The sequence below is a fragment of the Marmota flaviventris genome, chromosome 13 (genome assembly GCF_047511675.1).
Source record: "Marmota flaviventris isolate mMarFla1 chromosome 13, mMarFla1.hap1, whole genome shotgun sequence".
Taxonomy (NCBI): Eukaryota; Metazoa; Chordata; class Mammalia; order Rodentia; family Sciuridae; genus Marmota; species Marmota flaviventris.
In genome coordinates this window covers 72389916-72534094 of record NC_092510.1, presented here as the reverse complement: position 1 = coordinate 72534094, position 144179 = coordinate 72389916, and positions in this window count along the sequence as shown.

Below are 144179 nucleotides of genomic sequence, written 5' to 3'. Positions count from 1 at the left end.
TTAACTTCCCAACACACAAACTCTTAGGGTTACATATTCAAACCAGAGTAGACTGCAGAGCAAATTTTATCTTTTTTTTTTTTTTTACTTTTTGGCTCTAAGGTAACCCATAAACCATGCTTTTTAGCAATACACACACACACACACACACACACACACACACACACACACACAAAATCACTAAGCACAAGAGAAAAATGATTTCTATTGCAATAACAATCTTTTAAAGGAAAAATTGGTATGGAAAAAGAAAGGGCCAAATTCCAATCACAATAAAGTTCAGTAACAGTAATAATATATTATCATTCCAAGACTGCACTGAATTCCAAGCTTCAGAAGAGCTTTGCCCATCTATCTGGGGCACCCCCAGCATCAGAACAGAATCTGGGTATGATAGTTGCCCACCTGGTGCTTACCATGATACTGGGTTATTTTGCCTCAATTTTACAGATAAAGCAACTGAGGCTTAAGGTCTTATCAAAATCAGAGGGCTAGTGCGTGTCAGAACTGGGTTGCATACTCCAAAATGGTTTCTGTCCCTACTGCATTCGCTTTTATGTCCCTGGGACACTTCAATCTCCTAGAAGTGAAAGCACAGGTCTTGCTTTCTTAAATACCTGTGGCGAATGATGGCTTATTGATTGGATTAAACAGGCACCATTTACAAGTTTCCACCCTTGCAAAAATTCCACTGGTAAAACCTTTAGGTTTTTCTTTAGAAATCAACAGCATCCCACGTCTGACCACTGCGGGGTATGTGAAATTGGAAAACAAGGAAGTAGAATCTGCTACTTTCTTCAGAATTGCTATTGTTACCGTTTCTAAACAGAGATGCTGATTACCTAGGAGAGTTTTAGGATTAGTAACTCCCTCGTGAAAATCCTGTGAACGCTTGCATGTTAGGAATCTCTAAAGAGAATTTCTGGAAGCTGGTGTATATTTTGCAGAGACTTATTAGAAATCGTCTCCTCTGCCTCACTTCTCAAATGCTAATTTGATGCGTGCACTTACTCAGAAGATGACTGATTTGTTCGTCGGCTGATTGATATTTGGCATCACCCCCACACTGCCGCTCCTCACTGAAAACGCAGGAACAATAATCAAATGTTAAGTTTCTCAAGAACCTTTCTTCCAAAGAAAATCAAACCACTTGCCCTTTGTTATCTCAATTATCTCCAGAGCATCTTGGAAAGAGCTTGCTTTTACCTTTACTGTCAGAGAGGTATGTATGATTAGAAGTACCCCAGACTCAGAAGACCTGGGCACGAATCCTGCTCTGCTACTGTGAGGATTCATAAAACTCAGTTTGCTGCTCCTTTTCAGTAGAATGGAATTGCCTGCCTCACAGGGCTGTTGTGGTGGTTAAATAAGATGGTGTATGTGAAAAAAAATGAAATTGATGCTCCAAGGGAATTGCCAAGAGCCAGTTTAGCACATTGTAAAGAGCAGGATCCCCGGAGCCAGCCATCCTGGGAATATATCCCAACTCTATCACTTATTTACTGGGTGACCTTAGGCAAGTTCCCTGGCCTTTCTGTGCTTCAGCTTAATAGTACACCTGTCTCAGTTGTCTCCGTGATTAAATGAGATAATGCACAAAAAGGTGCCCAAAGCAGTGCTTGACCCATAGACAGCACTCACTTCAGTGGGTTATGATAAACACTGGTATTTTTTGAGGAATAAATGAAATGGTTTGCAATAAAAATAGGCATAGCCTGGAAAATACTGCACAGACACTGGTTCAGTTAGGGTTCTTTGAGCCGATGTGGATATAATGATGCTCAGACAAAGCCCGTACCTTCCAGAACGGCTGATTGCAGCTGGAATTGGCGGTAACCAAGCAGAGAGTCACCTGAGACAGCCCAGGAATGGTCAAGAGAACAACTCAGCTTCCTGGAGAGAGAGTGTCTTCCAGGCGAGCCACCTTCCCACTGGCTACGAGGACAATCTTCTAAGAATGCTCCATTGTTTGTGAAGCACTTTAATAAATGGCCTTTGCGTGAATGCCTGCCTTAGCTCTGGGCCACAGCAGGCAGATGGGGACATTTTGCAGTTAAGGGCATGAAGAGAGGCTCGGAGGTGAAGCAGCCTTCACAAGGACTCTCTGCTGTCAGTGGCGGAACCCTGGCTTCCCCCTCCTCCTCTTCCCCAAGCTGTGCCTGGTGACCATCTGTCCCAGGCCAGATCTTGTCAGTCTCCGAGGACACTGTTTTCCCCAGCTCTCTGCAGTCCCTGCAAGGTCTGCTCACAAACGCTGCTTTCTGATAGGGAGGAAGGGAGCCGCCCCCCAGGTGGGAGGCATCTGAACCTCCTTGCGCTGCAGGGTGACGCTCTGCAGAGGAGTCAGGGACCTCTGGACTCTGTGCATTCCCGGCTCGGTGACCTTCTCTTTCCTCATCAGCAAAACGGATGAATGAATCCAGTTCTTCTTACCACTCTGGTCTCCTGTAAGGATTAAAAGAGATCAACTCTGAGAGGACCTTTGTACGCGAGGTCCCCCAAACGATGGACTCCTTCTGCCTTCTCATCCTTCACAGTGTTCAGGACCTCCTAGAAGCTTCTCTCTTATCCCACAGCCACTGCACGGGCTCTGCTTTGGGTTCTGCTGAGGGCAAGGAAGGAGAGGGGAAGAGCTGGAGTGGAGAGAAGGTCACTGCTGGTGGCTGGAGCTGGAAAGTGCGTCCATTCTGGCTCCACAGGGGCTCAGAGCTGGGGGAGTGAGTGTGCTGGCCCCCATGGGCCCATGCTGGGTGGGGGAAGTTGGCATGATCATGGGCCTCCCTGACCCCGTCAAACACCCACTTAGGGTCATCTCTGGGCTCTAGTGAAGGAAGAGGAACTGGCCTGTCTTACTTTCTCTTGACTTCTGGTTCCTTGCTACTCTGTCATATCCCAACCCACAGGAATTGACCTAGCCTCGTGACTTTTAGCAGGCAACACTCTTCCCAGGCCAGCTGGACCAGCTGCATCTACCTACTGCACATTCAGATGGCCCTTCTACCACTTGGGAAATGCAGGTGGCTTCTAAAAACCCCTGGGGTCAGACACCAGAGTGATGAAATTCTTTCTGTATCATGTTGATAAAGTTGCTGCTCAAATATCTTATGTGCAGAAGAGGTGTAGGTAAGGTTTGATACTGCTATTTTGCATTAATTTATGCTTTCTTTGCCTTTTTCTTTAAGAATTGCACTAGAACTGGGCGTGGTGGCTCACACCTGTAATCCCCGGGACTTGGGAGGCTGAGGCAGGAGGATCACGAGTTCAAACCCAGCCTCAGCAACTTAGTGAGGCCCTAAGCAACTCAGAGAGGCTCTAAGCAACTCAGAAAGACCCTGCCTCTAATAAAATATAAAATAGGGCTGGGGATGTGGCTCAGTGGTTAAGCACCTCTGGGCTCAATCCCTGGTACCAAAAAAAAAAAAAAGAATTGCACCAAGGCAGTCGTGAGGTGAGCTCTAGGTGAAACAGGCTCCCCTCTCCAGGAGTTAAGTCCTGTGTTGAGTTCCACACTTGCCCCCAGCCCCTTCAGGAGGAAACACCCAGGGCTGACAGCCGCACCTGCTTCTGCTACAGTCCTCACCAGCTCCTCCTGCACAGGGTCCAAATGATCTGGATCCCCTATCAGAGCCAGGTGGGCCCTTGATCCCCAGGCAGCCAATCCCTGAACCAGCCAAAGACAAAGGAGGGATTGATGGCAAAGAATTGAGCCAATCTGATCTCTTTTCCTCTTGGGGAGTTTAATGAGACTCTGGGGTAACGGTGATTGGTTTTGGGGACCAAGACAGAAAAACACTATGAAAGACACAGAGACAAAGGATAGAAGTTGACTTGAGGGAGGTTTCCGTGATTCCCGCCTCATCAGGGTGAGCCCTGATTGGCGTCCTGCCCTTTTCTGAACGGCTGTGTTTGCACCAGGTGGCTCCTCTTCTTTCTGGGAGTCTGCCTGGGCAGCTTTTTCTTCTCCATTTTCTTACATCTTTGCCCCAGGGTGGTAATCTTGGTTTCTTTATTTCCATGTGCATTTTTTTTAATAAAACACGCATCCCTTGAAGTCACTTCAGTGAATCTCTAGTCTTTATACCCATGATGTCTAACTGTCCAGTTCCAGTGAGTCCCCTTGTCCCCGTGGGGGGACAGTCAACAGGGAAGCAGAGCAGTGCATGTGGAGTGTCATAGTCCATCATCCGACCTGGACTTGGTGTTAGTTTCCTGTGGCTGCTGGAACAATTACACAAACCTACTGAGCTCAAACCACATACATGTATCTGTTACAGTCCTGGAATTCAGAACAGAGAACCCATCCTTGTCTTTCCTGGGGACTAGAGGCTGCTGTCTCCCTAGGTCTGTGGCCCCCACATCATCTCTCATTTTCTCCCTCTGCTTCCCTTGTCATGATCATCCGATGTCTCCCATAAGGGCCTTGGGGATTGCATTTAGGGGCCACCTGGGCAATCCAGGATGATCTCCCCATCTCCAGATTCTTAACCTAATCTCCTCTGCAGTCTCCTCTTCCACATAAGGTAAGTAGCACTTCCATAGATGGAGCAAGAAGCATGTCTGTCTTGTTCCTCACTGGATTCCCAGGCCTGGGAGAGAGCCTAGCATATTACCGATGCTGATAAAACAATTATTGAATGAGCAAATATATGAATTAAGGAACAGCCAGAATTTTTAATGTTCCAGAGGCTGCTTTGGTCTAGAATCATAAACTCTTTTGGATCTTCCAAACCAACATTCTCTAAACCAGACTCTTCTATGGAGCGCCATTTTCACATAGCACCTTATGGAAAGTCCTATGGTCAAATACATCTGGGAAATGCACCAATGATACCTTGTTCTGAGAGACGTTCTCTGCATGGTGCCATTCATCTTCTGAGATGTTTCATGATGAAAAAAACTTCATTACTTGATGGTACAATCCAATAATTCTAAAACGCATTTAACCAGAGTTGTTCTTTTCCTTCTTCTACCCTTCAGGAACATTCCATAGTCAGTGCTCAAAGATCTCATGATGGGAATGCCTCTCCCTGTCAGGTCGTATCATTCTTTCTCTGTGCTTATTGAATTTTTTTTTTCTCTTTTCTTTTTCCTCATCTTTAGACTTTTCCCTTCTTTCCCCCCCTCTTCTTCTTTTTTAATGTTAAATTTGGTGTTATTTTGTCCCTAGTTTTCCTCCCTCTGTTCTTACAAGTGTCTGCTCCTGACCACTTTCCTACCCCTCCTTCTGGGTCCTTGCTGGAGAACACTCTGCCTCTCTGGGCTTTGGACTATGCAGTGACACTGTTCTCAAGTGTCCCCACCACGTCTTTCTATTCCTCTTTGATTATGTGACCCTCCCTCTATCTTTTAGACCTTTTGTTTAAGTCCAAGGGTTTCAAATAGAAAAGGGAGGCTTATGGCATGACGCTCAAGCTGCTTCCCAGCCAAGAAGTGAAAAAATGTTGTCGATTCATTGACAAAACTGCCCCTGTGGTCGAAGCCCTGGAAGGATTGGATTTTAGGGTTTGGAATGTACTGGAAGAGCTGACCCTGGAGGCCTGGACACTAACCTGGTCTTCTAGCAACGTGACAGCCTGAGCCAGACTCATGTCCTGCGTGGGCTCAGAGAGACCATCACTCAGGTGGGCTTCATTCCATTGGACCCTTTATCCAGGGGGGTGTTTGTTCGGCTGGTATTAAATTTTAGGCTTTGATCAATTTTCCATTCCTGGTATAGCTCTAGGGTTCAACAAGTATAATTTAGGCCCCAATAAGAGGTATGTCTTGGGGCAATGATAGTTCTCTGTTATTTTATTTTTCACAGAGAGTTCACCACCTTATCTAACTCTCTCCACAACTCTATAAGGCAGAACCATACCCATTTTACAGATGAGGAAACAAAAGCTCAGGTTCATGTGGCCAGTGAGTAATAAGCAACATTCAGGACCTGACTTCAGCTCTTTAGACTCTTTTATAACAACATTTATGCTAAAACTTTAAAAAGAGTAATTATTTGTAGGGCCCTTTCCTGTTTGCTGTACACTTTTTTTTTATATACTTGATCATGTTTAATCCTTGAAAGTAACTCTGTAGATTAGAGCAGGGCAAGTATTTTAATCCTGGTTTCATAAGTGACCAAAACTGAAAAGCTGAGGCTCAGGTCATAGAAAGTCAATGGCAGTGACTAGACTTAAAAACAGAACTTCCAAGTGCATGGGTCAAACACGGTAGCTGGCCAGGGCTCTGCTGTATCCCAGGTCTCTTGAAGGCCTCAGTATGATGGGAAGGGGTGGGTGTAGATATAAAATATGTGGAAAATAGATCTGAAAGGATTAAAAACCCAGCCCACTAGCTGGAAGCAAGCGCTGGCTAAGGTGTTTAAGGTAATTGAATCAAATGTGTCACCGCAGGTGAGTGGCTCTCCGAGATGGACGGGTGTGCCGATGCCTTGCGGTGTGTTCCCAGGTTAGAGTCAATAAGTGGAGGAGATCTTACCCCTTATCTCTGCTCCCTTTTCACCGTCTCTCCTCATTGTCAGGAAGTTCTTTTTCACGTGTAAATGAATTCTCTCTTGCTGCCATTTGAGACCTTCTCCTCTTGTCCTGTCCCAGAGGAGAGGAACCTGGTTTGTCCCTAAACCTTTCCTCTCCCCTGCTTCACACTGGCTGGAACAGAGTTGCTAGTTGTCTGGCTTCATTTTCCCTGTTCCCTGTATCCTTTTCCTAAAGAATTCGGGACAAGAAGCCCTTTGCTTTTAGATTTTGAGAATCACAGTAGTTAATATATAAAAGCTATCTTCTGGGGGAAAAAAAATTAATTACCACCCAAGTTCAGGTTGGATGGGTCCCAGCTAGTGCCAGAGTGTAAGTCTGAGAGGATGCGAGGACCCGAAGTGGGGCTGGATGTCTTTTGCTTCCCAAAGCTGGACTGACAAGGTCACGTGGCTGTGTCTCTCCAGCGGGGAACATGGCCCTGGGCCTGGCTGAGAATGCCCTCATCTCAGGCTCCAGAAGGGCTCGCCCCCTCTGAGAGGACTGGGCTCCTGAAGGGAAGTCACCCAGCAACTCCTGATTTGGAATTTTCTCCCCTCCCCACATGGAATAATTTATGTCAAGCCCCAAAATAAGCTCCTGAAAATATCCAAACAATGTTGTTGTTGGTGGTGGTTTTTTGTTTTTTTGTTTTTTGTTTTTTTTCCTTTCCCCTAAGCGTTTTACATCCAGGCCGCCATCAGGCAAATTTCGGATAAAAGGTGATTAGTGTTTTGGCAGGATTTTCACGAGGCTTTCTCTTGTCTTCCTGCCAAAGAGCTTGCCAGGCCCAGATTTGATTAAAATGGCAGTGGGCTCTGCTACTTGAATGTAATTAGAACCATTCATTAAAGCTTTTGCTGACAGTTTGGCAACCTGTGCATTTTTCAGGGGATGGCCAGCAGCCCATGGAAACGGCTCCAAGAGGAGCCAGGGCCCCACCCACAGCCCAGGCCAAGCTCGAGTAGTGGAACTGCTACAGGGCCAGGTTTGTGTGTGGCTAGACTGGCCTCAGCGGCCTCCAAGAGTTCCAGGAGCGGATCAAGGGCCACCAGAGCACCGCTTTCTTATGGAATCCGAAGCTAAGCGGCAGGGTCGGGGGCGCCTTTCATGGGGAACACAGAGTGCTTAGAAGCTAACGATAAGCACTCTTAAACCAACCCAGCCCACGAGCACAGGGGCCCACAGGTATCAGCCACTCTGCACCAAGGTCATGCCCTGTTCTTTTCCCTCTGGTGCCTAATGCAGGGTCTGATGCTAGATTCTCAGGTAATGAATAAGTTACAGTCCAATGAGAAGCAGAAAGAGAACATCTTATTTCTTTTGAAAATGGTGTTCAGAGTGGTCCCCTGCCCTCAGTCATCTCCTTCCCATCCATTCTCCATGGGCCATGCTTTGCCTAAAGCATTTCAGTAGCTATCATTGAGGACAGGTCCACGATCCTCAGCCTGGCCTTCTCTACCCTTCACCTTGAGCCCTCAGCGCCTCCCTGCCCCTTACCCCCACCACTCTGAATTCCAAGCAGCTCCTGGTGTCCTCTCTGAGGCCCTCACCCTTGCTCAAACTGTCCCCCTCTCCCTGAGCATGTTCACGCCACCTCACCCTCGGCTGCTTCATTTCTTGAAACTTTGAGTTCCCTGTTTGAATGACACTTATTCCAAGAAGCTACTGGGCTACTCCAGAGCACTCCAGAATAATTTTTCTGGCCCCTACCACAGTGGCCAGAACACTCTGTTGACACAGTGTGTCTTGCTTCCACCCAAATATTACGTGTGATTACTCCCCTCTGAATCCTCAGGGCCTTGCACAGGATTTGAATATGGTAAATACTCAGTAAGTATTTTTAAATGAATGAACAACTTTGGTTGAATATAATGAATGTATTTGGTTAGCCGGTGCTTTATTTCTAGGTCTTGCCATTGTACAAAGGGACTCCAATGTGCTTGGCCCGTAGATGGTTGTTTGCTCCCACAGGTGGTGAATAGAGCCTTTAAGACGGTGCATAAAGTCATCAGGAAGGTGTGTGTTTGGTGTCACAAAGGGACCTCATGCCAAGGAATCACAACCCAGTGGAGTGATTTGGTCCATCATGCAAATTCTCCAGTACCCTTTCTGCCTCTGTCTTGTCATTGATTCTGGTGTGTGTGGATTTTTTTTTGTTGGGGGTGGGACTCGGCTCTGGGTATTGTCCATCCTGACTCCTGAAAATGGCTTTGGCTTGACTCTGCCTCTCGGTCCTGGCCTCTAGAATGCTCTGTCTCTGACACAGAAGTCAGAGATACTGCTCTGTCCTGGCCACTGTGTGTGCACTGTATGTGACAGAGCAATGAGCAGAATGGTAGATAGGACACCCTTAAGGTTCGGCACCTGAAGGTTCTGAAAGAGTGACTCACGATGGCATTGAAGTGAAGAACAAGGTGTTTGAAGTCACCTACCGTTGGCAATAATTTTAATGACCTATTTGTTCCCTGTCTGGCTAATATCCTCCATGCCTTTGTATCTGCAGATGAGGGTGTCTGGGACAACCAGCCTTCCTTTCATCTTTACCTTGCCTTGTTTGATACTTGATGTTTTAGTTTTTTACTGAAACTGTACTGTGGGGAGAACGTGTCTGGGTCAACTGGTGTCTTTGGGTCTCCAGGTCCACCAGGAGCTGCTCTAGCTCTCATAGACAGCAAGTCCTTATCACAGAGTGCCCAGCTGAGGTTACCGAGGGAAATTTCTATGGATGGCTGACTTGGCAGCCTTGTCTCCCCAGGTAATGCTCCTGATGAGTGTCAGAGACATGGGTTGTTTTGGGGACTGGGAGCAGAAATAAAGGGTGAACATTTTGCAATGCAAAGGGGATTCTAGCCAAAGCATCTGACAACATGTAATGTTTGGACAGGGCTCAGATCTCCCCTTGCCTGCTCCCTAATGTCAGCAAGCATCATGAGGTCTGTGGACTTTGTCTTTCTCTGCATCTAGAGAGTTCCATGGAGTTCCAGAGGGTCATGGCAACTGAGAGGAGCACCCAGATACTGGGAAGAGGGACTTCAACAACATTAATTATCCACACAGTGTGGCTAAGAGGAAATAAGCACAGTGCTCAAGAGTTCAAATCCTGGATCTGCTTCCATCCTGGGGTTCCATATACTCTATATGGCTCAGATCCCTATCTGAAATTTTGATATTGTAACAGTATCTACTTCATATAGGTAGCTTGCCTTTAACTTTTGCAATGCCTGGGACAAAAGTCCAAATGGAGACCCCTTATCCATGACCCATCTCCTTTCTTACCATCCCCTAATTCTTGTTCCTTGAAGGGTCTAGCACATAGCTTCAAGTCTACACACACACACACACACACACACACACACACACACCTTTGCTTTCTGCAAACAGCCCCCTCCTTGGAAAAGCTGGAGCCCAGGATTTACATGCCAGTAGGGTGCGCCCTTGGTGTCCTTGGGGTTGGTCTCAGGGAAAAGGCTTAAATAAGCCCTAGAAGTGGGCCTGGGACTGTGCTGGGAATTCTGTGACATCTGGAGCTTGATCTTAAAAGAGGTGGCTCACAGGCTCCTGGTGGGCACATCCCCTGGCTTGGTAGACTTCTCCTCATGAAAAGGAGCACAGAGCAGGGTCACAGGGAGGTCTATGAAGTGTGAGGAGGAGGGTGGGGACCTGGCTTTCCAAGCCCAGGGGCAGCACTGTTCCAAGGGTCGTTCTCAGGATGGAGCCTGGCCCAGGTAAGCACTCCGCAGTCTTGATCTGAGAGCTGCATTATTATCGGTCTCTGGAGTCGAGGGAAGCAGAGACTGGTACAGCTGGCGGAAAAGAACTCCCGACTGTGATAAGGACGTTTACATCCGAGAGAAGCAGATAGGGAAGGAACTGGAGAAAGTTTTAAGGCAAAGATGACTTCCGCCTCCCCTGTCGCCACAAATCTAAGTGCACAAACCCCCTTGAGAGTCCTGGGACCAGCAGGACCAGCATCAGAAAAGAAAAATAAATAAATAAATAGAACAAGAGGTACTGCCAGGAGAACGTTGGGCCAAACATCGACTGGGGATGTGAGCAACTTAACTCTGGCAGAAACTCAAAGTGATAGCTAGGCCCTTTTCTTAACCTGAGTCTTGCAGGCAAGAAAAGCCTGGCTCTGTAGCTCACCAACTAAGACCCTGAGTCACTTCACGTCTTTAAGCCTCATTCTGTTCATCTACAAACTGGTGATAAGGCTGCCTGCAGTGCCCACTGCAGGGCCCTGGGGAGGATCAGCAGAGCTGACAGAGTGTGGCGGTGGCCTCCCAACATGCTGGACTACTTGTGGCTGTAGTCTGCACCGTCTGAAGGCCCTGGTGGTTGATGCTCTTGCCTTCCAGGGGAAGCACCAAAAAGAGTCCCTGGGGCTTGGATCATCTGGTGGAAGTGCGTCAGCTGTGTCCCAGATGAGACTGCAACATACTGACACAATCCACGAGAATGGAGCCCCCAAGGAGACCACCCAAGCGTGAAACCTCCTCCCCTGCTGCCAGAGCTCAGGGCAAAAGCTGGGCCACAGGGGGGCCTCACGTCCAGTCTAAGGTTTGGTTCCTAAAGATTCTCCTGGCCCTTCACGAGGAGGTCTTTCCTGAGGCAGGGAGGGTCCTCTCAGATCTTGCACATGCCCGATGCTCTTGATGTCCCATTGCTGCCTGCCTTGGCAGCAGTTGGCGGGGTTGACCTTCCTTGAAATCACCCCATCCAATTTCGGTAGTAAGAGGAAACTGTCAGTAGGACAATGTGACAAGCCCTCATCCCAAACCTGCAGGAGCTGTATATTTTTGTGTGAAAAACAAATCTTATATATATGAAATCTAAATATATATTTATATAAATTATAAATGCACGTTTACATGTATATTTTTGTATATGTAGCTGTCTGCATATATTGATTGAATGAAATATATATATATATATATATATATATATATATATATAATTATATATTTAGTCATATATCTGAGTTTTGGGAAAATGTAGTAGGAGAACACGTTTACTTATTTGCATGCTTTGTTGAAAACAGAATTTGAATTTTTTACTTTATTTTCATGTGATTCTACCTTTGCTTAGCAATTTTACTTCTGGGATTCTATTCTAAGATGATAACCGGATAAAGTATGCAAAGTAGGTATGTATAAGGTGTTTATTGCAGCATCATTTGTGCATATAATAGCAAGCACTGGAAATAATATAAATATTCAACCGTAAGCGTTACACCAGTTGTGTAAATTATGATATTTCCTTAGCATGAAATTCATGGAATCATTAAAAATAATGTCATAGAAATATATTGACATGAGAAGTCATTCACAATATAATGCCAAGTGAAAAATGAAAGATTATAAAACAATACCTACCTTACGAGATCATTTTTGTTTACTGAATAGACCCACGTAGAGGCAAAATCTGGAATGGCTACAATGCAATGTTATCTGGGATTTATCTTTGGGAGATAGATTGAAAAGTATTTCAATTTTCTTTTGTTATATGTATTTTCCAATTTTTCCACAATGGAAAGAAATCACATTTATAATAATTTAAAAAGTTATAAATGAGAACTGTGCCGCCTGGAGTTTAGCGCAAACATGGGGCTCCAACTGGGGCTCTGCCATTGCCAAGGAAAGCGGAGGAACCAACTGTTTGGTTTCACACATGATGCTGGTGAGACCGCAGCCAAGGGCAGCATTTGTGTCTGAGTGTGACCATTGAGACCAATGCCCGGGAACTTGATCGTCACGCACGCCCACAGCCCTCCCATGCTGTTCCCAGTCTGGTTAAGATGCTGCTCACGAGATGCACATTTCACTCAAGAGAGAGAAGTCTGAATTGAATTGGGTCCTTCGTTAGCTCCACCGTGCATTTGCACCAATATTTATCCCATCTGTTCTGAGAGTCTGCTCCCCATTACTTATCAAAACTGTCAGTGGCTCCCCATTATTTGCAAACTCCTTTGCCTGGCATGCAGGGGCTCCCCAGGTCTGCCCAAGCCTCTCTCCTTCGAGTTCCTTCCAGGTACCTTCTGCTTTAGCCAACCTGGGTTGATCACTATTTTCTAGTGACTCAGAATGCTTTCAGCTGCCTTTATTGGAAACCCAACTGACTTCAACAGAAAGGAAATATATCCTCTCAAGGCCAGGGATGCCAGAGATGAGGTGGATGTGGTGTGTTCTCCAAAGGTTCCTGTGTTGGAACCTTGGTTTCCATTGTGGCAGGGTTAAGAGGTAGTGGGACCTTTAAGAGGTGGGGCCTAGGGGGAGGCTGCAAGACTGTTCTCTCCCCACTCCCTGGCTTACTGTCTTGTCGTGCCATCTCCCTCACACATGCACTTCCCCACCCTATGGTGCCATCTGCCATTATGTGACCCAGCCAACGGGGCCCCTTACCAGAGATGACTGAATGTATGGGGCTGCCTGATCTTGGACTTTCAGCCAAGATCAAACTGTGAGCTAAATAAAACTCTTCTTCATAGGTACCCGACTTCAGGTATTTTGTCATATGAATGGAAAACCGAGTAATCTCATGGGCCCTGGGAATACCTGACTTAGCAGCTCACAGATGCCATCAAGGGTCACACCTCTCTGCTCTGCCACCATTCTTGGTGTTGGATTTGACCTCAAACCAGAAGTGATTGTCTACAGCAATCCCGAGCATTCTGTCCAAACTGGCAACACTGTAAAGAGAAAGGGGCATGATCTTTCCTGCGGCTTTCTCTTAGGATAAGAAAACTTTGCCAAGAAGCCCTGGCATCTCATTGGCCAGAATCAAGACATATGCGAATCCCAAATTGACCACATTGGCCCTGTCTTGAGACCAAGTAGGGCCACATCTAGAGCCAGAAGGAGTTGCCTTTCCTTGATGCATGGCAGCAGAAAGGAGGGGCAGACACCACAGAAACTTGGGGTTCAGTTAAAAGCAAGGGGAACTCTGGATAGCTACTCAAACCAGGTTCCCTTTCTTACCTCCTGCATGTGCATTTGCATTTGATCACATGGCTCCTCCCTGCTGTTGAATTATTTTTGCTAATGTTTTAGCTTTTTTATCCATCCTTCATGGCCTGGCTTGAGCTGTGACTTCCAGCTACTTGGGATGTCTTTTCCTTTGGGATTAAAATTTTGATAAGTTGTAACGTGCTCTGCTATATGCTGTGGTTATTTGTGAGCATGTGATTTTGGAAATATGAACAGGGATTACAAGTTGAGTCAAGGCACCATAGAATGACTCGTATTCAAGGTCAATGTGACCAGTGCTAGCTTCCTATGCAAAGCATGGCTCATACGGCTCCATTCTCCTGGCATGACAGATAGAATTGCTTGTAGTACTTTTTTCAACTAAGCCTCCACTTGGCCTCAGAATCAGTCTTAACACAATGCTCCAGGAAGCCACTGTTACATGATTAGAGCTAATGCTGAAAATGAAACCTATTTTGCCATTTGGGGCATATGAAATGCAAGGTACAGAACAGGCTCTAGGGGCAAAGATAAGAATGAGGGTGGACTAGATACAGAGTTTAGCAATATGCACATACATCCAGGACCTACAGTCTAAGGAAGAGACATATCCATATGTGAATTCTTCAGAAGCAAGGCCTAAGGTATAGGAGCCATGGAGTGGTCCTCACAGTGATCTGAGTGGACGTGGAGCATTAGGGAAAGCTTTTTGGAGAGGGGATCTCTCCAATTATTTTGCATTTAGTATACATATTTTATCTAATTATTCCCCTATTGCTGGACACTTAGGTTATTTCTAATTGTTTAATGCTACTAATGATACTAAAATGAACATCCAGGTAGTCAAATTTTTATATATTTCTATTACTTGTATGGGATAAATTCCTAGAAATAGAATGGCTAAGAAAAAGAGTATGTATATCTTAGGGATCCATGTGTATGTACTTATTTCTTTTGGGGTCTCAGTAGTGAAAATGTATCATAGTTTATTCAATTATTGGACAAAGGGATTTAACAAATTGTGTTGCAATGAGGAGTCTTGTGCATATCTCATATTTTTGCCAGTGTGTCTTTGTGATAGGTTCCTAGAAGTGGGATAGCTGGATCCAAGGGTCAAAGGTATATGATTTTTATAGATATTGTCAAATTCCCTCTTAAGGAGACCACACAATTGTAGGTTCCCACCAGCAAGATAAGACAATGCCTCCTTCTCTAATCTTCCTGATAATCAAACTTTTGGAATGGTATCTCAGCATCCTATTCACATGTGTTTCTCTTACATTATCTTGAGCATGTTTTCATATGATTAAGAGTTGTTTGTATTTCCTTCCTCCTATCAGACGGTACATATCTCTTGCTCATTTTTCTATAGGTTGTTGCTCCTTTTATTCTCTATTTTTTTAGAAATTCTTTGTATATTAGAATACTAACCTGACATCCATGATACAAGTTGTTCATGTTTTTTGTCAGCTTATCATTTGTATTTTATTATCCTTTAGTATTTTTATTGAGCATATATTTTTTAAAATTTTTACATTGGCAAAGCTAACAATCTTTTTTATTATGGCTTCTGGATTTTGATCTGTGGTTTAAAATTTTCTCCCATTCCCATGTTATGGAAGAGTTGGCCATGCGCCTAATACAGTTAGGATGAGATAACCTTTTCCCTCTTCTCTTCCCTTCTCCTTCCTTCCTACCTTCCTTCCTCTCTTTTAACATCTTTGAATCCCTGATCCAATTAGAATTTATGCTAGTGTATGAGGCAAGGGATGAACTAAATTTTATCTTTTTCCATCTGGCAATCCAATTATCCCCAAACATCTATTCTCTAATTATTTGTTTCATCATATATTTAATTTCTTTTAAAATTGTTTCTACTTCTGGACTTTCTGTTCTTTCTACTGCTCTATTTATATGCCAACACACATATTTAATTACAGAACCTTCAAAATATGTCCTAATACCTGAGAGAGGAGCCCTTCTCCCTAATTGTGCTTGTTTTCCTAACTACTTTTATCCACTTGCTTTTAAAGCAAACTTTATAATCAACTTGTCAAGCTGCTTGGGAGAAAATTCGGTTGATATTTTCATTAGGATCACAATAAATTTGTAGTTTAACTTAGGGACAACTGGAGTATTTCTGAAATTGAATCTTTCTTAATAAGATCTTTTTGTTTATAAAAACTTTTTTTGCTGTACCTGCTGCTATAGTTTGGATCTAGAATATCTCCCAAAGACCCATGCGGTAAAGTCTTAATCCCTAGCTTTGCGCTGTTGAGGGTGGTGGGAACTTTAGGATGGGGCCCTCCTCTCCCATTGCATCCTGGCTATGAGGTAAGCAGTGTCTTTCCACCAAGTTCTTCCTACCATTATGTGCTGCCTTGCCACAGGCCCCAAAGCAAACGGGACCAATGACTACGGACTAAAACTTCCAAAACCGTGAACCAAGATAAGTGTTTCTTCTTCTTAAGTATAATATCTCAGGTATTTTGCTACAGTAAAAGAAAGCTGATTAACATGGGTTTCAGGCGAGTATGCTTACATTTCTCATAAGGTTTTAGACGTAGGTATTTGTGCAAACTGGCCTCATCGTTCATTTTTTCTGTAAGTTGTTTGTAAACATGAGGATCACAACTTTTTTATAAAACTTTTTACTTTGATATAATCTCAGACTTATCGAAAAGCCCAAAGGATAGTAATGCAACTTCTGTATGTGCCCTTCATTTCTTTTATCACTTTCTCTCTCCATCTCCCTAAACCATTTAAAAACAAGTAGAGATATCGTTTCTTTTACCCCTAAACACTTCAGTGTGTTTCCTAAGAACAGGATAGTTTCTTTTATAAACACAGCATGGCTATTGAGTTCAGAAGGTTTAACACTGCAACATTACTATTAATCTATAACTGATATTTCACTTTATAGAATCAGTAATGGCCTTTGTCTTTTTTGCCGCCATCCTCAGTATAAGATCTATTCCAGGATAACACAAGGTGCTCAGTGGTTGTCTTTTAGTTTCTTTATTCGGGAACAGTGCCTTGGACTTTGTCTTTTTCATCTTTAATGTTCTTGAAAAGTACAGACCAGTTATTTTGTAAAGTGTTCCTCAGTTTGGATTGATATGCAGTTTATTCATTCAGGGAAAGTTATTGATTTTCATAATGTAAATTTTTAAAAATAAATGCAGGGGGAATTTGGGGTAGATATTTGCTTTCTAAAAACAGTGTGCAAGGATGGGATTGTGGCTCAGTGGTAGAGTGCTTGCCTAGCGTGGGTGAGGCACTGGGTTTGATTCTCAGCACCACATGAAAGAAAGAAAGAAAGAAAGAAAGAGCCTATCAACAACTAAAAAATATTTTTTAAAAACCATGTGCAAAAATAAAATAAAAAACAAAACAAACTGTGCAAAACCCATCAGATCAATGCACTGATTAGGTTGAGACTCTCATAACCTAATCATTTCACCACATGAGCTTCTGGGGGACACCTCATATCTAAACCATAACACCTTGTTACAACTAGGGATACCTGGGTGGTAAATGTAGGCAGACAGGGTGTGGCTGGAGGAGGGGGCCCCTGGGGGCACATCTTTGGGATGTATATTTTGTCCTGTTGAGAGGATCTCTCTCTCTGCCTCCTGGTGTGAAGTCTTGGGCTGGTTTCCTCCACCACACTCTTCCACCATGCTGTTCAGCCTCGCCTTGGGCCCCAGGGAATGGACTGCCTATCAATGGTCTGAGGCCTCTGAAACCGTGAGCCCCTGAATAAACTTTTCCTCCTCTAATTGTTCTTGTCAGGTCTTTTGGTCACAGCAGTGAGAAAAGGTGACTCAAACACAAGGTGATGCTCTTTGATGGGGTGTAATATCCTCATTTCCCAGGTATGACATTTTGGAAGAAGATTATGGGAGGGCAAGCATTAATTGGTTTTTACAACATGCTACTATACTACATTCTCCTATTGTTTATGGTAGCTTCTGAATTAATTCTCTTGAGTTTTCTATAAACAGAATGAACCTGTCTGCATACAGGAGTAATTTTACCTCTTCCTTTCCAGTGCTCATTTCTCTGTTTGTTATCAGAAACCCAGGGGAGCATTTGGGACTTCGCCTCTAGATAATGTTTAAATCTTTCTGACTGTCTCTGACTTGGCTGCAGATTCCTTGGTTGGGAAAAACTGAGCATTTCCAAAAGAAGTTTGATTTTCTAAAAGGGTATATATGGATGACAGTGGTACTGACTGGTGGATGGTGGACTGTGCTCATCCAATCCCCAAATGACACAAAGTTCAAAGGAAGGATTATTTGCTACAAAGTTCAGAGGCGCTCTTATTGATCATAAAAAACATTTAATGAGAACACACATATGTCACCATTTGCAGTACATGGGCTGTAGAGAAGACTGGTTAGCAGCGGGAAATTTATTAGTCTCCCTTTCATTTTAGGATGAATTATTTCAAGTGGAATAAATGGTGAAGTATAAAAGACTCAAGACAAACACAAACATATAAAGCTTCCAGAGCTTAAGGGGAAAATGGAAAGTGTTACAGGTGATTGAAGAAATCACAAAGAATAAAGACTGGCAGATTCCACTACATGACAAAACATTTTTGTGTAACAAAAGTTAAAAGGCAAACAAACCATCAGATAAGGCAGAAAAAAGAGTTAACCTGTATTTGGAAAAATATATATGACTTGAAACAAACAAAACAAAGCCGAGAATAACTAACCTCAGTACTGGAAAGAACAAGGAAATGCAGACTGGAACCATTAGGAGATATTTTGTTTATTAATGCTGTGTGTGTATGTGTGTGTGTGTGTGTGTGTAAAAGTCATTGTGTGAAAAAATGCCACACTCTGTAGGAGACGGAGCCCCAGGGCGTGGCCTGAGAGAAAGAGGTGAGCTGCTGGGCCTAGCAAAGGAGGAAGGAAGGGACCTGGGATGAGGTGGGGGTTCTGAAGAGTGAGATAAGAAGCGTGGAATGGCCAGAGGCACCAGGAGAGGGGAAGGAAACCATTCAGCTGCGGTGGGCCAGTCTACTATTAAACTTTAAGCTATCAGCTATGCTGGTCAGAATTCTTAGTAAAAATCTACTCCAGTCAACTGCTTCCTAGGAGGGGTTCAGAGCTTTGAGAAAATCAACGGAAAAGGGCTGTTTTCCCATTTGGGTTGGGCCAGAATGAAAAGAAGAAAGAGATCCCCAGGAAATGAGAGGCAATGAAATCAGGGGCCAAGATGGCAGCTCCAAATGCTGAAAACCAAGAGGAAACGTTTTAAGAACCAGGAATGAGAGGGAAGCTGGAGAGGCCAGGAATGGTTGAAGCCGTTGGCCCATTGAAGCTGGCATAGAGGCTGGGACCTCAAACCCTGTTCCCAGGGCACCTTGTAAGTGCCACACCACGTGGTGAGTGCCACAGCGTCCCCACACTCTGTCTGCCTCCCTCCACTGGAAAGGGAGCTCCAGAGGGACCTTGGTCTATTTTGTTTTCTGCCATTGTCCCAGTGCTGAAAACATTGTTTGGCACATACTGGGCACTTGATAAACATGTGTCAAATTAGTAAATACAATGTTTAATGTCGTGTGTTGCTATTATAAATCAGCTTTCTTTTTATGCCACATTCTGTTCTAGCAATATATCTCAAGTGTTCTGGAATCATTTATTGTGTATCTACTTGACCTTCTGCCACTTTAACTTTGAGTTTGGGGCTGATTCCCAAGGACTTTTAGAAGGTGATATTTTTCTCTTTCCCTTTCTTCTGGAAATTCCCTTTCATGAGTATCTCTAGTTTCAGGACATCTCTGTTATATTAAAAGCTACAGTATCCTGTCGTTTTAAGGGTTGTGCCTTACAAGCTTTCTCCATCAAAGTTTTTTTTTTCTTTAATTTTTATTGTAGGTTGTTCAAAACATTACATAGTTCTTGACAAATCATATTTCACACTTTGATTCAAGTGGGTTATGAACTCCCATTTTTACCCCGTATACAGATTGCAGCATCACATCGGTTACACATCCACTGTTTTACATATTGCTATACTAGTGTCTGTTGTATTCTGCTGCCTTTCCTATCCTCTACTATCCCCCATCCCCTCCCCTCCCATCTTCTCTCTCTCTACCCCATCTACTGTAATTCATTTCTCCCCCTTGTTTTTTTTCCCCTTTCTCCATCAAAGTTAATATTAATTTGTTTATATTTGTATTTCTTCGTGTGTGTGTGTGTGTGTGTATGTGTGTGTGTGTGTGTGTCAGAAAGGCACGTGTGTCTCCTGAGAAGCACTGTGGTCTACCAAATACCCAAGCCGCTCTGATTACAGCTGCTTCTCATCTCACTGGGGGCTGGAGCTCATTCCCACCTCTGGAACAGATTTCCCTCATCATCTGTAAAATGTAAACTTTGATGAACTGATCCAAAGAGAGCTGCTTCTTACTGCTCCCATAAAGCCACAAAACCCAATTTTTGCAGCTTTGTCTATTGATATGATAGACGATGCTAATAATTTTCCTTGTGTTGAACCCATTTTGCACTTTTGATGGAATCACTCCTCACCACCGTCTCTGGCACATCAACAGTATTCCATGAATGTCTATTGAAGGAGGGAGAAAGAAAGAAAGAACAATAGAAAGATCGTGAGATTTTGAATAGAAAGGAGCTGGGTGGAAATCTAATTTCTCTCAGTTATAAGCAATGAGATTTAGAGTCTCGATGTCATCTTTTGAAAAAGGAGATACTTATCTAAAATATTTATTGTGACAATTAAATAAGATTGTAAATGTGAAAGAGCTTTGCAAACTGTAAGATGCCATGCTAATATTATTATTGTTATTATTATTATTGTAACAAAAATGTAAAGGCTTACTAAATTAAGTCTACTCTATTAGTATTACTAATTGAAAAGACAGCATCATGTTTTCCAGTGCTATTCTTAGCCTATCGTGTGTAATTTGAATACATCTGGCTTCCAAGCAAAATTCCCCCAATATCTCCTGCAAATCTGCCTTACCAATATTATCAATATGCTTTCCCTCATGTCACGCTTCATGATATCCCCTGTGACCCTGTCATGAGAAACAAGGGTTATCTACATTTTGGCAGTTGATGTACTTGAAACACAGAAGCACTTAGAACTAGTTAACCCTCGACTGGCTGTCCAGCCTGGATATTGGCATCTTTTAGTGGTAGAGGAAGGAACTGGTGACATTCATTCACATATGTAATTCACTACTTTTCCTTTTTCTTAGACAGGTTGGCAGAGGTATTTTCATCAAAGTTGGTGATGATGGTTCTTAGGGAAAGTGGTGGCTCTCAGGCAAAATACTAAGCAGTTATAATGGAAATACTTTTGAAGTAAAGGTTCAGGAACCTGATTTTCCTAATCTCAACTTCACTACCAGCTGTGAGAATCTGAGCAAGTCTCTTAACACACTGACCTCAGTTTCTTCATTTATAAGAGAGAGAGAGAGAGAGATTTAGAAACTATCTCAGGGCACTTAGATCTGAAAGTCTATGATTCTGGAAATAGAATAAAACCTTAACACTAGCGAAACCCTTAAAACTGCCCAAATAAAAATTTATAAAATTTAAAAGGCAAAGCAATAATATCACTTCAAGACAGATTAAGACTGAAAAGGAGTCTTACTATATTTAAAAAATAATTAGTTGAAAAAAGGTACTAAAGACCCACCCCACCCTTAGAGCTATTGAAACAAAGGAAAACTTCCCTGCATAAAGTTGTGGACTTTCAATACCATAAAGGGCTGAGAAAGAAAAATAAGAGCTATTTAAAGTCTTGGTTGTCTAAAGCCAAGTAAAACAAATTCAACATCACAGCGAACCACACAGATTAGCACAACCCCTATACCAGGGCCATGGAGGCTCCTGTGCAGCATCTCAAATAACACAGAGTGCTGCAAGTCATGTGCCTCTGGGAAGCCAGGTGCTGCTTGACTAAGTCCCCAGAATGAGCACCGCGGACAGAAACCCCCCAGTTGAGTGGGAGCCTGAGTTTATGCAAAGTCCTGCCAGTCAGAGGGGCGGGGTGTCAGGCTCAGCTGAACCCAGCAGTCTCCTCTCCGGGTTGGTCAAACCTACATGCTGACAGCTCCACAGACCTGTTGGGCTTGGAACTCACAGCGGCTTGTTTCCTGGCAGTTGATAAAAGCCTGGAGCAAATATGGCTGAGAAGAGCTTAGGCGATGTGTGAGAACACTTGATCTAAGCCTTTTGACAGCCTGGAGAAATACTGAGAAGGCCTCCACAGCTTGTTAGACCTTCCCTCTTGCATCTAGGTTTACAATATGGTTACCTATGAAGAGGAAGCATAAAGACAGAGCAGGGCAAGCTGACTCTCTGTTTTCTGTTGCTATTACTGAATTCTGGTGATTTATAAAAAATACAGGCATGCTCAGTTCATGGTTCTGAAGGTCCAGGGCAGAGGGGCCCCATCTGCTGAGCACCTACTTGCTGGTGAGGGATCTGCAGAGTCCCAAGGTGGCACAGGTAAAGACAGAGCAAGCTTGCTAGCTTCCTCTTATAAAGCCACTAATGCAAACATGGGGGTCCTCCCTCATGACTTCATCAGATTACTTTCCTAAAGCTCCACCTCCAAATATCATTAACATGTGACTTTGGGGATTAAGTTCCCAAAACATGAATTCTGGGGGACCCACTCTACCATAGCATGGACAAAACAACTTGAACCTGAACTGTTCTTTCTTCCACCCCCAATAGAACCTCTGTCTCTGCATGGTTGACGGACTATGAGTTCGATAGAAAGATAAACCCAATGATAAACCAATGCTTCCTTTGTTCAACAAATATATTTTGAGCATCTTCTATGTAACAGGCACTGGTCCTGGGCACTGGTGAAGTTTCTGATACAGATTTCCAGAACAGCAGTTTCTTATTAAACACCCCCATGAAACCATGATTGTTCTAGGATGAATGTCTGTAGCAGATGCAAACACGCCATACTTCAAAACCAACTCAATGTGTTTATACTTTGCTACTAACACATTATTTAATGTCCAAAACATATTATAACAACATTTAAAGAAATCAAGATGCTGAACCAGATGTGACAGGAGATTTGACATAGCAAGAGGGGGAACATGGCATGGGTATTAACCTAGAGCGTCTCAGAAACGCATCCTTTGACAAATGGTGTTTAAACTGAGCTTGAAGGTCTAGTCGAATTGGCCAATCAAAGGAAGCAGAGGAGAAGGCATTCTGGAAGAGGGGTCAGAAAACACAAAAGCAGAGATTTTGGAGGGTGAGTAAGAGAACCATGTCCAGGAAGCCAAAGGAATGACAGAGTGCCACAGGGGGCAGAGATGGAGGTGCAAGAAGATCGCGGTGGGGGAAGGTGGGGGGGAGGCAGCAGAACCAAGGCGTAGCAATGTCCGATTTTGTTTTCAAGATACTTCATTGAACATTAGGTAAAAAGACTTTTTAAAACAGTCCTCAGTTTGTCATTCAAAGATCATAAAGGACGGAAGAAGACTTTCTCAATAACAATAATAATAACAACAACAATAGCAGTGGTTATAGTTAGAGCTACAATTTTCAACTCACAGAAAACAGAGAATATCTGCCCAAATGGCAAGTTGGGGGTTGATTTGCAGCAGGGAGCTGTCGTGTGATATATAGCCCTGCAGATCTCAGGCATGGCCCAGAGCTTTGTAAGAGTGAATGAGATGAAACTTGCTGTAGTTTGGATCTTGAAAGTCCCCCTAAGGCCCATGTGTTAAAAGCTTGATCCCCAAGATGGTGCTGGTGGAAGGTGGTGGACTTTTAAAAAGTGGGGCCTAGTGGGAGGTCTTTAGGTCATGTGGGTGTGCCCTAGAAGGGGATTGCGGGATCCTGGCCCCCTCCTTTGTTTTGTTTCGGGGTTTTTTTATTGTTGTTGTTGTTTTTGTTGTTTTGATTTTGCATCCTGGCCATGAGTGGATCAGTTTTGCTCCATCTCATGCTCCTGCCATGGTGTGCTGCCTCATCACAGGTCCAAAGGAACAGAGCCACCAATCCTGGATTGGAACCTCAAAAGCTCTGAGCTACAATAAACCTTTTCTCTTTATAAACTGTTTGTTTCTTTTCTTTTTTCTTTAAGCATTGGAAAATTGACTAATACAAACTTCATTTGTGATTTGAAGATTTCCTATGAGTCAGATCTACTTCCTATCTGGGTGATATTTTCATGTCCAAAAAGGAAACAATAAAAATTAAGAAACAGATTCTCTTTGCACATATTCAAAACCAATGAACCCGGGCCACAGCTGTCAGTGGCTCCATCCAGGTCAGCCCTCCTTCCCAAGCATGTGTTCTCCTCTAGAGCAATGGCAGACTCACGCAGAATGTAGAATGGCCCGTTCTCAAAGGAGAGGTAAGTGAAACAACCCACTCCGAGACCTAGCCATAGAATAAAACCTATGAAAAGAATGAAGGGATTTAAAAATTGAAAAACAAATGAGAGATTCACATCTAAAATAAAATTATTTCAAGCCAAGAAGAAAAATTTTTCCCAGGATATAGAAGAAATTTTCAGATAAATACTTTTTTGGCTCTTCAAAAAGTTAAAAAAAAAACAATGGACCCTTAAAAGGAAGACCAAATAGGAAAATGGAGGAAAGTCTTAGAGCTGGTAAGCAGCAGATCCACTTGTTGATCTCTTCATTTTTGACCTCCATTTACTTCTCTTTCAGTACTTTAATCTCTTTGTCCTTTTTCCTCTGCTTTCTGAGAGATGGCCTCAAGTTTATCCTCCAAACTACAAGTCTAGTTTTCTGCAAAGTTAATTCTGTTCTTTACTGCTTTTGCCAATTATCAAGTTATTCTCTAGCATTATCTATCTATCTATATATCTCATATAAAACTATAGCATATATACATATAAATATTCATTAACTAACTTATTGTATGCTAAGATATTATCTTACCATCTCACCCTTTGTCTCTTGTACCTTTGAATCCTTGCTCTCAATTCTGTAAGGGCATTGAATGGACACACTCATAATATCTGTGATCTGAATGAAATATATTATAATCAGCCTTCCTCTACCTCTCTCTCTCTCTCTCTCTCTCTCTCTCTCTCTCTCTCTCAGAACCACATTATCTTCTATGTTTTAGAAGTGTGTATGTTTTTATTTATATCTGAATGTTTGGTCCTGAATTTTGCCCAAAATTAAGAGAGTGGATTCTTCTTAGGTTTTACTTGGATAAACTTAGCACCTCGCAGCCGTGAGGTCTTATGGGGCAGCTCTTGTACGAGGTGAAATTTACATTCACCAAAACTTGATGCACTCGCCTCCCTGTCTGGCTTAGCCTCCATTCCACTTGGGCATAGTGTTGTGGGACCACTCTTGTGTGCTTCTGTCTTCCACACCAGGGAAAGCCAGTCATCTGAGCCACTTTAGAGAAACCCTGATCAGAGAGAGTTCTGTGGCCCTGGGCTTTCTGTGGGATGCAACAGGTTCCCTGGGTGATAGCACAACTCATTCCCACGTATGTGGTAGCAGAAATGCTTTCGAGTGAGCCAGTCCTTGCTCTCTCGTGGCCCACTCTGGCCTCCAGCTGTACCCCTTATGAATTCGGGGTGTCCTTTGCCTTGGAGACTTCCATTAATCAACTGTCCAGTTGTTTCATTTGAGGTTCAGAAACTCCCCCAAATTCATAATGTGTGCTTTAGATCCTTCTTTAGTATTCAGAAGTGATGCTGTTTGCCCCTAGTTTTGAAATACTTATTTGCTAATTTCAGTGTTACTTAGGGGAGCACAATGTCTCTATGCACTGCAACACTTCCCACCAACTCTTCTCCAATATTGTACCTTCTGACATCAGCTCCTGGTCTGGTGGCTCAGTTGTGGCAACCTTGCTGCTCTCTGGATAACTGGATTCAGATCCACATGTGACTTCTGACTCAGCTCAGCCCCTGATGCCAGTGTATGCTGCACTTGGAGGGAGCCTTCAGTCAACCACAGGTCCGTTGCACCCCTTAACTAGATAATTCTGTTCTTCCTTCCATTCCTTGGAAAGTTTGAACAGGTCTTTTTTTTTTTTTTTTTTTTAGCTATTGGGCCCTTAATTTTTATTACATTTAAAAGAAGATATTTACTTGTCATAGATCTTAATCCTTTGTTATATTTGATTCAACTATTTCTCCCTTATTTCGTCTCCTTTTCTTTCCTTTTTTTTAAAAAATGAAAATATTCACTTAATTTTAAGATTCTTCGTGACCTAAAAGAGACCAGAGTGTGGTGGTAATCAAAGTTAATTTAGAAGTTGAAAGCCCCCCCTATATTTCCTTGACAGAATTGAAAGTGACTAAAAGATGCTGTCAGTGTGATTCAACCCAGCTATTCTGTAAAGCCCCAGCAGCCAACGATGGGGGAGGATACCTGGAAATAGTGTCAATCATGGGTGCCACTATCCCAAGCCACTGTCAATGAGCAAACCTGCTCTACTTGTGTCTACTTCTCCTAGGGCCAGGACGTACCCATAGACAAGGAGAGGACGGTTTCAGAACAAGGGCAGGGAGCAACAGCATCCACCAAAAGAAAAGCCGATTCCTAAGAAGGGGGAAACAGGCTTATGTTTCATGTTTCTCTTTTAGAACTGCTCCAGAGCGATGCTTAGATTCCTAGGAGAAGTGATTCACCCATTCTGGTGACCTTGGCACTCCGTCCAGATCAATGGTCAAGGCAGAGATATAATGAGTGATAAAGCACTCTGTAGCTCCCCGCTTCTCTGCCAGAGCCTTGGCTGGGTTCCGACACAGGAATGTGAATATATGATAGGACAGTGTCTGCTGAGCGCCAAACGGCTGCTCTGCTCAGCTAGCTGGGAGGAGCAGCTATTTGGAGGATAAGGAGGACAGTGACGGGGCAGCTGATCTGAGCTGGGGCAGCTGATGTGACATCAGCTTTGGCAGGGGAGGTGCTGACAGCAGTGGTTGGGACATGGAATCGTGTTGACAGAAGTTGAATCAGCAGACACCAAAGCAGCAGGCAGGAACTTGCACAAGTTGTCCCAGATACAACACTTCTCTCCTTGTGAACTTCCAACATGCATAATGTCTAGTTAGTACTAGAGCAAAACTGCACTGATGGTGCCCACTGCCCATGGAAGAAGTCTGAAGTTGGCTACCTTGCTCTGCTCCTTGCAAACAGCCTTCCAGAACCCAGACATTCCTGAGTACTAGAATTTTTGTACACAGGTGAAAAACTAGCAACTGCAGACTTTCTGTTACAGGTAGCTACTCCAGTAGTGTCCACCATGATTTTTCAAATGGAGGATACTATTGATCGTAATACCTACAAGTATTTCACATACATTGGGAAAGAAAATGCTGCAGATATACCATGACATACTGATGATTGAAAGATGCATCCTGATTTTGGAGATATAAAAACATGAGATATAAAATATGGGGTTGTGGCTCAGAGGTAGAGTGCTCACCTACCATGTGTGAGGCACCAGATTTGATCCTCAGCACCACATAAAAAAATAAAATAAAGATATTGTGTCCACCCAGAACTAAAAAATAAATATTTTTTTAAAAAATATGAAAAAAAATAAGCATCTTTGAGCTAGTGAAATACAGTGTGTATCAGAAACTGTGCTAGGCATTGAAGAGAGGGCTGCAGACAAGATGGACATCAAGTCTACCCTCAAGAGATGTATAGTCCGGGGGGAAGATGGATGGTACAAATGCAATCCAAGGTGTGATTTGGGTCTGGAGCAGGGTGGGAATCCTCCAAGAAAGTTATAGCCTTGGTGGGGGAGCAGGAGCTAGCTAGTGAGGGCAAAGGTGGAACGTTCTAGACAGAGGGATTAGCATGTAAAAAAGTTTTGAGATGAAAAAGTCCCATGTGAGCAAGGTCCAGAGTGATTGGAAAGAGTCAGGCAAGGCAAAGTGGCTCAGGGCCTCCAGCCCACGTTAAGGAACTGGGTTTATCTAAGAGCAGGGAGACACCAGAGACAGGGTTTAAGCAGGGGTAAAACAAGAGCAGATCATGTGTTTTAAAAATCACTTTACTTGCTGTGTTGACGCGAGAGAAACCCAAGAACAGGTGCAGGGAGATCAGCTCAGAGATTTTTGAGGCAATTCAAAAAAGAGAGAATAATGGCTTGCAATAGGGTTCTGGCAGCGGGGATGGAAAGAAATGAGGACTCAAGCATATTTTATTGATGATGTTTTATTTTTGTGGTGCTGGGGATTGAACCCAGGGCCTGGCACATGCTAGGCAGGCACTTCACCACTGAGCTATTTTCCCAGTCCCTTAAGCATATTTTAAATGGACCACCAACTTCTGTGTGTTGCCTGACTTTAGGGGGGTTAACTATCACATACTGGGGCCTAGGCCAGACCGAAGGGATACAGTGGTACACAGGACAGCCACGGACTTCCTCCTCAAGGAGATTCTCATTTCAGAAAGAAATCAAATATTAGTTTTTTTTAGAAGAGACTATTAGACTTTAATCTTGTTAAAGAATAATTTTCAAAAAGGTAAAACTATGACTCTCAAATATGAAATTAACAGATAGCAAAGATTTAATTCAACTTGCTAATTAACGAGAGAACAGCTAGGATGTTAAAGTCATCCTAAAGATGACTTTAAGGTTTAAGCAGGAGTAAAACAAGAGCAGATCATGTGTTTTAAAAATTATTTTACCTGCTGTGTTGTATGTGTGGATAATGTTAGGATAAGATTGCTGGGTTAGATATAAACCTTGTCAGTGTCCATTTGGGGCCATAGACCATAAACTATCGGGGTTATTGTTCCACCAGATAATAATCCCCAAATTGGTCTCTGCGCCTATGGAATTGTAAAATAACCCAGTTAATAGAAATCTAAGCCCCCATTGGCACTGAAAGAAGAGCAATGAATTTTATTTGCTTATTTCCAAGTTTCAAATAATTTCTCTAACAATCTGAAGTTATTTTTGCTTTATCCCCCCAAAAGGTCATGTGCATATTGAAATCTTTTGAAATGATGAGATTAAGATATATTTACAATAATTTTGACCTCAAAATAATTGCTAGGATTGTGGTGGACATTCCAGTGTCTTAAAGTGCATAAACTGGGGAAGAGGGTAGTAAATGAAGTGGGAAGAGGAGTCCAGCAAGAACTATGCCAAACAACTCAAGTGACCCTTGAATGTCCAGAGTTCTGAGTCTTGGAACACGCCATGGGTTACTCTTTTATAGCATGGCCCTCCCAGAGTTCCACTGAAGTCCCCTGCCAGAATTACCTGGCACAATTCCACAAACACGTCAACAAATAATCATAGTATTATTCCCAGATGTCAGTTCTTTAAGATGTACAATTCTGTTGGTTTGAGGCATTGCCCACTTTCTATGGGAAGTTCAATGTCCTCTCCTCCCCTAAGATGTCTGTGAACCCTGGATGGTTTGGGTTTCAGCTCTAATTTCTTGTCCTATTGATGCACTAATCTCACGCACATCTCACTCCACCTCTTTCTTTTACTTACTGCCTAGTGGAGTAGACTTTGCTCAAATCAGGTGAGGTGAGGGAAGTGCTCCTATCCCAGCCATGTACAATGGGATGTTAAAACAGGACACTTCTGTGTCCGTTGTGTTTGAGGTCACAATGGCTGGCTAAGAATGAAGCCAACCGTCTCAAATATCTCCGCATCCCAAAGCAGAATGTTGAATAGACCATGCAGGTCTTGCAAAGAGGTGGTGAAAACACAGTTTCCATTTCTTAGCCTATCACTCACACGGGAGGCATAAGAGGGCTGAAGTTGGGGAGGCAAAGAAGGAACATCTTTGGAGAGAGTTTGTATGTGTTGGGGTATTTACTACTCGCCCTCCACAGGGCAGAGGTGAGGGCTTTATTTCTATCACCCACTGAGAAAGGGAACCTAAAAGGAATCATTTAGATGATTCAAACTAGGACCCTTGAAGTTCTAGGGTATGAAATTCAATGCCAGATCCAGTCCTGAAAAGAAAAACTTATAGACAAGTGGCAAAAAAATGGAAACCACTGGGAATAAATGGCACTTCCACCAACAATGTAGGAACTGGTGGATGAGGGTGTCTCAGGGGACCAGATACTACATGAGAGAAGAGCATTCAGCAAGGGTGCCATCTTGGATTCCCCCAGGGGGACGACTGCCCGGGAGAGTCATGGGCCTCTGGACACTGAAGGGCTGGGGAGAGGCTTCAGTCACATGGAGTAAGCTGTGGTCAGAAGCTGCCAAGGCGGGTGTTTCTGGATCACTCATAAATGCATTCCTTGGGGACAGAATCAATAAGGGGACTGTGCTCTGCTATGGCAGGTGGCCTGATTGCACAGATGCCAGTCAGGTGCCATCTCCCTTTTACTCCATTTTATTTCCAGTTCTATGGGAACCAGAGACAACCCAGTGAGGGAGTAGGAAGTAGAAGGGCAAGGTGGGAAAGAGTAGGAAAGAAGCTGATCCACCACAGGTCCCCAAGCTTGAGGCAGGCCAGAGCTCAGCGGAGTGGAGAGCCTTAACTCTGATTATCACCAAATTTTCACGATTGCATGCCGACTGGTCATTTTATTTATTGAAAGGAGAATGAATATCTTTGCAATTAGAAGGAACTTTTGTTATTGGAGTGTTCCTCAAAAGGTTAAGGGACTTGCCTAGACTGCCATTCAAGAACAAAGAAGGAATGAGCCCTCAGACCAGCAAGCACCTTGGCCTTGGCAAGAGACAGAAGGAAGCTGGGTGTTCAGATACCCGCTTCCCATCCACCCCCCGGGGGCTTTAGGAAGGAGAGGAGGAAAGGGTGGTTGTCTCCTTCTGGGCTGGGTGTCTGCTACTCCATCTCATCTTCTATGGTTTTCCTAAGGACAGTGGTGCCTCCAAGATGTCGATAAGGGACTTGTCCCCGAGAAGCTCCTGTGGGCAGCAAAGGTCCCTTGAAATATTCAACAGGAAATTCCAACCAAAATCCAGCTAGTGGGCTTCCTCTGATGCAGACACCTCTTTGTCCTCTATGCGGAGCAGTCAGGACCTTAGCCCCAGTTACACCTGCACCTATGAAGAGACTGGGGAGACGCTCTCTTCTTGTTCAGGCTGTACAACCTGAGCAGAGATGGAGACATGAAAGCCTGGTGCTTCCTCTTGCAGGCACCTCCTGGCACTGCAAAGGCTTAGAGTGGTGAAAGCACAGAGCTTCAGGAGGGGCTGAGAGCAGAAGAACCCCCTGAGCTTTACAGGGAAAGGGGACACCCCTCCCTGCAAATGCAGCACCTTCCAAAAGGCTGACCCACTTTCAGCCTTTAGGTTCTTTTCCCTGTGGAGTTGGGGTAGGAGTGGTGGATGGGTGCACTCTGGAATAGCAGGCTCAATCAGCCCCATTGTTGGGTCTGGGCCAGCCACCCATGGCTGCTTAGGGAACCTGGGGTGGGAGAGTGGGGCCCTCAGTGCCTTGTACTCGCCACTTAGTTTTAGCTACAATTCTGGGGCAACAGGAAAAACCCTAGTTACCAATGGAGACTCCACAGAGATACCATGGAAGGCTTTACCCCAATAGTCAGGTCCATCTCTGTCAGCACCATTTGTAGTCTTTGTCCAGACCACCATCCAAACGGTTTACAAGTCCCCTTACATTCTGGTCAGTGGCCACTCGAATTAACATGTACCATATATTTATTATCTATGGGGATGAGAAAGAAGCTGGGGAGACAATGAACAAGAGAAATGATGGAGAGAATGCTTCTCTGGATGGCTCCTTTCTGTAAAGGTCAGTTAACTATCTCATATGTGCTCCCTTTGCAGACAGGAGCTGCTTATTTTGAGGACAATTTCCATGTTTGTGTATAAGCAACTTAAACAATAATGATTCCTTGGATTAGTTTAAATGTGCCTATTCCTCCTCTGTGACTAATTAAGGCTGGATTCTGTGCATACAGGAAGCTGTTTGGCATTTGCCAGTATCTGCGCGGACCTGCTGTGTTTGATTACCCACTATTAGTTCATAACAGTTGGACAGACCAGCCGACTCCCAGGATTGTCTCAATTATCAGGATACCTTGCCACCTTTCTGGCCAAGTTTTCACATCTTCACATAATCCCTATAGAGAATGTGTGTTTTAAAGTTGGCCTCATCTGGAGGATTAGTGCAAACATTGGGCGCTTCCTCTTTAGGTGGCTAATGAAGGCCACAGCAATGACAATAGTACAAATTACTTTAAAATAGTTCCTATTTTTGTCAGTGCTAAAAATACCCTTTCATTTATATTTTCTTCCAGACGAATGTCCCTTTCCAAAGTGAAGAATTGAGAAAGGAAGATTCTGAATACCAACCTTATTAGACTAACAATGTGGCATTTAAGAGGATGGGTTTAAATGCATCTATGAATTATAAATAATGTATAATATGTCTGTATAATATAGTGCATACTACAAAAATGCTGCTTTTTTTTTTTTTCTCTCAGGGGGTAATTTCTTTTTTCCACTTGTGGATTTGTATTAAAGTCCCAAGTCCTGAAGGTGGGATCGATGGGCAGAGCTTTAATTGGGACTCTCTGGTGATAATCTAGATTGACAGGTGGTGTCAATCAACTTCTAAAGAAGTTTCTGAGCCAATGATTAGGCTGTTCCTGGAGATGTGAGGCCTCTTGGGGCAGCGTTAAGGCTCCCAACCACAGGGGAACCCTTAAGAAGAGTGGAACTATAATTTTTCAAGTTGCTGGTTTACCTAGCAATACACATGCCCGCTTTCTGGCTAAATCAGCTCAGAAATATGCTTTCATGGCATATGCTGGGTCCACATGACTTTGTAAGCAAAGCAATGCTACAAGTCTTCTGACAGCCTCCATTAGAGTAAAATGATAATGCTCCCTATGTGTTTATGGAGCACTTTACATTTTTACATTATATAATTGAATCCCATTGATGAAATCATATAGTGCCATTCTGTCCCAAGAAAAATTACACAAAGTTCACAAAACTTCTCCCCACTTTGTACACACCATACTCTTTTTCAGAAATACTCTTTTCATATGAATTAAAAATCCAAGCCACTTTTGGATTAACCTTCACAATGGCTAAATCTTGTTAATTCAGATTCCACATAATTTAATCCAAGTCTGGCTGGGCTAAATGTTTTTTTTTCCCTTCATCCTTGAATTATGATGAATACTGATAATAAATGTTCCGTTGGTTTAAACATGAGTTGTCAGTGTCTTATAAAATTCAATGTACACTGACCATATGACCTAGCTATTCCACTCTTAGTTATTTTCCCAAGAAAATGAAAATATATGTCCACTCAAAGACTCGCATAGAAATATTTAGATCAGCCTTATTTGCAATCATTAAATAATGGAAACAATCCAAACGTCCATCAGGTGAATGAATAAACAACTTGTCATATTTCCAAACAGTGGAAGATGACTTAACGACAAAATGTAGCTAACTGCTGATACACGGGATGAACCTCAAGACCATAAGGCTCAGTAAAAGAAGTAGAGATGCAAAAGATTATATGCTGTATGATTCCTTTTATATGAAATTCTAGGATATACAAATTTAACCTGTAGTGACAGAAAGCAAGCAAATAGTTTCCTGGTATTACGGGTAAAGCCATGGACTGGGTCAGGGCCCAAGGGAATCTTGTGGGGTGGTGCAAAAGATCTACATCTTGTTTGGCATAGATGTTTGTCAAAACTCACAAGTGGTAAAATATGGGCATTTCACTGTATGTAACTTATACCTTCCTTAACACATTAGATTTTTTTAAAATGACATCCTGTTACATATATCTTCATTAATAACAAAATTCCTATCCTATCCCTGTTTCTCTCTGCACCTCCCCCCGTTTTTGGTATTAATTTGTTTTTTAGCAGTACTATTTCCAACTTCCAAATGGCACAGGGAATTCCAGCTTGGGTTCAACAGGTAAAGAAACAGATAATGAAGATTCAACCCTTCCATCCCATATCTAATAGCTCCCCAGAGTCTATCTATTACAATTCCTAAATATTTTTACATCTTTATTCTGCTGCTTCAATTTATCTTTCAATGACCTCCTAACTGGTGCCCCTTGCTCTGATGTGATTTGAACAAAAGAATCATCTGTATCATCTTCTAGGTGCCAGAAAACAAAATGGTACCCAAAGGCCTTCAGGTCAAGGGGAAGGTAACAAACTTTGAGAGAAAGAAGCAAGACAAAAGATGGAACTGGATAAAACATTGGGGGGAAGATCGGCAAAGGTCTCTTTATGCTTACTTCTGGGATTCTTAGGCTCAAGATGTGGTGGTCCTGAATAAAATGGATTGTTTTCAACATCATTGTTAAGTCCTGTGTTCATTTTCTGTATGTGTCAGTAAAGTTCCTATGGAAAGTGTTAAGTCATTTCAGCTGGATCAGGAGAATCCAGGTTCTCAGGGGAAGGATTAGGTGTGGTAGTAGCCACAGAAATCAAAGGAGGACAGGACACTTGGAAAGGTAGACCCAAAGCACAAAGGTCCACCCCATCCCTCCCCGGGCACCCACCTAGCCCTCACAATTTCCTCTCAAGTCTCTGCTTTTCTGCCGGCTCTTTGTGTGTTTTCCTTTTTATCTATCCCCTTGTGTTCTCTAATTACCAGAGGTGGTGCTAGAGAGTGGTCACCTGGGAGGATAAAGGTGATGGTTTTAGGCCAACTTAGTCCATTTCGAAAGATCTCTAAGAGCCTTTCCCATCTCTGCAAGTGCCTTTTAGCAAGACTCCAGATAGGATAGCCTCCAGTGAGACATTTCCCATCGATTAGACCCTTGTCAGGAGAAGCACAGGCCCCGCTCAGAGATTTCCACCTTCAACTTTCAAAGAAAGCTGCTTGCTAAAGGTTCTGAAGCAGGAAGAGCTACGAAAAATCAAACAAGTGAGCAGAAACTAAATTTGACTTTCAGCCTCAGGGGTAGGAAAGACGGAGATGAAAGCTGACAGGCTCCTACGTGACAAGGCCTCTGCAGAGTCAAAAATGGGTGACTCACAAATCAGACTGGCACTTCCTCTTCGTGGGCTGTCCTTTGAGCAAGGCCTGAACACCCCCACCTAGCCCCTTGGTACAAACGCTTCCAGGACCAGCACCTGGGATATTAGCAGACAGGCCCTGCCACTTTCAATGTGGGACACATTTTGGGGGTTACAGATTTAATCTCAAAGGCAACTATGAATCTAGCCCAGCAGGTAGCTCTCTATGGTTAAAAAGGCAGGGTATGTTTTTTCATAGGGAACCTTTGGGCGTGGGCTTAGTTCTTAGGATATGTTCCAGTTCCGGTTCACCTATTGGCAAACCAAATGAACTTGAACTTGAATCTATCGCTTAGGTTTTACAGACCAGAGTTTCCCGAACTATAAAATAGAGTCTATTGTTTTGTGAAAGACAGGGACGTGTAGACAGAAATCATATTAGAAGTTGGCCATGGTGCAGGGGAAGGCCAGATGGAGAATGGATGAATATTGTAGACAGAGGTGATGTTTGAAGCAGATCTTGAGAAAGCAGGAAGTTTTCCAGGCGGGAAAGGGGAGATAGTCCAGACAAGACAAGCACATTCTTAAAGCACTGACGGCAGAAGAGGGAAGGAAGAGGAGACCAGTGTTGGGGAGAAGCAGTGGATTCAGCAGAATGGGGTGGGGGAGAAGGCTGGGGTGTTTTAGAGGTAGAATTGGTAGGTGGCGTCCATCATGGAATAGCCTTCCCACATACAGAAGATCATGGCTTGCTGGCTTCTTGGTTAGATGACTGAGCAGATGATGATGATTTAATTAAATAAAACACCCAGAGCATAAGAGGGTGGGAAAGTGATGAATCCATTTTCTGACATGTTGAAATATAAGAATCCATGGTTCAACCCACTGATGTGTCCAGCAGGCTATCGATTAATCAAGTCTAGCGCTCTGGGGGATGGCGGAGGCTGGAAACATAGACTTGGTGTCACCAGTTTACATTGATCTAGATGAGTTCAAAGTTCCTTTCCAAATCTAAAGTCATGGGATTTGTGATTCTAAATTTTATAAAAGGAAAAGTTCAAGAGCAAATGTTTTTCCACCACCAAAAGGGAAGGCTGTTACCTTGTTTTCCTTTTGGTGGTATATATGTGCCACCACAAGATGTTCTCAGGATTCTTGCTACTAAATATTATTTTTCTTGATCTCTTTTTGAGCTACTCATTGCAGTATTTTAGTCAACAGAGAAAAGTCTCTGACTGAATAATTAAACAATTATAACCTGATGTCAATGATGGATTCCAAAAAGGTTTTGGAAGATAGTCTCATCATTTATCAATGGCTGCCCATTTTATGTAGAACAAAGTTGCTCTTAACTTTAGCATTCAGGTATCAGCAAAACTTTCTTTTCTCTTTCTCTCTTTCTGTCCTTCCCCCCCCCCCCACCACCCTCCCTCTGTCTCTCTCTCTCTGTCTCTCTCTCTCTCTTTCTCTCATCTTTTGCCATGCCATGAGCAGCTCTGTGGAGAACCTCATGTGGTCAGAACTGAAGCCTACAGCCACCAGCCACATGAGTGAGCTTGGATGTGTTTCTCCAGGCCAGTAGAACTATAGGGGCCAAAGCTCTAGCCCACATCTTGAGAGACCTGGAGGCAGAAGCACCCAGATAAGCCATTCCTCAATTCCTGATCCTCAGAAATAGTAATATAAATGTTTGTTGTTTTAAACTGCTGAGTTTGGGTTATTTGTTAGGGTAAGATCAGAAAGAGAAATTTGCTTTTCTGATACTCTGTGAAAAAGAGTAGGTCAGGAAGGGTTTACAATGACTGAGCACTTGGAGCTCTGCAGGTTGCTAAAGACTCAAGGGGTTTGGTTCCAGTTCTTCTGCCTGCTCACTGAGTGACCTTGAAGACGTCCTATCTCCTGTCTGGGCCTGTTTCCTTACTTGTAAACAGAGATGGGAACATTTGTGCCAAGCTTCATTCTAAAACTCTTCCATGTGTGCAGCACTTTATATTCTGCAAAATGTTTTTATTTATTATGGTGAGGACCTGGAGATGACAAATAATAGTCCTAAAACTTAAAAGTAAAAGAAATAAGATTGGTTTGGGGAGTTAAACTACAAAATTAGTGCATTTAGATCAGAGAAGAGACAAACAAAATTAACTTAAAGCAATGGTTAAGGGGCCTTCCAACAGTCTATAAATGAAACCAAAACTACAATTACTTTCTTTTTATCAAAGAATGATGGAAAAGATCATGAATGTTCGTATCTCTATGCCCAAAAAGCTCTTAGAAGAGTTCCTGCAACGTAGTAAGTACTTTGCAGTTGTTACTTTTTATTGTTGTCTTTATTTATAGCAAAAGGAAACTTAGATCATAAGTAAGAGGATTATTAAAAGATATTAAGTTATAGTATCTTTAAATAAAGGAGCATATCTTGGGGGTTTATTATGAACTCTAAGCTGGTGTTTTAATAAGAAGTCTGGCTGCTATATGGTTCTGGGCCACAGCAAATTTCCAAACAAGTACACATGACAAACAGTTGGGATTCTGGAGATGCTTCCTGCCCCCCACCACACCCTCTAGTGCTGGGGATGGAACCCAGGGCCTGGGACGTGCAAGGTAAGCACTCTACCACAGAATCACATCCCCAGCCCCAGGATGGTTTCTGACCAGGGCATCATCATAGCTGCCGTGAGTTGGATATGATCTTAAATTGTAGTTATTCTTGAAGACTTAATTAAATGAAGCACTTTGTAAAATTATATTGTATTTTTACAGATATCTTTTGGGAATGATTTCTAAATTGTTATCATTTGAATATTATTTTGTTCCTCCTGTTTTTTATCTGTTGGGAACTGGGAAGAAGTAGGGTAGGTGATCTTGGGAGGCTTTTGCTCTATTTAGTGAAGCTGGGTTGAAAAAAAAAAGTTGAAAATCATTGACTTCAGGGCCCTCTTGGACAAGCGTGGACCATTGTATGATTGGATGTATGGACGTAGCTAAAAGCAAAAGTGCAACAGTCACAGCCTGTCCTTAATGGGAACCAGTGGGAATAAAAGAAAGATGAGAATTTAGACTTTCAGTGCCCGTCCACAGCTCTCCAAGGAAGAGATCCTTGGTCAACTGTCCCAATGGGAAGAATATAAAATGTATACACTGTGGATTGTGTCCAACAGACTCAGGACATCCCTGTTCTCTTGGCAAATTCATCCTAATGTTGAAGAGATGCAGCTGACGTCTCAGCATTGGGCCATTAAATATTTGGTTCCTGTTAAACCCTCTGCTATGATCTATTTTGAATATTTGTGACACCCCAAAATGTATATGTTCATACCTAATCCTCAACATGACAGTATTAGGTGATAGGGCTCTGAGGTGATTGGGACATGAGTGTGAACCCTCATGAATGGGATCACCACCTTTTGTGTGAAGTGTGACACAGCAAAAGATAGCCACCAAGAAGGAGGCCCTCACCAGCACTGAGTCTTCCTGCACCTTGGTCTTGGACATCCCCAACTCCAGAATGGTGAGAAATAAATTCCTGCTGTTCATGGACCACCCAGTTTATGGTATTTTCTTACAGCAGACCAAATAGAAAACCAGCTCAAATAGAGAGAAAGTCTAGCATGAGCAGATATTAGGATGTATTTTGAGTGTTCTGTAATTACATGTGTATTTTGGCATATGAATAGAGCAATAGAACAGAACAGAAATTACATGAATAAATCCAATTTTACAAAAAAAAAATTAATGTGTGATGAAGCAAACAATAGGAAAAAAGTGATTTGGGATAATGGGATGGCCAGATGGAAAAAGATAAAATCTGATCCATTCCTTACATCATACCCTAGGATTAATTCTAACTGGATCAGAGATTTAAATGTTAAAAAAAAGAAGAAAGAAAAGGAGGGAAGGAAAAAAAGAAGGAAAGGAGAAAGAAAGATGCGGATATCTTTGGGGGACATAATTCTATCATTGTATGTATGATGATAATATATTACAGAGTATATCATATATAATATAAAAATATGCTTTATGTGCATTAAATATTATATGTAATATAATTCATAATATAATATAGTTTATATATTTAAAATTCTTTATGTATGTATATTACATGTATCCATGTGAGAGTAAAATATCTATTAAATCTTTTTCACAATTTTTTTATTTCTATATGACAGCGGAATGCATTACATTTCTTATTACATATACAGAGCACAACTTTTCATATCTCTGGTTGTATACACAGTATATTCACACCAATTTGTGTCTTCAAACCTGTACTTTGGATAATAATGATCATCACATTCCACCATCATTAATTACCCCATGCCCCCTCCCTTCCCTTCCAACCCCTCTGCCCTATCTAGAGTTCGTCTATTCCTCCCATGCTCCCTAAATCTTTACCCCTCACATATCAGATAGAGCACTAATCACTAGGGTATATAAAGAACTCAAAAAGCTAAACACCAAGAAACCAAATAACCAAAAAGGTAAACACCAAAAAAACCAAATAACCCAATCAATAAATGGGCCAAGGACCTGAAGAGACGTTTCTCAGAAGATGACGTACAATCAATCAACAAAGACATGAAAAAAATGTTCATCATCACTAGCAATTAGAGAAATGAAAATCAAAACCACTCTAAGATTTCATCTCACTTCAGTCAGAATGTAAAATTGGATTTATTCATGTAATTTCTATTCTGTTCTATTGCTCTATTCATATGCCAAAATACACATGTAAGTGTTGGCGAGGATGCGGGGAAGAAAGGTACACTCATACACTGCTGGTGGGACTGCAAATTGTGCAGCCAATATGGAAAGCAGTATGGAGATTCCTTGGAAAATTGGGAATGGAACCACCGTTTGACCTAGCTGTCCCTCTCCTTGGTCTATAGCCAAAGGACTTCAAAAAGCACACTACACGGACACAGCCACATCAATGTTTATAGCAGCACAACTCACAATAGATAAACTATGGAACCAACTTAGATGTCTTTTAATAGATGAATGGATTTTAAAAAATGTGGCATATATGTAAAATGGAATATTACTCAGCAATAAAAGAGAATAAAATCACGGCATTTGCAGGTAAATGGATGGAGACGATAATGCTAAGTGAAGTTAACCAATCCCACAATTGTTTTTTACCACATTTATTTCTCCACTCATTGATCCACCATACTCAATGACTTGGATAAATAACATAATTTCTTCATCTTTTAAAATAATTGATTTCATTTTTACCGAGGTGATCATAGCAGTCGGAGAGGCTCAGTTATAAGCATTGATGAACAACCTCACCTGCAGTAGCTGAAAACTACAAAATCTTAAACTTCCTCCCATCATGTGTAGTCTTGGGGTGACTGGCGTCTGCTCTGTGCTGTTCTGATGGTGGAGGAAGAATCCAGCCCCACCATCCACAAATGCTGAGACAGAAGAAGGGAAAAGTGATGGGTTGAGCTCTTGCTCCTGAGGTTCACTTCTGTCCCCTTTCCCTGACCTCACGTGGCCACATCCAGGTTCCATAGTGACTGAATAGCTATGGACAGTCCCAATAACTCCCTGAAAATCCATGAGCATCTTTTACAATGTCCACACTCTTCAAAACAGAACTACAGGCTTCATTTTGAAAAATCAAAGTCCCCTGCTTGGCCTCAGAGGGCTACTCCCAAGTAACAACCACTTTGCTTAGTGATTTCTTCTAGAATTTACCACCAAATTTCTAAACAACAAAGGAGCTCGATTTTCCCATTTTAGATACCACCTATTAAATCCTATTAGGGAAGCAGAACTTACCTCTCTTCTTCACCACCTCTATTTGCCCCTCCCCACCTTCCCAATAGAATCCCATTACAGTGTTTGGTTAGATCAGTGGTTAGTGTTTGCAAGATCCTGACCCTGAGAGTAAACAGCTGACTTAAGCAGGGTGCACTATGGTTTCATTTCCTTTCTTTCTTAGAGTTAGCAAATGCCTCTCTTTTTATTTGCTTTGTTTTCTATATACTTTTCATTCATTTCTCCCCACTTTCTCTGGCCAGGCTACAGTATTCCTCTCAACATCCAGACACACTGACTCCTTCATTGAGTTCTATTGTGTTTCTAGAAACATCCCTGCTGAGTCCTCAGTCCCCCTCCTCAGCTCTGTTCAGGACACTGTCTAGTCTGATTCCTATCCCTTCAAAGCTGCAGGTGAAAAGGAGCAAAAGAAAGACTCGGTGACTTCTGAAGTCCTTCCTCCCTGTTCTGGAACCTTGGGACAGCAATGAAGTGCCATGAGTTTGAGCCCAAATAAGTTCCCTGGACTGGTCCTGCACCATGTCCTGTGACCAAGGCTGTCCATTCACTCCAGCACAACCACTGGATTCTGGGTCCTCCCCATCCAGCCCAGATTTGGATCCCACACTTTGACTTCGATCTCTGCTGCTTTCTAGGTCAGATCATCCTCTCATCTCCATCTTCCCAGCATCATACTGGAGAAAAGCAGGGAAGAGAGGAGAGGGTCAGCCTTTTTGTGGGGATTCCTAAACTCCTGAACTCCAGCCCCAGAAGCATCCTCATACTTCTTGCTAGCCTTGAGTCCCATTAGAAGGCAGATGATTAGACTACTCAAAAAGTGGGAAGCCCAAGTCATGGAGGAAGATGGTGTCAAAGTTAATATCTTGTTATCCTCTTATCTAGGGCTGATTGCATTCCTGAAAGCTCTTGAGGTGCTCCTGCCGGCAGCTGTGGCTCAGGGTTCAAAGCAGAGAATCAGAGCATGTAGGGAATTGTCTTCACCGCGTGATTTTCTTCTCACACCTGGTGATGGAATGAAATATGCAAGAGGGAGTGGAATGGGAATATAAATATTGCAATAACGATGGTAGAACTGTCACGCCGGGCGTGGGGATGAGATTTGGTTTGGTCATAGAAGGATGAGGCAAGGAGGACAATCAAAATGATTCCAGGGTGCTGATGAAACCCCGACTACCATGGTTCTGTATGAAACGTGTGTTAAAGAAACCTGAGCATTTTCTGCTCTCTACCACCAAGGAAATTATCTTTTCTCCCCCTCTCCCTTTTTCTGTTGTCTATAACACAACTGGGGATTAGAAAAGAAAAGATGTTCCTGCGGCTTTCTTTGAGAATAATGGCCCTCACCCCAATGACAGGACAAGGATTGATGCTAGGAATTATCCACTTGTAAATGGAAATTAATACTCTAATTAGCAAGGTAGGAAAATCCATCTTATTGTAAATAGTGATACTTATAGATTGTGATATTCCTCCAGGGATTACCAGGTTATTTAAAAAGGATAAATCAGGAACCACATTCAGACCTATAAAAAAAATGCCAGAAATATTCATAGCAGGCATGCAACTTAAACTGACAATATTTTCACCAAGGTTGTAAAACAAAGGATAAAGTCAATTTTTAAAAAAGATACACATTTGTGAGTTTTGACACTTCTTAGATAGAAAGTGTTTTCAGATTGGCTTTTGAATATTAACATTGTCACCTAGACAGCTTTCTAGCAAACAGACTCAAGACATTGGATAAAAAGATTAGTCTCACAAAAAAAGAGGAGATGAATACTGCATTTCAAATAAAAGCAAGGGTCTCCAAGGATGAAATATAAACATTCAATAAACCTGCAGCTCTGATGAAAATCTATATAACAGCCTTACAATTCTATAGCTGTTGATAATGCGGAACCTGCTCTCACATCCATTAACTCACTTGATCCTCAAAAGACAACGCACGGGGAAGTGAAGCCCTGAAAGATTCAAGCTCACACGGCCTCCCATGAACTAGAAGACAGCGAGTATCTATCCAATGTTCCCTGCCCCTGGGCCGGAGGTGAAATACAGCCATGCTTCTCTAGGTGGCTGGCATGCATGAACCCAGAGATGTCATTCTAGCATCTGTAGGGCTGTGACTTCATTATCAGTTCAGGAAAATGACTTCCACCTCCTCCGCTCAAATGTGGATTTAGGGATCACAGCATTCTGTCCTGCTGTCCCTCTTATGACACTCATATTTCACAGACTGGTTAGGGCTCTGGGAGTTACAGTGCACATCAAAGTCCACCTAGAGTCAGGGCTTTCTATGTACATGTTTTCCCTTCTGGACCATGGGACTCCAGAAAACAGCAACCAAGTCCTTAATATTTTATCTCCATTCTGGACTCTTCCTGGTGCCTAGCACAAAGAAATCGTTTCACATCGTGTATGGGGGTTGAATGAGCAACGGGAGCGGACGCTGTGACACCAGCAATTGGGTTATGGTGTCGGCATGCAGACTGGAAAGCATGGTTGAATCTACCTGGAGGATTTGAAGTGTCAGATGGCTCCCTCTCAAACCATGTGACTTGGTTCTTTTGTTTGATCCTGTTTCTTGGGATGGAAAAAACACTACATGTGGCCCCCTACTTTCATACATATTGAAAATGTATCTCAAACTGAGGTGATAAACTCATGTGCTGAAAGGAGTTGTGGGAGCATGGGAGGAATAGATGAACTCTAGATAGGGCAGAGGGGTTGGAGGGGTAGGAAAGGGGCATGGGGTTATTAATGATGGTGGAATGTGATGGACATTATTATCCAAAGTACAGGTATGAAGACATGAATTGGTGTGAATATACTGTGTATACAACCAGAGATATGAAAAATTGTGCTCTATATGTGTAATAAGAATTGGAATGCATTCCGCTGTCATATACAAATTTAAAAAAAAAATTTAAAAAGGAGTTGTCACGTTTCTGTTTCCCAACCTTTTACATTCCTACCAGGAAGACTGGGCCCTGGGGCAGGACTAGGGGAGCCACCTGCAGAGTCCTTTTAACTGATTGCCCATGTGATGGTTAAGTCCCCACCGCAGCCCCCACCCCAGCTACATTCCCAGGGAGGAACAAGACAGAAGGAAAGGTGGCCACACACTGAGTGGATTATGAAATTTATTTCTCCCAGGTCTGGAGGCTGAGAAGTTCAAGATTAAGGTGTTGGCAGATTCAGTGCTGGTGAGCTCTCTTCCTGGTTCATAGACGACTGTTCTTCTGGCTGCGTCCTCATGTGATAGGAAGGACATGGGAGCAGGAGCTCTCTTGGCTGTCTTTTATAAGGACACTGATCCTTTTGACCAAGTCATCTCCCCAAATCCTCACCTCCAAGTATCATCACATTGGGTGTTGGATTTTACGCATAAATGGGGGAGAGATAAATATTTAATCCACAGCAGCAGTAAAATGGGAATGACAGCTCAGTACCTATTTGAAGACTATAGAGGTGAGCTATTTCCCTCTGGGATCCTTACCAGGTCAGAGATGATGATGCTTCCTATCAAGGAGCCGCGTACTTCTGTCACTCTCACCTGGAGAGCCAGCAGTGCTTCCTCTACACCTAGGATGTTAGACACAGAAGGACTTTGGAGACTCTCAACCAGACACTGCATTTATAGTGGGATTCCCTGAGTCCCAAAGCATGACATCCTTGACCTTCTAGAATAGCCTTTTGCTATTCTCCTCTACTGCTCATGTGGGCCTGAGCAACCGTGATTGGAGGGCACAGATCCCAATAGTAAAACATATGTGGGAAATAAGTTTTTTAAAAAAATAACTTTACAAAATTAAGGCACAAAGTGCGAATAATTAGGATTTGTTGTTTTAGGCATGATAAGTATACAGAAATGTTTTAAAGCTGTAATGGTTCTGTTTCTTAACTTTAAGACAAGTTCCCAAAAAACACATTGACCTAGAAAATATTTTCATGCCATGGGATAATTCTTTCAAGTAAAAAGCACAACAGATCTATTCTGTTCAACATTAAAATATTTGAATACAAGCATACCTACAAATGTGTGAAATATTATGATTGAAATAGCTATTAAATAATTGGGGTTACAATGTGATTTTTTAAAAATTGTCCTGATCCAAGGATAAGGGGACTTGAAAAGATTTTAACTTTTAAAAACAATTCAAAAAAGTTTTTCCCAAATGTTTGATGAAATAATTAATTTTATGAAAATTCCCTCTTAACAAAGAAATATATATCCATCCTCTGATTCTGAAGAAGAGCAAAGATTTTTTTTTTAAAAAAAAGAAAGAAAGAAAGAAAAAAAGCAACAAAACAAGAAATGTGAGTTATATGGTTTTGTTCAGTATGATTAATTGTGTAAAATGTTGGTGAACTTTGATCCACGATCCTTTTTTAGGTAATATTGGAAGCAGATTTAAAAAAATGTATCTATTATTTTTCTCTCCTAAAGTAAAGCCTTCAATTAGTGTATGCAAAAGCAACAGAGGGGTTTCAGCAGGCTTAGGGTGAAATGCTAATGAGAGGCTGACCTGTCTGGATGCTAATATAAGGCAATGAGGTCTCTAGGGTGTCATCTTGAAGCACATCATCCTGAATCCTAATTCTCATTCACCAGGGATGGGGAAACAGTGCTGGTTTAAGTCCTCCAAGTTTCATTTCTGGGGCTAAGGGTTCATATCTGTCAGGGGCAACTTTCAGTGTGGTTTAGATCTGCCATTCCTCATTTGCAGGAACAATCAAGAGGAGAGGTCAAGTGATTTATTCCAAATGAGTTAGAAATGCAATGGCTCAAAATACGGGCTTTCACATGAAAATCGTCCCTAATATACATAAGAGGTAGTACTCTATCATTGTTGTCTCGTTTCCTTCTGCATTAGTTATCTAGTGCTGTGTAACAAGCCACCCCAGAACTTAGTCACTTCAAACAACAATAAGCATTTGTTATCTCATAAGGTCTGGTAGACCAGGAACTCAAAATCAGGCTTGCTGGGTAACCCTGGTTCCAGATCATTCACAGGGTTGCTTTCAAGACATTGGCTGGATTGCAATGCTTGGGCTGGAAGGTCTGCTTTCAGAGCAGTTCACCCACTGGGATGGAGAATCAGTGCTGGTTATTGGCAAGAGGCCTCAGTTCCTAGCCACGGGCTGCTCCATAGGGCTGCTTGAGTGTCTTTCAAGATGGCGCCGGCTTCCCCCAGTCTGAGTGAGCTAAGAAAATCAAAGTGAAAGACATGATATCTCTAGGGACCTTGGCATCCTCACCTGAAAAACTAATTAGATCAGGATGGCAAATAGGCTTCCATCTTCCCAGTCTGTCATGAGAAAGCTCATGGAGGTAGCTTCAGAAGCATTCGGAGACTAAATCACAGAACAGTGGCCTTGATGAGATCTGGGAGCAGAGAGTGGTGACATTTCTTTGCCATCCCTGGACTAGGTCACCCATTAGACCCTTTGAAATATGAAGTATCAGATTCTATAACCCACCCGAGCCTTCTCACACATGAGAAACATTCTGAAACACATCTCTAAATTGTCCAGAGTTTCTATACCAAGCTCATAATCAGTGGGCCTTTCACAATTCCCTTTTGTAAATAACCAGCTGGTTACTTAATTAAATTCACCCTGTTGTTTTCAAAATAACCAGGAGAATGACCAAATTCAGTCTTTTCCTCAAACTACTTTTGCGTGTCTCTGTGAGTGGCTACGTGATGATATATGTTATTTTAAACTCTCCTTATTTTTAATGATATAAACAATGAAAACCCAAGTAAGGGAAAGGAGCTAACACATTTATTCCCATTCTGCCATCTGTTTAAAGCCGCTGATGTAATTCCAGTTTGAAATTGCATTAGCGCTCGCCTCCTGGACTTCTTCCTTATTTCTTTCTGGGTTTCAGGCCTTCTGGACTCAGAGAAGCGCTGCCTCTGGGAGGTGGGTCAATGACTGTGAGCTCTGGTGCAGCCCTGGCCATTTTCAAACTGGTCTCCGATTTGGATTTCTTGCACGATGAGCTAGAATGACTGTAACTGGAGTGTTATTTGCTTAAATGTATTTGGTATTTAAGGTTTGATTAGTGATGTTTTCAGCAATATCATCAACAATCAGCAGATTGTTTACACTGCGAGGATGGCGGAGATTAAGGGCTGTGGCCCTGCATACTCAATCATTGCATATTGGCTTTTTTGACTTTTATCTCTTGGATTAGGCCTCAGAATTCAATTTTAATTTTGTTTCAAGCATGCAGCTGCTTTACACTGGTTTGGAGAACATTGTGGTAGAGGGTTTTGTTTAATCGTGTGACAATTTGTATGGTGGGGTGTCCTTGATGAGGCTCCGTTTAAAATTAAATCTCGCCTAAGTGAACAGAGTATGGCTTGTTTGTTGGGATATAAACTGGGAACACAGGTGAAGTCCTCTTTATCTTTATTTCCAAATGTCCACCCAGTGGGGCTCTGGTGGTGGATGAAGTAGGCAAGGTGTGGTCAGACTGGGGTAGGAAAGTGGGGAATTGGGGCAGCATCCTGCACTCTTCTGAGCCTCAACTTGCCCCCCTGGTATTACACTCGCTGACTCGAAATTGTTTCTGTTCTAAATAAATTCTATTGATTTCTTTTGAAATAGGCATCTTTATCTCTCCTTTGCATCAGTTTAGTTGCCAGCACAGCTTTGGCTGCAGGAAATTTAATCTCACATCTGAATATATTAAGAGCATGAGGTTGGGCTTGGAAGAGAACTTGAGGATTCTCCCCCAGGCTCTCTTAGCACTCTGAAACTCACCTTCAGAAGACCATAACCTGACCAGTGGAGAGGACTGTGCTTTCAAGTTCCAGGAACACAGCAGGACTTCAGCAAGCTGAACTAGAATATTCCTTGCTGCTCAGAACTGCTGTGCAGAACCATGTATGAACCTTAATAGCAATGCCTGGATTCTACATCCAACCTGCCTCAAATCAGAATTTGGGGCACAGCAGGGAACAAGTATTTGTATATTACCATGCTCTATTGCTGATTCTGAGCCAGGAGAAGCAAGAGTTCTTGGTTAAGGTGAAGGTGAAGGATCTCTGTCCCAGAAGAGCAGATTGTTGAGGTACAGTGGAGTCACCAGGCAGAGAGCTAATTAGAAAACCCAGAGGCCAGGGCTTGAGCCACTGTCCAGGTACTGGGAGTGCAGAGGGAGCACAGAAGAGGAGGGGGGACTAGTACAACCAGGAAAATCAGGGGAGCCTTCATTGAGGAGGTGACATCTTCATAAGATCTCCAATGAGTCAGACTTTTCTTTTTGGAGAAAACAGGAAGCTGGGGAGGAGGAAGGCACTGAAAGTCAGGACAGAGAGTGTGGGTAAAGCTGGGTGAGTGAAAGACACATGTTAGCCCCTACCTGTCTCTGCCAGTAGCATGTGAGATGCTAGAGATAGACAGACATGGCTTCTCCTCCTTAGGGAGTTTGGCTGGAACCTGGAGAAGGGGACTTTCAGGAGTTGGGCCTGTTTTAGTAATCTGCATTAATTTATTAAAGGTCGTGACTCCCAGGTAATGATTTTGGAATTGATCCTACAGGTTACTGTGCACAACCTAAGGTCACAGTGTGATGTTATGTTGCATTCGATGGTGAAAGATTGTGAGTAATGTGTTTGTGATGTCTGTCATTAGAGAAAGTAGGACAGACCCCAGCTTGGCCACTTCCCAATCGTGAGCCACCTCCCACCCTGGAAAATGATTAAAAGCTTGGTACCTTGTTTTCTTCACCTGTATAATAGAGATGATATTGGCACCTACAAGTTCTTGGAACAGCACTTGGCTGGTATTATTACTGCTATTGTCATTTTGCTATTTCAACAAGAGCTTGAGAAGTCATACACATACACTGTTGAGGAGGTTTGAGCTTATTGATCATTCATGTTTTTGTGCTCCATTAAATGGGAGAGTACAGGGTAGGGGTAAGCTTCACATGGCCCTGGAAATACCAAGGATTGTAAGTGGGGCCTGAATGTATTCTCTAATGTGAACTACAGCCACCGGCAATGCCACATACAATGCAGGACACACAGTCACAGGCAAAGTTCTAATAAGCAGTGAATAATTTTTTAATATAAGTGTCTTCACTATTACATGGGACTAAACATTTTTATGAGTATGGGAGTAGAGGTCCACGTGACTCTTTGGCCATACTTCAGGAGGATCTCTATGGCCTTACTGAAGGGGGATTCCCATAGATAGAGATGGGAGCCTCATTCCTGAGAAATCCTCAGGGAAGCTGCTGTTGAGCCCTGATGACTGTAAAGATTTTGATAGATGGGGAAACAGCCCGGGATGCAGCATTCTAGGGAATGGTGGTGTCTGCAAGGCTTTGGAACCAGTGAAGAGACAGGGCAGTCAGGTCACTGGGTGTGTGTGTGTGTGTGTGTGTGTGTGTGAGAGAGAGAGAGAGAGAGAGACAGAGAGAGAGAGAGAGAGAGAGAGAGAGAGACTGCATGGGGTGGGGGGAGGCTCAGAAGAACATATGGTCAGGGAAGTGTTTAGGGGCCAGGAGTTCAGGAGTTTAAGAAATTAGATTGAATGAGTTACTACCCAGTTCCTGAATTAGTCATTTTGCTTCCTTTCTTAATAGATTTCATTATAACATTCAAGTTTCCTAAGCACTGCCATTTTTTTCTTATGATTAGTTTGTTGTTGTTGGATTTTTTTTTTTTTTTTTTTTTTTGTAATTCTTCTATTTTCAGTTAGAGGAAGGTTGAAACATGGGTAGGAACAGCAAGACTCCATGATGACTTAACAAGTAATAAATTGAGGCCGGCCAACAAGCTCATCACCCGGAATCTTGTTCTGCTGTTCAAAGCCAACGTGGCAGAGCTAGTTTATTTAGTTAGGAGCTGTGCAAATAGGAAGACTTCCAGGAAGTCAGTGGGTGAATTCTTCGGCATTTCAGGCCACCTTCAAGTTCAGAGGTTTCAGATAGAAATGAAATAGACGAGGAGGACAGTGGCAATAAAGCTCAGTGAGCCATCTCCAGCTTTCATTGAGTGCTTCCTGCCTCTTCAGCTGTTTGGGGATGGAGATGTGTATCCTCAAAACTAAGCAGATATAAATGACATAAAAATGTACAAGTCCTTCTGGTGTTTCTCCCAGATTTAGAAGACACATGTCTTGCCTCTCTTGGTTAATTCATGGCCATGCAGGGAAGCGAGTGTGGCATGACCTAACGGAGTCCTCACTTGTGATTGTAGAAACATGGTCAGGCTGGATGAGGGTTCAGGTTCTAGTCTCAGATGCACAATTTATTCTTGGTGTGACCTTGGGTAAGTTGCTTCCATTCTCTGGCCTTCAATATCTGTAAAGGGGACTTTTATGTGTCTCTTTAGCTGCTCCACTCAGAAATTCCGAGAGGTGTTGTTGACAAGAAAGCTGTCCAAAGAAGAGTCCCCAGGTAAGCCAGCATCAAGGATGTCAGAGATGGAAATTATTAGGTGCAGTCTATAAAATAATAATTTGTATTCACAACATGTGTGTGAATGTGAGCATATAAAATAAAATAAAAAATTTAAAGGAGTACTCAGTGAATAGGAACCTATAAAAATTCACAGATTTGAAAAAGAACTAAATAGAAATTCTAGGCATGAAGTGTTTAGCATGAATCCTGGAGCTCATCCATTTATGGATGACTGCCTGAGGGTAGTGAGCTTTCTGTCATGAAAGGTGTGTAAACCAGGGTAGACAAGTGGTTGTCTGAATAGTTGAAAAGAGGGGGTCTTGTACTGGCTAAAGGTTAGCCTGATCATCTTTATGTTTCCTTCTAGGACAAACACTACAAAATATTTTTCTAAGAATGTTACATCCTTCAGTTGGCTTAGACCCTCCAAATCAACTCCAGCTTGACTTCTCTATGTGTGGGCTTGAGAACTCTCCCCAAAGCTACTGGATCACCTACTTCCTGGGGTAACCAACAGTCACAATGACTATGTAATTGCAGAGAAGTAAGGACCACAGGTAGGGGTTCCATGAAACAGAGGGGATCTATCTGGGGGGGACACACATATGTTGTCAGGGATCCGGGAGAAATTTGATAAACTGTGGTCCAAACTGCAGACCTGCATACATCTGCAGGAATCTGCATAAACCTCCTCACTTTGGAACATTCTCAGAACTTCATAATCCTCAAAAATAAAGAATACACTAGTGTCCTTTGTTTGATGTTCTACCCTCCTCAGTTCTGTTTATTCTCTCACCTTCTTCTACTGTATCAAACTCTCCAAATGGGGGGGCCTCTGGCCATACTTTCTGTCTCCCCTCACTCTGTAGAACCCCTATACCCTAATTGCTTTCCATGCCATGAGTTTATTCAGCTTCTACTTTCCCTTAGGCTCATTCTCCCCAGCTTCTCCAATCATCACCTCCATCTTAGTGTGTTCTTCTTTGGAAACCAGTTGCAACTGAAGGGCACCTAAACCCCTTTCTATAACATTAATTAATCCCCCTGTGAGAGCTTGGTGTGACGGCTCTCACCTGTAATCCCAGAGACTCAGGAGATGAGGCAGGAAGATCACAAGTTCAAGGCCAGCCTGAGCAACTTAAAGAGATCCTGTCTCAAAATAAAATATTTAAAAGGGAGGGGACTGGAGGTGTGACAGGCTCAGTGTTGGAGCACTTGCCTAGCATGCTAGAGGCCCTGAATGGAATTCCCAGCACTGAAAAGACAAAGTCCTCATGAGTAAACATTTGAGTAAACATTTTTGTTATTCCTATTTTATTCATTCACTACAGAAAAATTATAAAATATCTGTAAACAGAAAGAAACATATTGAAATCTTCTTAAATTTTACTACCCAGAAATAACTTTATCACTGTTAATATTTGGTCTGTTTTCACCAGACTTTTCTCTTTGAAAGTTTTTGGAAAAAAAAAAAAAAACTTTTGTGTGTTGAATATACAATTTTTTTTGCTTTTATTCATTGCCAATAAATTGCATACCTCTTCCCAAGTTAATAAACATACACCTGCAACATGATTTTTAATGTTTGTACAGTTATGCTCTTGTATAGATGTCTGACAACTTATCTAGCAAACCTTCTATTGTCAAGCATTTGAATTAATTCCAATCTTCACTATTAAAATAGCATCTTGTAGCTATATCTTTGTGCATATGCTTAATTATTTCTCCAGGATAAATTACTAGATGTGGAAATGAATTCATGCTTCTGACTTTCACAAATTTCCCCTCCAGAAAGTTTGTACTAATTTAGGATCCCAATAGCAATGAACATTTCCCTGCACCCTAACTAAAATTGGAGTAATGTTGTTTATATTGCCCTGGTTAATTTCACAAAGTAACATTTTATTGTTATTTTAATTTGCTTTTCTGTGATTATAAATAAAACAATATAGTTTCTACATTTCTTTATCATTTGATTTTTTTCTTCTATAAATTAAATTGTTTCTATTCTTTATATAGTAACATACTGCCTAGCCACACAGAAATAAGTACTAGCTATTTGATGATCCTCATCAAGAGCAGCCATTGTATATTGCAAGTTGCATCCCAAATTTGTCATTTCTTTTATTTTTTCCAATTTTATTTTATTTATTTAGACCATGCAGAGGTTTATGTTTTTGATGTCAACAAATTCATGAACCTTGATCTTTAATGGTTTCTGCCTTGGATAGCATACATAGAAAGTACTTGCCTACTCTTAAGATTACATCAATACTATTTAAATGTTCACCTCAGAGTGTTTTGTGGTTTCATTTTATATTTAAATCCATTAATACATCTGTAATTTATTTCCCTATAAAGGCAGGATAGAGACCAGAGTCTTTTCATAGAAGGGAAATGGTTTTCCTACTCAACATTTTAAGTCTTTCTTAAACAGAATAGAACAGAAACATTTTGAATCAAGACCTGTGAATGGCTATGTCTCTGAGTGGAAAGGAATTAATTACTGCATGTCAGAAATCAGCATGGGTCCAGAGCTGTTAGACATACTAATGGCTTGGATGGAAGAATAGCTGGAAGCAGGCTGCTAACTTCTCCCTGTCCAGTGGTGATTTAAGTGGGTTACTTAGAGCCTGTGATGACAGTGAGGAAAGCCAGACAGCTTTCAGTGTCAACGAAGGGAGCAGCCGTGGTGTCAGCAGACGGAATTGGGTCTGGTTGTAATTTGTCTGCAAGGCTGATCAGACTCCTTGGCTCTCATTGTTCAGATCAGAAAGGGAGGAGAAGGACTGAGAGTGGCCAGGGTCTCCAAAAAGCAGCATCCTTTCGTGGCCAGAGTCCTGGAATCTGCTCTAGGCAATGCCTCAGGCAGCCTCCTGGGCTCAGGGTTCCCCTCCAACATGGCTGTCCTCTTTTGTTTGGCTCCATGGACTCCATCCCACTCCATTCTTTTCTTTATATTTCATATTAAAATAATCCTTCTGTATACTATGTTTCCATGCTATATGACCATCCCATGCTTTTTCACCTTTAAACTGTTTCTCATAATGCTATGTTTTCTGAAAATAGCTCTGGTTATTCTACTGGCAAGGAGCATAATTCTACTACTTAACAATTACAATTCACTCCCATGTCTTTTAACAGACTTCTGAGTCATCCTAGCAAGTAGGTAGGGAAGATCTAAGAAGCACAGTGAGTCAGGTGCAGATCTGGAATTGACAAGGAATCTGGACCCAGCTTCAGTGGCCTTCCCACCACCTCTGTGGCCCCTCCCTTGCTTGGTGGTTCTTCAAAACTCTAATATATTCGACATAACTAATAAATCCTTCAGTTGCTGCCCTGTGCTAAACTTAAAGGGTATCCAATCATATCCTGTGTCTCAGTAGTCTACTCTAGAAGTGACTGTTGTGTGTTTTGTGTGTTTAAAACCAGAGATGGACAGGAAAGAGTATTAGCCATTTTCTGTCTATTGGTCAGGGAAGATATAATAAAAATACCTTATTTTTGCAGGTGGGTTGGGACCCATCAGACTAGATGAACTTTGGGATCCTTAAAGGATATATTTTGTACCATCCTGCCTGGTGCCCACTCCCCACCTGTACCATGGTTTGCCCTCTCCCACTCTCAGTTCATGTGATTTCTTCCTCGGGCCCCAATTTAGACTCAGATCTGGGACCCATGTTGTTCTGGTGATTCTCAATCCTACAATTTCTTTTGTTTGGCTCCATGGACTCCATCCCACTCTATTATTTTCTTCATATTTCATATTATAAAACTAATTCTATTGGGGTAAAGATGCCATCTTTCCACAAAGGCAGCTGAAGCTAATGACCATCTTGTTTTTGTGAGGAGAGAGCTTGCCAAAGAATGGAGCCCACCCAGAGAGACAAGTAGAGCTGAGAGGGGCAGAGGATAAGGCCATGCCTTCAGGACATTGTTCAACCTGTGAATCTTATAGTCATGTGAGCTCAGGTACTCCTTTTTTATGTGTGTAAATCACTTTGAATGAGTTTTTGTCACTAGCAACCCAAAGATCTCTGACTAATTCAGAGGTCTGTCAAATCTGAGGCCCTGTGCATCTCTGCCAAACTGGGTGGAAGAGATGGTTCCACTGCCCCAGCCCCAGGCTCCTCTGCTCTTTACTTGACATTCATGAAACGATTAGGTCAAGATTGTCTTGCTTTCAGAGATGTTGATGTTTGCTCCTTGGCAATGTGAGGTTCTAGACCAGCAGGACTCTACCTCTCCTTGGTCAGGGCAGTTACTGAAGCATTGCTGCAAAGTGTTCTAGCTGTGGTCCCTAGATGAGGGCCACATGTGACGGTCATCCCATAGGGGACCTCTATTGTTTATCCTTCTAGAACAACATCCCCCCCTTTCTATAAGATAATCCTTTCCCCCACGCTAGCTGTGTGGTTTTGTGGTTTGAATGAGACTGCCACGATCTTAGTCACAAAGAGGGCAACTGCTCAAGGACAGGCTGCAGAAGTCAGTCTCAGCTCTTCTCCAACAGTGGAGATGTCTAAAGCCCTTGGTGAGCAGCTCCCTCATGCTGTGGAAGAAATTAGCTGACGAAGGAATAAAGTGGCTATCCAAAGAAAACTAGGGGTGAGGAAAAAGGGCTGTGGTGATAGAACAGGATAGATCAGGCAGTTTTCTACTCCTAGATACCAACGGTCCTTGAAATCCCACTCTATTCCCTGTACAACCTTTGGTTAAATGAGCCTTCCAACAAATTCCCCTGCAAATAACCAAACCAAGGTAGCAGCCCAAAGGGGTGTACATAGTTCCAGAACTCCCCAAGGCCAGCTTGACTTCATATAGTCAACTACTCCCCATCAAATCAGGAGCCATAGCGCTACCTCACTTTGGAATTACCTAGAGTATTTTAAAAGTCCACGGTACTCGGTCCTAGTTCCAGAGACTCTTGCTGAACTGACCTAGGGCTCAGTCCAAGCACAGGGTGCGTTTAAGCTCCCCAGTGACTCTAACCTGTATCTAGACTTGGAAACCATTGCTGAGATGACCAACTCACCCATCCTGCCTCTAGAATGAGGTCTACGGCAGCAAAGGTGTCAGGGAAGGACTTTGGGGTCTTGGCAGCTGAAGGGTTCCATCAGATCTGATCTTGGCATGAATTCTGTGACTTTAGGCAAATCTATTGTCCAAAACTCAGAGTACCCCTCAGTAATATGGAAATAATAACTACCTCTGTCTTCTACAAAGAGGTCTCTCGGAGACCCAATTTGAAGGAACCTAGAACTTTAGGAATCTAAACCCTGCATTTCCCTGAACAAAGACTGTACTTCACAGGCTCCTCACATGAGGGAAGGGATACCACAGCTTTGTTACATCTTTCCTGGGATCAAAACTGAAGCCTCAGGAAGGAGCAAGGGGCATCAACTCTAACTCAGCAGAGGAACACGGCAGAAAACGGGTCTCTAACCTGCTGCTCACGCAGACTCACGCATGTCCTCACTTCAGAAGTTCCGTAGGAACACCTCGAAGATTCCTTGTCAACAGCCAGCCACCCATTGAGGCTACTTAATGAGCAAATCAACCCTTCTAGGCCTTTTCCTAAAGGATTTTCATGTCTGTCCTTGTTCTCCCCTGGATTTTTTTCCACCACTCTTTGGCTTAATAAATGCCTTTCCAAAAGGCTTCAGCGCGGCTGGAAGTGTACTTGAACAGCAATCCTAAGTCCTTATTAGCTCTATAGTGATCAGGTGAAGGAATAATTGATCTCAATCAGGAACACCTGGTTTCATAATTGCACAAATGATTATAATTCAATAATAAAAGTCAATTTAACTAACTTAATTCAGATTGCTTTAACCTCTCGCAGACAGTTAAGAAGTGAACAAGCAAACAGGAAAGGAGAAGAAAAAAAGAAAAACAAAGCTCTGTCTAAGCCACCTGGCAAGTGGGACCAACATGAAACCAATTCATTGTTTCCACCTTTCGTAAGTAAGGTGGATTCTCCTGTTGGGGTCTTTGACTGTTACAGTCTTTCTATTTAGAATGTCCTTGCCCAGCTCTGCACTTCCAAACTCTTGTCCGTTTTTCCAGATCAAGTTCAAATACGATCTCCTTCACCTTCTCAGGACAAGTTTTGGGGTGCGAGGAGTTGGAGGGACATTCAATCCTCCCATAGGGCTCAAGGGACTTGGGTCCAAAGATTAAAGAGATTCACTGAAGAGCTGAGCAGCTGTTATGAGTCAGTCAAACATTTATTTCAGTCATTTACTGTTCAGTTCTCTCAGAAAAAATGGAAAGCAGGTTTTCTGAGAAGAAATATTTGCTCAAAGCCGCACAAAGAGCATCAGAGGCAGGATGTGAACTCAGGGCTTTCTGGTCTCAGAGCCTATGCACTTTGCTCCCCACTGTGACAGATGCTCAGGGAACTCTGGACCTTGCCAGGCCAACTCAACCTTGGGCAACTTCTGCCACCCATAGTAAGTTTTTTAGCTGCTGCCACTTAAGTCTGAACCATGAAGAATTTGGCTAAGAGGCTGCCAGTCGGTGAAGACTTCCTCTGTTGGCCTCTGCCTCATAGATATTGCTCTCCCCTTATTCTCTGTTCAGCCAGCCACCGGCTCATGGGAACAATGTGCTGGTTGGTGAATCCCTTCAACTTCCCAAATCTGAGAGCTTGAGTTTCAAGGAATATGACCTTGGGATCAAGGAAAGTATTTCCAGTTTAGCAATGCCCAAAGACCAGCTCCTGCCTCTGTCTGCTGTCCAGGAGGGATGGGGGGAGGAAGACTGTGGAGTCTCAGGGATCCACTTCTCCATTCAGTAAACGTTCATGGAGTGCCAACCAGCCCCCATGCTGGGGACTCTGAGCTGACTACCACCACTACCATCACTAGGAATGATAATAATGCCACCTGCCGTTTATTTTCAGATACCATGCTAAGGTGTACATGCATTAACCTATTTTTCCTTACAGTCGTATAAAGTAAGTGCTGGTATTACTGCCTCATGCAGATGGGCAAACTGAGATTAAGAGGAGTTCATTAATTTACACAGCACCACAGAATTCACTAGGGGTAGGTGAGTTAACATTTGGACAAGGTGCCTGGTTTTAAAGTCTGAGTTCTTAATAATTCCTCTATAGAATGTCCCTAGTTTGTCAGTGGCCCTGCCCCTGTGGGCTCACAGCTAAGCAGGGATATGAGCATGCTCATGAATACTAATAAATCAGTAATGAGCACCTGAGGAGGCACACCAGCCTGTGAAGGTAGAACTTGGAAGAAATATGTCCTTCTGCTGTGGCTGGAGTTGGGAGATGACCCATCAGGGAAGTGGTGACCTTTGAGCTCACCCTTGAAGCATAAGGTACACTGTTCCAGACGTAGTGAGTGAAGGGCATTCTAGAAAAGATCACCAGCATACATAGATAGGCACAGTCCCAGACCAGGAGAAAGTCTGGGGTATTCAGGACCCCCCACCCATGTCAAATGCCCTGGTATGGGGGCCGGGGTTGGGGAGGTGGAGCTGAGGTGGGAGAGGAGAGCAGGACGTTCTTGGACAGTATTCTGCAAACACAAGAGAGACTGGCGCGGGGCAAGTAGGGGATTAAAATAGTGGACTGGGTTTTACTCATGGCCGGTGGGTGGCGAGGCTGAGCAGACCAGTGGGGAGGGGGCTGGTCCAGGGAGAAGTAGAACAAAGCCAGAGGGGGAAGGGGCAAGCAGAGCTGCCCCAGGTTGGGAGACACTATACTGCGGACAAGGACAACAGGACAAAGTCCTTTAAAACTGAACATTCAAACTAAACTGATGTTTGAGGACAAGTTGGTGAAACTGGTGGGCCCTGGGGCCTGTTTCATCCATTTGCCAGATTTGACCTACCAGGGGCATTTAATTTTGGTGGAAGGCAGGGGTGGTTGTGGGGAATATGGAAAGATGAGAAATTGCACGTGAACTTGCTCTGCCCCTTGCACCCCCAAGACATGGGTCCTGGGGGTGGCTGTGGGCTGAAGGCTAAGGATCATGCTCACAAGAGAGTGTGCTGGGATCAAGCCCCTGACCTCTTTCCCCTGCCCCAGTGTGGCCTGGCTCCTCCACCTGGGGGCAAGTGTCCTGAGCAGGGGAGGCCTGGGGAAGGAGGACCTGGCAGGAAGCCTGGGTGAAAGATGCAAGTACACATGTTCTGGTGACATGTCCCTGGGGAAGAGCTGAAACTGCTGTGGGGAGGTTCCAAAGTCCTCTGTCATCTGTGCTGGGCCAAAAGCCAGCAAGCCTTGGGCATTAATGTCACTGGGTCTTGAGTTGCGTCCTAAGCTACTCGGACCTGAGCATGTTTGGGTTACAAAAACACCCTTGAGAATATAAAACAAACCCATGCTTCAAAGGTTGCAACAGATCGAATATGATTTGAAATACAAAATAGTTGATGGCACTCAATTTGGGAATAACCTTAAAAATGAAAAAAAAAAAAACCCATGATGCAGTGAGTGGATTATTACTATGTAAAATGATTATTAAGTAGACTATTTTAGCAGAGTAGCTTTAGGTGAAGCCATAGCCTCTCCATCTACCCTCAGTCACAGGCTGGGGGCCATAGCTCTCCTCTGCTGAGGTTCTTGGAATAAACAGAGCAAGGGACCCAGGAAACAGAGCTGACTTGCTCCTCTGCTTTGCCAGGGCGGGAGGCCCAGCTGCTGTAGCAATGCCCTGGGCTAGAGGAGCATGTGCCAGGGCCGCCAGCCTCCCCCAAGACTGCAGAGAGCAAGCAAAGGTAGCCAGGCTGGGGCTGGGCGCCCAGGGCTCTGCTCCTGAAGTGACCCCTAGACCCTGGCCAAAGCTCCTCACCCACTGGCACTCAGGGCAGAGACCCAGCACAGCAGGCTGGGAGAGAATCCCTCTGCTCCTAGGAGCCCTTGGCCTGGGGGTCATCCAAACCTGGAGCTATAAAGACCCTTAGGAATTGTCAATTCCAGCCCCCTCATTTCCCAGAGCAAGTTGCTGGGGCCCAGAGGACGGAAGGAATTTGTTGACCATCACTGAGAATTTCAGTGACGCAGACTCCCCTGGCGGGGTTCAGTGTACCACACTGAACCTTGACAGGGACCCTGGGTTTCCACAGAGTTCACCATGAAAATCATAATAATTACGTCACTCAAGATTTTCCAGTCACTGGAAAAGTCTAACTTTGTTAAATCCATGAAGCATAAACATGTGCTAATCAAAGTACTTTTCCAAGTGCTACTCAATCAAAGCAATATTAAGGGAAATAACGTGTGGACATGCTACTGACCCCCTATAAGGCATTTATATCACATTCTCTTACGAGGGCACTAAACCAAGGCAGTCCTCATGGCTGGGATTTGAACATCAAAGATTTAGAAGGAGGCTTTGGGAGGATTTGATAGGCAGTGGGAAAGGCTCAGAAGACCCCCTCCCTCCACTCTGTCTCTCCAGGACTCAGTGACCTTGAGCAAGCCCCAGCCTCTTTGAGCCTCCATATCTTCATCCCTGAAATAGAGAGAGTGCGCCCTGCCCAACTGCACTCTGGGGTATTAGAAGAAGAACATGAGGGTGGCCCTTTGACAGCTGAAAAGTCAGGAATAAATTGCAGCATTTTCCAGGTGCACTCACTCCAGGCTGGTGACCAACTGCAGAAACAAAGAGTGGCCGTGAGGAGTGGGTAAGAGGAAGCAAATGGTGGGTATCAAGACTGGAGTCCAGGACTTGTGGGAATGGTTGCAGTTGCTGGAACTGTTGAGACTGGAATTCCAAAGGAATCCCAAAAGATCCCAAAGGAGAAATCTTTTGAAAGGCATGTGAAGCCAGGTGGCCCCCCAGGGGACCATGCAGCCTTGGGTAATTCATGTCAGTTACCCAAATATACCATTCTAGGTGCTAGCCTATATTCACTCAAGCCTCACATCCACCTGCTGAAAATGATATTTTACCCATAAGAACATGTAGGCAAAGAGAATAACTTGATTGAGGTCACACAGGCACTATATGATAGAGCCAGGCTTTGTGTTCGGGCACCTGGCTCCAGAATCTCCATGCTTATCCTCTATGCCAGGATTATTAGTGTCCTGTTGTGGATGTTAGAGATGACCACACCTCGGTGGCTTAAGACAGCACAAGCTTATGTCTTACAGCTCTGGAGGTTAGAAGACCTAAGGGCGAGGTGTCGGCGGGGCTGGTTCCTTTTGAGGGCTCGAGGCAAGAAGCTGTTCCCTTGCCTCTTCCAGCTTCCAGAAGCCACCAGCCTTCCTTGGCCCTTAGTTCCCTTTCCCTCATGGCTCCAAGCTGCATGGAGTGTCCTTCCCTGGCGATACTTCTTCCTTCTCTCTTAATCTGAGATCGCTGCCATCTCTTCCAAGGATGCTTGTGATTACACTGGCCACCCAGATACGACAGCTTCCTCTTCTCAAGCTCCTAAAGCACATCTGCTGAGTCAACGTCTCTTGCTGTGGAAGGGACCATGTGCACAGGTTCAGGGACTGGGATGTGGACAGCTTGGGTGGGTGGAGGGTCATCCTCTCATCTTCCACACACGGCCTCTTGAACAAACGACATTTAATGAGAAAGGTTGGTGTTATGGTTTGGTGAGACCTGTCCCCCAAAAGCTCCTGAAGGAGGAAGTGAAATTAATTATTAGATTAGGAGCTCTGTAACCGAACCAGCCCATACTAGTTTGAATAGACTAACTGGGTGGTAACTGTAGGCATGTGTGGCATGGCTGGGGAAGGTGGGTCATTGGGGGCATAGCCTGGAGGGCTCAACTTCCCTGCAGTCATAGTCTCTCTCCCTCCCTCCCCCACCCCCTCTGCCATGAGCTAAGTGGTTTTCCTCCACCGTGATGTTTCTGCCTCATCCTGGACCCAGAGCGATGGAGTAGGCCGGCCACTGACTGAGACCTCTAAAACTGTGAGCCAAAATAAACTTTCCTCCTCTGTGTTGCTCTTGTCAGTATTTTGGTCACAGCAATGAAAAGCAGACTAACACAGTTCGAAAAGCACTTTGCCCGGCCTGGAACTCAGCAGGTGTGGACACTGAAGCTGATGATACTGAACACTGAGGCAGCGACTAGACTAGCTGGCAGGTTTCTCCACCGTCAGAAAGCAGTCTCCACTGACCTATGAGGAGCTCTGCTTGTCCACCCGCTCATTTTAGTCTGTGTTGTCCCAGAAGTAGACCCTGTGAAAAAGATTCCAAGGCAAGGAGTTGATTTGGCAGGTGATCCCAGGAAACAGAGAGTTAAATTGAAAGACAAATGAGGAAAGAAAGCCAGTCGAGGATGTCACGAAACCAGACATCACCGCGGGCAAGTGGGGCTTCATCCTGCTGGGGGGTGATGCTCACAGTGTGGAGCTCGTACCTCAGCATTTCCTGCCCGCAGGGTGACAGAGCAGGGGTGTGGACACGCCAACCCCCTCAGTCTTTGTGGAGGGTTGTTCCAGGGAGGGGAACAGTGGGACGAATTCACCTGCGCATTCTTCTACACACATGCAGGTGGAGCAGATTCAGGTGGCTAAAGAAAGCCACGTGCGAAAGTGTCCCCAGGTGCCATCAACTGGCTGCCAGGCTGCCTATCTCAAAGGACAGAGACAGAGGAGCAAAGGCCAGGGTGAGGGGGTGGGCAGCATCCACCTCACCTGAGCCTATTGCCCCCGCTCCCTGTGGACACTGGGGTGGCTGCAGCGTGGGAACGGCACAAAGCCAGGGCAGCACAGAAAGGCTGGAAACCGAGGCTTTGGCATCTGCCCAAGTTGCAGGTGAGAGGATCACCTGGAACTCACAGCTGGCCACTGGGGCCGGAGAAGGGGCCGGTCTCCATGCTGCTCTCCAGGGCTGGCAGTTCTCAGGACAGAGGCTGGGCAGCTCTGTGGTGGCAGTGGCCACGCCCCTGGGTCCCTGGTTCTCTATCACATTGCTGCTTTGTCCACTTCACATTTAGATCACCACGTGGTGTGAGTGTCAAGCTTCGGAGTAGATTTTGTCGTTTTATATTAGAGAATTATGTCCCCTTCCCGCTGTGGCTTGGAACGCGTCCTGGCTGGCTCTGGGGTGGTTTGTACCACATCCCCCAGTGAAATCAACACATCCCTCCGTGACCCGCCATCGCACATCCTCCCCTCTCTCTCCCTCCACAGCCCGGTGCAGCCTGGTTTGTACCCTGCCTCTCCATGGAAACGGCTCTCCCCGAGGTCACCAATGGATTCTGAATTCCCAAACCTAATGACACGTCTTACTCCAGCCCCAGTCAGCTTTTGATGCTGTCAAGCGCTCCCTGGCACCTCCCCCGCCCCACCTCCCGGCGCTGTCTTCCTGGGGTTTCCATGGTGCGGCTGCTGGCGGTTTGCCTGCCGGCGGCACCAAGTCCCCTTCCGTTGGCTGCTCCTTGTTGTTGGTTCCCTGCGATTGCATGGCTGGCTCTCCCCTCTTCTGCCACTCTGCACTCTCCTTGGATGATTTCAGCCAAATCCACAGATTCGCTCACAATGCCTGGATCTCTGCGGCCCCCCAAGCCACTCTCCAGACCCTGAGACCCATAGGATCCTCCCCTCTCCAAGGTCCGTTCCACATCAATATCAGAGGTCAGAATCCAACTTCATCGTCACAAGAAAACCAGCTCCCTTCCAGGTGGCCCATCTAGGTGAACAACACCTCCCGTCCTCCATGATGTCTCAAGTCAGATTCCGGCCTCATCCTAAGGTCACCCTCTCCTTGTCACATCAAGCCACTCACTGGGTCCTATCTCTGTTTCTTTTCCTTCACCAGCTCCAACAGTCTCCTCTGCTGCCCAGCTCTGTTATCTATAGTTTAAGTCCTCATGGGACCTCTGCTGGCCCCTGATAGATATGTTCTCCTATAGCTGGAATCAGAGGGGCAGTGACAGGCCTGGCACCCAGGCCTCCTCGCCCATGGTGGAATGGATGCCAAAGCCAGACAGGCCTGATTCAAAACCTCACTCCACTCCTTGCTGAACCGTATTAGCCCCCGAGTTGCTTCTATAACAATTACCACCAAGTGGCTTCAAACACCACATATTTATTATCCTGTAGTCCTAGAAGGCAGAGTTCAAAATGGATACATAGACTAAAATCAGGCTGTCAGTAGGGCCAGTCCTGTCTGGAGGCTCTGGCTGAGAATCTGTGTCCTCACTTTTCCCAGCTTCCAGAAGCCGCTGCCTTCCTCTGCTAGGTCCCTTCCTGCATTGTATAGCACCTACCCCTGTTTCCATTGTCACATCTCTTTCTCTAACCTTGCCTCTCCTGCCTCCTTCTTGCAAGGACCCTCCAAAGTATGTCAGGCCCACCCGGATCATCCAGGGTAACATCCCAAAATCAAAGTCTTTCATCAATCTCACCTGCAAAGCCCCTTTTGCTATGAAAAGTAACATTCACAGGTTTTGAGAATTAGGATGTGGACATCTGGGGGCATCATTACTCATCTACCACATTAACTGGGATTCCTAATAGAGAACTTTTCTGAGATCCTGGCCCCTCTTTGGTGGAATGGGGGTGATCATCCCCACCCTGTGGGGATATAGTGAAAAACAATGGAAAGAGTGTGTTCAAGCACCTGAACAGAGTAGCTGCTCAACCAGCACCTCCTGCCAGAAGCAAAGTGATCCTGGCATGGTGGCCGGTGGGCATGGGTGGAGGCACCTAGGAGATGTTCCCGAGTGGCCTCCACCCCTTCCTCAGGGCTGCCTGAGGCAGGTTTTTCCACAGGTTCCAGGCTCCTCTTCCTGGTCTGCATCCGTGCTGCTAGGACCGGGGCAGAATCCACATGTCCTCCCTCTTACTTCCAAGTCTTGGACCTGTCCCCTAGAACCTGATCGGTTCATTTATCTGCAGGCAGGAGGAGCCATGCTGGCCCAAATGCACCAGGCCACTCCGGCTCTCAGTTCTGGGCTCAAGATACTTTGCCTGCAGATTTGGGGCAAAAGTAGAGGAAAAACATAAACAGTCTGTGAAAAATGTGCTTTTCACTCTTCTTTTGAAGGTAGAGTACCTTTATCCATTTGGTAAGAACAACTTTTTTATGTGTGAATATTTTAATTTTTAAATCATAACAGAATATTAAAAATTTATGAACTCGAAAATCTGTATGAACTGAATTATTTTCTTAAAAATATATATTACCAGGAAGAAGTAGGAAACCTAAATAGACTAATTAGCACAGAATAAATTTTTTTAAATGTGCCAGTGTTCTACGGTTCCAATGTGTTATTGGTATTTTATCAAACAAGACTTTATGTACTCACTTACACTTAACCTGGCAGTATACTAATTTTTTTTCTCATTTCTTTTTTAAATTAAAAATTTTATATATATTAAAGCATGTTTTGAAATAGGTGTTAATGTTAAACACATGTCTAAAGGGCTGTACCTTCAGCATCGTTGCTGTGGTTATTTTATGACATGGTCATCCCTCCTGACTAGATAAAGGAGTGAGCAAGGTCACACCTGAGATGTAGTGGAAGAAGCGGAATTTGAATCCCAGTTCCATCTCTCACAGGCTGGAGTGAACAACCAGAAAGCCACGTGCCTTAAGTGAAGTTGATCCTGCCCAGCTCCAGGACCAGGCTTGAGTAGACTGAGCATCACGTCATTTCCAGCCCAGTAGGTAGTAGTTCCACCTGGAATGGAAGCATCCATGGGGCCAAGGGAGGTGGCTATGCTCTTGGATGAAGTTATCCAAGTATCCAGAGATGGCCGGCAAAAGACCATCTCTCCTTTCCTGACAGGATCATGTCTGAACAGGTCTGATCACCAGCTAGCCCAAGACAACAGAGAGGTACTGGTCTGCATCAGTGCTGCAGGCCCTTACTGATATCCTTGAGCTGCAAAATCAACTACCTCAAAGTCTGCTATATTGTAGACTTCTAATTATATTAAAGAATGTCTCTTTTATGGCTGCAGTCAGTTTTCCAAGATTTGCCACTCAAAACATCTGAATTGATATGGTAGCTTGTGACCTTAAGTAAGCCACCTAACCTCTCTGAGCTTTTTAATAATCCACCCCTGCATACTCTCAATGAGGATCAAGTGAGAAAGAACATACGACAACGTATTTCAAACCAACAATACAGTGCGGGACAATTCAGGCTATTGTTACTATTATTCTAGACTTTGGTAAATGTGCATTGGCCGAATTGGGCCTAACAATACTCTTTATATCATGAATTCCACTCTTATTAAATTTTACTCTGACAAAATCGAGACAGCTTCATATTCATGGAGCCATAGTAGCACCAGGACAATGCATGGTTAGGTGCCTGTCCCCCTTCCCGTCCAACATCAAATGCATCCCTTCAAGGAAACAGAAGTGGCCCACAGTTCATGTCAGGAGAAAAGTGAAGCAGGAAGGAGACACAGGGGCATCTTCCAAGTCCCTGCTGGAAAATGTGAACCCAGAAATACCTGAGAAGCCTGAGTGTCCAAACCCCATTGTCCACCCTGTGGGTGCTGAGGCACCAAATAGTGCCTGGGCTGCCGGCTCCTTGGGGTGTCTCCTCTCCTGCAGCAAAAGAAAACTTGACTTCTGGGCTCTGCCTTTGCTCTTTCCCATCTCTGTGAACAAGCACTGCTGAGACCACCCAAAGCCTCTCTGTTCCTCTGCAGTCAGACTCTCTCAGTGTGATCAGGCAGAGAGGGCCCTGGGCTTCCAGAGGCACAGGGATACCAGGGGGACATACCCTGCCTGGGGTGGCTCTGGTTCTGTGATTTTGGGCTGGTCCCTGAAAGATGGTGGGGGCGTGGGATGCAGGGAGACCACAGCGAGAAAGGCTTTGCAGGAAAGGGGCCAGTCGGAGGGTAAATCACAGCCCCGGTCAACAGACACTGCTGTGTGGCCACAGTCAATCCATGACCATTGTTCCCTCCAGTCCCTAGTAGAAGTGAGAAAAATAAGGACACAGAGTGAGTTCTGAGCAAAGCTCATCCATTCAGCTTGAAGTCTTATCTTTGATTGTTTGGGGAGTATTAAAATGACTTTCCTTTTATTAAATGATCAGTGGTAACTTCAAGAGTGAGGGTGCTCTTCATAATGTCTATTCTTCTGTCACTTTCAGGGCACCTGGGAGGATTTACCTTCCTGGTCCCCATCAAAGTTAGATCTGCTCAAGTGATTTATCTCCACCAAGTGAAAAGAATGTGTCAGTTCAGGGCAAGAGTTCTGAGGGGTGGCGACTATCCAAAATTCCATTTTCCTCCTCAGAGGTCATGGAAACGTATCAAGGCAGACCTTGGTCAGCCTAGATTCCCAGTGACCATGACCTTGCCAACACCACTGGGCACACGGTGTGAGTGAAAAATAAACTTTGATTGTATCAACCTAGGAAATTTGGAAAGTTATTTGTTCCTGTCACTCAGAAACTAACAGGCTAGGGATGTGTGTGTGTGTGTGTGTGTGTGTCTTTATTTTGCAAAATACAATGTTGATGATAGTATGTTGTATTATTTTTTCAAATTGAGACATTTACTTGCTCCCAGAAACACAAGGTCCACCTTGGAGATTCTGCCACTATAATTATTGAAATCTGGGAAGACGTCCAGTTTTATAAGTGAAGAGTTCCCAGGACAGGGGCTACGAGACGGGGCTCCTCAGTGTTAGGGTCTGTAAACAAGTCAAGATGGTGCCTGGCATTTTGCCAGAGGGAGTGGTTTGTGAAGTAATGCCAACAAGCCATTAAGTGTGGAGATTCCTTATTGGTTGACTGCTGTATCTAGTTTATGTTAATTAAGATAAGCTGTGTGGAATGTATATATACCCCTCCTGCCCTACAATAAACGGCTCCCACTCCTGCTGTATCAATGTACACAAGTTGCTCGTCACCCCCCCACCCCCGGTTATTTTGCTGCAGCCGGACTGCATTTCAAATAGAGTCACACCTGTTTTATCCACATAATAAATAAACAAGCACATTACCAGGTTTCTGCATAGGGTTCCAGCACAGGAAAGGGTTTCCTGCCTAAAAAAGCAAAAGTTAAAACTTCTAAAGCAGAGACTAGACCAGGCCCTGGGGACACAGTGACAGACAGACCCCGATTGTGTTTCCACTTATGGACCTGCTGTCTGTGGTCTCCAGTTGTGTGGAGCTTGGGACAACAGACCAAAGACCAGTGAGCAAATTAACTAAAGAACTGGGCAGTAGGGAAGCACCATGTGGGTAAGACATGGGGCCTCCGGGGAGAGAATCAGGAGGAGCTTACTAGGTGGGGTGGCCCAGAAATCCTCTTCCCGCAAGGTCATGCTTAAGTTGTAATCTGAAGGACGGGGGTCGTCAGGCAGAAAGGATGTGACCTGTCAAGAGGCTGGAGACCTGGGCATGGAGCCAAGCGTAGGGCTGAGAAGGAGAGAGAGGAATTGAGCGGCAGGGCTGGCAGGAGCCTGATCAGGTAGGTCCTTGCAGGCTGTCAGCGGATGAGCAGAGGAGACCACTAGCCAGTGAAGCTGCCTGTCCATCTCCACTTAATAACGCCTTAAACTTGGTGCACTCAGAGTAGAAACCCTGGCATCCACCGGCTGGCCCTCACAGTCTGCTTCTCCCCTGCCTTCTCCATCTCAGAAATGGCAACTTCTCTTCAAGCTACTCAGGCCTTAAACCTTGGGCAACTCTATCCCTGGGCCTAATCCTTCAGGGCTTCCTATGGGCTCTGTTTTCAAATTGTGTCCTGAATGGAACCACTTCTCACCTGAGGGCGAGGAGCCTAGCCCAAGGCACCAGCCATCTCTTACCTGGACTATTGCAGGAACCTCCTCACTGGTCACTCTGCTTCTCCACTTGACCTTGTGCTCCTCTCACGATGCAGTAGTCGAAGAGATCCTTCAAACACAAAAGTCAGTTTCACTCCAGATCTACAATGGACTCACAAGTCCATGCCGTGACTTTCACATGCGCCCCCGTCTGGCTCCTCACCATCTCTCTGACCTTACCTGTCTCTCTTCCCTTCATCACTCGGCTCCAACCCCACCAGCATCTCAGAGTTTTGGAATGCACCAGGTGGCATGGTTTCGTGGCATGCTCTGCACCTGCTCTTCCCCCAAGTCTTCTTTCCTTGGTTATTTGCTCCCCACTCCCCTTCACGGCCACATTGTTGGACTGTTGGACGGCCCATCCTTGGACACCCCTCTCATCTTTTCTGTCTTCACACCTGAACCATCACCTGACATAGTAGATACCTATTTTTTCTAGGCCATAGGTTGACAAACTTTTTTCTACAAAGGGCCAGATGGTAAATATTTTAGACTTTGCAGGCCATACGGTCTCCATCACAACTACTCAACTCTGCCGTCGTAGTGCGCAAACAGCCATAAACAGTATGTAAATAAATGAACATGGCTGTGTTCCAATAAAACTTTATTTACAAAAACAGACAGCAAGCTGGTTTTGGCCTGTGGGCCATCCTGTCTACTGACCCCTGATAGTTGCTTCCTAAATGCAAGGTCTAGGAGAAAAAGAAGTTTGTATTTGGGGTTCAGTACCCTAGGTGGCAGCTATCAAAGCGACTGGCACATGGTAGGCAATCCATAAATGTTTATTAATTGATTGATTGGTTGATTGGTTGATGAGCTCTTGAGAGACCCTGATTTTAGGGACCTGGCTGAGGAGTTTGCACTTTCTTCTTAAGAAAAGATTGAAGAGTCTTTGCCAGTTTTAACAATGTTCAAGACTGTTGATTGACAGCTCCTATCTGCAGTCTGCAATTCTCAGAATGGAGACATTTTGAGACAACTGACAGCCGCTTGTTCGGCTCACTGTTTACTCCTCTCAGAAGAGCACTGTATGATGCACATCACACATTGAGTTGAATGTGTTGTGATGCACCAGACTCCTGCCAACAAAAACACATTGAAATAAAATAATCAGCTCTGCAAAGGCCCAGGGATGGCACTCTAGACACCTCCTTGGAAATGCAAGGGCCTGATGCCGTTGTACAGTGGGCAAGATTGAGGAGTCACCATGTGCTGGGTGTGGAAAAGCAGAAGCCAAGGTGTGGTTAAATGAATGGCCAGAGAGTTAAAAGGTCTGACCAGAGGGAGTGGGTGGAGCCAAATAAAAAAGATGACTCTGTTCTTGTTCATTTTGCATTGCCATTAAAAAAAATAGCTGACACTTGGCATTTTATAAAGTAAAGAGGTGCAAAAAATAAATAAATAAAAAAATAAAGTAAAGAGGTGTGCCTGACTCACAGTTTTGGTGGCTAGAGAGTCCACATAGTATGGCACTGCTGTCCTGGCAAAAGCCCCTGACTGTCACAACATGGCAGAAAAATGGGAAGGGTACCAACCAAGCATAGGGGTGGGCTCACTGTAAAACAACCTTCTCTCTGGAGAATTAACTCTGTGAGACCAGCATTAATCTCTTCCGAGGGCAGTGCTCCTGACCCCATTAGCTATCACTAGACCCCCACCTCTTCAAGTTTCCACACCTCAACAGCACCACACTGGAGACCAAGGTTCCAGGGCATGAACCTCCAGAGGACAAACTCAAACCATATCCCAACCATGGCTCTCTCCTTTTGGGGGGAGGGTGGTGAGCTAGGGTGTGGGGGTAGCCGTGAGCAGGACTTGCTCCTGAATTCCCAAGAACTCAGCTGGAGAAGGATGTTTCTTTGGGGAGAGGGAGGCTGGATATGCAGGTGTGGACTCCGGACAGATTTGAGGTCCAAGCTGGAGAGCTGCCGCCCTCTAGGCAACAGGGAAACACTGAAGGTTTTAAGGACTCGGTTCTTACAGTTCATCTGCAGTAGGCTGAGAAACGGAAAGAATGAGCACAGAGATGTGAATGGAGGAAAGAGTGGGGGATCATGCGTGCAGAAGTCAGTGGTGAATCCCCAGAGCCCTGGGCAGCCACAAAAGGGGTGTAAGCAGAGACTGATCACACCTCTTTCCAGAGGAAGTGGGTGGAGGGGTTGGTTGCAGCAGGAGTGTTCAGTGCAAGGAGACTGCTGGGACAGGGGCTTCTCAGAATGTCCCTTACATATGGAGCCACACTGCCCTGATGCATTGACCTCCACGTCCACCTCCACACTACACTGAGGTCACCAAGTCGATACCATAGGTTCATTAGCCAAATCACCCCCACCCAGGGCCAATTCTCCATGAAGCCTTCCCTGAGGTCCCCACCTGAAAGGGACCTTTCCAACCTGGATCCCTCCCGCCTCTTCACACACTTCTCTCTAGTTGCAAAGATGATGACCTTTTTTTTTCTTAATTTATTTTATTTTTTTTAATTGTCAATGGACCTTTATTTTAGTTACTTATATGGGTTCTAAGAATCAAACCCAGTGTCTCACACATGCTAGGCAAGCGCTCTACCATGCGATGATGACCTTTCATCTTGGCACCAGACTGCCTGACTTTGAATCACACCTCTCCGACTCACCAGCTCAAAGGAATCTGAGCCTTTTGAGCACCAGGACTGGGCCCTAATTCATTGTTTCCACGGTGAGTGGTAAAATGCATTCACATAGTATGTGATCAAAGAATATTTGTGAAATCATTGAATGGATCCGTAGTTGACTCTCCATGTCCGTGGTTTCCACATTCAGGGATATGACCAACCCAGGATCGCACATGTTCCATCATGACTGATGCATATGATGGGATTAGTCCTGAATTAGAATTGTTGATTCTACCGAACAGGTGGACTTTTTCTCTCCTCCTTATTTCCTAAACAATACAGAATAATAACTGTTTTTACATAGCATTTCACCATAAGGTATTATAAGCAATCTAGAGAGGATTTGAAATATGAAGGAAGATGCATGTAGTTATTATACAAATACCTTTTTTATATTAGGGACTTGAGCATTTTCAGATTTTGGTATCTATGGGGATCCTGGAACCAATCTCCCAGTCTTTAGGACGACTGCAGTCCTTAAGACAGAATTGAACTGTGGTCCTGTAAACAAAATATTATTTGTATATAAGGATACTTTGATTTTTAAAGGGGAAAACAAGCACTATGGGTAATGACAGGATCCTAAGATTTTGAATAAACCTGAAGTGTATGTTCTCAAAACCTGAATCTGTGCCTTTATTTTCTCTTCTGCAAAATGAGGAATTTGGTTTGAATGGTTTTGAAGGTCCTACATAGTCCCAAAGTTCTATTGTTGTTGAGAATCACTAGATTCTCAAGAGACTTGTTTTTTACTGACTACCCCATGAGGAATTTCCTAGAAAATGAGTGGAAGAATTTTTTAATTGAATAAATTCATCCCAAGGACACTGAGTACCAGGACATAGAGAAGATCTTATCAAATCTAAGGAAGGCTCCGGGTAGAGTTGGATCCTCTGCTTCTTTGCTTTAATTAACAACTTAAGTTGTCAAAAAGAGAAATTCTGTGAGAAGCACGTACAGCAGCCCCACCTACCCAGAAGACACTGAAACTTGACAACATGAATCCAACCTGTTCAGAATCCCCCAGGGAAATGGAGCAATGCGAAGCACCAGTGAAATAATCCAAGTTCAGCAGGGGAGACTTTGACCCTGACCAATCTGTGGTTTGGCGCACTGGGCTATATCACCATGAGTCCTTCTGGTATCCAGCTGAGAGGTGAAGACTCCTTGGTTCTTAAAGATGTCTTGGGGCCATGGCAAAATGCAAGATCTAGACCAGATGGCCCATCTCCTCGGTCTCTCTCAGATCCCTCTCCAGCTCTTGCCACCATTTCCCTGTTTCCCTCGTGGGGCAAGTGCTCAATAAATATTTGTTGAATGAATGGATGTTGGGCACACCTTCAAATCTGGCTTTGGGGGATGGTCATAGGAGACAGAAGACACCCTGTCATCTCCAGGTCCTGTGGTGGTGATCCCCTGAAGATTCACGTTCAGGTTAAAACAAGTTTTTGTGTGACAATTTTCAGACAAAGGCGGAGCAACCAACATGCGCTCTATCTTCTTCTGCCTTGACCTCTCCATTGGCCTGGGCTCAGAGTAGAGACCTAAGGGCAGGGGCCATGACTCCGTAGCTCTACTGTTGGTTCAGTCTGGGGGTCTGTCCTTCTCTGAGACAGTGCTGGTGATATCAGGTCTCTGGCTTCCAGGGATAACAAAAGCCACGTGGCAGCCCGGGCTGATTCCTGTTGGGGTTCTGCCTCTCCCACACAAGCCCCACAGCACGTGATCTCCCCCGAAAGAGCCCTGTACTGGGTTCTGGGTGGAGAGAGGGAAGCTAGAGTCCCCCTCAACAGATGTCACTGTAATTAGATAACTCATTATATCAAGGAATAAGGAAAGGAGATTGACATGGATACAAATGTGAACATATTGATAGCTTTGCTGCATGTGAGTTTGTGCAATCTTGGAAACTGATTTCCTGGCCAAGGCTCAAGGGATGAGTCAGCGGTTGGAGCCTGGGGAGATTTTCCACAATGAAATTCTAGTCCCAGTAAAGTATCCTAAGAGCTTTCCACCCCATGAGACCATTCCCAGGGTGGCCACGGCTGGAAACCAGTGTGGGCGAGCGCCTGGCACAGGGGGAGGTCCAGCAGGGAGCCAGGGCCTGGGGTGAAGACGGCAGGGGCAGCAGGAACACGGGGGGTCGGGGGGTGGGGGGGTGGGGTGGGGGGGCTGCGCAGGATGCGTGGGCAGCGGCTGCGGGTACCGAGCACCCGGTCCTCGGCGGCTGCCCAAGAGTCACCAGGAGCTAGCAGATGACAGGAAGGGGTTCCGCCACCCGAGTTAGGAGAGGTGGCCCTGGTCCGTGGACTGGGATGGAGTGCCCACGTGTTCTCATGTGACCGCTCGTTCAGCAGGGACACCCTTCATTCTGGGTGACTCTTTCTGATGCACCACGTGAGCATTTGACTACAGGATCCTTTCTGGCTCAAACGTTCTAAATATGGGCCTGCTGAGAAAATGGAGAAAGGAAGCAGATGAATTGACGTGGGGCACGTGGCAGCTCCTTAGCTGAGCACTTCACGACCATCATTTTCCTACGACCCCTGACCTAGACCTTGGGGAGATGACTCAGAGAATCCCTTATGCCTTCCCAACACCCTGGAGCCTGCGGTCCCTTCCCCTGTGGTCTCCTGGTGAGCAGAACTGAGCACTCTTCTCCTTCAGGGAGGATAAACTGCCCAAGCTTGGATTTAAACCTCTAAACCATGAGCTAAATAAACCTTTTGTTTTTCTCTTTATAAGTAACTGTGTCGGGCACTTTGTTATAGTGATGGAAAGCTGACCAAATACACCAGCTTCTCCCCTCTGTGTTCTCTCAACCAGACATTCCACCTGGGCCTCTCATCCTTTCTCCTTTCTCTCTCCCCACCTCTACCCCAGCATCCAGGCCCCAGTGACCTCTTTTATTTTACAGAGAAAATAGAATCAACTGAGAGGGATCACTCTCCTCTGTCATGGAAAAGATGTCCCATCTCCCTGCCAAGGTCTTCTGTGGCTGGAATCCACCTCACCCTTGGAGGATCATGGACTTCCTTGACAGCATTTCTTGGAACTCAACTCTCCTCTGCTCTGCCTGGCCCAGCCCCACGAGGCTTTCCTCTGGGTAGTTTCAATAGCCCCCACCCCCTCTGTCCATTGGTCTTTCTGCCATGACTCTCTTTCCCTTTCCTGCCCATACATACACCTTCCACTGAACCTGCAGAAAGCCCCTCTGACTGCCTGGACGTGGCATTCAGAGTTCTTGGTAAAAGTCCTGGAGAAGATCCTGTCTGGGGACCTGAGGCCATAAGCAGATACCACAATCCCACGTGGCTGAAGCAGGTAGGCTTCAAACAGAAAGCCGAGCAACGCCCTCTTCAGCTTCTGCTCAGGAGTCCATACTGTGCGACAGGACTTTATGTATATTTTCCAAGAATTGATGGTTGCTTTTGCCTGGACAGTCCAGGCCCAGATAATAAATTACTCTCAAAAAAGGTAGGGCTATGCCCAGTCAGCCCCATAAAAGAAAAGAACTGGGGACCATAGCCTCTGAGGCAGCCTGAGGCACTGACACCCACTCCTGTTGCTGGTACTCTTCCTCCTGCTGACAGGAAGGCCACTGGCTGGAAACAGGTGAGACCACACAGAGTCATCCTGTCTCTACCCTCCATTGGCATCACTGGCACCAAACCCACTTGTGGGGGGAAGCAGTGACCCCTCTCTGCCTAGCTATCCACCCTCTTTCCATCTGATCTTGAGGCCCAAATGAGAGGCAGCCCTAGAACCCTCTGGCCCGGGCTTTGCTCAGACCTTGGGAGCCTGTATTAGAGGGCCTGTTTGCAGCTGCGACTCCAGGACGATTAAGTTAGCTCTCAATCCCAGTAACACTGACCTTCCATCCTTTCTCCAGCTTTCCCACCTACTCGTTACATTCCAAGCCTTCCCATACATGCTTTTCTCTCTCCTGTTTCTCTTTGTGCCAAATCCAATGATGCAGCAAGGGCTCTTTCCAATTCCATCTCTCCAGGGCGCCTCTGGCCTCTCCCCTCCTGCACTGTCCTGTTATGTGCTCTACTTTCTGTAAGAGGTATTGCTATGCTTGCCTGGTATCCCCTCCTGACAAGCCTGAGTCATGGAGCACTTGCCCTGGGCCCCACACAATCTTGCTAACTGAACACGACTTGCTGTGGAAGGAGTATTTGTTTCCAGGCACGTGCTAGATAGCTTACCTTGATTGTCTTTTCAAATTTAACCTTTTGAAACCCTGGGTATATCATCCCATTTTTCAGATGTTGAAACTGAGGCTCAGAGGGTTTAAATAACTTGCCTGGGATCACTCAGTCAGCCAGTGGCCGAGGAGGGATTCCAGTCATTTTTGTTTGCAAGCTCTTGCAGTGTGAGCATGGGTGTGGGAGGGATCCAGGTGCAAGATTGCTTAGGTGAATAAAAACTGCTTTCCCTAACAAAATGTGCATCTTCTATGCCTTTGAAAACTCTTTAGGTGGCCCTTGGAAGAAGGAAATCAAGGAGAGCAACACAGCTCCAGGAGGTGGGGAATCAGGAGTTTGTTTTTTCTCCGTTGGCCCTTCTCCCTATCAGGGAGTTTGGTTAACAAGCTTGGGAAGAGGGAGGGGGGAAAAGAGAACTTCCAGGTTGGGGAGATGGCATGGGGTACCAAAGTGCAGACAGCTATGGGGACATGCACAGGTTTTGTCTATGTGAGACACCCCAGTAAAAACATAGAGATGGCCCTTGATTTCTGAAGGCAGACTTGTCCACATGACCTAATGAGGAGGGACTGGAGGTCACCCAGTCTATCTAGGCTCTCTGCCACTTAGTCTTGGCCACGTCCCCTCCTGTGAGCAGAGCAGGTGTTGCCATCTCTATTTCACGGGAAGAGGATTAGTGAGCTTCAAACACGTGCCTGTCTGCTCGGGTTGCTATGACAAAATGCCACAGACCGGGCAGCTTAGACAACAGACATTTATTTTTTCACAATTCTGAAAGCTAAAAGTCCCAGATCAGGGTCTGGCAGGGTCAATTTCTGGGGAGGGCTCTCTTCCTGACTTGTGACAGCCACCTTCTCCCTGTGTCCTCACATGACAGGAAGAGAGAGATCATGAGCCCTTTGGTGGCTCTTCTCATAAGGACACTTAAAATTAGAATCCCACCCTATGTCCTCCTTTCATTTCACCTCCTCTTCTATTTTGAAACATTGAGGGTTAGGGATTCAATGTATGGATTTTGGTGAGTCACAATTCAGACCTTAGCAAAACCCAAATCTCCTAACCCCAGGCAGCGTTCTTTCTCAGGGCCTTCTTGCATCTGCCTGTTCTCCTGCAGGCTGGACCTCAGCATTGAGTTCCAACCTGTCTGTCCGGGATCTGTGCAAGGAGCTGAGATGCACCCCTGTGCTTTGGAACCCTCTCCCTCCTCTACCCATTCATGGAAGGTTCCCCACTGATCCTGAGTCCTGGGACTCGTGCTTAACCAAGGGTCCAAGCACTGGAATGAGAGAAAACTGAGGCATCCCATTCACCATCCAAACCAGCTCCATCAAAGGTGAGTTGCAGTGACAGAAATAGGAACTCTGCTTTAGAGTGCAGGATGTGGGTTTGTCATGCTCTTTAACCATGTCTAGCGTGCTCTGTTCAGTTTTGACCTCCTGTGTACAATCTCTCGTGTTGACCAGGTGGCCAAGGGAGTGGGAATAATAACTAACGACAATTGGTTAAAGGAACAGTGACTGTGGCAGAGATGAACAGCTCATCTCTAGAGGGCTGAATGTGGCTGAGGAAGTGAGGGAGGAAGTCCTCCTGGTGGGCCTGGGCTGGGGAGGGGAGGCTAGATGGGGAGAAAGCTATAGCAAAGGTGCCCGCCTTTTGTAAGAAGACCATTTCTGAGGCCCAGAACTTGCCACAGATGGAGCGGCACAGTGGTGATCTCCCTGTCCCTGGGTGTGTCCAAGCAGAGGCAGGATGGGCACGGGGCCAGCTGCTTCTCATGAAACTGTAGCCCACGGGGTTTTCATTGCAAAGATACAATCTGCTATCTTATTTTGCATCTTCATTATTCAAAGAAACAGCACAGTCAGGACCTTTTTTAAACATACAAGAGCCCAAGGTAGCCAGTTGTAAATGTCCCAGAACCCCCCCCCCCAAAAAAAAGCCCACATTAAGAAAATTTCCCTGCCATACACATCGCTCCTATTTTAAGCATTCTTACATCCTTAAACAGAGACTGTCATTTCTGGCTCCGACTTCAGAAACGATCACATACCCTTAGGGCTTGTAACCCACACTTGAGAAATCATTAGCTCCGACACCTAGCACCAGCTGAAAGCGTTACCATGTCGCACTTGAATCAACCAAACCAGCAAATATTTACGGCGCACCTTGCCTGTGCGAGGAGGACCAGGATGGTAAGATCTGGTCCCTGCCATCAAGGCAGCAAAAAGAGGGTGGAGGGAGAAGGGCAGGTTTGTGGAAAGCTTGATCACCATGTCACCTCTTCCAGCCCCTGTGCAAACCACTGCAGTGACGGTGCAGCCATTCCACGGAGCTGCGTGCTCCCCAGCCACAGTCTAGCTGGTTGGCTCAGACATGGTGCTGACACTGACAAAACCTCACTTTACACCCCACCCACCCATCTGGTTGTATGTCGGCTCCAACTTTGGACAAGTTGTCTGCCTGGTTCTGCTCTTTTACTGCTCTGCGAAATATCTCATCTGAAAGTTGAATACGATGAGTACTGATTATTGTGTGAATTTAAATTAGATAACATATGTAAAGCACTTCACAGTGTGGCCTGAAATAGGAATGCTTAATAAATATTGGTTGCTGTTAATACTACTATTAAGAATAATATAGTAGGGCTACTTTTATGGAGGAGCCGATTTCCAAAGTAAGTTCATAAGGCAAAAGCCATACATGAACCAGTATGATACTCCAAGATCCCATCTTACGTGTTAAATGAGTTAAAGGCACATCCCCTCACACAGGATTGGCCCACTTAATAACAGCTGGTGTTTAGTGAGTGCTGACTACGTGGCAGGCATTGGTCACAGCCTTTGCCTGCATGACCTCGTTCCATCTCGTTCCATCTCAATCCATATGGGAAGTGCTAGGACCTGACCTGTCTTACATATTAGAAAACTGAGGCACAGAAAGGTCAAGTAACTTTCCCAAATAATGAAGGGCCTTGAGTTCAGGCAGTTAACCAGTCAAGCTCCCAAACACACACCTTCAGCCACGGGGTCTACAGTCTCTCCTTCAGGAAATAGGGTGTGATTGTTCCCTACCATCCAGACAAATCCTGGGGTACCGTGGGAATTTGGTGACTGAGGAATGAATGAGTCCTCAGGTTACTTGTTGACTTTCCCCAGAGCCCATATCTTCATAAACTCACAGACAGGAGGGGTAGTGGGGCTGGGGAGAGGCCATCACTGGATGTCTCCATTTCAGGAGTTTCCTTGCAGCTCTCAGCTGACCTTGGCCCATGTCTCCATTCTCAACCCTCCATGAGCCAGCTCACTCCAGCCCACACAACCCCCAACAAGACCGACCTTCATTCCATGCATCTTGAGTCATCTTTGGAGCCCCCATGTCACGTCCAGCCACTGGAACGAGGATGTAAAGGGTACACAGGGAAGGGGGCTTACAACCCCCTATGTTTTGGAGGGGCTCCAGTGATTCAGTGAGGTGCAGAGAGGGATTCCTGAGAGTCCATGGGTTCTCTCCAGGGATTTTGAAGCAACATGTTTTTATTTAAATGATCAAGTGATTAAATTTAGGATTTGTATATTCTAGGGGTTGAAGCTGCTGCCTCTGGCCTGAAAGATCCTGAATAAAAATCTTGGCAGCCACTTGGCAAAGGGTCTCCTTGCAGCCAGGTTCCTGGACAAGGTGAGAAGTTAAATGAGGCAAAGGCACATCCCTGCTGACCTTGGCATCCCCCCCTATCAAGCGGGTTCTGGCTTGTATTTACAGTTCAGTCCAAGGCTTCCTGAGGGAGGTGACCCTTGTGCCGAGCAGAGATTGTGGGGCTGACGCGTACGTAACCACATCAGCACATGTTATTCGTTGTGCAGTGCCTTCTGATTGACCTGTTTTCTCCAGGTCCTTGGTGCTAACAAAAACCACAGGGTAAGTCGCCATGTAGGTTTATATTTGTGCACAGCTGATCCTCGCTATTCACAGATCTGCAAATTCACCGACTCGTTAAGATTTATCACCCCAACATCAATACTCGTAGCACTTTTGCAGTCATTTGCAGACAGTGACAGAGCAGTGAAAATTTTGAGTCACCCAAGACACACATTCTCAGCTGAGGTCAAACAAGGCGACAACACTGGCCTGACCTTCTTGCTTCAGCGCTCACACCATAAACAAGTATCGCTTTGTGGTCCATTTAGTACCACATTTTTTCACATTTGGGAGCTTTTCTATTGGTGAATTTCCCTGTTCCAATGGTCCCCAACCATAGTGTTGCAGTAAGCTCAAGGTGGCTGTGATGGCCTCACAGGGGAAATGCATGTGTTCCATGAGCTTCCTTCAGGCATGGTGACAGTGCTGTAGGCCTGGGTTCCCTGACATGAGTCAGCAGCCTTTGAGCAGGAAAACACTTAAGACAAGGCTGTGTTTTATGATTAACAAAAACATGGCCAGAGGCTGGAACCCAACCCTTGTATTTCCTCTAGGAAACATGGTTTAGTCTTTGCCAGGGCAGCCTTGCCAGGGAGGGCACAGAACACAGCTACTGCAAATAATGAGAACCTAGTTCAGAACTCGAGGCCCAGAGAGGTTAGAGAATTTGCCCACATGGCCGCTAGCACACATCTGAGTGTCTAGGGTTGGCACTTGAACTCAGACGGAGTCCTTGCTCTATCTACTCTTGCCCCCGCCTCTCAGAATTCACAGCCAAATGATGAGCCCAGTTGCCTGTGTGGTGTTGGGGTGAGGAGAACCTGCTCCAAGTGTTTTGAAGTCTCCTTGGAAAATTCTGTTCTTTGTCTCCTCCCCACTGGGGTCCCTTCCCACCCCCTTTCTTTTTTTGCTAGGGGGAGGGTACCAGGGACTGAATTCAGAGGCACTCAACCACTGAGCCACATCCCCAGCCCTATTTTGTATTTTATTTAGAGACAGGATCTCACTGAGTTTCTTAGTGCCTCGTTTTTACTGAGGCTGGCTTTGAACTCGCGATCCTCATGCCTCAGCCTCCTGAGCCGCTGGGTTGCCACACCTGGTTTCACCCCTTTTCATGGTTGCTTGCTTTTGTATTATCTGGAATCACTTTGCCATTGCATTGAAAGCCCTTTGGAGCAAATGGACCTGCAGGTACCTCTCATAGCAAAGTGCAAACCTTTCCAAGGAAGGACCTGGGAAAGACTAGGCCACTCAGCCTGAGAATCAGTGCAGAAGGGTTGGTGAAAATTGCCCTACATCATTCTTACAGATGATTTAAACTCCAGAACAGGGCAGGTGGAAAAGAGGAACTAAAGGGAAATTTGAACTCTCCTGGACCACAGCCCCCTGGACATCCTTCACAAATCCTAGAGATTCTCATCCTCCCTGTTGAAGAACAGTGGCCCTTCCTAAGCGTTTCCAAACAACCAGTGCTGTTTTGTAAGACTGGAGCTCCAACACATCCCTGTTCACAGGGCCTGCCGTGCTCAGAGTGATGTGCTGCTTGATGTGGTTGACAGGCCTGGCAGAGGAGAGGCAGGAGGGAGGAGGAGGAGAGGGGGGTTACAAGTGTCTGCGAGGCGGCATTCATACTCAGTATTTCCTTTCCTTTCAAGGATGGTGCACCAGCCAGTATTCTTGATACAAACAATAGAACCCACCTTAATTCATTTTAGTGGAAAGAGAGTTTATGGAAGAATTTTGGATGATTCACAGAATCTCCAGGGCAGACAGAGCATCCCACTCAAAGGGGAAAAGTGGTCAGACCATGCAGTTAGATGACGCCATGGAAGATCAGCACAAGGACCTCAGGCTCTGACGCCCCCAACACCTCCTCTGCTCCTGGGGCCACAAGGGGATTCTGAGCAGCCCCCTGTCCTGCTCCACTCCTGAACCAAACTCATCCATGGGCACGTTTGATTGGTGGAGCTCAGGTCACATGACTGGATGGTTGAAAACCACAGAAATTTATTCTTTCACATTTCTGGAGGCCAGAAGTCCAACTGAGGCCATCAACAGTGCCACCTTCCCTCTAGAGGCTGTAGGTGAGAGTCCATTCCTTGCCTCTTCCAGACCCTTGTGGCCGCTTTGGCTTGTGGCCATGTCCCTCCTATCCCTGCCTCCCTGATCATATTGTCCCCTCTCTGTGCTGAATCTCCCTCTGCCTCACTCTCCTGAGGACATCACCACTGGATTTAGGACTCACCAGATAATGCAGGATGATCTCTAATCTACACATCTGCCAACGCCCTCTTTTCCAAATAAGATAACATTCACAGTGTTATGCTGGGGACCAGCTTATCAGCATATGGTACGTAATTTGGGGCCATTCAACTCACTAGATCTGACTACAGATTCAAATAATCTGTGGACCTATTTATACAAGGAGAGCTCCCAAAGCCAATCCAGACCAACAGGAGACCATCCAGCATACATGCTGCTATTGTGTTGCTGATCGCTTCTCAAGGGCTGTGCTTCTTGGCAGGTCTGAGGACAGTGATTATCCAATCAGGTCTTTTCACAAGTGAGAATGAAAGCCCAGAGAAGGTTCAAAACCCCTCTCAAGTCACACAGCACCAACTTTGAGATCAGCCTTTGGTCTCTGGCAGGCATTCCTCAACCCCTCCGGCTGTGTACAGTTCCCGCTAGTCTCCTCCCAGGCTACAGGAGAACGCAGAGAGTCGGACAGCATCTTCCCTGACTTGCCCTTGACTGGGTTCCTTATGGTCCTTCTTGAATTCAAGACAGTGCCTCCTCTCAAACCTGATGGATCCCCAAACAGGGACCAGATCAACTTGCTCACCTGTTGTGTGACCTCGAGGAAATCATTGACCCTCTCTTGTTCTGTTTTCCCCATCTTTAATATGAAGGATTCAGCTCAGTGTGCTCTGAGGTGACTTTCAGTACAAAATTGCTAGGATTTGGTAATTCCAACCATCTGAGAATGTTTAATTTGGCCCTGGGCCACCCCAGGATGTTTGATAAAATCTGATCGTTTGGACAAGGCCCAGGAAAGGAATAGATCAGAGCCTGTGCTGGGTGTTGGGAGCCCACCTGTTGGGAGAGTATGTGTGTATGTGACAAGGAGGGGGAGGGGCTGGCTGCTCTGATGGTAGAGACAGAACTAGAAGGAATTAATCCAGCTCTTTTCAAACATGGAAACTGAGCCTCAGAGAGGGAACCAATTAGTCCAAGTTCACCCAAATACTGAAAGGCAGAACTGGAATCCAATTTAGCTTTTCTGACTTCTTTCTTAGGTTCTTTCCCCTACCCCAAAGATGACAAATAGACTTCCTTTTATGTGCTCTGACCAATTAGTAATGGCTGCCTTGGGCACAGTCTTCTGGAAGGTCCCCAGGCCCTCCTGGGCTCAGTAGAAGAGTGCTGTGATTGATTAGCAATGTCTGTCATGGACACTGGAGGGGAGAGCGGTGGCCCCAGGTGTCACCATCCCTGATGTACCAGGTTCACGACAGGTCAAAAGTGACAGAGGAGAACTTGAGTCTCATTCTATTTAGAGAATCAGCTGGTGAAAGCAAAGTAGAAGACTACCTAACTAGTTCTGCAGAAAATTCTTGAAAGTGCCAAACCCAGAATTCAAGAGTGGTGGTCAATGTATCCTTCCAGAGCTGGTCCACACCTCTGGACAGAGTTGTCTGAGTGAGGCTGGGAACAAATAGTACTGCAAGCTGTGAAAGGGTGTGGGGGAACCAGGGGGTGAGAGGTGGGGGAGATAAATTCCCAGAGTCACAGAACAAGACAGCAACTGAGGTAGAAGCACTTGCACAACGTACACCCAGAAGTTTTGTTGTATTTTGTTGCTGTTGGTTTTGCTGTGACTGTAATATCACTGCCTAGACAGAAACATGGAAATTGATTTATAAAGAATCAAGGACAGGTGCAAAGTCATATGTCAAAGTTATATGTAAAAACTATGTGAATGGGCCAATCTCCACGTGCCTACATTTAATTCTAGTTAATAAGAGTAACGGCTCTTTCATCCAGTCTTCATTGCAATCTTCTGAGATGTCTCTTTCACAGATAAAGAAACTGAGGGCTGAGGGGCTTGTCCAACATCACGCCATTCATAGGTGGCAAAACTGGAATTGGAATCAAACTCGTGATTTTGACACCTCCCTCTAATTAAAATCTGGACCCAACCGGAGGCATCTTTAAGAATTCATAGGAGTTACTAGAAGTGAGGCATAGGCCTTACCAGAACTGACCCTGAAGTCCAACCTCAGGGACTTCAAGCAAATTCAAGGATTTCAAGCAAATCCAGAAACTTCCTCTTGTTTTCATTTATTAGACTCAAAATCACCAAAGTTCTTTGCCTCTCCAGGAAAACTAAAGGACCTGCCTCTTCAGAAGAAGCTCTGGGGTCTATGTACAAGCCATCTTGCATCTTCCCCAAACCCCTAACCTGAGCAGTCCAGGTTAAAGGGTATCAGCACTGCCACACATTCTTCTTTTTCCCAAATTAATCAAGAAGTAGGAATTTCTGACAAATGCCATCTGCTGATTTTTTCAGAGAGACAAGTTTTGGTGGTGTGACCAGCAGGTGCCTCAGCTTTTTCTAGCATGCAGTACCAAAACAGTCGCCATGGCAACCCTCAGAGGGCAGCCTTCCAAAGAGATGCATTGTGAGCACGGAAACTCTAGAGCACTTTCAAGCAAGAGGGAAGGAAGCTAGTGTTGGGTTTCCAATGGGGGTGAGCAGGCGCTTCTCCCCATGCACCCAGGCCAGACCCCAGCTCAGCCACACCCTCCCCTGCCCCAAGGCTGGTGCTCCCTGAAAGAGAGGAGAATTGGGGGTTCCTGGTCTATACCAGGCAGAACAGGCAGCTCCTACATTTCTTTCAGAGCTCAAGTAGTATAGAAGGAGGATAATAGAGGTGTGGCACTAAGTTGGGTCCTGTCTGGTCCCTTGCTGAGAGAATGACCTTGGGCAATGACCCTGGTCTTTCTGAGTTTCAACTTCTCATTTGTGAAATGGTGAAGTCTTCTCAGGGAACATTGCAGATATGATATGATGCTCGTCAAAGCTGTTGGGAAGGTGCTCACGGATGGCACCAAGCGAAGGAGCCAAGATTTGAGCATCAGGAAGCCTGGGTTCCTCACCAGACTCTGCTGCTTTTGAATCTAATGACCTTGGGTGAGTCACAGAACTTGCCAGGCCTCTATCTCCTCACCTTGCAGGGATGCTCTGGCCTGCCCCGCAGTGTGGTTGGGCAGGGTAACAGGGTACAACCCATGACCAGAGGCACCAACTCCACATTCCCCTTCTTCTCCACTCTTCTTTGGGCTCCTGAGACTTCTTAACCCTGAGCTCCCTGGATTCCAAGCTGCCCATGGTGTTAGAAACAGACACAAACATGGGATTGAACATTCAAGGATTTTAGTAGGGGAGACACCTGTGATTGAATAGGGGCGAGGCTTAGCGGGGCCAGGAGAGTGTCACTACTTGATGCAACTCACACACGTGGATATGGGAGGGAGTGGGGGAGGCTGTGGAAGCCCCTGGACTGTCTGTAGTTTAGCAGGTTCTGCAAGGTCCTTGGGGGCTCCTCCAGCCACCGTCACCTGTCCAACAAGTTCCCTGTCTCTTGGAAGAAGGCCTGCTTTAGGATCCCTGCCACCCTCAGTTGCTGATTGACTTCGAGCATCCAAATAGAAGTGTGGCCTTGACACAAATATGGGTTCAAGCAGCAGGGGCCTTAGTCTGCTGAGCACCTCCCACACCCCACCCCATCTGCAAGGCATCTTCTCTCTCAGCCACCTCACTACCCCATCCTGACATCTTTCCCAGAGATATCCACCTTGGCACTTGGCTGCAAATCCACCTCTCCATTTCAGAAGCTTGTACCCCACACCCAGGGCCCTTACCCAGAACATCACAGAGACTCAGGTTCAATGATACCTCAGTACTCCGACTCTCGGACAAGCAAGATTGCCAACACCTCAGTTAGATTAGAGAGCAAAGGTGCACGTGCTGTGTCTCTGCCTGCATCTGAGTGCTCGCATGTGTAGGCATGTATGCTGTGTCAGTGGGTGTATTTGCATATGTTAGTGAACATTTACACTATGCATACATGTGTTGTGAAGTTATATGATGATGCCACTCCCATCATGCTAAACATTTTACGCAGAGTACCTCTGATCTGTCTTTGAGATAGATGAGTAGGTGGCTGTGTAGGTACGAGCATCTTTACAGCATGCCACTCACATGACAAAAGGCAGAGCCAAGGTTTGAACCAGGAGTATTTCCCCCTCAAAATCTGAAATCTTGCCAGTCATGAATGGTGGCATATGCCTGTGATCCTTGGGAGGCTGAGGCAAGAGGATCACAAGTTCAAGGTCAGCCTCCACCATTAGCGAGGCCCTAGACAACTTAGCAAGACCTTGTCTCAAAATTTAAAAAAAAAAAAAATTAAAAAACTTTTTAAAAATGGCTAGGAATGTGACTCAGTGGTTTAAGGGTCCCTGAGTTCAATCCCTTATACAAAAAAAAAAAAACAAAACCCTGAACTCTGACCCTCCCTATCACACCCCACCCCACCTCCTCGTAAACATTTGCTACATGAAACCACATGTATGTGCACATAAACAAAAAATTAAGGTAGAGGAGGAAAGTCTACATGGAGATATATAGATATAATTCTGTTAGTATATGTTATCTAGAAAAAAAATACATTGCATCTTAATCGTAAGAATTTCAGGATAATAGACTAGAGCACAAATTCTGGAGATTCTAAACAATACGAGGCTCTGATTCTGCTAGCCTAGTCCTACAAGAGATTCCATTTCTTGTCCTTTCTCCAAATCCTTGCTTCCATGGCAAGTTCTTCAGCCAGCCTGTCAGAGGTGGTTTTGTCCTGGTTGGAAGGTGTTCTTAAAAATCTATCCCGAGACTTCAGTTTTCTGAATCAGTTATCTTTGCTCGCTTCCTGGCAGCAGGAAATACTAGTCTGTAGAAATAGATTTAGCATCAGTCTCGATTACTATTTATAAAGCACAGGTACTGTGCTTAAAATTCTCATAAATGATCACATTGGATTTTGGCTCTCCTCAAAGTAATCCCCATTTTGTCAATGAAGAACTGAAACTCTGAGAGGGTAGGAGATTGACTCTGTCAGCAGGGAAACAGAGCAGGGGCTGGAGCTGGACTCTGCGAAACCTAAGCCTGGCTCTTTCCACTGTATTCACATTCCCTAGACAGAAGATACCATCTCCCCAGATGCTGGCTTTCCAGGCTGTCCGTCAGTTCTGCTGGATCCTGGGAGCCTACAGGACCAGCCAAGCCCAGGACAGGGTTTCTCAGGGCCAGGGCAGGTCGACTTACCTGGAAAAGCACCAGCCTGGCTATCGGCATATCCACTTTCTTCCCGTTTCCTCTCTCAGCCTCCTTCCTCGGTTCACAATGAGAGTCCAACTTCTGCCAGTCCTGACTGCCATCCAAACCGTTTTTCTTTTCAAGAATTTGAGGAAGAAAACCATCGTGTGCTCACAAGGGACCAGGTAATCAGAAGCGTCTGGAGATTTTGAGCTGTTAACCTAGAGAGGTTGCAAAAGAACTTTCTAGGACATCCTCCGGGGTGGAGTCCACAGAACCGGCATTTGGGCAGGTTCCTGAAGCTTGACCACAGTGGCATTGGAGGGTGGGTGAGGGCTGCAGCAGTGGCCCTATATTTAGAGAGCACTGTGCAGTTGGGGAGATGCAGTCAGCCCCACATCCTCATTCAGACCTCACAGCAACCCTCTACAGTTGAGGAAACTGTTCAGAGAGGTAAAGCAGTTTCCCCAATGGCAGACAGCTGGGAAGAGGTAGTATTGAGACTTTTACCCAGTTCTGACCCCATGACAGCATCTCAGGGGTGTATGTGTCCAGGTGGTCCTCAGAGCTGTGTCAGGGCAACAGAAGGGTCAGTGAAAAATAGCAGAGGATCCTGGACACAGATAGCAGCACCTGTCAATGGTAAGGAAGTTTTGGATGAAGCAATTGCCATAGGCTGAGGGGACTTAAATAAAAGAACTTATTTTTCACTGTTCTGGAAGCTAGGAAGCCCACCACCAGGATCCAGCTTGGCCAGGTTCTGGTGAGAGCCCTCTTCCTGGTTTGCCGTCTTCTTGCAAGGTCCTCACATGGTGGAGGACAGAGAAGACCAGCTCACCCCTGTCTCTTCTTAGGAGGACACTAATTCTGAGGACTCCTCACATGTCACATAGTTAGTTCTCTGAGGCCTCATCTTCAAAAACCATCACAGCGGGGATTGGGGTTTCAACATATAAATCTTAGGAAGACAGGCACTTTCAATCCATAGCAGAAGTCGAGCCCCAGAGGACCATCTCATTTAGGGTAATAAGCCAGGCACCCTGAGAGGCACTGGGACACGTCCTGAAAAAGGCCCTGGAGACCCTGCCCTGAGACAGCCAGAGTTCAACAGGGGAGACTCTGACACAGCAATAGGCATTCTGGCAGAGGGACAGAGGGGCTCTGTTGGGGCACATGGGAGGCCCACACCCAGACAAGGTACTAGGTCTCTTGATTCATTTTCCAAGTCTACAAAAGTGACTTAGGATATGGAGTAGGAGTAAAAATAAAGATGACTGTGGGAGGGGAGATCCAGGAAGGCTTCCCAGAAGAGGTGGGCAGCCTTTTCAGGCCTTGAAAGGTGGGTAGGATTTTGATGTGTAGCCTCAAAGTGAAGCATTGAGCCTAAGAGTATAGCATGGTCCCTGCAGCCAGTCACTCCTGTCCAGTGCCTATGGGGACATAGCATGGGACAGGTAGCAGGAGATGAAGCTGGGAAGGCAGGTGGGGGTCAGTTTGGGGCCTCAGTTGGTATGGCTTTTGTCCCATTGGCAAAGGGGAGCTGTCACCAGCATTTGGAGTGGGCAGCCGCACTCTTGGCCCTGCATTTTAGAAAGGTCATTTGCAGGGAAGTTTGGATGATGCTGGAGGGAGGCTGGAAGGTCCAATTCTGTCTTGAGTGCTGGGGTAGGTGAAAGACGAGGGCATCAGCATGTGGTTCTGCAGCAAGAGATAAATCAGCAAGGTGTTCACCAGTTGGGCTCGAGGAGGCGGCACCTGAGCACAAGCCCACTGTGTCTGGGAAGAAGTTCACAGGTTGCCTTAGATCCAATGGACAAGTCCAAGGCTAAGAATGAGCCAGACGGCAGAAACAGGGCAACCCAAGGGGTTCAGTGGGAGCAAGGGTCAGGGTGGGGACAGAGCTGGGGGTGAGGGCATTGCTAGAGATGGGAAGGGTCGGTGTGTTGGAGGGGTGTGTGTGTGTGTGTGTGTTGCTAACATGTGGACATGTGTTATGTGCATAGCACATGCTGAATAGGGAAGAGGCCTGGCCTGTGACAGAGGGTGATGGATCCTGAGGACAATACTCAAGGCACTGGATGGGAGACACACATCCAGGAGCCAGTCTTAGCCTCCACATGGGCAGTCAGCCCTGACCATCAATGTCAAGAGAAGAAAGAAAACAAGTATCACTGTTTTTTTGTTTTTTTTTTTTTTTTTCCCCCAGTGTCCATATTTTATTCTGGAGGCTTGTGCTCTCAGCAGCCTCCAGGGGTCCAACTCAAGAGCCCGACCCACACCCTTCATGGCCACCTAGCACCTGATACTGGAGACAGATTTAACAAGAAAAAAAAAAAAAAGTCTTTTTTTTTTTTTTTTTTTTTTAAAGATCTAAACCAAGTTCCTTTCTGGCACTTTCCACAGATTTTAGGGATTTTTGTTCACTCAGGACAGAGAAAACTGGCTTCTCTGTGGTCTGATCTTTCCAGGGGCTCCTAGGAAAACTTCCCCCAGGGTCCAGGAGCAGCGGCCCACTGCACAGTGGACACACAGCCTGGTGACGCCCCCGGGGAAGGCAAGCCCAGATCCTTCTCAGCCCAGCATTCCTTCTTCCTTTCTTCCTTCGCCGACTTGGCCTGAGTTTTCCGCCCAGCCGAGCTCTGAGAGCCTTTCACAGTTCCCCGCACCAGGGCTGGGCTGGCTGACCCCGGTCCTGCGGGGGGTACTGTCCCCAGGCCAGGCCTGCGGCCCCCTCCCCAGCCCTGCCCTGCCCTCCCCTCTGCTGGCTGCTGACGCACGCATCCTATAATAAGCCTCTGTTACTTGGAGCTGGGGCGGCTCCGTAGTAAGCCGAAACCGCTACTATATTTACACCCTTTCCACATTTAGACAAAGGCTATTTTTAACAGAAGGTCTATTTGTGGGGGTTGCCCACGTCACACTCTGTTCACATGCATCTCACCATCCCAGCCTGTTATTCTGATTTCATACTTGAGCGGGGTCTCTCTCCTCCGCTCTTCGCGTCCCTCCTGCTCGCCATTGTTTTTCTTTCATTTTTCTTTCTTGCCTTCTCCAATTTCCTTCCTTTCTTTTCCCCAAAGGAAATCAGATTGAGGGCTTTGGCAGGCTGGGTCGCCAGAGTCCTTCTGGGAACACCCGGGTGCCTGTCCTCACGGAGCAGCAGCCAGTGTGGCTATGCACTAGACCTGGGGCTGTTTTCCGAGCCTACTGGGGGCGCCAGGCGCAGACCCCCACTCAAGCTGCCTGGAAGGCTCTGTCCTTCCTGCAAGCTTGGCCTGGGCAGGCTGCTGCGGAGCTCCAGCCAGGCCGGCCCCAGGCATTCTAGTTCTCTGCTTATACACACGAGTGTTCAGGGGATGGTGGCAGCGTGGTCACAGGAAAATAAGCCCGTGGGGTAGTATTCGTCAAGAGCCCCTTTTCAACTTAGAGGTGAATTTTTTTGGATTTGCCTAAGATGACAGAGGTTCCTTTGTTCAGATTGACTTCATCGCCCTTAACCCCCAGCTGTATGATCCACTTATAGGAAGGGGGGACATTAGCAGAGTCAGCATGCATTCAGGGCTAGCAATGGTCAAGTGCTGTTAGGCACTGTGGAGACCCAAACCCCAGCAATGATGCCGAGGGATAGACCTGCGTGCACCCAGGTCCAAGTGGGTAGAGGGAGAACCACAGCGGCCAGTGATTAGACTAAGGTCACTTAGCCAATAAGTGGCTGTGCTGGTCCCAAATTTTGTACCTTCCCCCTTTGCCCCTTTCCAGCTCTCTAAAGATCGAAGCGTCTGCATCAATGCCATCTCTACTCTTCTCTCCCCTTGTTCTGCTCCTCTCCCTGCTCCCACCCCAACAGGAAGGGATCTCTCCCACCTCAGAAAACCATCAACGCTTCTGTGACCTACTTCCTCAGACTCTTGAGCACTGACTGATCTGAGATACAGTCACACCAGGACCCAGAAAGGACTCCAGAAAGGCCTGGCACAGATGCTAACGTGTCCCAGAGAAGCTCCCTGTTGTTAAATCCTGTTTTATTCCTCCAACAATCCAGCTGGAATGGTGGCTTCAGAGTAAAACGTTTTTATTTCATTTATTAGAGCAAGGGTATGCAAGTGTGTACCTGCAGCAGACTGTCATAAAAACAGAGTGCAGTGTCAATCACAGGACTTCCTGTGCTCCTTAGCCCCACTTCCAGAGGTGTCCAAAAACCTGGAAATCAAATGCCCCCTGAGTGTCCATGATGCACACTTTAAATTGCTGATTGGGGCTCAGATATTTCCTGGAGACGCTGATACGAGACTACTATCTGCTTGGTGTCCTGGAGTCCAGAGCCCAGCAGCTGTAACATTAGGGCAAGCAACAATCCTTTTATTTAATTTTAATTTCTTCTTCCCTAAAATGGAAACTAATGCCACCTTGCCTGCTCCCCGCTCCACAGTTTGCAGAGAGTGAAATGAGAGAATGTTGGGGAAAGCTGCTTGGAAAGCCGCAGCAAGCCTATGAGCCACTGGTGCTGATGTTTTTACCAGTTGTGTGGATATGAAGGAGGGCTCAGGAAGGCCGAGCGACACACACAAGGTCACACAGCAATGAAGTGGTTAAAATGAAGACATAATAGCCCTGGCTCCCTTAGCAATGCTGGGCCGAATTCAGCCCAGAAATGGGGACACAGATTTGGGATAAGGTCCATGCTCTCCCCAGCTGACCCTCCCTGCACCTTTGTCCCAGTGGCTTCTCAGGCTTCTCAGCAGTGTGGGTGTCCTGCCTCGGCCAGAGCCGAAATCCCAGAGCAGTGAAAGAGGAGCCAGTGTCATGGGGCTTCTGGTTTCAGGATATACTGGAAAGGTGAGAAGGAAGCTTGTCTTCCCGTGGATCCGGGCCAGACCCGGGTGGCGGGGGCTCCCCCACCAGGAGCTGGGATGTTCCCCAGGTGCCTGGGCATCCCCAGGTCAGTAGGGCCGCCAGGACTTTTCCAAAGCATTTGCTTCTGTCAGAAAATAAATCATTTAGCCTTTTGCACGGACCAGATGTTTTGTCTGTACAGGCAACACCTGCCCTAGAATCCGCACCCTGGCAAGGCCTTGTGCTACCCCGGCTTAGGGGCCAGTTTGTAGAAAAGGAATTAATGTCTCATGTAACTGCTTCTTGGAGGACTTGACGAGAAGACCTCTACACCTAGACCTTCAGGACCTTGATCTCCACCCCTTGACCTCCATGTTTCCCACCAGCACCACCCCACCTCTCATTCCAACCCCTTGTCAAATGCCCATCTATTTTCAAAGCCAGGTTCAGACATCACTGCCTGTGTGAAATCTTTCCTGGTCCTCTTCTCAGCCAGGAATAATCCAGCCTCCTTCTCTGGGCTCTCGGGGCTCCTTGTGAACACTGAGCCTTCCAGACGTGTGTGCTGGAGACTCCCTGAGGGGAGGAACCCTGTGCTCAGCCCACAGCAAGGAGAGGCAGGCCTGGGCCTAGGACAGGCTTCAGGCTTAGGTCTCACCCCTTCTCTTGGGGCACAGCAGTGCCTCTGGGCTGCAGTGGCAGAGACAGTGCAGTAGATGCTGAGCCACCCCAAGATGGAGCCAGTCACCTTAGAAGATAGTAATCTTTCCATCATTGGAAGGAGAGGAAGAGGGAAGGAAGAGGTTTATCTACCTGCTGGTGGCAGATAACCCTCATCCATGTCTCCTTAAATCAAAATGAGCATGTTCTGGCAGAGGCTGGGTGACAGTGTGGGAGAGTGTGCCAGCCTCTGAGAGGTCCCTCCCAGATCTGAGAGTCAAGTCTTTAAAAACACCGACATCCCACATTGATAAGCCCAGTGGCCCCTCTGGTGACCAGGAATTTGGCAAATGATTTCAAAACAATGTGGTAAGCCCCACCCCTAAACTTTTCACAGCTCTGCCCACTTCCAGAGCAAATAGATGGTCCCAGGGAGAACAAAGTGGGGAGGACTCACTCACAGGCACTGAAGTCCTCCTGAACTCGAGTCCTCCCAGATGAGAGACACAGCCAGGCTTCTCTCTTGTCACACAGTGCACCTTCCTCTCATCTCATCCACCTGACCAGGGCTGAAATGTGCTCTGCCTGCAGCCCACAGCTGTCTGACTGAAGGAACTTTCTATCTTACAGCTGTCAAAGGCACACCCCAGAGTCCTTGTTGCACATAAAACATCATTATGGAACTCTTGCTCACAAAGACAAAATCACAAGGCTAGGAGGGGCGGCGGAGCCCCTCATCCATCTGAGCAGATCTGCAAGTCTCCAGAGCCTCCGCCACACCCTCCCTGTGCAGAGATCCCCCTGGCCCTCCTCACCCTGCCAGGGTTGAACTTCTCAGCTGTCAGAAGGCGCCCCCCTCTCAGGTGTCCTCTGACTTCCTGTGGCTTCCTCTCATCAGTCCTGGCTTTTTCAGTGACAGCACAGAAGAGGCTGGTCTTGCTGGGAGGTAGTATGCAGAGGTGCAGGAAGGCATGGAGGGTACCAAGAGAGCAGTCAGGAGAGGTGAGAACTTTAGAGAGAATTGCCAAGGACGCGCGTGATCTAAAGGGGCCTGTCATCTGCCTGCTTAGAATTTCCCATCATGCTCTTTCAAGTGTTGTTTAAATGGTCACCCCTTGGCTCTCTGGGAAATGTGTTCATCCCAAATCAAGTACTCTCTTAGCTGCAGGACAACAGGGTATCGTGTCACCTCTTGTGCTGACAATCAGGGAGGGAGGGGACCCAAACTATGCCACAGGGAATCTTTGGAAAGGAAAGAAAGGGTTGGATGGTAAAGGAGATGCCTCTGGAAATCTTTCCTGGGAAAGGAGTATTGGATTTAGGATAAGAGAGTAAGCCATCAGAGTGGCCAAAAGCAGTAAGAAGTCCCTGTCACCAAAGGTGTCCTAGCAGTGGGGGGTGGCCAGACAGTTGAAGCAATTCAAATACCAGGTGGAAGCTGAACCTGATGGGTTTTTACTCCTGAGAGTCTCTGAGTTTTCTTTTGCATGTGCACCTCACCACCAACACACACACACACTCTCTCTCACACACACACCAGCGTAGTAGGGCGTACATCTCTTGCTTGCTTCAGCTTTGCTCATCCTGAGATTTTCCCATCACCGACTTGGTTGGGAGCAAGAAATAAAAGCCTTTTCTCTCTCCTTGGGAGGAGTGCAGCAGATTGCCTGGATCCGCCTCGCACTGCCCTGGCGCTGGTCTCAGCACCAAACGCGTTCCTTCTGCGCAGTCTGTTCCCATTTTGACAATGCAGAGGGGAGAGCTGGAGGCAGAGCGCAGCCAAGAGTACTGGGAGCGGCAGGGCGGGGCTTCGCCTTGGACAGGAGGGATCCCATTTGCATTTGCTTGGAAGAGAGCAGAGAGTTTGACTGGGCCGAGCGGCTCCCCTCAAGCATCTTTCAAAGAGGAAGTGTTGCCTACAGCAGCCATTCGTCGGCTTTCTCCAGGCAGAGGCTAAAAGGTTTTCATGGTAGGCGTCCCCCACAACTTTCTAACATCCTGGAAATTAATTAAAATAATAGTTTAATCTTTCTCTAAGAGATGAGTTATTCTCTGCTGCTGAGGATGGAGTACTGGGCCCTTTGCTTTATTAAGACACAGATTTTTTTTTTTGTACCAGGGAATGAACCCAGAAATGCTTAACTACTGGGCCACATCCCCAGCCCTTTTTATACTGAATTTTGAGACAGGGTCTCACTAAGTTGCTTGGGGCCTTGCTAAGTTGCTGAGGCTGGCTTTGAACTTGGAATTTTCCTGCTTTAGCCTCCTGAGCCACTGGGTTTATAGGTGTGCAACCATGTTTTTTGACTAGAACATTATACATCCTGGACCAGCCATTAGCAATTCATGAACCGATATCATTCAACAGGGCTGACTGAGCATCCGTTCCGTACAGGGCCATGTACCAGGCTCTGGGATCCAGGACTTGCCCTCAAAAAACTCTAGTCCAGTGGGAGAGAGTGTCAGAAGTGAAAACTTAAAATCCATGCAGCCATGGCTCCAGAAGTATGCTGCAAGCTTATCAGCTACCTGGGAGCATCAGGAGTAGAATTTTCAAGAAAGGGATGCTTTGGATGCATTTTCAAGGATGAGCAGGATTTTACAAAGCAGGAATGGAGTTGTGGGGTGGGGGTCTGTGTATGAAAAGGTCTGGGGAAGACAAGGCTTGGTTTATTTAAAAGACTATTTTGGTGTTTATTTAAAAGACTATTTTGATGACCAGAGCTACCAAGCAGGCAATAAAGTGCAAAGAATGAGTCTAAAGGAATGGTTTTATCCAGGGGTTATTTTGTTCCCTGGGGACCCTTTATTGTCACAAAGGAAGGTGCAGCAGCAGAGCTATTGGTATCTCATGAATAGAAGCCAGGAACGCTGCTAAACACCCTGCACTGTTCAAGGCAGCCCCTCTAAGGAAGAAAGTTCTGGTCCCTGGGTCAGCAGTGTTGAGGTAGGGAAACCCTGAGCACCTTAGAACGCTGACAGGATCCCTGGCCTCCACCCACTAGATCCACATCCTAAAAGACGAGAGCTCAGAGCTTTCTGCAGATCACATCGAGAGGGCATTCGGGGAGGGACAAGGGGAGCCATGGTTTTCATGCCCTGGGGCTTTCCTTCTACCACCACCCGCCCTTCAGCCAGCTTCCCCAGTCTTCTGTACACACTTGAAAAACCTGCAGCCAACATCTTCCTCCAAATTGTCAATAAAAATGTTACACACAAAAATTTGAGTGGCAAACAATGCCTTCGATTCATATAACATCCTGCCATGATAGGCCATTTGCATCCCACGATCTCATTTTACAAAAGAGGCCAATAAAAGTCAAAGATGTTCTGCAATCTAGGAATTATTTAACAGTAACATACTAAACTTCCATCTCTTCTCTTAGCCTGGGCTCTGAGTGCTCCGAGGACCCATCCATCTGGCTACAGGAGATGCTGGAAGTATCCTCCATCCTGAAAGAGCCCCTTTCCGATTTCCTCAATTAGTCATATTTGTGTGAGGGGCTAGGGGCAAGGTCGCTGGCCTCCCTCTGACCCAAGATGTGACACTTACATACCCCACTGACCACAGGGGACCTCTCACTCCCTGAGGCTGTTGGTCAGAGGCCCTCCCACGGCTGGCATGGCAGGGACAGCTGCTGGGCTCATGTTCTCTGGCCAGGAGGTATTACTGACCCTGTGATTTGGCCTCCTTCCAAAGTGAGATGGGCACAGATGCCTGTTGAGAAGCTGTTCCTGTTGACTCGGCATGTCTGACCACTAATCACCCCCATGGAAGACAGCACTAGTCATCTGAGGGATGGGCTCCTTCCAAGAAGAGCCCCAAAATACTGCTGATCTGCAATGTCATAGTTCTCAGGGACAACGTGAACAGACCATGCCAGGTCACACCCCAGAGAAACAGCCTTGTAATCAACACTGGTTGTTCTAACAGTTTGTTCAAGGCTTGTGTGTCTGTGGTTGAGAAGTTTATAACATGGACAGTCCTTGATCCCAGTGGCTCATTGGGAACTGATTTCCTATATTCACAAAGCCATTCAATGCCAGCTCCCCAGTCACTCGGGAAAACGAGCACCTCCCACTCCCTTCATCTCCCACAGTCCATTAATTATGAACCCAAGGAAAAGAACCAAACGCAATGAATCTTCATCAAATAATAAAATTCTGCTGGGTATCATCTGCTGGATGACCCACCTGTGTCATCCAGCATATCTCAGAGATTTGTCCCTCTCATCAAACCTCTTAGCCACCCCCTGCAGGGTCTCAGGGTGGCTCCAGTACACTGCCCCTTTGTGGCTCGTGCTCCCATGGCCTGGCAACCCTCTCCTGCCACAATGGTCCCATCCTGATCCAATAATATTGCTTCCTTTCCTGCAGGGTCTGCCACATTGCCCAGCTAGCAGCTATGGACCCCTGGCCCGTGGCTGAAGTTGAATACGAGCAGAGACAGAGGAAGGAGGTGGCTAGTGCAGGTGAGAGGTGGCGGTGGCTTGGAATGGAGCATTGATTACAAAGAAGGGAAAGAATAGAGCTGAGCTTGTGTCGGAAGAGCTGTCCGAGGGGAATCCAGCACTGAGTGGTGGGAGGGACAGGAGAGGGGTCCTTTCCCTCCTCAGGACCTTTAAACAGTGAAAAGGACGGCATGGGCTTGGATCTGTGCTATGAGCCCAGTTCCAGGGAGTCAGCAACTCTTTCTTGGGGTGCAGGACTCTAGCACCCATCTCTCCACAAGGCAGGTGTTTTGCACTTTCAGAGGGGTGCTCTCCAGGAATACCTGGGTCCCCTCGCTTTATGCTTTTCATCACCCCCAAACTGCTGAGCATGACTCTCACCTGCTCAGGAGGGCAGGAGGGGGTGGTGAGCTCATAGCACAAGGGTTGACCCAGGGTAGGGGCTCTGCATCAAACCCTGGGACACTGTGACAGTGCAGCCACCACAGTGTCAAGTGGCTGCTCTGTGTGATGGAGTTTCTAAAAATACCCCCAGTCCTACTGCTCATGCAGCACCAGCCTGGCCCTCCTGAGTGCCAGGCAGACACACAGGCATGGACAGCCTGCTCCCTCCTCATTGTCCCCACAGCCCCCCTGTGGTACATGTCACCATCTATTCTCAACCTGATGATTCCATGAGCCACCTGCCTGCTCTTTCTTCTGCACACAGATCATAAGGTGGTTATGGGGAAACTCAAGCGCTGTTAGGAGACCACACCACAATCAAGGCCAATTCTCTCCTCCATCCCTCACCCATTTGCTTGGTCACTCAACATCCACCCAACATACTTTTAAGGGCCATTTCCAGTGCCTTTGCTAGGCCAGGGCTACGGTAGATGCCACAGATTGGCCAAGTGAAGCCAAACACAGAAGTATGTACTGAACGAATTATGCCATGGTCAAGAACACTCAAATCTAGTCAGTGATGATGGAGATCAGAACACTGGTTACTTCTTGGGGATGGATTATAGCTGGTGGCTGAGAAAAGACAGGATGAATTTGGAGGGCCTGGAAATGCTCTATATCTGATCCAAGTGATGGTCTTAGGATACGATAATATGTAAAAAATTCCTGAGCAGTATGACATTAAGAATTTATCCTTTCCTATGTGTATGTTATACCACAGCTCTTTTTTTTTTAATTTATGTGGAGTATGATTCTGGTTTTACTTTTTAGAGCTACAGACACATCCGTGACTCAAGAATAGGTGAGAAAACTGTGTATCGATACTTCAGCAGTGCTTCTCCCTGATTGGTGAGACTATGGTGAATTTTTAATTTCCTTCTTTATACTTTTCTGGGTTTCCCAATTATTCTACACTGAATATATCTTGCTTATATAATGAGATTAAATATGCTAAATGCTATTTTTAAACATTTTAAAAGTGAGAGCCCTTGAGATGGAGCACTGGGCCAGCACGAGGCAGGTGGCTCTCTTCCCGGAGGGGCAGAGCCTGCTCACGAGCTTTTGTCCTCTTGGTCAGCAAAGACACCAGCTGAGGAGTCCTGTCCAGGTCTGTAGGGTTTCAGTGCTGCTAAATAAAGCTCCTGGCTCGCTGGGGGCTGTGAGGTAGGGCTGTTGGAGGAACCCTTGGGCTTTCCTCTCATTCCTGAAGGGACAGAGGCTCCAGGACTTTCAGGGACCTGCCAAGCCTGTCCTCACAGCCACTAGAACCGGCCTGACTCTGAGCCTCCTGCAATGCCAAGCCAGTAGGCACATGATCCTGAGCCACAGCCTGCCTCAGGACTCTCCCAGAGAGGCAGGACGATTTTAGGATCCCCCACCACCTCCCTTTGATAAGAAGAACCAGTGTGTGCACCTGGGGGCCAGACTGAGGTCAAGTGAGCTGATGGTGGATGTATTAAAAAAGAAAATCCAGCCCGGGGAATCCTAAGGGAGGAATAAAAGGGAAAACAGAGGAATTGCTCTGGACCTCGGTTTTCCTCTCTGGGAAATGGGGCTGCTGTGAGGTTAGCATATGAATGAACATAAGAAAAGGGCTTGATCTTGTGTCCTGTTTTAATGACATCTGAGATGAGACTGGTGGCAAGGCTGATCCCGACCACTCCAGTAGTTGCTCTGGAGCCCTCTGCTCCAATCCTGGTGTCCTTTTCTCTTGGCTGCCATGGCCTGCACATGGCAGAGGCTGGGACAGACTTTTTTGTGTGCCCGAAGCCCAGTTTCTGTATTAGCAAAGCCACTGCCATCATGTGATGAATATCGGTTTGTGATTCATGGCTGTATTTTATATTTCCATCCTGGATCCTAAAATCACTTCCCTCTCTCCTCCCACCTCCCTCTCCTGTCTCCAACATGTAGGCTCCCCCAGAGGAGTCATGTGACAGCTTCTCAGATAGAGCCAAGGAATGAGCCCTGGGCCAGCTCTGCCCTGTGACACACACACACACAGCCTCCAGCAGTCACATGGTCTCCAGCTGCCACCTCCGCCCTCCTCCCCAGGCTGGTACCCACTCCCTGGCAGGCTTTCTGAGCTGACTTGTCCCTCCAGGCTGCAGCTTGGCAGAGAGTGGAAGCGAGGGACACAGAGTACAGGGCCAACAGGCTTGGACCACACTGGTCCCAGCTGACCTCAGGGTGGAAGCTCATCCAGGAGTCTCCCCACCGGGAATTAGGTGCCTTGGCCTGACACAGAGGTGGATGGATCGCTGGCAGCTGCTTCCCCTTGGCCAGTCCCAGGCAGCGCCCCCATGAGCAGGGAGCATGAGTCCCAGGTGCTGAAAGAGGCTGTGCAGACAGCCAAGGGCACCATCCAGTGTGTCTTGGGGAAAGGCTGCAAGCCGGGTGCTGCCAGGCCTCGGGGACAGGGAAGAGGGCAAATACTTGACGGGCCATCTGTGTGCACACTCAAGGGAGGAATGCCACAAAACCCCACCTCTAGCCCAGCGGTTCTCAATGAGAAGCCACTTTGAAACCTGGGGTACCTCTGGCAATAATTGGAGACATTTTTGGTTGTCAAAACTGGGGAGAGGGCAGGCTGCTGCTGTCATCCAATGGGTAGAAGCCAGGGGGCTGCTGCTGGACATGCCACAATACACAGGACCCCCGCCCCCAACACACGCCCCCCGCCCCCAACACACGCCCCAAAGAATCATCTGGACCAGATACCCATAGTGTTGCTGTCAAGGATCGCTGGTCTGGAGAGAAGATAGCCTTTCTGGGGAAATTTAAGAAGAGCTCTGTGAATGAACCCACCAGAGTCGAGCTGTGACTGTCACTCCCAGGCCTAGAACCCTTGGGCGCCTTCCCAGTGCCCTCAAATGGAGCCCAACCCCCTGGACACATGTATCAAGATTTTCTTCTCTGACTTACCCTGGCTTACCCTCAGCCTCACATTTTGCTGGGGTTTGGTCACAACAAACCATGTCCCTAATATCCCCAGACCCTTGCCCATGAGGAAAGGAGTCCATTCCCTGTCTGGAATGCTCTCCGCCCACCTCCGTCTAGTAAATACTCACCCATGCACCTGAGTCCAGCTGCGGCCTTTCGTCTCCTGAGAAGCCTTCCTCATTCCCGCCCTGCCCCTCTCCCCATTCTTGGCACAGCATGCAGCCCATCCTAGGATCTCACACAGGACAGGTGCTGAGAAAGTGGACTGAGTGACTGTCTCTGCTACCAGACATCTGGGTCCATCTTCCCCGTTCCTAAGGGGACCATGAGCAAAGGAACTTCCTTCTTGGCTCTTCCTGAGCATGCAGATCTGGCCTCAATGGCCCAGAAAGAAGGGACCAGAAAGAATCTTGAGGGACCAGCCAAATAGGGATCTGAAAGCTAACCTATAAGAGACCAAATGGGAGATGGCAAAGCCAATTCAGAGGGAGTAAAATGGCACACTCTGGAAAATGGCACACTTTGCCTGGGGTGGGCAAGTGACATCCAGGATTGGGACTGTACCAAATGTTTGCAGTGCTTGTTATGCAGGTGGAGAAACTCAGTGGTTTACATTTGCCAGCAAGGTCAATTACTTTTCCTCAAATCAGCTTCATGAATGAGGTAGGACAATGAGATGTTCCTACAGGTTCAAGAACAGGAAGGGATTGCCCCCCAGTTGCCAAGGACTGCATCCCAGCCCTTTCCCTCTTTGGGTTACACCATTCTGAATCAGCCAGAACAAGATGGATCAGCTCATTCCTGCACCATTGGTTTTTATTTCCCTGAGCAATCCCCAAAACGATGATGAAAAAGAACAATTCTCCACTGCCATTTCTTGTGGGCCCAGTTATTCACAGAATCTGTTTTGTCTCTGTCTTTTTACAACTTTATTGGCATATAATTGCCCTACAATAAACTGCACATGTTAGAGTATAAGGTTGGATTAGGGTTGACATATATCTTCCGACAAAACCATCCCCATCGGGCCGGGATTATAGCTCAGTGGTAGAGCGCTTGCACTCCATAAATATAAATAAATAAATTGTGTCCATCTATATTTTTTTTAAATCCCTATAATTAAGACAATGAGTGCAACCAACACACTTATGTGACATCCAGGATTGTCACTTGCCTAAGAGTTGCCTTGTGCTCCTTTATTATCCATCTCCCTTGCCAACCCCCCTTCGTGGTCCTCACAGGCAACCTGGCCTGCTTTCCATTGCTATTGACCCACTTGTGTTTTTTAGAACTTTACATAAATGTAACCATGTAGTAGGTGTTCGTTGTTGTCTGACTTCTTTCACTCAGCCCAATTATCTCCAGGTTCAAGTATATTGTTGCCTGTATCAAAAAATCATCCCTTTGTATTGCTGAGCACTCTTCTATAATAGGGTTACATGACAATTTGGTTATCCATTCACCTGCTGATGGGCTTTGGGTCAATACCAGTTTGGGGTATTCCAAATAAAGCTGTCATGAACACTTGTATACGATTCTTTTTATGGACATGTTTTATTTTTCTTGGATAAATATCTAGGAGGAATGGCTGGGTTGTATGTTTATACTTAAACTTCTTAAGAGACTATCACACTTTTCCAAAGTGTGCCATTTTACAGTTCCACCAGCAGTGTCTGGGAATTCTAGTTCCTTCAGGTGCTCACCAACACTGGGTATGGTTGGTCTTCCTAGTTGTAGCCATCTTAGTGTATGCTTCTTTATCATCCATATAGCTTCATTGGTGAAATGTCTGTTCAAGGAGTTTTTAAAGAGTGGGTTTTTTTTTTTAATACATCAGACATAGTAAAGCCTATAATTATGAAGGTGGTCTTTGGAATCCATCAGATTCCTGTTTCATTTCCTGGCTCAGCCACTTATTATACAATTTAGGATGAGTAGCTTACCCTTTCTGAACCTTATATTTCTCTTGTATAAAATGAAGATAATAGAATCTAATAAGGTTGAGTAATAATCAGATATTTAATTTTTTTAAATATTTGACTCAAGGCCTAGCATACAGATCTTTTTAAAAATATCTCTTTTAGTTGTAGATGGACACAATACCTTTATATTTTTTATTTGTTTTTATGTGGTACCTATGGATCTTAATAAATATTATTAACAATTTTGGGGGGGGGGTACCAGGGATTGAACTCAAGGGCACTTAACTATGGAGCCACATCCACATCCCTTTTTATTTTTTATTTTGAGACGGGGTCTCATTAAGTTGCTTAGGTCCTTGCTAAGCTGCTGAGTCTGGCTTTGAACTTGCACTCCTCCTGCCTTGGGAGACCAAGCCACTCTCAAGTGTGCCACCACCTATGATATTAATTATAATATCCTCCACTAGTCTAATTTGAATTGAAACAATCAAGACCTGTGGCACTAAACTAAATAAAAACTAAACTCTATGGGAATTAAATGGTGCTTCATGTCCAATACAGTAGGGTAGATATACATTACGTTTTATCCTTAAGTGTGTGACAAATAAAATTTAATATAAGTCAATTGTGTCAGAGCTAAAAGAGTCCTTAGACATACCTAAACCAACCCTTGCCTTAGCCCAGGGTCTCTAGAAAGCACAGCCTTAGGCAGTAAGTACACCGCTGGGACTTAACCAGGTGGTGCAAACTTGAATGGTCAGAGAGCATGACAACGAAGATCTGCAGGTTATTTTGCAAGTCACCACATGCAAAAGGGTCTTGTAATACAGATTGTCCAGTACCTAGAAAGGTTTGCAAAGAGAAAACCTTCTTCTTAGCAGCCCAAGAAAGAAATAGCAGAGGACACCTGTCTGACAGCTTCCTTCCTATGGCCTGGAACCCCTCGTGGAAAGCAATCTTTCCTTCACTGCTGGGTGTGCTGTTCGGCGCCATGGCAGCCATTCTGGAGAACATATTCTATGCCCTGCAGCTGCTGCGTTTTTTCTAAGCCCAGAAGTCAACAGGCAGCAGAGTGCAGGTGGGACGCCAAGCAAGGGAGAGAGAGAAAGTGCATGAGACAATGTCCTGTCTTAGCCTGGGAGCCCAGAAACAGATCCTTGGTCAAAAGATTAAGTGCAAGAGGTTTGTTTGGTTTTTTTTTGTTGTTTTTTTTTTTTTGGGGGGGGGTGGGGTGGGGGGAGATTCTAGGAAGAACTGATAGGGGAATGGGCAGAGGAGTCAGGGAAGGATGCCAATCCAAGGTGGGGTGATGAAGTTACTATTGTGGACATCTGGGGCTCAGGCCTACTAGGAGACAACAAGAAACACATTTGGAGATTTCCTCCACATTAACTTATATCTCTCCCAATAATAGGAGGAGAGTTGCCAGTAGTAGGGCACCTCTGGAAAGGCCTGGAATGGTGAGTGCCATATACCTGCTTGCCTTTAAAGGACCAGAGAGTAAGTATTCTAGATTAAGGGACCATGTGGCTTCTTTGGAAGCTCATCAACTCTGCTGCTACAGCTCAGTCACAGGTGGGACTTATAGAACTGTACTGGGGCAGGGCAGTGACCCAGTACAATTTCATTTATAAAAACAAGAAGCTAACCTGTACCCCATTTTGCAGATGGAGAAACTAAGCCTGAGTGGAGAAAGGTAGCTGGTCATGTAACCAGCCAAGAGCATGTCTCCTTATTTTCTGACCAATATTTTTCCACTCTATTTAGCTGCCTCTTTATTGGGGGTTTTGTGGGGGCTTTGAAGGAACTGGCAGCCAGACCTCTTCCAGGAAGTATCTGTGTAACCTGTAATTCTTAAACAGCAGCAGTGTGTTTCCTGTTGGTGGCTAGAGAGGCACCAGGGACTGAAGCCTCAAAGTCTCCAAGAATGGCTCAGAGCAGCTTCCTCTGCAAGCGTCACCATCACGGAGCGAGGCTGCTTTGGAAGCCTCCCCCGTGCCAGGCCCTCTTCCATCAGCCGCTGCCTTGGCTGCCTTGGCAGAGTACCTCTCAGCAGCGGCCACAAAGCACAGAGTGAAAAAGCAGTTAGAGCTTTGGATCCTGTAAAAAATCTAAAAATATCCAGGAATGTGTGCACATATGTGGCCCTTCTGTGATCAAAACATCTGGGGAGAAGATCAAATGCTCCTGCTTTAATTTGCCTAAAATTCTGTGAGGACTTTGGAAGGAAAAGAAGTTGAAAGTCATTGACTTTTCTGGGGGAGGGGGGTGAGGACGTCACAAATTTTTGGATTTCATTTTTTTTTTAAGACAAAGTAAGTTATGTTTATACGGATTCCTCCCCTGGGGTGAGTCCTGGACCTCAACTTCCTCTGGATTCTGGAGATTGTTTCTCATAACGGGGGCGGAAAGTTCATTGGCTACAGGCTTGAATTCCTGATTTGGAAACTTTGAGGGAAAAAGAAAAAAAAAGGAAGGTTAAAACGCCAAGTTTTTCAATCAAAACATTAGGAGTGGTGATAATGTGACAAATCCTGTAATGTCAGATTTGAAGCAGGGCCTGTGTAAACCAGGCATTGTCGGATGGGGAAACTGAGACCCAGAAGGAGCACTTGCCTGGTGTCACTCAGTGGGTAGAAGAGGCAGGGCTGACACATACGCCCAGGCCATCGGGGGAGAGAGTCGAAGCAGTCTTCATTCTGGCTCTGCCACTTGAAAGCCAATGACCTTTCTGTACTATGAGATGTCAGTGGTTCATTTTGACTGTCAGAAGCCAGGCTCAGAACCTCTGGATCTTATGCAGCTACTTGTTGTGGACCAACAGGGTCCTCTAAGGCTGAAAGAAAGGCATATAGAGGCCCACCTCTGTATTACTAATCATGGCCCCAAACCTTCGCAGAGTTCCCTAGTAATCTGGACTGGCTCACGTGTGGATTCAAGCTCCCAGCTGGACTCCCTGACCAGAGCAGGCTAACTGAAGGTAGGCCCTCAGTCTTGGGCAGGGAAAGCAAGTCACTCCCTAAAGCTTAGTCTTCCTGAGTAAGCCACTCATTCATGCTTTTTCACCTGTGTCATTTAGGGTCCCACTGGCCTTGTGAGGGCACACAGAGGCTTCTTAGTTTACTCCTGGACGCCAAAATTTGTCAACCTGCCCCTGGTTCCAGGCAGGAACTTGAATTCATCTCCACCACAGGCGGTGACTACAGCGCCCTCTAGAGGTTGGTCTTTCACCTCTCTCCAGTTACTCCAATGGCTTGCGGCCAGGCCCAATGGGGGGATAACCATCACCTGAAAGAGAAAATTCCAAATTATCAGGACAGTCCTAGTAATATGGTGGCAACTCTGCTTCTCTTCCTTTCCACTGTTGCCACTTTGTCCCACATGGGCACATTGAAATGGACTTACCCAAAATTTTCATGAATGCTTCTTTCATGTGCCCCCCACCCCCATCAATCTACGCTCTGCTAAAGTTACGTTCTCTCCTATCGACCATGTGGCCAACAAACTAAAGACTACATCATGGACATCCAGGAGCAACAAACCATGACTGCAGCTGAGACATCCCAAACGTGCTACCACCCTTCCACATTAGCATTGTGGATCTCCTTCTGTTTTAATTGTTTCATAGAAATACTAAATAAACATACCTCCTTTGCCATGGAGGAAAAAAAGTCTCAAATTATGTCAAAATCTCCTTTTGTCCCTTGTTTCTTCTTATCCCATTTGATCCCAGATGTGCTGCAGGAATCTGGTTGAAAAATGGGTCTCTTCTTCATGATCTGAAGACTGAGGCATCCTTCACTGCAAAAGCCTCACACCTCTCCAGGTGGACCCATCCGGCACCAGCCTGCTTTTCCAAACTGCCAAAGAGTCAACAAGACAAATGACTGTGCCACAACTCACTTGCGGCATCTGGAAAACATAAACTAATGTCAAAATCAAATGCCAACTGCACATGCCAGCTTCCAGGAGATAATGACCTGGAGATGCCCTTCAATAGATGAATGGATAAAAAAAATGTGGCATTTATACACAATGGAGTATTACTCTGCATTAAAAAATGACAAAATCATAGAATTTACAGGGAAATGGATGGCATTAGAGCAGATTATGCTAAGTGAAGCTAGACAATCCCTAAAAAACAAATGCCAGATGTCTTCTTTGATATAAGGAGAGTAACTAAGAACAGAGTAGGGTCGAAGAGCATGAGAAGAAGATTAACATTAAACAGGGATGAGAGGTGGGAGGGAAAGGGAGAGAGAAGGGAAATTGCATGGAAATGGAAGGAGACCCTCAGGGTTATACAAAAGTACATACAAGAGGAAGTGAGGGGAAAGGGAAAAATAATACAAGGGGGACAAATGAATGTCAGTAGAGGGGGCAGAGAGAGAAGAGGGGAGGGGAGGGGAGGGGAGGGGGGATAGTAGAGGATAGGAAAGGCAGCAGAACACAACAGACACTAGTATGGCAATATGTAAATCAATGGATGTGTAACTGATGTAATTCTGCAATCTGTATATGGGGTAAAAATGGGAGCTCATAACCCACTTGAATCAAAGTGTGAAATATGATATATCAAGAACTATGTAATGTTTTGAACAGCCAACAATAAAAAATTAAAAAAAAAATCAAATGCCAACTGCACATGCCAGCTTCCAGGAGATAATGACCTGGAATTGAATGAGATTCAGACTCCTCCTCAGAGCTCAGCTCTGGGGATTATGAGCATCCAAATGGCAGGGACCAGCTTCATCTTATCTCCATCTCTAGGGCTGTCCTGGTTTATGTATGGGTTGGTCACTTGTTATAAGCATTTTTGTTTAAAGGACCCCAGGACACTTTTTATTTGAAAAGTGGAGAAATGGGACCATGGAGCTCCTTGGTCTGCTTCTATTCTAGATATGAGTCACAAGGGGAAAAGTGAAGTCACACGGATCCCCAGATGTGTTGAGATTTCTATATTCTGTAGGATGGGACTGATGGCAGGAAGTTCTTAGAGATACTGTTGACAGGTGTTTTCACATCCCAGATTGCTCAGCAAAGACTTCCTGTCTGGCATAGCATTCAGGGTATTTGCTACTATTCTGGCATGCACACTGTGTAACTCTGTCTGGTGAGCTTGTTTGTACAAAGGGGCCAAGCATCCTTCTAGATGGAAGTTAGAACAGGTGAGACGATGTGGCTTAATAAGCATGTCAACCATGAGGGAAATGGCCTGAGCTGCCCATTCATTGATTACAGGTCTAAACACAAAGACAAAAAGCAAGGATTGAAGAAGACACCTCTGGAAGAATCATACAAGACTTTTCTGATGCTTTTTATTTTTCTGGCCAAAGGGTAACAGCCACATCCCTAAGTTAAGGCGAGAAGATCAAACTATGGGGGCATGTTGGCCGCTGGGGAGGATAGCTAGTACACCTTCCCACACCCTCAACTGGCCAACAGGAGACTTCTGACGTGGGCCACAGGCACCGCTCTACTGGGTGCTAAGACAATGACAGTGAAAGGATCTCAAAAGCATCAGTTCCAATCATCTAATATAGATGCTTAGGGCATCATGTTGAGAAAGAGTCTAGGTTTGGCAAGGATGAAAGCCATCATTGATTTGGGATGTTGGCCAAGGTTCAGGAGCAGAGAGCATCTGCAGGCATCTCAGCCATTGACCCTTTCTGTGCCAGCAGAGAGCTTCTAAGAGGAGGAACAAAAAGCTTTAAGACCTTTACTTTCACACACATGCCCTACTGGATCCTTTTTCCTTTTGGGGACTGACCATGTGACTCTAGTTGGCTAAGAAGGGCCTGGGGCTGCCCAAACTTACGAGACCCCTCTTCCACCATTAATTTGATAAAGGTGGGAGAATGGAGCCTGCTGTGCTAGATCTTAGGAAAAGGCTCTTTCCATTTGATCCTCTTTCCCTTGGGAATGTCCTTCTTTAGTTTGGCTCATGGGAATGAGGGCTCTTACTATGAGATAGGATGGCTTTTAGCATAGTCTATCCAGAGGCACAAAACTAGACCTTTCTTTCTGTTCAGAAAGAGTCTCATGTATCTCACTAGGGTGGGAAGAGATGGTGCCAAAGCTTTCTCTGTAGTAATAAACATTTTCCTTCTGACTAGCTCTGTCCATCTGTACCTTGGTAGCTGGACTGGTGCCACACAAGGTGGGAAGCTGATCAAGGACTCATGGATTTCAGGTCTCAGAAAAACATCTTGCCATCTTGGCACTATCACCAACAAAATATGTATTTTCTGGAAATGTAAATATTAAAGACAATGTATATAAAGTACCTAGGACTCAGGTCACTGTTTGCAGATAGCTATTACTATTATAATTACAATAATGTACAGTGTCCTTTGAAGGCCAGATTTTTCCTCATTCTGTTTGATTTTTTGGCCAAAGCAACAGGCACTGTGGTGAACAGAAAATAATTCTCTTAAGAAAATAGTTGGACAACAGCAGGCAGCACGAATCTCCTCTAATGATCCATTAGTAAGAAATTCAATACAGATTCCATCCTATGCCTCATTGTTCAAATGAATGTGCTGAACGTAATGGAAAGTTTGATGTCAGTCACATTGCTTCTTAGGATTTGTACCTTGTGAGGTTTTCATTATGTCTTTCTTTAAAAAAATAAAAATAAAAAATCTTCTGGAGGCCCAAGGTGAAGTTCCCCAGGTAATGCTTGCTCACTGGTGTGCTGGTGTAAGATGTGCACAGACTCCAGAAGAAGTGTGTTCAGCCATGGGGAAACCTGGAGACCCTTTGACAAGCTGTCTGCAGGATGGCTAGAAGCCGGACAGTGCACGTGTGAATGTGAGTGTGTGTGCATGTATGTGTGAGTGTGCTGGCTCCTTCCATGAAAATGGTCACAGTGCCATCAAAATGGGCCATGGATGAGACAGCTCTTGGGAGGGAACTGGTTTTGATCATTAAGAACAATGTAAAGATAAGATTTGTTTTAATGAGTTATAAGGTTTCTACATCCCTTGTTACTGGGAAAGAAAAAGGCTCTGTGTGTGTGAACTTCTAAGACATGTCATTATAGACCCTGAAGGCCCTGTTCTCCAAGGACAAGTTGAGTGGATAAGAAAGCTAAGGGTGCTGATCAAGCTGTGACCGAGTAAATAAATGTTGAACCAAAGACATTAAAAGGCCTCTGCTTTTACAGGTAGAACTCAGACACCAAAGGCCCAAAGATATGTATGATGTCATGAGATAAAGTCATTGAGGCTTCTGATAATCGATAAAGAAATTTGGAAGTCTACAGTGTGAGACAAATATGCACTGTGCTAGTTCAAGGGTGACCTAAATGAGCTAAAGTTTGTACTGTCTCAAAGTCCCCTGTAGCAGAAGTCATGAGCTTGAAAAGTGACAGGAAAATGGTATTTGGCCAGTGGAAACAGGTAAGCCCTAAATTCTGCAGTGGCCCAACCACTTTCTTCCTCATGAGGAGTCCAAAGAGATTAGACATGTCTCAAAGTGTCAAAATAAGACACTATTAGCTGAGGCTTCAGTACTAAAATCTATTGTAGAATTCTAATAAACTAAGCTAGATCATATGGAGGATGTATTCTTCTAATCAGAAGAAACCATACGGGTCATAGTACATTTTCTGTTGCTATAACAAAATGTCTATGGCTGGGTATTTTATAAAGAAAAAGAAGATTATTTAGCTCAGTTCTAGAAGTCCCAAAGTGTTTCCCTAGCCCCCAGGCTTTAATGTTACACTGGGGACCGAGCTTCAACATGAGTTTTGGTGGGAATAAACCATGTTCAAATTGTATCAATATAAATAGTTAATGCTTCACAGTACCCTGGGAACTACCCCACTGGGGCAGATGTGCCTGGGCTGCTAGTGTTGAAGAGCCTTGTCCCACTCTGACTCCACCCCTCATCTGGCTCCCCTGTTTACTATTAAGAGGCCAAGAGTGTCTTAGAAAAAAAACTAAAGACAGGAAGGTTTTAAGTCAGAGGGAGGAAGAACTTTCTAGTGGCAAAGCTCCCCATGGTGAAATGCTGCTCCACAGATCCTGAGCGCTCTCTCTGATGGGACCACTTCAGAGGAAATGCCATGAAAGAGTTCACATCCTCAAAAGAGGATAAACCTGTAAGGTCCTTTTCTGTCTTAAAAAGTTATGATTCTGAGTCACTGTACGCCTCCAAGATTCAATTTCCTGGCCTTTTCACCCCTGAAGCCCTTTCCTGACTTGTGATAAAGATAGACCCTTAATAATGGCACCGCATATTCCGGTGCGTTGTAGGTGAAGACAGCTGAATGGATTAAAACATACTGCATGTCCTATTCATGCTGATGCTTTCCTCCAAGGAAAACCATGGCTTTGGCTGGTGAGGGGAAACTGCCGGAGAAAGTGGAACAGTGGCTCTACGTCGTCAAGATGGGAGATAAGTATGTGGTCGTAAATATTTTAAAGAATAAACATGCCTATCTGTATATGTCTCTCCTTCGGCTTAATGCTCTACCAACTCATGCTTTCCTCTCCAGAAATTGTATGCTGCACATGGTATGGAATCTGCTCTCCCAGCCAGCTTTAGGAGATGCCAAATATTTAATGACACCCCACCTCGAAACAATAAATACATTTGAGTCAGTCTTAGACTCCTGGGGAAAGGGATGCTGAAATTTTGATGAAAAGGATTAATAAATTATAACCAGGCTATTAAGATGTGAATCACTAAAGACTCCTGACACTCTTTCCCTTTCTCTAATTAGAATTAGGAAACAAATAAACAGACTCACCTCCCCATGCTCAGAATTCTGCCCCCGCCTGCCTGAGGTCGCTGTGTTGGTCTAGTTCGTGGACTTTCATTTAGACGTTGAGATGGTTTTCACCCATCAGCAATAAGGTTCTGACAGTCAATTTAGAGACATTGCTCTGGTTTTCTAAACCAGATGTTATGACTGTATTGATGAGATGCCAATCACACAGCTGGGGAGGAGGGAGGTCCAATTTGTGGGCCATGGGTAATCTTCCCAGTCAAAGTGCTCCTGCTGATGGATTCCAGGGCACTTTGAGCTGTACGATAAGACTCAAGCTTTGTGGAAGAAAACCCAAAGACTGTCTGCCTCATCTCTTCTTTCTGTGTTGGCAGAAACTAAGACCAAAGGAGAGAAGACCACTTCCCAAAGTCATGTAAACTTTGGTAGAAAAACTTCCTCAAGAACCTGGGTCTCCTGACCCTTTGGACCACTGTTCTTTCTACATCTGTATCTACACCTAACATGAGGACCCAAATCCAAATCTTGGTACTTCCCTGTCCAATGGCCAGATCAATGAAATACAGGCATCAAAGGACAGATACTGGAGTCAGAAGATGAACCCAATACCTCACTGTAGGTAAAACGCCAACGGCAATGGATCCTCCTTCTGAATACTACCTGGGAAGATGTGAAGTCACCCTCATTCAGCTTGAGCGCAGAAAATGACTCCCTTACTCACCTCTGTATCCCAGAGCCTGGAACAAAGCCAGTATAGAAGTGCCACAAGGGCAGGGGGTGAAGGGGGGCAGAAATGGCTTAAATGACTGAATCATGAATTAATCCCATTTCAGAACTCGTTTGGGTTTTGAGTGCACAGTAACTCCAAGCCAAGCATGTGCAATAGTGACTCAAAACAAAGAATGTAAAAAAAATGCACTTTCCTCCAAGTATTTCATGGGTTTCTCTTCAAGACAATCTTCAATAAATATTTGCTCAGATTTACTACATGCTAAGTGCTAGGTAAAGAGAAACAGAACACAGCCCTTATCGTTGGGGCCTCTAGGACTCGTCAGGGAGACAGACGTCTCAGTGGTTGTGATCAGGAATGACAGTACTCCATGACAGGTGCATATCATAAGAGGAACATGCAGAACATAGACAGGGGCAGAGGTGACACTGAGCAGAGCCTTGAAGGATAAGTCAATTGCAGAATTGATGAGAAAGGAAGTTTCAGGCAGAGGAAACGTACTGAACTGTGACATGAGATAGCTTGAGATATCTTGGCCAAAGGCAGAGGAACTGATCCCGTCAGCACGTTGTACAAATGAAACATAAATTTTTTTGTTTCTCTGTTTGTTGGTTTTTCCAGAAGAGGTCATTGTTGAATAATGAAAGAAACAATGAATTGAAGCAAGAATAACTTGAAAACACAATGATTCCATTTATAGTTGCTGAGCTTGGAGTGCATGTGCCAGGCCCCCATAATGCACAGCTGCCACGTGATGGAGTGATAAGCACATCACTCAAGCTTGCGGACGAGGAAACTTGCACCCAGTATAATACTGCCTCCCTGGCCCAGGGATGTGGCTGATTGGATGCACCACCTTAGATACAAGTTCAAAACCACATTCATCATCCCCTCTCTGGGCAGGGAGTTTTCTTTTTCCACAAAGATAAGCAATCCCACCCTCTTCCCTAAATTACCTCCATAGCGATTCCTGCCAGAGCACCCAGGAATATCCCAGAACATTCTGTCCCCCCCACCTCCCAGGCTTGGGGACTTTCCCCGAAGGTCTGGAGGGGTGCCTTTGGTGGGGTGCATTACCCCGTCTCTTCCACTTTCCAGGTGTTTCCACCACTATCCCATGTCCTCATCCCGTCCAATGCCTTTATTCCTCCAGAGCTGCATGCTGACTCCCTCGGTGAACAATTACCAAATCAGCCTTGAAGTCTAGTGGTGTCACCTTTTCTGAGTTCCCTCCCCTCCACACACACAGGCACTTTCTCCTCTGGGATTTCCATATACTTGGGGGCTTCCCTGCCATTTGTCATAACTTGGTTCATTCTGCATCCCATAAAAGCCTGGGACTTGTGGAGCATTAGGACTCCTTCCAACTCATCCCAGTGTCCCAGAGCCAGTGGGTAAATCATCAACCTCCAAGGTGTAAACGTGCTAGATTCCAGAGAAGACCCCAGCTCAGATTGCCACTTGCTGGTGCCAGGCACAGCCTTCATTAAAAACTGATGGACATTTAGGTCCTCACCTCGCCTTGTCATGCCACAGGCCAACACAAAGCAGGAGGGTGCACCCAGGGAGCCTTCTCACTCTAATGACTTCTGGCAAGTTCCGCGGCCGCCCTCATCTCCAACCACACACAAGCCAGCGGGTTTGATGCTATGTGACCAAGTTGTCCTCATCAGTGCCCCCTCACCCCTCAGTCCAGACAGGTCTCCACTGCCACTTACAGAAAGAACACATTGTCCCTAGGAAGTGGATAGCGTCCTTCCTTGTTTTCCTGCACATTTCCCCCTCTTATTATAGTCCTCTGGCCATTTTAATGAGATTTTTGCATGAGGGTTGAATAAAATGCATATAGTCAGATTTCTGTCTTGGACCCTCTAAAGTATTTAAAAGGTAGACTCTTTAAGAAACATTTCTTACTGAGAGGTGCTCAGTTTGCCAACTCTTCTGATGTTAATTGACTCATTCTGTAATCATAAGTTTTCGATCCCAACTCTTTCAATTACTAGCTGTGTGATTTAAATGAGTTACATTTTTTCTCATCCCTAAAATGGGAATAATACCACTTTTCTCACAGAAGTTATAAATGTGAAGAGTAATCACTAACTGCTCCTAATACTGGATAAATCACTGCCCTCCTGTGTTTAGGAGAGGCTTAATTGTTCTCAACATATATTCTTTCCTTTTATTATTTATTTTTATTATTTATCTTTTTAAAACTCAGGGAAAGAAAAGGATGGTCAAAACCTAACATGCTCCAGGAATAAAAACTGAGTAAATTAATTCTGGAAACTAATTGGATTAGAGACTGGAATTTTTTCCATTTAACTTAGTAAGACCAGTTTCACCCAAAAGTTTTGGCAATGAGTTGCAACAGGTTACGATGTGAACTCACCACAACTCATACTTCCCTACCCATCCACTACTCCAGTGTGGCCCTATCAAATCTCCAAACTCAGACATCAGTTAGTGGTTTCCAGGCAAAGATGGCGGGCAGAGCTCACATCTCCCAAGTCCCAGCCACCGCCATACCCAAAAGGAAAATCACTTGAAAACGTTAATGGAACGCTGTAATTATAGTCTATGCGTAATAGGCATTTTGCACTCATGCTGTACACTGCCAAGAAAATATTTACTTGGCTAACTCAAGTCCATGACCAAGTCTGTTTTTTTCACAACAGAAATAATGCTTTCATTTGGCATCACCAGACGCACCAGTGGGAAGCATCCTGGATGCTTCAAACATAATTAAGATGTCTCTTAGCATGGGCTCCCTTACAAATCATATGCCTCCTGCCTCTGCAAGACCTATAGCTAAGACTCGTGTGGGTTCTTTTGTTGTTCCTTCCTGATTTTTTTTTTAATGCAATCAGCTATTTATTGAAGATAAGTCTGAGGAGGGACAGGAGAAGTGAGCCGGGAGAGTCTGGAACTTCGGTTCAGGTTTCTTGTCTCCAACCCACTTCCACGGAATCTTCTTTCCTTCACACTGGATGCTCATTTCCCTTTGGATTCTGGGTCCATGCTGTTCAACAATTCTTTTGAATCACAGACTCTGGCAAATAGCAAATGCTGCCTCTGGAACCTCCTTCACCCACCTCTGGCAGTTGCCCTTGACCAGAAGTTGGTCTAGACAATGGAAATGGTGGGCCCTGAGACTGTATCCTCAGGGCTGACTTCCCAGATGTTCTTCAGGATGTGGGGGCCTGGAGACAGGGGTATTCCTGTCTGTCTGGAGGGCCACCCAGTCCAAGAATTAGTCTTTCTAATCAAAGGCTCCTTCAGGATGTGGATCCTCACCTTTAGGGAAACCTCTCTCTTGCTCAAGCCCCAGGGAAGTCCCCATTCCTCTCATTTTTCTCTGGATTCCTCAGTACTGGGAGACGGGCTTCGGAGGTTGAGCTCTGAGGTGGTGGCCCTTCCCTTGTTCCACAGAAGATGAAGAGCTTTCTTTCCTTCTCTTTTATGCAGTGCTGTTTGCCGTGGGTTTCTAAGAAGGGACAAGAACTACAAATACCTTTGTACTGTCTCTAGGCGGAAGTCCCAAAGGCCATTTTAAAGCTAAATCCTTTGATTTATTTCGTATCCTTCTGCATTGTGTGTACTTCTGTACGTTTTTTCAAAGCCCACGATGGAAGAAGGTGAGGATATATACATTTTTAATGCCATCTTCTTCCACTCGCCCCTTTGTATGCTTAGATCTGTTTGTCTCTTTGGAAGTCTTTACATTTTCTCTTTTCTTTTCTCTCATCCAATCTGGAAAACTTTGTGCTTTCTAAAAGAGCTCAAAGAGAGATTCTTTGGGGACTCCCCTGTTCTCCTCTCCCCAGAAGAGTAAGCTGCCCTTGTGGGATGTGAACTTAATTCACTCCCTTCACGGCCAAATCATGTAGGTTCCCACAGTGGTGCCCCCCATCTCTGGGCAATCCAGCAGAGTGCTGTGGCTCCCCCGCAAATGCCCTCAACCACTGCTGGGGAAAGGAAAGTGCTTCTTCCTGGTCTTGATTGAAAGGGGCTTCTGGGAGAACTGCTTCCAGGCAGGTGCCCCATACGGTGCCCCGTGTCTGCAGATCTGCTGTCATTATAGAAAGGAGCCCCCAGTTAGCTGAAGAGCCCCCTTATTCCTCCCTCCCACATCCCCCTTGGGGCCCTTGAGCGGTATAAGCACGGCGTAAGCAACATCCTGCTCTCCAGAGCTCCCACCTGCTTCCTGCACCTGTTTTCTTGGGTTCCTGATCCAAGGGGAGAGGAAAGATGATTCAACCTTGCCTGTGTGTTTATCCTGCTGGTAGAATGTCATTAAATATGGAAAATCATGCAAGTAGAGTTCCAAAGAAATGGATCACTGCATTGACAATTCCCCTGGACTCACTGGGTTTGTGGCTAAGAAACCCAATTTCTCAAAAAAGATCCTTTCAGGACCCAGAAGAATAGGAAGAAGGATGAAGTCATGGGCTGTTGCTGGTGGGAACGGAGCAGCAGGTGTGAGAGCCCATGTTTAGCAGCAATAACTTCTACTAAGAACTTCCTATGCACAGCAACCAGCAACCATGAGAGGTAAGGTTTGCACCTTGTCTGAGTCTTCCTGGTTATCCTGTAAGCTATCACCCCACGATTATATGCACAAAGATATTGAAGATTCTGGCAGAGAATGGAAGAGACTGGAGGAGTATGGTTGAAGAGTGATTTCAGTGTGCATGATGGCTTGTTAAAAATGTTTTAATGTTTGACCTTGAATAAGCCCTCTAACAAATTGCACATGGAGAGGTGGGCTGACCTGAAACTTCTTGTCTTCAAGCAATTCAGGGTTAACGACCACTCTTTCCTGAAGTGCTTTGAGACTGGGAATAAAGCCTGCCTCTCGCCCAGCCCCTCCAAGGACTCCTGGGTGAGCCCTTGACATAGGTGGGTCAGCTCTACCAGTTAAGATATCCAAAGGCATCCCAGTGGCTGCAGTCTCGCCATGTGACTGTAAACATGACCAGATACTTTCCAACTGTTAGCAAGGATCATAGAACCTTTGAACTAGAAAGCATCTTAGAGATTGTAACCTGAACCTTTTAAGGAGACAGTAACAGAGGCCAAAGTAGGTAAAGTGCCATAGTCCATTTACTTTTTTGAACTATGGAGAACAAAAAGTTAGTGTTAAAACAACCTTTCCTCCCTGTTGTTTTCATGACCCTCTTGAACACAGTGAAGCCGGGGGAAGGGGGAGCAGTACAGGATGCATGTCCAAGACAGGATGCAGGGAAGGAGAGGAAGGAGGGTCTGGGAGCTGTGGTCCAGGGGGGAAGGCCCAGAGGAGAGAGTGCTGGTGAGGAAATTGACAGGGAAAAGCAGACAGAAGGCCTACAGCTGTCCAAAGAGTGCCACCTCCAGGAATGCAAAGAAGGCCACCTTTATTTTGCAAATTAGGTGAAACTACCAAGGGTGGGAGACCCAGGATTTGACCCTCCTGGCTCCTGGCCTCCCCTAGATAGGACAAAAACTCTAAGGTCTTATACATTTTGAAATGTTGTTAAGTAGGGAAGACCCTCCTGACTCTCAGCTCAGTGGCCATGACTGTCCCTCCTCCTGCATGGGTATTAGAATTGGTCCCCCACCATCTACCAAGTGCCCCCACCATCCTACAAGTACCCCGGCCATCCTTCCAGAGCTTTCACCATTCATCCAGTATCCCCCACCATCCCCCCAATGTCCCTCAGTACCTAAGCGTCTACATGGTGCTGCTGGTCCCTGCAGAAAAGTCTTGCTTGCTCAGTGCCCTGACAAAATGGGCCTTTAAAAAGAGGTTATGACTTTTAGTTCCCAGTCCTTTTATTTATCCTGCAATATCCCATAACCCCAGAGATGCAATGCCACAGCTGGCTTGGGCATCTACCCACAGTAGACTCTGCAGTCACCAGGGACCCACCAGGAGTCAGGCTGCTTACCTCTTCCACCCCACTGAGTCTTGGGGCCTCCTAGCCTTTTCTTCCCCTCCTGTGTTTGTGAGTCTCAGAAACACAAGGCCCAGCCCAGCTGAAATAGTTTTCTTTATTAAAATTCCTTCCTTCCTTCCTTCCTTCCTTCCAATAGGCATTCATTGATTCTCTGGTGCATGCCAAGCATCGGTTATATGCTATTCTATCTTCACCACAATGCTTTGCAGTTGATGGAGGATCAAAGCCTCAGCCTTTTATCCAAGATACCCAGACAGAGCTGAGACTCAAATTCAAATAGAAATCCCCAATGTTTGGGGTTTGAAACAGCACATTCTGGCATTAATGATGCTCAATTTTTGACCCCAAATCACAGAGCTGAAAGGGCAGGTTTGGTCTAGATGGGCCCCCTGCGGACAGCACCTGGGGGCTGGGGGCTGGTAGCTCTTCCAGGGAGCAGGGCGGTGGAAGTGCTCCCCCCTGAGGCTCTTCAACACAACCTGCACCAGCCATCCTTCCGTTTCTGCTGGACGTGCTGGTTCTGCACCCAGCACAGCCCCTTCTTCTCCTTAATAGCATTTCAGGGTTGGAACAGGAGTTCTCTGTCTTCCCACTTCTGTTTCTTCGGCTTCATCGTTTCTTCTACTCTTGTGTCCATGGCTGGTTTCCCTCCATGCCTTCTACTTCTGGTGTGAAAGAAGTGTCAGTGACTGGTGGTGACATGGCTGGGCATTTATGTTGAGTAAATCCTTACCTCACTCCAACAGACAGACTCCACCGTGTGCCAGAAACATTTGATGATTGGGTGATTTAAGAACTTTCTTGAAAACTCCGCCTAGTGGGTAAGGAGATGTTTACCTGTAATTACCTCAGTGCAAAGGTTAAGCGCTTTGGAATACTTTTAAAAGATTATTTTCAAAAATTTGCAAGAGGGGAAAATATGAGAACATCTGTTCTTTCAAATCACTGTGAAATACTCACGTACAAACTGAGGACTGACTGTCTTGGACGCCACCGGCCTGTGTAAGTTCAGCAGTCTCAGTTGGGAAGAGAGGGAAAAGTCCATGAGAGCTCTTCCTAAATCTTTTTATCTTACAATTTTCTTTATAATACTACACCTTTCCTCAGGGATTAATGCCATGATATTTAAATAGTGGGTTTTTTTTTTTTTTTTTTTTTTTGTAATAAGGGTTTTTAAAAATAGATCTTCCTTGGCAAGTGAGAGAAACTTTTTTGGAACTCTTCTGGTCTCTGAGATAAACATTATGTAAAGAAGTGTTTATGCCATGAACCCAGAGATCCACCTGAAGCCATGCCCCCTCTAGAGCATTATCACATCCAGGAATGTCATTCTATCCCTGAACATAGGAAGGACCCCGGAAGGCCAGGCCGCTGGTTCCTGGACATTTTACATCCTTTCTGATACCATTTAAGGAGTCTGAGAATGAGTTTTTAGTAAGATCACGATAGAATTCTCTTAAACACTAAAGAACCACCAGCTTACTTCAAAGGCAACCCTGGATGGCAGTTTTGGCCTGGATTCTACTGAAAAATAAATTACTGGCCTGATCCACCTAATAAAATTTATGATGCCCAATAAGATTGCAAAATTTATTTTAAAAATGCCTACTTAAATTTGAATTTCAGATAAACAACAAACAATTCTCAAACACTGTATTTCATCTGGCAACTTTCTGCCCAAACTGAGTGTCAAACATTCAAAGTGAATTTTCACTAATGATCGTTAGAAAAATCTCCATTATGAGTGATGAAGAGTTAGGAAATCTGCATCTATTTTTTAAAGTCTCTATTAAAGACATAACAAATCCTTTCTTGACAAAAGAAATATGTGCCAACTAAGGCATATGGCCAGTCTCACCCAATGTATGTGCCTTGCACAGAATTGGAATCTGGGCTTCCACTCATTTCCTACAAGCTGATAATTAGGGGAAACTACAAATGAGCACCAAAAAAAAGGGGGGGATTAAAAAGTAAGGAAATGATCTCAGCAAAAAATCAGAAAGCCATCAGGATCTTGTGTTTTATTCACTCCTCCCCACATCCAAAATCTTTCCAATACATAATAAATATTTGCATAATAATACACAGATAAATAAATGAAGCAATAGGTTATGCTCAGAGCCTCCTTCTCAAGCCAGTGCTAAAGGATCTGCAGGCCCTTCCAGACTTCATTCTTGCTTTAGGCTCTAGAATAAGAGACCAATTGGTCTTTCAAGGGTGTGGCCAAAGAAGTGAATGAGTTTTCCCAAGAAACAAATTTCTCTGCCCTTCATGAGACTGTGCTTCTTATCCAAGATAAAATAGCCAAAATAGGCTGAAGTTGAATTGAGAATCCATGCAGCTGTTCACAGTATCAGCCTTCATGATAAAAAAAATTTGGAAATACTGAACACCAGCAAGAGCACACCATGCTACTATATAATTCTCTATCAAAGAGAGATACTCCATGTTGGAATGTGAAGGTGCTCAGTGGAAGGCCAGGAACGAACCAATCTTAATGGAACAAAGTTAACACAGGTGAGGGGGTGGGATAGGATAAAAGGAACAGAACACCTAAGCTGAACAATAAAAATGTCAAACACCAAAGTTTTATTTTTACTTAAATGACATCTTAAAGAAATGGTATGTCTCTCAAATTAATTTTTGTGAGGCTTACAAATATTTTTGAAAGAGCTCATAAAGTACTTAGCCAGAAATTTTGCTCCAAGAAATTGGGATTAGGGTATCATTGAGCTGACTAAATGGAGATCCACGTAATGTTCTTTTGCAAAGCCTGGGAAACCAAAGATGTTCTAAGCTTCAGTCACTTCAGCTAAGCATGTACCAAACCCAGGTCCTACTATTCTTTGATCTCTGAATTGGAAAATTTGATTTCTATCCGATCAATTTTAAAAGAGAGAATAGTAGTCAGAAAACTGCAAGGAACATATATTTCTTTCTATTAAAAGGAAATTGTTTCCATAGTAAAAGAAACATAGTCCTTGTTTTTCCATGATCCAGGTAGAAAAAGGCTTTATTTTTATAAATGTAGATGCACCATTTAATGGACTTTTGTTGTTTTGCTTGTCCCAATTACTTTGGAGCTTTGTCAAAAAATTCAATGTGGATATTTTATTTTCCAAAATTCATTGAAGCAAATATGGAGAGTGAATGGTCTCTAATTCTGTCATATATTCAAGATGTATTTTCTGTCCTGTACTGGAGAGAAAACAGCTATTATATGAAGTCATTTAAAGAAGCAAAGAAGCTTTTATAATCTGGATAAATTCTTCAGCAACACACAATTGTCTTAAAAAATGAGCCTCTGTTTTAATTTGAGATTGTATTTGAAAATGAAAAATACAAATTTTTAACTTCAAGGACTGCAGTGAACAGGTTCACCTGATCCGTGTAAAGAATTGAACTGTATTGTATTTGCTTGGAAACGCATGGCCTATCTATTCCCATTCAAAAATGGGCATGGGCAGGGAAGGAAGATGGCGGCGAGGGGAGTGCATTGCCCCCGTGTGCTGCTTCACTGTGTGGGAGTATGACAAGTCAGGACGGCTAAAGGATATCTTGTTAGGAATTTCCAGCAATAGTGAGGTGCTCCGGAACCTGGAGGAAGGATTTCCATCGCACGAGGATCAGCTACGGGGACTCAAACGCGAGAGGTTTGTCGCACGGAGGGTAACACTGCTTATTCAGCAAATCGCCCCGCGGCTAGAATCTGCAGCGTGCGCTGGGATAGAGACGCAGGGTTACAGCACTGCAGTTTCTGCCAGCCGCGCAAGCACCGTACTCAGGGCTGAATTCTGGGTTCGAGACGGGGGAAGGAAGCAGTCCATCTCGGTTCTCCACACCGGTCAGACCACAGAGGAGGCCAGCAGCCACCATGTTGGTAAACTGACGTCACCACCCCTGTTTTTGACTGACCGCAGCTCATTCAGCCATAGAACAGGTAATTTCAGGCTGCAATTCGCCTGCGGCTTGCAGACAGATTGCTAGGGCTCAGCGCCTGGGTGCTTCTTAGAACCTGATCTTATCAGAGTGAACACCGAGCGCGGGGCGGCCGAGTTCCGGCTCCCGGAACTGAGCCCGCGGGGACTGCTTCTTGGAGCTTACATTTATAGGAGCTTACACCGAGCACGGAGTGGCCGAGTTCCGGCTCCCGGAACTTCCCTGGCCCGGGGCTAGGAGCCCGCGGAAACTGCTTCTCGGTCCGGGTCCTGCTGAGGGCCGGTCAGGACTCACCCGGTGCTTTGGTTGCCCGGCAAGGGGAACGAAATGCTGCCATTCGCATAGGATACCAACATGGCAGAGATCTGACGTCTGCAGAAAGCGGCGGAGGAGGGAACTTCATCAATACCAGTGGTGACATAAGCAGTTGGTCTCCTGGTAGGGGGGGTGAGGCACAGTCACCCGAGTCTCCTCAATTTGTCGTTGAGCCAGAGGGAAGGAGCCGGGCCGCCGCCAGCGCCCGGAGCAGGCCCAGCGGCTCGCCAGCCTGGTGACCGCGTGACCCCAATTGGAGAGGGGGCGGAGCGGAGCCGCCACCCGCAACCGCAAGGTGGGCAGACCCGTGACCCAGTGGTACATGGGCGTGGTAGGAGGGGCAGGGCAGAGCCGCGGTTCGCGCTTGCAAGGTAAACAGACCTGTGTCAGCCTGGCGGGTCAGGCCCAGTGGCCTGCCAGTGTGGTACACACGTCACCCCAACTGGAGTAGGGGCAGAGCAGATCCTTCTCCCACGCCCGGATCAGGCCCTGCCGGTGTGGTGGTCACGTGACCCCAACTGGAGTGGGGGCGGAGCGGAACCGCCACCTGTGCCCGCAGGGTGAGCAGACCAGTGATCAACCTGCAGATCAGGCCAAGGGGTCCGCAGGCGTGGTAGGAGGGGCAGGGCAGATCCGCCGCCCGCGCCTCCAAGGTAGGCAGACCTACAACAGACCGGCGGATCAGGCCCAGGAGCCTGCCGGCGTGGTACAAACACCACCCTAATTGGAGTAGTGGCAGAGCAGAGTCGCCGCCCGTGCCAGGAACAGGCCCAGCGTCCTGCAGGCGGGGTAGCCACGACACCCTAATTGGAGTAGGGGCAGAGCAGAGCCTCCACCCGTGCCCGAAAGGTGGGCAGATCTGCGACCGACCAGCGGGACAGGCCCAGTGGCCTGCCGGTACGACAGACACGTCACCCCATTTGCAGTAGGGGCAGAGTAGAGCCGCCGCCCGCGCCTGCAGGGTAGGCAAACCTGCAACCCACCGGCGGATCAGGCCCGGTGGCCTGCCGGCGTGGTACACTCGTCACTCCAATTGGAGTAGGGGCAGAACAGAGCCGCCGCCAGCTCCCAGAACAGGCCCAGTGACCTGCCGGCGTGGTAGCCACGACACCCCAATTGGAATAAGGAGAGAGCAGAGCCGCCGCCCGCACCTGCAGGAAAGATACGCAAGCAGTATGAAAAGACAAGGAAAGAAAGGACCACAAGCAATGCAGGTCAACGCAACTTTAGAAGAGGTAACAGCTGCAGCAGATGGAATGTCAGATAAAGAATTCAAGATATACATGCTTCAGATGATCTGGAGTATCAAGGAAGACATTAAACAGCAAAATCAGACAATGAAAGATCACTTCGACAACGAATTACGCAAACAAATCCAGGAAGCAAAGGATCAACTATACAGGGAGATAGAGGTTATAAAAAAACAAACAAACAGAAATCCTAGAAATGCAGGAAGCAATAAACCAACTTAAAAACTCAATGGAGAATACTACCAGCAGAGTAGAACACTTAGAAGATAGAACATCAGACAATGAAGACAAAGTATTTCAACTGGAAAAGAACATAGACAGCTCAGCAAGACTGTTAAGAAACCATGAGCAGAACATCCAAGAAATACGGGATAACATTAAGAGACCAAACTTAAGAGTCATTGGGATACAGGAAGGTACAGAGCTCCAAACCAAAGGAATGAGAAGTCTATTCAATGAAATAATACAAGAAAACTTCCCAGACTTGAAGAATGAGACAGAACCCCAAATCCTAGAAGCCTACAGGACGCCGAATGTGCAAAATCATAAGAGATCCACACCTAGACACATCATAATGAAGATGCCCAACATACAGAATAAGGAGAGAATTTTAAAAGCTACAAGAGAAAGGAAGCAGATTACATCTAGGGGTAAGCCAATCAGGATAACAGCTGATCTGTCAACACAGACTCTGAAAGCTAGAAGATCCTGGAATAACATATTTCAAACACTGAAAGAAAATGGGTTCCAACCAAGAATTGTGTATCCAGCGAAATTAAGCTTCAGGATGGAGGATGAAATTAAAACCTTCCACGATAAACAAAAGTTTAAAGAATTCGCAGCTAGAAAACCATCTCTTCAAAACATCCTCGCCAAAGCATTACAGGAAGAGGAAATGGAAAATAACAATGAAAACCAACAGTGAGAGGTAGGACAGTAAAGGGGGGGGGAATAATCAAAGAGGAAAACAAACCATGTTTAGTAACAGAAATAAACAAATATGGCTGGAAGAACAACCCATATCTCAATAATAACCCTAAATGTTAATGGCTTAAACTCACCAATTAAGAGACACAGGCTAGTAGAATGGATCACAAAACAAGACCCAACAATATGCTGCCTACAGGAGACGCATTTGATAGGAAAAGACATACATAGGCTGAAGGTGAAAGGTTGGGAAAAATCATATCACTCATATGGACTTCGGAAACAAGCAGGAGTGTCCATACTCATATCAAATAAAATAGATTTCAAGCCAAAGTTAATCAAAAGAGATAAAGAGGGACACTACATACTGCTTAAGGGAACCATACACCAACAAGACATAACAATCATAAATATTTATGCCCCAAACAATGGTGCAGCTATGTTCGTCAAACAAACTCTTCTCAAGTTCAAGAGTCTAATAGATCACCATACCATAATCATGGGAGACTTCAACACACCTCTCTCGCCACTGGACAGATCTTCCAAACAAAAGTTGAATAAGGAAACTATAGAACTCAATAACACTATTAATAACCTAGACCTAATGGACATATATAGAATATACCACCCAACATCAAGCAGTTACACTTTTTTCTCAGCAGCACATGGATCCTTCTCAAAAATAGATCATATATTATGTCACAGGGAAACTCTTAGACAATATAAAGGAGTAGAGATAATACCATGCATCTTATCTGATCATAATGGAATGAAACTGAAAATCAACGATAAAAGAAGGAAGGAAAAAGCATACATCACTTGGAGAATGAACAATAGGTTACTGAATGATCAATGGGTTATAGAAGACATCAAGAAGGAAATTAAAAAATTCTTAGAGATAAATGAAAACACAGACACAACATATCGGAATCTATGGGACACATTGAAAGCAGTTCTAAGAGGAAAATTCATTGCTTGGAGTTCATTCCTTAAAAAAAGAAAAAACCAACAAATAAATGATCTCATACTTCATCTCAAAATCCTTGAAAAAGAAGAGCAAAACAATAGCAAAAGAAGTAGAAGGCAAGAAATAATTAAAATCAGAGCTGAAATTAATGAAATCGAAACAAAAGAAACAATTGAAAAAATTGACAAAACTAAAAGTTGGTTCTTTGAAAAAATAAACAAAATCGACAGACCCTTAGCGATGCTAGCGAAGAGAAGAAGAGAGAGAACTCAAATTACTAGCATACGGGATGAAAAAGGCAATATCACAACAGACTCTTCAGAAATACAGAAGATAATCAAAAACTATTTTGAATCCTTATACTCCAACAAATTAGAAGATAGTGAAGGCATAGATAAATTTCTTAAGTCATATGATCTGCCCAGATTGAGTCAGGAGGACATAGAAAACCTAAACAGACCAATATCAATTGAGGAAATAGAAGAAACCATAAAAAGACTTCCAACTAAGAAAAGCCCAGGTCCAGATGGGTATACAGCAGAATTTTACAAAACCTTTAAAGAAGAACTAATACCAATACTTTTCAAGCTACTTCAGGAAATAGAAAAGGAGGGAGAACTTCCAAATTCATTCTATGAGGCCAACATCACCCTGATACCTAAACCAGACAAAGACACTTCAAAGAAAGAAAACTACAGACCAATATCTCTAATGAACCTAGATGCAAAAATCCTCAATAAAATTCTGGCGAATCGAATACAAAAACATATCAAAAAAATTGTACACCATGATCAAGTAGGATTCATCCCAGGGATGCAAGGCTGGTTCAATATACGGAAATCAATAAATGTTATTCACCACATCAATAGACTTAAAAATAAGAACCATATGATCATCTCGATAGATGCGGAAAAAGCATTTGACAAAGTACAGCATCCCTTTATGTTCAAAACTCTAGAAAAACTAGGGATAACAGGAACATACCTCAATATTGTAAAAGCAATCTATGCTAAGCCTCAGGCTAGCATCATTCTGAATGGAGAAAAACTGAAGGCATTCCCTCTAAAATCTGGAACTAGACAGGGATGCCCTCTCTCTCCACTTCTGTTCAACATAGTTCTCGAAACACTGGCCAGAGCAATTAGACAGACGAAAGAAATTAAAGGCATAAAAATAGGAAAAGAAGAACTTAAATTATCACTATTTGCAGATGATATGATTCTATACCTAGCAGACCCAAAAGGCTCTACAAAGAAACTATTAGAGCTAATAAATGAATTCAGCAAAGTGGCAGGATATAAAATCAACACGCATAAATCAAAGGCATTCCTGTATATCAGCGACAAATCCTCTGAAATGGAAATGAGGACAACCACTCCATTCACAATATCTTCAAAAAAAATAAAATACTTGGGAATCAACCTAACAAAAGAGGTGAAAGACTTATACAATGAAAACTACAGAAGCCTAAAGAGAGAAATAGAAGAAGATCTTAGAAGATGGAAAAATATACCCTGTTCATGGATAGGCAGAACTAACATCATCAAAATGGCGATATTACCAAAAGTTCTCTATAGGTTTAATGCAATGCCAATCAAAATCCCAACGGCATTTCTTGTAGAAATAGAGAAAGCAATCATGAAATTCATATGGAAAAATAAAAGACCCAGAATAGCAAAAACAATGCTAAGCAGGAAGTGTGAATCAGGCGGTATAGCGATACCAGACTTCAAACTATACTACAGAGCAATAGTAACAAAAACAGCATGGTACTGGTACCAAAACAGGCGGGTGGACCAATGGTACAGAATAGAGGACACAAAAACCAATCCACAAAACTACAACTATCTTATATTTGATAAAGGGGCTAAAAGCATGCAATGGAGGAAGGATAGCATCTTCAACAAATGGTGCTGGGAAAACTGGAAATCCATATGCAACAAAATGAAACTGAATCCCTTTCTCTCGCCATGCACAAAAGTGAATTCAAAATGGATCAAGGAGCTTGATATCAAATCAGAGACGCGCCGTCTGATAGAAGAAAAAGTTGGCTACGATCTACAGTCGGTGGGGTCGGGCTCCAAATTCCTCAATAGGACACCCATAGCACAAAAGTTAATAACTAGAATCAACAAATGGGACTTACTCAAACTAAAAAGTTTTTTCTCAGCAAAAGAAACAATAAGAGAGGTAAATAGGGAGCCTACACCCTGGGAACAAATCTTTACTCCTCACACTTCAGATAGAGCCCTAATATCCAGAGTATACAAAGAACTCAAAAAATTAGACAATAAGAAAACAAACAACCCAATCAACAAATGGGCCAAGGACCTGAACAGACACTTCTCAGAGGAGGACATACAGTCAATCAACAAGTACATGAAAAAATGCTCAACATCTCTAGCTGTCAGAGAAATGCAAATCAAAACCACCCTAAGATACCATCTCACTCCAGTAAGATTGGCAGCCATTAGGAAGTCAAACAACAACAAGTGCTGGCGAGGATGTGGGGAAAAGGGTACACTTGTACATTGCTGGTGGGACTGCAGATTGGTGCAGCCAATTTGGAAAGCAGTATGGAGATTTCTTGGAAAGCTGGGAATGGAGCCACCATTTGACCCAGCTATTCCCCTTCTTGGTCTATTCACTAAAGACCTAAAAAGAGCATGCTACAGGGACACTGCTACATCGATGTTCATAGCAGCACAGTTCACAATAGCAAGACTGTGGAACCAACCTAGATGCCCTTCAATAGACGAATGGATAAAAAAAATGTGGCATTTATACACAATGGAGTATTACTCTGCATTAAAAAATGACAAAATCATAGAATTTACAGGGAAATGGATGGCATTAGAGCAGATTATGCTAAGTGAAGCTAGCCAATCCCTAAAAAACAAATGCCAAATGTCTTCTTTGATATAAGGAGAATAACTAAGAACAGTGTAGGGACGAAGAACAGGAGAAGAAGATTAACATTTAACAGGGATGAGAGGTGGGAGGGAAAGGGAGAGAGAAGGGAAATTGCATGGTAATGGAAGGAGACCCTCAGGGTTATACAGTGGAGGAGGTAGAGAGAGAGGAGGGGAGGGGAGGGGAGAGGTGGGGAGGGGGGAGGGGGGAGGATGGGAAAGGCAGCGAAGCACAACAGACACTAGTATGGCAATTTGTAAATCAATGGATGTGTAACTGATGTGATTCTGCAATCTGTGTATGGGGTGAAGGTGGGAGTTCATAACCCACTTGAATCAAAGTGTGGAATATGATATGTCAAGAAATTTGTAATGTTTTGAACAACCCACAATAAAAAATTTAAAAAAAAAATGGGCATGGGGAGATGTAATCTAAAATGCACATGAGGTGTATTTAAAAATATTAAGAAGGGGGTGATCTATTAGCTATTGGAGTTCAACTGATTGATTCTCTTGAGACTTTTTTTTTTTTTAGAGAGAGAGAGGGAGAGAGAGAGAGAGAGAGAGAGAGAGAATTTCAATATTTATTTTTCAGTTTTTGGCGTACACAACATCTTTGTTTGTATGTGGTGCTGAGGATCGAACCCGGGTCGCACGCATGCCAGGCGAGCGCGCTACCGCTTGAGCCACATCCCCAGCCCCTCTCTTGAGACTTTTTTAAGGCTAAAAAAAAAAAAAAAAAAATTCTCCAGCTGTTCTCCATACATTGTGATGTCAGCACAACCTCATTCTTTGTCCAAACTGAATATGCTTGGGCTTGTAAATGATCCATTTATAGTGTAAAGCTAAAACCTGGCCAGACAACAGTGGAAATCAGGAAGATCACCCCACAGCACACAATGCCATTTATTTGTGCTGCCTTCACAAGTAGCTACACAAAGGTCTTGTTTTATTTTATTTTACTTTATTTCAGTGTTGGTTATCATTGAATGAATACAAAAGTTAACATGTTAAGATAACATTTTCAAATATTTTAATGTGTTTTTTTTCCCTTGAGCATCAAATTCATCCAGAGAGGGGAAGGATCCTTAAAGCCAGAAGACAGAGAGAAAGAAGGTGGCAGTTCAACCTTTACCCAAACTAAAATCTGAACAAAATTAAGATCTTCATACACTGCTTGAATAAGAACAAAGAGGACTAGAAAAAAATTGATATTTTTATTAGCAGGAATTCAGCTATGGTTTTACATCTAATTCCCCCTCCATTGTGCTCTGCATAGCATCATTATAAGTTCCATTGATCTAAATAAATCTGAATCATTGTATTAAAAAAATAGGATCTTAAAACTGTAAAATCAAAAATTTCATTTTCAAAAGCAAAATTTAATTGGGAGAAGCAAAGATTTGTGAATGAGCTCTGATAATAGTGTTTACCATAAAACTTTGAGCAGGTAGAATGCAGGAAATGAATAAAAACAGGAAATAAATCTACTTGATAGACTAGAGGAGAGTGTTGGTGGAAGAGAAACAGGAGACCCAAGACTCACTAGTGGTCCTTGCCCTTTCCCTCATGGGCACACACAGGGGCCCAAGTCTCCCTCCACCTCCTTGGCATGATGTCTGGGGGTCAAGGCCCTAGCATGGTGTCATGGTATCAGAAGACAAGTGCTTAGCTGGTTCCTCTTCCAGACCCTCGCTGGCCTTTGTGGGATGTCTGGTCCTATTGCTCTTTGGATGTCGATCTTGATGCCACTGGAGGTCCTATTGGTCCTATTGGTGCTCACCATTTATGCCGTGGCCACAGTTTTAAGCTCAGCCCCACAGAGAGACTCCAGCTTGACTGGAATCTTCTCCTGTCCACTGTGTGCCCCAGAGGAGGTCAGGAGAATGTCTCCATTTCCTTCCAGGCACATGTAAAAATGGATTGCTGGAAGGGGTAGCTGGTCTATTCTGAAGTTCTCTCTGCCCCAACATGGCAGACCCTTATGTCTGTCCACTGTGGTTGATCTGTGGAGCCCAAGACACCTATAAGGCCATCTTCTCCCAAAGTTCCTGATGATAACTGGAGCACAACCCCATTCTGGGGTTAAAAATCCACCTGGGTTACTTATCATCCCTGATTTTTTTTATTAAATAATATTAATTAACTAACCTAAGTGTACATTTTATAAGTGCACAAGACATAAGGGTACTGCTGGATGGATTTTCATACTTACCCAGACTAAGAAATAGACCATAATTATTCCCCCAGGAGCCCCTATGTGCCCCTCCCAATCATTAAGGCCTCCTTTCCCAAGGTACTACAGGATACTACTCTGCCTTCTATCACCCTAGCTCAGTTGTTCTTCTTTGTAAACTTTATACAATATGCATTCTCTTGTATCTCATTTCTTTCAGTGTTATGTGTGTTCTTAGTCTATGTTGTTGTCTGTTACTATAGTTCATTTATTTTCATTTTCAAAGTGTATTCTACTAAATAAATATAACACAATTCATTTTTTCATGCACCCTAAAATGGATACCTGAGCTGTTCACAGTGTAAGGCTGTTACAAATGCTGCTGTGAACATCTCAGAGTGTGCTTTATGATGCCCACTATATACATTTCTGTTGGGTTTATAACTGTTTGAAACAGCTATGAGGGCATAGCTTAGCCTTAGCAGCTACTGACACAGTCTTCCAAAATGGTTTTTTTAGTTTGACCTAAGGAAATTGCAGTTTCTTCAATTGGCTGAATATCAATAATTTCAAATATCAATAATTTCAAATGATTTAACCCCCAATTTGATTTCTACCAGCAATGCTCGAGAGTCCCACTTGTGTCACATCCTCCCCAACATGAGTATTGCCAAATTTTTAGACTTAACTACTCTAGTGAGTCTGTATTATTATCTCTTTGTAATTTTTCTTTCAGTACCAGGGATTGAACTCAGGGGCACTAAACCACAGAGCCACATCCCCAGTCCTATTTTATATATTTTATTTAAGACAGGGTCTCACTGAGTTTCTCAGAGCCTTGCTGTTACTGAGGCTGGCTTTGAACTCCCAATCCTCCTGCCTCAGCTTCCCAAGCCTCTGGGATTACAGGCATGCACCACTGCACCTGGCTTTTTAAAATTTTAATCTCCATTTGTTGGGACCTTTTACCTCCCTTGGAACCGGCCATTACTGGGTGTTGGCTGAGGCAGCCTCATGGGTTAGCATTTCCGTATATGTGACCTGGCTGGGTTGCGGGCTTTTGACCTTAGTCCCACCTAATGGTTTAATCTGAAATCTTCCTAGACCCCTTAATGATAGTGATGTAACTGCTCCTTATTGGTTCTTGCTACTGTCTCTTCTTAGTCCCTCCTATCATTATATAACCTTGTCCCTGGCACAATAAAGTTGAGATTATTGCACCTTCACGGTTGACTCATCTCCCGACCCAGTGTGAGTGTGTGGGCCAGGTTGGGTGGCAGGCCGGGCCGCGATACTTACCCTCTCGCCCGGCCCCAGAGACACTAGCTGGCCTAGTGTGCTTCACTACCTCTGTCGGAGGGCGGTTCCGACAGCTGGTGCTTCGGAGACGACAGGCTGGTCTCCCACATACCCTTGTGGCGGAGGGGTGACATCCATTTTCCTGCTGATTTATGATCCTGAGCCCTTTTTCATATATGTGTTGGCTCTCTGGGCATACTCTGTTTTGAAGTTATATTGAAAGTTTTTCATCATTTTTAAAATATTGAATTGTCATTTTTGGATTGATTGTACATTTTGTTTTTATATTTTGGACATGAGTTCATTGTCAAATACATGGGTTGCAAATATCTTCTCCCACTTAGTGGTTTGGTTTTCACTCTCTTAATAGTATATTTGATAACAGAAGTCCAGTTTTCTAGCATTTTCCATTCTGCTCAGTAGTACTTCTACCCTAAACTTTCAGAATGCTTTATCTACTCCAAAGTCATGAAATATTCTCTTACATTATCCTCTAGAAGATTTAGAACTTTAACTGTCATGTATATAGCTATGATCCCCTTAGAGTTGATTTTGTACAAGATGTGAAGTAGGCAGCAAGATTTGTGCTTTTTTCTGTATGGAGAGCCAGGTAACCCAGAACACTAAAGAAAGAAATTGAAGAAGACCTTAGAAGATGGAAAGATCTCCGATGCTCTTGGATAGGCAGAATTAACATTTCAAAATGGCTGTACTACCAAAGCATTATACAGATTTAGAGACCCAGAATACTCAAAGCAATCCTTAGTAAGAAGAGTGAAGCAGGAGGCATCACAATATCAAATCTTAAATTATGCTACAGAGTCAAAGTAACAAAAATGGCAGGATACTGGCACCAAAACAGATATATAGACCAGTCATACAAAATAGAAGACACAGAGACAAACCCATATAAATACAGTTATGTCCATATTAGACAAAGGCACCAAAACATACGTTGGAGAAAAGATAGCCTCTTCAACAAATGGTGCTGGGAAAACTGGAAATACATATGTAGCAAAATGAAATTAAATCCCCATCTCTTACCATGCACAAAACTCGACTCTAAGTGGATCAAAGACTTAGGCACTAGGTCAGAGACCCTGTGTCTAATAGAAGAAAAAGTCGGCCCAATCTCCACCATGTCGGCTTAGGATCTGAAATCCTTAACAAGCCTCCTAAAGCACAAGAAGTAAAATCAAGAATTAATAAAGGGAGTGGGTTCAAACCAAAAAGCTTCTTCTCAGCAAAGGAAACAATCAAGAACATGAAGAGAGAGCCCACAGAATGTAAGAAAATCTTTACCACATTCTTCTTTGATAGAGCATTAATCTCCAGGATATATAAAAAGCTCAAAAAACTTAAGACCAAAAAAATAAATAAATAAATAACCCAACCAATAAATGGGCTAAAGCACGGAACAGACACTTCACAGAAGAAATACAATTGATCAATAAGTATAAGAAAAAATGTTCAAGATCCCTAGCGATTAGACAAATGCAAATCAAAACTTCACTGAGATTCCATCTTACTCCAGTCAGAACGGCAATTATCAAGAATATAAGCAACCATAAATGTTGGCGAGGATGTCAGGGAAAAGGTACACTCATACATGGCTGGAGGGATTGCAAATGGGTGCAACCACCCTGGAAAGCAGTATGGAGATTCCTCAGAAAACTTGGAATGGAACCACCATTTGACCCAGCTATCCCACTCCTTGGTCTATACCCAAAGGACTTAAAATCAGCATACTATAGTGACACAGCCACATCAATGTTGATAGCAGCACAATTCACAATAGCTAAACTATGGAATCAACCTAGGTGCCCTGCAACAGGTGAATGGATAAATAAATCATGGTATATATACACAACAGAATATTACTCAGCCTTAAAGAAGAATGAAATTATGACATTTGTCGGTAAATGGATGGAACTGGAGAATATAATGCTAAGCAAAATAAGCCAATCCCAAATAACCAAAGGCTGAATGTTTTCTTTGATATGTGGATGCTAATTCACAGCAAGGGGATAGGATTAGGGAAGAATAGAGGTACTTTGGATTAGACAGAGGGGAGGGGGTATAGGGGTAGGAAGGACAGTAGAATGAATCAGACATCATTATCCTGTGTGCATGTATGATTACATGACCAGTGTAACTCTACATCATGAACAACCAGAAGAATGAGAAGTTATACTCCATTTATGTATGATGTGCCAAAAATGCATTCTACTGTCATGTATAACTAATTAGAACAAATTTTAAAATTAAAAAAAAAAAGATTTGTGCTTCTTCCATATGGAGAGCCATGTGACCCCGAGTCATTTATTGAAGAGACCAATCCTTCCTCATTGTATTACAATTTCCCATTTGTCATGAATAAGGTGACTGTGCATGTGTCAGTCTATTTCTGTACTTTCCAGCCTGTCTTACTGCTTTGTTATCTCTCTCTGTACCAGTTCTATGCACTTGTAATTCCTGTAGCTGTATCTGATAGTCTTCTAGTCTTGTTCTTCAAAATTGCCTTAGGTATTCTGGGTCCCGTCTGTCTCCATATAACTTTTGGAAGCAGTTTATTACTTCACGTGCGCGCGCACACACACACACTCACAGAGTAATATTTTGATTAGGCTTATAATATCTAAATTAATTTGAGAGAAGTGACAATATTCCATGAATGTGGAATAGGTCTCCATTTCTTTGGTTCCTCTTGTAACAAATGTTTTAAGAGAAAAAGCCCTGCAGAGTACTAGGATCATCCCAGTCAACTTTCCTTTTATTTTTTTCAAGAATCTTGACCTTTCAAATCTAGGCTGCTCAGTGGTTCACAATGTCTTATGCAGATATTTTCCCCAAGATTTTCTTGGAAGAGGATTGGTCTGCTATAAACCAGTCCATCAAAGCAGAAGTGAGGATAAGATGGAAATCAGAAGGGAAGAAAGACAGGGTCCTGGCATCCACCAGAGCTGAGTTCAGATCCACATTCTGCTGCTTACCATATCTGTGACCTTAACAAGCTTCAGTCTCCTTCAAAACATCAGATTAAAACCACAGAAGTGGGAGATGATGGGGTGTATTGGGGGATGGCTATGCTTCTAAAAGAAGTATTCTGGGAAGAGAACATGAGATTCCAGAAGAAAGGCATACGATAGCCACAGATTCTGTGTTTTCACTCTGCACGCAGCCTCTCTACCCTTATTTCACAGATGAAGAGACAGATGAAACGAACTCATCACAGGTTTCATGTAGTGCAACTAAGTGGTGGAGACTGATTTCAAACCCAGCTTAGGGTTTCTGCTCCCTAAGCGTTTACATAGAGTTTACATTTACTCCACATTTGCCAGATGACTGTCAGATCTCCTTCAGGTTGATCTTGGCAGGTGACGTGACTTAAGATGGTCACTCTGGCCATGTTGGAAGGATGAATAAATCTCTCAACATAGTTCTCATATTTAGCTATGTGTCTTCGTCCAATATTATTTTCAAAAAAAATACAAACACAGAAGTTTCAAACTCTTGCAACTCATTAAGTCATGTATGTAAAGAAACCACTCCCCAACTTGTGAATATTATCCATTGTCTTGGTTTTTCTTTCTGTCTTGAGTTTCTGGACTGATAATTCCTATCAAACAAAACTATTTCTTGAGTGATTGATATGTATATATATATCATATATATGTATATGTGTGTGTGTGTTTCTTTCTGACCTATTTCTACATGTTTGAGTTTGCTTCATTAGCTATCTTATTTTCACATTTATCATTATTAATGTTTAATTGCTGAAAAAAATCTCTCAATAGCATAATCTTGTCAATATTTCTGGGCACGTCGTCTGCTGGCATGGGGGATTCTAGATGCTATAGATATTTTTAATAAATTATTTTAATTTTTCTGGTTGTGAAAATAATATGCATTTTTCAGCTGATTTTTATGTGAACATCATCTTTTGGTGATTAATTCTTACTCTATTATTAGCTTTTCCTCTTTTCTTGTTGTCATCTTATCCATTTGTTCTTTTCATTAAAACCTCATCATTGCCTTCTGGCAGAGACATCTTAGCTTTGCATATTCTAAGTAGGTGATATTATCTAGTGTTATTTCTTACCTACTTAAACACTGCATAAATTTATCACCTCTAAGCAACAGGGCCAATATTGTTGTCGTCTTACTTTTTAGACTCCTATTGTCTAAAAAATATTGAAATCCTCTGTTGACTCACGATGATTTCACTAGGTGCTACTTAATTTGCTTGCTTCTTGGGATATTTGCCATGCCTGTGAATTTCATGGATCAGTTATCTTTTGGGTCTATTATTAAAGCAATTCTTTTAATCAGTTGATGGGGAGAATTTTTGGCACAACTTCATGTGTCCTATGATACTGATAATGAAAATAACAAGAAGAACAACTCTAGTGGTAAATTTGAGTCGTTACGTTGTGTCTGGCCCTGTGCTAAGTGATCTGCATGCCTTATCTCATTTAATCCTCCCAAAATAAGTAGTATGACAATACTAACCCAAACACTGAGGTGACAGAGAACAGTTCAAACCCAGGTCTTCCTGATTCCAAAGCCCATGTTCTTCTCTATTTGCCATTAGCATCCTGTGACCCAGCTGCTTTTCAATGATGAAAAAACATAGCGGAGCTCACCCCGTCTGATCTTTGACTTCATTAAAGATTTTATGCTTATTCTGTTTTGTCATATAAAACTTTCCAGCATTTCTTTCAAACTTACTTAAAAAAAAAAACTGGTGGGAATTTTATGGCAAGAACTGAAATGAAAATTAAGGATTTCAGGTCACACCTGAACTGTATTTAAAATCTACACTACGCATTGACTTCCTCAGGTTTAAAATAATTTCTGACATTTTCCAGTATGCGTACTTGGCTTTCTTTTAAATGTTTCCCTTTCTGTTTGACTTGCAGGTGCCTGGAGATTTCATTAACCATGGGGAAAGTTGTTATTTGTAATAGTTTTATGGAAGTTTGTGATTTACTTTGTGGGAACAAAAGACAAGAACCTTCCATAACATGTGTACCCCTATCCCTGCATATGAACCATCAAGAAACACACACACAAGCCCCTAGATAAAAGAATGGTGTTGGCAGTGGACTAAAGTTCTCCTCCCTTATCTGCAATTTCATTTGTTACCTGTGATCAAGCATAGTTCAAAAATACTAAAAGGAAAATTCCAGAAATAAAAAATTCATAGGTTTTTAAATGTATACCATTAGGAGTAGTGAAATGAAATCTTGCATCTTCCTCTTCTGTCCCATCCAGGATATTATCCTTTTGTGCAGAGTGTCTGTGCTGTATATGCTACCCCATTACTCACTTGGCAGCCATCTCAACTGTTATAACATCAAAGTGTTTGTATTCAAATATTTTACCTAAAAATGGCCCCTTTTAAAGCACAAGAGTAGTGGTGCAAAGGAGGCACAAGGGCATAAAACATAGTACCATATGGCAACACTGCAGGCCATACAGTATATAAAAACAGTATATAAAGAGGTTCAATACTATGAGCAGTTTTAAATAAAAATTATACCTTTTGGTGTGTGTGTGTGTGTGTGTGTGTGTGCGCGCGCGCTCACTTGCCCCTCCACCCCACCCTGCCTCTGTCTTTTGCTATGGTCTGGAAATTTATGTCCTCCCACAATTCATGTGTTGCAATCCCCAGGTGATATTAGGAGGCCTTTGTGGAATCATGAGGTTAGAGCCTTATTTTAATCAACTTTTTTGCTGCTGTGATTTAAAGATCTGACAAGAACAATTAAAGGAGGAAAAGTTTATTTGGGGGCTCATGGTTTCAGAGGTCTCTGTTCATACAAGGCCACCTCCATTCCAGCTCCAAGTGAGGCAGAACATCGTGGCAGAAGAGTGTGGTGGAGGGAAGCAGCTCAGGACATCATACTAGAAGCAGAGAAAGAGTCCCCTCCCCAAAGACAAAATACATACCCCAAAGGCACACCCCCAGTGACCCAACCTCTTCCAGCCACACCCTGCCTGCCTACAGTAAACTTACTCAGTTAATCCCTCTCAGGGGACTAACACACTGATTAGGTTAAGATCAATCAGGGCCGAGTTCCATTTCCCCAGATGTGAAGACTGTACATGTAGTGGTACCCCCTTTCTCCACAGAAAAGTCTTAACTGGGCTTCTCCAGAAATCTTCACCATGGCTGATTTTGGGATTGTCAGCAAAAGAGTCTCTGCAAAAGAATTCAATGTAGATATACTTCCTATTTTTCATGTCACCCTATTTTACTTGGTCACTGGCCAGGAAGATACCAGCACTCCAGGTGCTGGACACCCCCTTATACTAGTTTTTCACAAACGTATCCAGTATAGTGGTTTGTAGAAATATGCAAACAAGGCCTCTGGCCTTGAGCTGGGCCTCACAGAGATGTCTACATTTTGAAGACAAGTTACCAACTGGGCTCCATGGTAACAACTGGCAGGGGGAGGAAAGAAAGGGGAGAAGAAGCTCTCCCCTTCTCTGGTGCTGTCCTTGAAGGGTTAACTTGCCCAGAACAGTAAAAGAAAAAACTGCTTCTATTTGAACTTCTGCAGACTGTGAACTTCTGAGCCCCTCCCCTTACATGCTGGGTATAAAACTCTGAAACTACCTGAACTTGGGGTTCAGGGGATTGATTGATTACAGCAAAGGCTGTGCCCTCTGAACCTGGCTGCAGCCAAATAAAACTGCTTCCTGCTGTCTTTGGTGCCTTGCCTCGTCTGTCCCTACAACAAACACCTGAGAAACACAGAGGCAAGCGTAGAAAGCAAGTTTTAACTAAAGGATTGATGAGAGACTTCTCTGCAGAGAAGGAGCCCCAGAACTGAGTATCCAGAGAAGTAGGGTGTCCTGCCCCTTTTATACATTTTAGATTTTCTTTGTTCTCACGCCCTCCTTCCCCTTATCTTGCCTCTCTCCTTTCCCCATCCTGTGGGCAGGAGAGGGGCCAGAAGTGAGAAGGAAGCCCTCCAGGGGTGCTTCTCTGTGTCTGCCCAACAGACCCCCCCAATTCCCTGTACACAGGTAACCGTGGTAACAGGTGGAGGAGGGGGAAAGGCTCTGGAGGTATTAGCATTTCAATCCCCCAGAGGCAGCCTCCTTCCTCCCAGACACAAATCAATTCCCATCTTCCCCTTCTGACCCTATTATTTATTATCTATATTGACTCCCTTTTGTCCCCCAACTTCAATTTCACCTCTAAACTCTCTTGCACTGTCTCACACATGAGCTTTTCAGGGACACCTAATATCTAAACCATAACAAGCCATAACAATGGGATTAGTGCCCCTGTAAGATATATCCCAGAAAGACCCTCAACCCTTCTACTATGTGAGGACACAGCAAGAATTGGCAGTCTATGAACCAGAAAGCAGGCCCTCGCCACACACTGAATCAACTGATGCCTTGATCTTGGACTTCCAGCCTCCAGAACTGGGAAGAGCAAATTTCTGTTGTTTATAATCCACTCAGTTGGTGTCATTTTGTTATAGCAGCCCAAAGGATACTATGACAGCCTCTGACCCCTGAAGCTGGCCTATGTGAGTATGACTTAGGTTTAGGCCCAACAGTTGAGAGAAGCCTCCCTTAGCCCTTGATCCTCCTCGAATCTCAGCCAAGTTTACAGACCTCTGCTTTCCTTGCTACATATAGCGCCTAAGGTACATTTCTTGGGGGGGGGGGGCCTCCAAGGACAACTGGCAAGCAGTTTTCAGGCACTTCTGGACATGAGGCCATCTGCTGGCACCTTTTCTGACATTTAGCATAGCTCAAGAGAGCTGTTATGTTTTCCTCCTTCACTTCTACACATCTTAGGTTAAATAAGACTCTATCCTCCATGATAGCCTTCTAAGTCTCTGACATTCCCTTATTTACAGCTGTTTTGGAATTTTTCCTCCCACCTGTATTCCAAAGCCTTTTATAATATGTACTCATCAGCCCAGGGCAGATATTTTAATATTAGATACTACAAGATTTCAGGCAGCAAGGCTCACAATTCGCCATTGATCTTTCACTTTGGTTTTTTTCTCTCTCTCTGGCTCCCTCCTTCCTCCTCTTTTCTTCCCCTTCTCTTTCTTTTCCTTCTTCTTTCCTCCTCCTCTTCTTCTTCTCCAACAATTCTGCGTGAACCACCATTACCACCATCATTGCTATTTGACAACTGAAAGGCAAGGACTTTTTTCTTTCCCTTAATTCAAGTGAGACACCAGCCTTCTCTCAATCCTTTAGCTCACCAAGCTCCTTCCTGCCTCAGGGTCTTTGCACACACTGTTCCTCTATCTGGAACTCTCTAATTTCCAATTCAACCTCCAACACCATTTCCCCAATGTAGGCTGACTCTTCACCAGCCCCTCTTCCCTCTCATCCTATAGGTCTCAGGTTTTCATGTGACTTCCTGGGGGTGAGGGGATGGGGCTTTTCTAACCAGACCTCCCCTCCCGAATCCAAGCTACACCCTCCATGTCACTTTCGATCATATTGCCCTTCATACCATCTCTCGCATGTCTAACTGTAAGCACATTTATGTTGATTCAAACGTTCCTCTCCCCATTAACCTCTAAGTCCCATGCAATCAGGGGTTTGTCAGCCATTGTAACCCTAGACCCAGCCCAGGGCATACAAATTCTGCAATAAATTTAATTGAATGGATAAATGAATTATCAAATGCTGAATGTTTCAGGATCATTTTTCCCTAGAATCAGAGAAAAATAATAAATTTGAATGTTTTGGGATCATTTTCCCTAGAATCAGAGAAAAATAATAAATCTGGAGTTCTAGCTCAGTGGTAGAGCGCTTGCCTAGCATGTGGAGACATGGTTTGACCCTCAGCACCACAAAAATAAATAAATAAATAAAGGTATTGTGTCCATCTTCAAAAAAATATTGAAAGTACAACACCTATAAGTTTGTAGAATAATATTTCACTGCCCTTCCTATGTCAACATCTGAGCCCAAATAGCCAGACTGGTTTGTCACCTAGGGGAAACCAGCACCAGGCTGACCAGCCTTCTCAGTTTGCCCGGGACTCTCCCAGTTTTAGCCCAGGAAGTCTAGATGGCCGGTCATCCTACCTAGTACACCTTGGCTTATCTCACCTGGCATAAGATGATAGAGAGGACATTGTCAACTGTGGATGTTTCCTTTCAGCACTGAGATTCACTGATTTGGTGGCCTCTGTAGCCACATAAAACATCTCCTCTTCGCCTAGTATGCAAAGCTGCATTTTGGCTGGAAACTAAAACTAGGGCTGTACTCTTATTTGGGTTGGTGTGGTAAACCTGGGACCTGTAAATTTCATTGTTCCCTGGAGCGGCTCTTGCTAAATATATGGCACTGTTTCTTGTTCTGTTGAGCCAGACGGGATAGCATTTCCCCTCTTCCATATGTTGTCAAGATCTTTTGTTTACACATGGACTTGGAGAATTCTTGGCCACTAATTATCTGGGAGCACCTTTATTTGGGTTTCTCCTTGCAGGTGTTTGTGAGCTGTTTCTATGATAATTCTTTGGGAACTTAATTGTTGCAAAGATTTTCTTTGCTGTCTCCCTATATTCCTTTTCGCTTCCTTCAAGTTCCCCCATAGCGTGGAGAACATTCCTCCTCTGCCAATCCTCAAGGGCCTCTCTTGCCTTAAAGCCCAATCTGTGGCATTTCTTGGCTTTGCCTGTCCTTCCTCACCCATCTTCAGGACTCTTTTCTGTTTCTTCCCGGTGGCTGGCAATGATTTCCACTTTGCCGGTTATTGTTTCTGATGTCCTTTTTATAATTCCTTGATGCTTGTGATTATTTTAAAAAGGGGGTTGATTCAAAATCTTTCTGTTTCTGAATTTTCGAGACATGCTTTGTGCAGCATTTCTTTTCTCTATCCTTCCTTGTCTGCTTCCATTTTATTCCATCTTATAATAGTAATTACTAATAATACCATTTGAGGTGTCTTCTTTCCTTTAGTTTCCTTTTTTTTTTTTTTTCCCCTTTCCTGAATTAATGTATGAACTAGTCTTGTGTTTTCTTTCTTTAGGGGCTTTCTGCCTTGTAACTCAGCAGCCTTCATGACTTCCCCTCTGCTTTGAGTTTTTTAATAGAGTTCTATTTTTATAGGAGGAAAAAAATCCACAAATTTGAGTGTAAAGGTTTATAATTCATTCTAACCTTATCTTCCCATCTTTGCAGTTTAGAGTTGGGTGTTGAAGCAGAATCTATGCCACCTCCATCCTCTGGGTAGGGTCATCTGTGCATTTGAGACAAAGAGGTTTAGGAACATCTGCATCCTTCTCAGCCCAGACCAATAAAAGTGACATGATGTATTACAGTGTCTGTCCAGGACTTGGGAAGAAAATGGTTCTATGGGAAGTTACCTAAAAACCAGTACACAGGGGCTGTGCGAGATAGGTGCAAAAGTACTGCGGCTACCAGAGGACTCTTTCCACTTTATGAGGAATCAGATCAACACAGAATCATAATCGCGAACTTAACCTGCAGGAACAACTGACTCAGAGGCTGAGTGAGGCCCCATTCCTCCTGATTCCTCCTGGAAACGTGCTGGTACTGTTTTTATTGACTTCAAGAATCATGTACACGCCCAGAAAACCTGCCACAATAGGACTACTAGCAGGATGCCATAGTAGCCCTGACCTAGGGCTTGCCCTGTATGTCTCTGTCTCTCTCTCTCTCTCTCTCTCTCTCTGGCTTCCGCTCCCTCTTGGCCTATCCTGTCCCACTGCCCTATGCAAAAACAATCTGTTAGGGCTAATGACTGACACCTGTGGAAATGGCTCCACCAGGCAGCCTTGGCTCCACCTGCTCAAATCAAGACAGCAGAATTTTGTCCTGCTCAAAGCGTAAGGCTTTATGTGCCATTAAAAAGAAAAGGTGGGGAAGAGGAAGGAAGGAAGGGAAGAAAGGAAGGAAGGAAGGAAGGGAGGAGGAGGGAGGGAGGGAGAAGGAGGGAGGGAGGGAGAAGGAGGGAGTGAGAGGGAGAGATGTGAGGGAAAGAAAGAAACCGCTAAGAGGCTACTCTGCACAGAAGGAAACTGTGTAAGTGGCTCCTTGAAGGTTACATAAGGAAAACTGGAGAATATGAGCAGCTAATAAAGCAAACAAATGAATTTCTAACATAGGGGTTGAAAGAGACTTTCCAGTTTTTCCTGACACTCACTCCTGGTTTTTGCCTCTGTGCCTTTTGCTTTGATGTACCAGATTGACTTTAAGCCAGCATTTGACCATTTTTTCCTTTTAAAAATGCATGTTTACCAATCTGGATCTAACATCCATTATTTAAAATGCCATTGGCTTCCTCTGCCATCATTTTGTTTCCAAAAGTCACTACAATCATGGCTTTATGTGCCATTAAGTGGGCGTGCCAGAATTCAATCCATTCCTCTCGTGACACTCACGTGAGCTGTGTCAAGCCCTCTGTTCCCTTACACTTCAGAGAAAATACTAGAATTAATTCTTGTCCTCCTTTAGGCCTGATGAGTAGAATTCCATAATGGAGATAACTGAAAGGGTCAGGGTGACAGTTATGTTCCCTGGTGGATGTCCCTGGGGTAATTCCAAAAAGGCTGGAGATGAGTTGACCAGTTCCATGGCAGCCTTTGAGGACAATCATGGTTGTTCCTAGTGCCTGGCTTCAGTGATGGCTGCCGATAAGGATTAGCACTTGTCCATTTGTTATTCGACTAGTTAAATGTTTTGAGCAAAATATGCTTTTGTTCATTTACCTATTAGGGACGCGATTATTTTCTTATAAACAATGCTTTCAAGACACTCTTTAGGCAATATAAATTTTAACTTTCTGTCAAATTTATATACATATGTTTTATCATCTTTTTTGCTTCTTAATTTTAGCCATGGAGCTCTGAGTTTATTTGTTTGTGAAAATTTTTTAGGAAAACAAAATCAAATCAAAATAACAGCAAAATGAAACAACCCACATGTTAGCTACACTCTATGACACAGACTAGGCGATTCAGAATAAATTGAAAAGTTTGGAGTTGAGCGTTGCATGAGTAACTTGCTACAGGAGCTTTAAATTTTAGTCTGATAATATATTACATAGTTTATAACATTAATAGCAATTTATTATTTGTGACAGAATCTCTGTAGCTCATTTAATTTTCTTTTATCTCCCGACAAAGCTATAATTTGAAAATGAGCAAAATCAACCTTAAAATTAAATCACTTCAAGGAAAACTAACCTCTGTTTCTTTCTTGGCACTTTTTTTTTCTGATTACAAAATAGTGCACTCTTATTTCACAAAACTCAAAAATGACAGAAAATAATTTAAAAATAAATGAATCTCAACCCTGATCTCATCATCCAGAAATATCTTCTGTCGACAGTGAAGTGTACTTTCTTTCCATTTCCCCCCAACAGTATATGTGACGGTGCTGGCTGTGTGGGAGACCTTGCCTTTGGAGTTTATTTCCCCCATCGGGTTTCTCCCCGTTGAAGTTAAGTTTCCGTCTCTCAAGAAGAACATCACGGAATCCCTTACCCCTCCCCCTCCTCTCTGAAGGGTGCCAAGACAAAGGGCGCCAAAGTCAAAAGTTTTCTCCACCAATCCCCGTGGGACACAGTGTCCACTCGCCCGTTCCTGAGTCACCCTGATAATCAGCACCCTCCAGGTCGCCAAAGCAACCCTTCTTAAGCTGAAGCCTGCAGGCTCAAGCTGCTGCTCTCTTCCTCTCCTTTCTTGCCCCAATAAAATCTCTTGGTTGGATTTCCATCTTGGGTGAGTCACTCGCCTTTCAGACTATATAAAATTTTTAATCAATTTGTTGTTGTTATTTTTGGTACTAGGGATTGAATTCGGGGGCAGTCGACCACTGAGCCACATCCCCAGCCCTATTTTGTATTTTATTTAGGGACAGGGTCTCACTGAGTTGCTTAGCACCTCCCCATTGCTGAGGCTGGCTTTGAACTCTTGATCCTCCTGTCTCAGCCTCCCAAGCCACTGGGACTATAGGTGTGTGCCACCACACCTGGCTAATCAAATTTTGATGATACTATTTTACATCATTTTGACTCATTACCTGCTATTTTTAGTGAGCATTTTCCTCTTTACTAAATACTTTTAATCAATTGTACAATTGAATAATATAGTTATACCTATCTATAGGATCTATGCCTTAGAAGCTGTTCAAACCCTTGAAGGAAGGCTTTTCATTCCTTAGTAAAGGGATGAGTCCAATTTTTCTGCCCTTGAATCTAGATCAAGTTCATGAAGTCTCCCTAGAGCAGTTGACGACAGAAAGAGTAGGCCTTTGTGAAGAACCAAAGTTCTCCCTATGGCTACTGGATGTCACACACACACCCTACCAGCTCTGTCCACCTCATGAAAATCCATGCACATTGTGTTTCCAAGGCACTACTTATTTTTAGGTGATGCTTGCCTCCTGTTTCTACAGCTGTTTGCTGCCGCAGTCCGGCTGCAGCAAAATAACCGGGGGGTGATGAACAACTTGTGTAGATCGATACAGCAGGAGTGGGAGCCGTTTATTGTAGGAGAGGAGGGATATATGTATATATATATATATATATATATAAAACACAGCTTATCATCTTAATTAGCATAAACTAGATACAGCAGTCAACCAATAAGGAATCTCCACACTTAATGGCTCCTCGCTGGCGTTACTTCACAAACCACTCCCTCTGGCAAAATGCTAGGCGCCATCCCGACTTGTTTACAGACCCTAACAGTTTGCAATCACAAGCTTTGGGTGTTTACATCCCAAAGAAACCCTGCAGAGATAAAGGTGCAAAGGAAGGGTGAAGGCATATCTTAGAACCATCCTGGACATGTAATTGACAGAAGGGGATGCCGGATGTGGTGGCGTAAGCCTATGATCCCAGGAGACTGAGGCAGGAGGTTCATAAGTTCAAAACCATCCTCAGCAACTTAGCGAGGACCTAAGCAACTCAGAAAGCAAAGGGCAGAGGATGCAAAACTGGACAAACCTTGGCCCCGGTCCCTATTCTGCCTCTTAATTGCCAGTTGACTTTGGGGAAGTCACTTCACTGAATTCCAATCCTCTCCGTAAAACATTGAGTAGGTCACAAAAGAATAAGAGCTAAATGATTATGTGAAACTACTTTGTAAACTAGACTGATCGATTCTGTACCTTGAAGATAGAGGAAGAAGGAACTCTCAGGTGTGCTTCCCATGGCCCCATTATTTATTTATCCACGACACTTTCACA